Source organism: Porites lutea, chromosome 7 (genome assembly GCF_958299795.1).
Source record: "Porites lutea chromosome 7, jaPorLute2.1, whole genome shotgun sequence".
Classification (NCBI taxonomy): Eukaryota; Metazoa; Cnidaria; class Anthozoa; order Scleractinia; family Poritidae; genus Porites; species Porites lutea.
Genome location: NC_133207.1, coordinates 3,780,359 through 3,923,469, shown reverse-complemented (window position 1 = coordinate 3,923,469; position 143,111 = coordinate 3,780,359). Strand labels below are relative to the sequence as shown.

Genomic DNA, 143,111 nt, shown 5'->3' with positions numbered 1-143,111 from the left:
ATGAAATGTCTTTTACCCGGCGTCCCAAATCTTCCAAACCTTCACATACTCATTCGATCGATATTTTTAGCTTCTGAGCTAGTTTGATTGGAGCATAACAACAAAAGAGCAAATAAATATTCACAGTTAGAAGTTCGTGATACCTTCCCAAGTGAAGCGAAACCAACGAGAAAATTCTTCGTCACGGGGATGCAAGAACAACCGACGCTGCCTTGCCATCTCAAGATGGGCCTTTCACGAAACGTTCTAAAAATTTACAAGTTATTTTAGTGCTAAAAAGCACTCGATTTATGTACGAAACGGACACTGTTTCTACTGACCCGTAACATTCGAGAACCTAACACGGAAAAAAGGAAAGCTTTAATTAACGACCATGGCTGTTTGATTTGTAACTATCCTGACAGAAAGTTGTATGGCGCCAAAAAAGGAAAATATTTCTATATATTAGTAATTTAAGTATAGTACTATCTATAGTGCTATCTTGTTACAGAAAAAGTAAATTCCGAAACCTTTCTCTAAATTGAACGTGGAGTATAAATTGGCGCAGGTGAAAGTCGTCGTTGGATCTAAAATCTTGAGTAACAAGGAGCTATCCCTTGGAAGAGTCTCCTTTAATACCACTACACTTGTTCTTAACTAATTTTGGTAGTTTAATCATATGCCAAAGTCCTGATGCGTCATACTAAGGGCACGGTCGATTGACCGTATTCCGGAACAGGAATACGTGATCGCAAGAAGCGCTATAAAAATCACTTGTTTTTATGGCCTTTATTGCCTGGTAAGATATAAAATCCAGAAATCAGGTGGAGATTAGAAATTGAGATGATTGTAGCATTCAAGTGGTCCAAAAACGTTTTGTTGAAGATATTTTTCACAGAGAAAAAAAAACAATCGAATGCACCCTAAGTGAGTTCGCTAAGTCCTTGCTTTTTTGTTTTCCTGATAAACGACCAAAATTGTTCTTAGGAGGCCGTATATATACAGTAGACTTTCTGTAGCCTAAAGACGGTCCTGCTGTACTACGGTCATTTTCTTTGACTCTCTAAACGGTGGACATCTAAAACGGACATCAGTGCCTGGAACAACAGTCTCTGTCTTAAATATAGGGCCTACCGTATAACGATCAACGTTCAGGTAACGAGACTTGAGAGAAAAGGGTCACGCAGCCGGTGTTCATGTAGTTTGTATTATTAGGGAGCTTAAGCAACGACAACGGCGACGACAACGAGAACGGCCAAAAAAAAAAAATTCACATTTTGAAGAGTACGTGAACAGAGGACAACGCCTTCCTTTTTCTTTTCCTGTACTTTAACACAGCCCTCTAGTAGTACTCAACTCCAGAAAAATTTGCCAACATTGGACGAATTGAACGAAATGGAATTAGCGCGATTAAGTTTGAGGCAGCGCGAATGCGAATGCTTCTCCTGCTTAACGCCTCTAACATATAGCACCTAGAAAGAGATGTCTGTAGTCGTGAAAGATTGCGGCCGTGTTAAGTACCATACAACCCTAAAGCTGATTACCATCGAATAATCTTTGATCCAATAAAAGGAAAAACAATTAACCAGCTCAATTTTATTTTTTCCCTTTTGACTCAAATTATCTCTTTCTTCCTTTTTCGATAAGACGTTTTTGATGTCGGATTCTTATAATTGGCACAAAAAAAAACTCCTACGTGTTCATCTGTTTTTTTATTATTTAAGATAGGGACCGGTATGTCTCTTAAGTTTTCAAAGTGGTTTCGGCTAACAACCCATCATATTAGAAAATTGACCGTTAAATAAATCCGACCTTCACTTATTCTGACGGCGAAGTAGGTGAAAACATTTCTTGCGGCCTAAAACAACTGTACTTTTGTTAGTTTTATAGCAAAGCAAAATACAAAACCGTAAAACAAATTTAAAAGGATGGTTTTGTAAGCTGAAGGGAAATTCAGTATTACGTCACAAATGTAAAGGCTTTTAGCCTTAATTTGCATTTCAAGTGTCGAGTAAAAACATTAATGGACTTAAAGTTTTTGTTGTAGCGCAGATAAGATGTAAGTTGTTCAGTAGATAGGCTGCCCAGCTGTACAAAAGCCCTGCATCAGTAAAATCAAATAGCAGGGAACTGCTTCGACTCAAAAAAGAAAAGAGAAAAAAATTCAATCACTCAGCATACTACAAATTAAATAACGCTTCCGACTAATATCGGCTGACTCGAAAAGTGAAATAATGGAAAAGAAAGTATAATTAAAATGTAAAATATAGCTGGCAATCTGTCACCAGCCGTGACGCCGATATTCGATCCATGGGTATTTTTGCTAACATTTGCAGTTAAAACAACATGTTAAATTAAATACACAAAAAATATAGCACGTACGACGGTTTCACTAGAATCGTAAATGATAAACTGTGTTAAGTTTAATAAATCCTGTTTATGGAATATTAGTTTTTAATTTAAATTTTTTTTGTTAGTAGTAATTTACATTGGTACGGAATCGTTTTGTGAAAGGAAGAGTTCCAAAGAAATAAAGATTTTTCTTCAATTCCTATACTAAAAAAAACAGAAATGTCATAATGTAACTAAAAGTGGGGTGTGTGTGTGTGCGTGGGGGAGGGAGCGAGATGAGACTTTTGGTTTTGCGGTTTAAGCTAATTTTGACATGTGTTTTTCGGTTTTTGCCTTTTGAACTTTGTGGTTTTTACGTTTTAATGTTTGTAGGATTATCGGTTTGTTCAGTTTGTGCGGACAAATATTTTTCGGGGTAATCCAAAAATGCATCTGATTCTGGGTTTGCTATCTTGGTCCATTCGTGAAAAGGTATAAGGGAATGCAGAGTTTTATATCAAGCACAACTTCGTCCATGCGTTTGTTAGAGTAAAAGAGTACAACTTGTTTTCATCTGCACTTTTTGATTGTTGTAGACTACGGGTTTTTTCTTTGATGTTAATTTTATCGAGTTCTATTGCCTCGTTTCCGTAATTTCGTCTATTTTTTCCTTTTACTGTTTTCAGATTTTCGATGCTCCAATGTCAGGCCTACTCTTAACTCCCATTTTCTCTGGCAGTGAAATCCCGATTTTTCAACTGTCCTGGGAAATTGGGTCGAAATAGCGGGAGGTTTGAAAATCTAAATGCTAGAATTACATGGTCGGTTATTTAAACGAAGTCTGACTTAGACGGCCCCGGTTTAGGAAATCTTACGTCCACCAGATCTCTTCCTTAGTGGGGTCATTTTAAGACGAAAATCCTTTCTAGTCTACGCCATATGCTTTCATGAAACTGTTCACGATTAATGGTGTTTACATAAAAGCGTTGGGTAAACTGAAAATGGCATAGACCGCGGTTTTGTTAAAGGCTGGCTTAACTCCGTATAAAATAACTGGCCCACGGTGTTTGACTCGGTAAGGTCGAAAATTGAGGATAGTCTAAATTGTTTGACTGGAGAAGGGAGTTAGAAAACCGAGGGTTCGAGAAATCGGAATTCCGCTGTTTACTGTGTTCTAATTCCTTGGAAATACGAACTTTTGATGACGCTCGCTATTTGTCGCGTTCGCCCTTGTCTGTGTTGAGATAACAGAGAGGATGAAAGTAGTCGAAATTTGCTTAATTGTCTTCAAACTAAAAGAATTTCAGCAAAACACTTTCTAGTTTCAAGTGAGCTGTGTGACGCATTTCTAAAACAAAGAAAGGCCAGGTTGGAATTGACTATCAGAAAGCCAAAGCAGGAGGTTAAAATACGGGAAAAAATTATCTACCCAAAACGTTTACTCATGATGCTTTTATATAAATACTCTTGCAATATGACGAAGGGAAACTAACAGATGCTTTAATCATCTTACTGCTATGAGTGTCTCGAATCAAGATTTCACAAAAATGAACTGATAATAAAGAACTAAGAAACAAACGTCAGCTTTGCACGTTTATGGAAAATTAGGTAAGACTATGAAAAGGTCTGATCGGAGAAGGTGCTAATGAAATGGTCACAAAAACAGACTCTATAGTTTATAGAACCCGTAACACCAAATGAAAGAAATACGAGAAAGTTATCATTTGAATAGTCACACCCTATTATTTCATCCAAAGTGTCTGATATGAAAAATGAAATAATGTCCAATAAATAGCCTGAAGAAAAAGTTAGATCATACTCGCATTAAGATCATTTGGCCTCAGTTTCGAAACTGGTATGTAGTGGCAACCGATGTGTAGCTGCGGTGAAATATTTCAAGTTTCTTGCCTGCATCTTACGAAAAAATAATCGGCTAAGAAGGCTTTAAAATTTTGTGTCTTGTTACGGCTCCGATTAGCGCAGAAAAGTTAACCCCCTCTGATGCCACTAGGGGCATTACATGGTTACATATCCCGATTGTTTATTTAAGAAATGAATCTCTGACTGAGAACCGGATTATATAAGTGAATTTTAAGCAATTCCGGGGTCGCTCTCGCGGTTTTAAGAATAAGTAATAACAATTAACAACGAAAGCCGGCACACGGTTTGCAACATCAGAGGTGGAATTAGGGAGCGGGCCTGTCTGCCGGGCTGACAGGTTACTGGGATAAGTAAAGTGTTTAATAAAAAAGGAAAAAATGGTCAAGTGTTTACTTTGGCTGGACCATGAATAGTTTGTCAGTATCACTGTTCTTCACCAGCTAGTACAGAAATCAATGAGTTTAGTTCTTACTAACAAACAGATATTCTGTCCACTTGTTATGCTTGTTTAATTCTTCTAAAGGCTTTCATCAACGAATACTTATACCAATAAACTGGATAAAAATTATATCAACGAAGCAAGACAGAATAAGCTGTCTGAAGAAAAATAACTCTAGTGGATTTAACGAAATGATTGAAGTAGATTACAATTCAGCTTTAACGCCCAAAATTCCCTAAGATCAAATTTGAAAAACCCCTATTTTTTCGTTAATACTGCCAAACAAATGATTTCATCTGAAACTACTGTCCAAGAGGTTTCATTTAAATGATCACACCATACGATTTCGTCCAAGAACTCAAAAGTTAGAACCTGTTTCTGAAACTGCGTAAGAAAGTACCGTCGAAGAATGACAGGTTTGAATGGTCACACTAAAAGATTTTTTCAAAGACACCGCCAAATGTCAGAGGTAAACACAAAAAGTTTTTTTTTTCAGGTTTGCGAAGCACCACAGCTGACATTATAACAATTTAGAAAACAAATCGTTTTATCTGAAGACTTTATTTTATTTACTTTTATTATGTTGAGTGATTTTTTTTTCTTCCTGTTCGAGGCAAAAATAGGAACTTCACTGAGCGAGCTTTGGTCTAGGAAACACGACGATATTGGAAGGAAAAAGGACAAAGTCGGGGCCCTTTAATCTAGGATTATTAAATGTTCCATAATGCCTCGGTAATAAATGCGGCTATTTTAAACGGAAAGGAGGAAATATTTGCTTCGGAAGCGACAATTCGCGTTTATAAAGAAAAAACATTTGATTTCAAACAACACCCTCTAACGCCAGTCAAAGGAGCGAAATTTGCCCATTTACTGCTGTAACAGTTATTTCTTGAGTGTTGGTACACTGTAAATTTTAAACATTTGGGTTAAAAAAAAAAACATGTTTTCTAGTATTGCCATGGAACGTATCGCGGATGAGTCGCTTCGGTATTTGGCAGACATCATTAGTCCTCACAGCGAATATATAAACTGTCCTGTTAGGTAAAAGATAAGCTTCTACGTCAGTCGCTTGTCCTCATCTTTATACAGGAATGCAAGGTGGAACGTGCTTTTGGGCGAATTTTTTTGTTTTGGCAGTATATAATGCTTCCCTGCCATCCCAATGGACCAGACGTTAACACTGCTTGCTCCATGGGGCAGGGGGTTGTGCCTAAATAATACCGGTTGTTTTGGTAGTTAGAACAAAATGGCGGAACTGGAGCACATTGTGAAGTCTTTAATATAATCATCACATTGTTACTTTAACGTCGGTGGACTGAGAAGCGGCCATTCAAATTAAATCGTTTCATTCAGTACCACTTTATCGGAACTATTTGCTGGGTAGTATTTTGGTTTCTGCAATATTAACATTGTAAAGATTTTTCCGTTTTTAACATTTTGATTCTGTCACTATACGGAAGTTTCATAAAATAGTTAACTATGTGATCGTTTGGCTAAACAGACGGTGTGCATAGTAAAGATCTATGATTGCTTTTCACCACATGACGGTAAATGTAGGAAAAATATTTGGCAGGGGTTATTAGAGCGGTTTTCACTTGACTGTCGAAAGGGATTGGTTTTGGTTTTGGTTTTGGTTTTACTACGCCCTTTGGTTGGCTAGTGTATTTACTTTGGTTTTGGTTTTACGACAGTCAAGTGAAAACCGCTCTAAACGAGGTAGTTTTCGTGTTAACTCGATGTAAATTCAAACTTGGTGGATAAATCGTCCGGCAACGCAAGCAGCTCGTTTTGGTACTAGTAATGTCCGCGTTGGATTTTCAGTTTGGTCACAGGAACAACAGATACGTCGGCGGTGAAAAGAATAGTTTTGAGAGCCACATAAGGAATTTTCAAGGCACTCGACCAGGACCTTAGGCAGTATGAAGCAAACCGAGGCACTTCCCTCAGTCATTTAAGGTTTGATCCCAGTGTTTTGTTAAAACGTAGTCATCATAACGACCCTAAATAGCTAGGCGGGGAATTCAACCATATGGATATTGCCTCAGTCCTTATTTTTTTCCGAGTTATGGCCCTAGCGACAAAGACCACACCGTAAAAGCAAATCAGGAAACACGTTTACAACTCTTGTCAGAAAAAATTGACAAATGTTCGACACAAAGTTGCGCCATTTTCTGCGAGCGTCAAAAATTTTCAATCACTCTAGTTTGGAGAAGATGAAGGATCGTTACTGAGTAACAATCAGTAACCGAATAGAGTTTGGCTTTATCTTCATTCAACAACGTCCAACAGTGCGTTTGTAAAATGGCTCTGATATGCGTAAATTTATTGGTCACAGCGTTCGTTCAGCCGTGTGGCTTTAGACTCAATTCTAATTCTTTCAACCTTTGCAGGAAAGGTCCATTTAACCGAAAAGAGATGAAAAGTCTAAGACTGAAAATCTCAACTGAGAGACAACGGACATTGACTCTCAACAAAACCGACTGTTTTGAACAATTACGCAATAGTTCGGTAGTAAGGTTTTGCTCACAAAACATATATATGCAGTGTTGAAAAGACAAGGATAAAATTTTGGAAAGACCCAAAGGCAAAGAGAGTTCGTTTTTAAATACGAAACTTTATTGCGAACGACGAGGGAGTTTAAGAAAAAAAATGCAAAAACAAATGATGTCATTCCTGTATTTTTAAATCTCCGGCTTTTGTCGTCTGCAGGTTTTGTCTAGTCCCGACTTTGCTGCTTTTGATTGACGTCTGAAAATTTCAACACGATTTACACTCCATTCCACAAACGCCCGTCTTCACTCTTCCAAACCAACAGCAGGCCTGGCTGAAAAACAGTCAACGATGCCCACTATTGACATTTTCTTGCTAACAATTAAGCAAGACAAAGAGATATCCGGAACCACTATTAATAATAACAATTTCACAGTATTGGCTCTTTAGGAAGGTCTACAGCTCATTGAAATACGTCTGTATAAATTTGTTTCTCTACCATAGCGAGATTTGGAGAAAAAAGAGCGATGAGGGAGACACGCAGCAGACTGTGTGTTCAGCCGACAGAAGTTGCCAGGGTCAACATAAGGGCCAAAAATATTGACACGTTCAAGCTAAGAAAAAATAGACCACAGAATTAATAACAAAAACGGCTCACAGAATTGTCAGTTTACGTAGCAAACAAACCTCGCTTTCCACTCAAGGATAGTAGTAAATCGAAGCGATGACGAAAATGATTTCTTCCGTAAAATCACATGAATTTCACAAAACGTATGGTCATCAGTCGTTTGAACTCTACGGATATCTGTTGCCTTTTGCAGTGTTGGTGACATGAACGCCGACTGTGCTTAAAATAGCCTCCCAAATCTGCTGTAATCCGGCTACGATTCCCGCAGATAAACTCTATTTTACCCTGAATAAACTCTAGAAACCATTTCATATTTTCCTGCCCTTTAAGCAGAATTCAAATTCGCTAGGAATTCGACGCCGAACGACAAAAATATTTCAGTACGTACCGGATGACTGCACGACTAATGTCGACTTGACTTCGAATACATAACGCAAATCAATAAGGTTATGTTATCAAAATACTTTAGCCAGTAAAATGCTGTACCTTTGTCCTCAATAACGCGCTTCTTTTTCTGTATTTTGTCGGTGGAATTAGCACTTTCGAGTTCTGTTTCTTCCATTGCGCCAAGGAGACGTCGTTTGCGCGAATGACCGCGAGAAAATGAAAGTCTAAAGCCATGCCAACTGACTCCTTTGTTTTAATTGGTGTTATGACATCATCGTTGATGACTGACTGCCGCCGAATCCCCACCTCGACTGACTCAGCTCCTTATCAACAATGACTCCGATATCGGGAGCTCGCAGACGCTTTCAAACAATATTTGTGGCATTTGACAACGAATGAAAAATTTGAAAGCCATTTTTTCTACCTGGGAAACCATAATGCATTTTTGATGCGGCTGGCGGCGGGTGAAGTCTTCGGGTGACACATGTATTTTGAAGTGTCAACTTGCCAGTCACTTGTCAATCACAGCAACAAAAAGGCTCCGACAGCTGGGATCTACTGAATGTGAAACTCAATATATCCCATTTTATATTTTAAACTGTTTGTGAAATAAACGCAGTTTTTTTAAGTCGTTTTACTCAAACCTACAAGAGCTTTTAATTTGAGCATTTTAAAGAGTGTTTTATGAACATGTCAACATGCTTTCTACAAGGCGATATGCAAATACAAAGAAATGATCAATACCTCCAAGTGCTATGACAATCGCGCAGACAGAGTGTTCGAACCACTCAAATAATTAAAAAATACCTTTAATAAAACAGTCTACGAGTTTAGTCCGGCTCTTAGAAACGCACCAGTGGCTACAAAACTAGACTTATTTTACGAACAAGATGACTTTCTACTTCTCTGTGAAGCTGCTGTGCGCGACATCATTCATCCGCGACACATTTTTATTTTGTCTGCTGAGTTGTTTTGAGTCGCCTCAAGGTACCGCCGACTGTGCAAAGTGACCATTAATTATTTAAGTTAAGCTATTTATTTTTTTTGTCAAAATTAGTCTGCCGCATTATAGAAAGGGGAAATTGACGTCCCGACAATTACTCGTACGAGAGGGTGCATGTGAAGGGTGGTCATGGGTCGTTTCGCTGCAAAGTTGTTTCGCTACAAGTCGTTTAGCTTCTTCATGATGAAGTCAATTCGCTGCAAAGCATTTCTCGTTTCGAATACATATTTTCATTGCGTCCACTTCCCGTTCTATTAATTCACGCCATATCCAAGATCAAGCCCTCGATGAATCCGTGGTACCTCTGGCACTGAACGCTTGTTGTATTACTACGAGTTATAAAACCTTCGAAAATGTACTCCAGGCTTACCGCGAGCTGTATTTTAGGGGCTGGAGGAAGATCCTAGAGGGCAGATCATCCTAGCGTCATATATTTTCTATATTCAGCTTAAAGGCAAAAAGTTGTACTTGTTCCTTATAGCCCTAGCGCCCCTGGGATCTTCCAAGCTGAGAGTGCAGTGAGTGAGAGCTGAGGATCCTGCACCCTGTAAAACTGCTTTCGCTAGTTAAATCCTCTTACTAGGGACAAACCAGACAAAGATGGCGGCGGGTCGTTCTGTGGCTAATCATGACAACAAAGGCCGACCATTTGATTTTCGTTTGGCGTTATCACGAGCAGATAATGATGATAACTCTGCTGAAAGGTAGTTATTAACGCCTGTAAAGAGAACAGAAGGGTCCAAATTGCATTTTTGTGATTGTCTCCCGCCTCTTCAGTTCTAGTTACTAACCACACGGACCGAAACTTCTGCAATTTCCGCCTTGCTAATGCTAAAAACTTCTAGTCCCTCCATGTAAACAGCCCTTAACTCGTCCAGCTACTGTCATTGGGGTTACACGGCAAAAAGAATCGGATCTAACAGCTTAGGTAAGAAGGAGTACCGTTTCCCGGGACGAAATCTGATTGTTTACACAAGTGTTGTAATTAAGGAAAGGTACTTGGGAGTCCCTGGGAAACGGTTACACGACCGTTTACACTGTGTTTTTTTTTAGATCGGTACCGAAATGAGGCGTTCCGTTCCGAAAGACGTCCATGACCGCAATGGACCTTTTTGTTTCGAACGGAAGGTCGGTAAAATGTCTAAAATTGGAACTGGTCAAGAACCGTTTACACGTAAAATGTCATTGACTGTCTTTATTTTCATTGTAGTATCAGGATAAATAATTTCTTTCAATTAAAAAATGTTCCATCTATTTTTTTAGACTGTCATTTATCATATCAAAATGAAACCGAAAATAAAACATATACTTTATTTACTCGATTCAACGCCGCCCTCGAATAAAACGCCGCCTATGATTAAACGCTGCACACGAATACACGCCTTATCGGAAAAGCTAAAAATTTCACAAACGCCGCGACGTTTAATGGAATAAATATGGTACTCAATTGTACATTGATTAGTTCTTCAACGTTCCAAACATCACAACTGCAATACTATCTACAGTAAAAATTACTTCAGCTCTCTTACTAAGACGAGAATAAATGGGCATGAGAAATTGGAAATTGGAAATGGAAAATACGAAAGAACATTCCTGAGGCAATGTAATTATAAGATCTGACAACAGATTATTGTCCATGGTCTACCAACTTTTATTTAGCATAAAAAATGTCTAATTTCCCATGTCTCCCGACGTATAGTTCTTATATAATAATTCACATTTTCCATCGCCATCCCAATTTTGTTCCCATTTTTCATTCCTCCATTCATATTCTCCATTTTAGCAGCATAGTCAGAAGTGTTTCTCGTGATGAACATAAGCAACAAAAATAAAATCCCATGCATTACACTTTTAATGCCGTCATTCAGGTACATTCAGATATCCGAATGATATCAATTGCAATCGGCTTGAACAGACTTGAAACAGACTCCCTACGTCTTGTTGCACAGTTGCCCATGAACAAATGTCAAAACCATCACCGATAACTTGTCAGCTGAGAGAATTTCTAGTCGTTTTATTTCCCGTCAACAAGTCTGGTAACAAAAAACAACAACAACAATATCACTACGAATGCATTTTCCACACGTGGTGTATTCATCGCATTTGACAATCTTAAATATGAATACTTTTACTGGAACAGCCAGGGGTTGAGGACTGGTTCCGACGTTTTGTGATCAAACCCATGACAACTAAGATGGAGGCTACAAAGCTTGTTTCAACGTGCAAATAACAGGGGCACCCAACGAGAATATAGTTCCAAACCACTTAAACATAGCATTGTTAAACGTATATTAGTATTTAAACGGTAGATATAGGCAGATTTTTATCCCCTAGAAATTTTTCGCCTGTTCGGATTTCCTAGCTGAAAGTCTAGTGATCCGAAAATTATAGGGATGAAAACTTACCTTTTCGAAAATTTCAGCCAGAAAAAAGGCTCTCGAAAATTCTAGGTGACCTTTTTAGGGTAAAAATCCGTTAAAAATGGGCAATTATACCATTTTTTAGATGTTCAAAAATCCTAGGAGAGGCAGGCAAGCAAGAAATTTTACAACAACTGTTCGGAAAATTCTAGATCCCAAATCGTCTTCCGAACAGATGTTTTCCGAAATATTGACGTTGGGTGCCTCAGAAATAATGAGTACGGAAGGAACTTTGTCCAATGTCGAGGGTCTCTTCACAAAAGAGAGTGGCCGTTACATCCGAGAGATTAAAAGAGGAGTGAATGGGACAAAAAACCCGTGGCTGCTGTAGTTGAGGTTCGATTGTATATTTGTATAAGAGAAACATTAATTTTAAAGACAGCGGAACGGTAACTAACCTGAATGATCATTGCGTGAATTCATTCACTTTGGGTCCCTTTCTTTTCTCGTATTCAAAATACTTAAACAATGTCGAGGAAACTGTAGGAGTTTGCGCTTCCTTATTGCAACTACCTGACTGTGCTTTCTTTTTTGGTCTTGACATTCCCATGGAACGACATCTGCCAAGACCGGTGCTGCGGCTTCCTGCAAGAATCAACAAACAATCGTCGGCATTAAGAATCTTACGCAATCACAACGGCAATTGTAGGCGAATTTTTCTGGTGTTGTATTCTTAAGGACAGTATCCAAGTTAAGAAGAAGGAGGTGGAAATCGTCGTCTTGTGTTTACGTCCTTCATAAAGACGAGGACGACTACGACAACGAGATTTTCTCAATACTCAGTAGTGTGCACGAGTGTAACAGTGTCATTTTGGCGGGAAACACGTGACAGCCATCGTCAAATCCCGACCTCTCACGTCGCAGTCGTGCAGCGAAGACGACGGCGACGAAATGTACCAAAAAGTGTGATGCCCGCAGATTGAGATTGTTTTTTCGACTTTCTCGCTGTCTTCGCCATAGTGATTGTGTGATCTCCCTATCGGGCCAGTGGACCGGAATTCTTCTTTGTGATAATTCACGGGTCTCTAAACAAAGTAAGGAAGATTGAACTTCGGAAATTCTACGGAGAATGGGTACAAGCTTTGGGTGCAGTGATTTCTGGGATGATAAAAGCGTTAGTTATGATTGGTCGATGGTATTCAAGGCAACGATTAACCAATCATAACTAACGCTTCTCCACAAAAACCATCCCAGAAATCATTGCGCCGAAAGCTTGTACCTATTCCCCTTATAATTTCTTGAACGTACAATAGTCGTACCTGGTTTCGAATTCAGCCGAATCTGTTTCTTCATTGTCTAGAAAAAAGAGAAAAAGAAATAGAGGCAAAACCTGTGTACAAATCAAAACATTTTTTAAAGATACAAAGACACTGTACAATGGGCTTGTAAGGGAAATGTCTGCAGTGTTTGGTTTATAACCGCAGTTCGACGGTTGCTGTCTAATCGAGTTAGAATGAATGTAAGGAGGTAGATATGGATATAGCGAGGTAGATATATAAAAGATCATCATGCTTCAGTCCTGACTAGTTTGCGGAATCTGGAACTCAGAGTTCTTTTCTCCTCAAACATATCATTCTATCTATTATTTATTGCTCAGAGAGTATTTATGTCACTACGTGATGCAGTTAATTCTTGTGATCAATTGACATACTGTGACTGCGCGAGGCGCTAGTTGTGTCAGCCCACAAATGACCTGCTCATCATTAAAGTTCTCGATAGCTTAGTGGTTAGAGCATCCGACTAGTGTCTGGAAGATCTTGGCTGTTTAATTCGCATCTGGAACTCAGTCAAGAATGTTTCTGAGTTCTTTTCTCCCCACATATCATTTTATTTGCTATTCAGTCATAACAGCAGTTAAAAAGGTGTGAATCTTTAGAACAAACAAAATACACAGCATACCTTGGTCCCAACGGCGCTGCCTTGGCTAAGAGGCAAACTTCTTCCCGAGGAGAGTGGAGTTAAGTGCGCGACAGCTGACGGTGTAGGGGTAGGTGTGTCCCCATCCGTACTCTGCTCTGTATCTGACAAGTATCCGCTGTCAATATCTATAATCTCAACCGGCGGTACAGGAATACCAGTTTTCTCATTCGCAATTTCTTGTAAGGGAACTGACTTGTAATCATCCAGTCTTCTTTTTTTAACAGTTGGTTTATAACCAAAAAGTTCGCCCAAGCTTTTGTTTCCAGTCTGAGTATTTAAAGAGTGGTTTCTCAAAATACTTTGTTTCTGTAGCTTTGAAGAAGTCTCTGAGATTCTCTGTGACGAGTCGCTTTCTTGACTCCCCTCGAGTTTTTTCACTGAAAGACGCTCACGGCTGGAAGACACTTCACAAGAATGAAACTCATTCTCTTTGTTTTCCTCAATATCGCCCTCATCGTTACTTCCGCTCCCCACTTCGTTACCGCAAGAATCATCCGCCGTGTTTTCTTTTAACAAAGTAAGTACAGCCCCAGGATCCCCTGCACTAACAGTGCTTGCCTCGTCCTCATCTTGACATTCCGAATTCGTCACCTCATTATCTCCGATTTGCTCCTTATGTTCAGGGCTTCCAGCGAGATTAAAATACCTTTTAAGAAACAAGTTCAACAACAAGATGAATCCAATAGAACTTGCCACACACTGCAGTGAATACTACGCGCGTTTGATTCAGATTGCTCTTTGCTTACGGACTATTTGGGTATACAGACACACGACTGACGAGATCGAGGAATTCTTTTCTTAGTTTGTTCAAAACGGCGCATACGTGTAAAAATGTTAAGAATAACTAAGATTACTCTGGATTAAACAAGTGAAAGCTTTAAAGAATGTTTATCAGATGATGATTACAAGCAAGAAAGAGGCAAAGGGTACTTTCGGTGACTTTCCCTGAACAGTCACGATCCAGTGCTGCGAGGCCAGTTTCTCCATTATTATTGAATAAAACAAATATATCCACTATGTTTCTGTTTAGATGTGGATCAGAGAAGACGAAAAACTGTGAAATGTCCTCATTTAGCGATCAGATGATGATCATACCGCACTAAGTGATACCCTTCCACGAGCGAATCTAAGAAAGGGTGGGCGGGGACCCGGGCACCCGGCACCCAGGGGCCCGGGCACCCAGGGGCACGCTCCTTACTTTTAGACCAAACTGGCCACACCTACCTGCTGAATTCTGTTTTGCCTTTTGACTCCATATCTTGACCATTGACTTTAAATGGATTCTTGAACTTTGCTCTCTTAAGGCCATGACCCAGCGTACTTGATCCCTTGCGTTCAACGTTTGATGGCGCCCGTGTTAACATTGGCCTAGGCTTAAGAGCGGTGTACATGTTGACGAGTGAATCATCGTCCACAGCGTCCTCTGCAGCTTTTCTTTTCTGGCCTGGTGGCATGAAAGGCTTCTTTGTTTTGACAGACTGTTGTGAATTAAGCAGCAGTCCGGAGAGGTTTTTCTGAACGTCGTATCCAGTTTTCCCTCTCTTGCTCATGACCGAGTGACCAAACGATGACGTGGTGACTGGGGTGAGAGAATCGGATTCAATATCTACGTCGTCACCAGATTTACCATCAGACCCAAGATCTAAGACCTGAAAAAAAAAAGCAGAATCGAAAGTGTTGGATACCGTCGAAACTCCAATAAGCGACCACCCAAAATGCGAAGACTTAGTGGTCGCTAACGGTAGGTGGTCGCTTACGAGAAAAGAACCACAGGGGCCGGTCTTCAGTTTCCGAAAAGATGTCCGAACACATCTACTTTATGGAACTTTGGTTATTCAAAGTACTTGTTGCTTTTAAGTCATCTCCGCTTCGATAAGCGATTTTTTTGGTCCTGTTGAGCAACATGAACAGGGATAACGGAACTAAAATGGCTGAAGAATCAAATAAATTCCTACTATCCAAATCTCAAGCCTCAAGAGCCGATCAGTACAATCATAGAACACTAAAGAAAAAACTCGTCTTCACTGGAAAACGGGGAACAAAATAAACCAATCACAGGCAAGCAACAAAGGGTTTGCTACACTTCAAGTGAATAGCCTGCGTAGCAGGCGCTTAGTAGTAGTGGGCGCAAGAAAGCTACGCAGGTTACAAGTGAATTGAGCAGATTAGAGAGCTTTAGATTCGAAGACGAGGACCACTACGAGTACGAGATTTGAATGAAAGTTTTTTCGCGTATTCTCAAAAAACAGACACTCCGGAAAGCTTCCTTGTACTTTTGATTCACTGGAAACCTAAGTACTGTTATCTTTCTTGAAGGAGGTTAAGCCTTCTCCCGATCGTACAATGATAAAACTTATAACATTTGGTAACTTGTTTGTGCCACTACGACATTTTTGCTAAAATTCGTAGTAGAATGACGACGCCTATCACGTTTTCCCGCCAAAATGACGCTGGTTCACGCGCGAGCACAACTCAGAATTGAGAAAATCTCGTATTCGTAGTCGGTCTCGTCATTATCGAGAAGTGAATTCGATACCTTGGTTTTACACGGGCTGAAATTCGCTATCACTTCCCCTGTGATGGGGTTGATGTTACCTAGTGCAATTCCGAGCGCTTTCTCTCTAGACATCAATCTTTCATCTGTTAATGATCTAACAATTCAAACACAAAGCCTCCACAAATTTGTACACATTCACATGACTGGTACACACAATTTAGTAACTCGAGCTAAAATGACTTCGTCCCTCATCCTTATATACCAAATACACACCACAGCCCTTCTCAACACCAACACCCCCTCCCACTGAAAAATAAACAAGAAATTGGTTCTTCTCGTTCGCGACTAACAACATGCAGCTAGTGTAACAATTTTTACAGATAATGTAGTGTTTCAGTACTAAATCACGAAGGAAATCGAATCTCAGATAAAACAACAGATTGGTTTATATTTTTTTGGTTTTAAGTAATTAAAAGTATATAAATGGACGCTTCGTTTTTAGCCTTGGCTAAATCTATATATTACATAAAAGATATACGAGGATACGGTCCAGCAAACTCCAGATCACCAAGTTCTATGCCTTCTGGTAGCTCGTTCAATGAAACCAGCTTCTTAGAGATGGGATCAAAAACTAGCTGATACAGAAAAGTTTCGTCTGCTTGTTTGAAACTCTTTTCATAGTCTGCAGGGACCTGCATCTTGGCGTCTAGTCTCAGGGATCGTATCGCCTGGGAAAGATAAAATAGAATGGTTCATGACAATGAATAAGCCCTTACAAAAGCCTTAAACTCTTCTCGTCAATAGAGGACCACAGAGACCTTTAGATTCCAAGAGAAGGAGGACTACGACGACGAGGGACTTCAGGCAACGACGTTTTTGAGCGACGCAGGTAAACGGGAAGTAGCCTTTTTGTATTCTTGGGCCGTGATTCTGACCAAAGTTTTGGCTAAATCTTCTCTATGAGAGTAAAGTCACTTAGCAACACAAATTTGTCAGCATCAAGGTACATCAAAGGAGAACTGAAATGGCTAACGTCTGGTTGACGCGTGTCGCTCAAAAACGCCTTTGCTTTTAGCTCCCTCATACTAAGTAGTGCGCTCACGTGTGCCAGCGTCATTTTGGCGGGAAAACGTGGTAGCCGTGGTCATTGGACCATGGGTTTTAGCGATGTTGTAGTAGTGGAAACAAGTTATCAAATGTTGGAAGTTTTATCATTTTGCGATAGGGAGAGGGTTTAATCTCCTTCAGTAAAAATAACCGTGCCAACGTTTCTAGTGAAAAAATCCTTTAAATAGCTTATCATTTGATTTGGGGACAAGAGATGACTGAATCGTACAATCAGGGAATTTAATGAATCTCGCCACTACATTTACGTTAGAGTCCAGCCAGCACTCTGGGGAAGGCTCGAGTCAAACAGGATACTGAAAGTCAACAAACACACGCTACAAGTTGCGCAACTCTTTTTAAGACTGTTGATCAGCCAAATTCTTAAGCACTTGCCTAGGAATCAGGATTCGAATCCACTTTTTATTTTCATTAAAAAAAATCGGTTTTCGTTTGATACCCAACGCCGAGCAACTAGAGCTCAATGCTTTCACAGTCGAAAAACATCACTTTCGGGACTCTCAACCGGTAAAGCATCTACCTTTTCAACGGAAGATGATTTTCTCAGAAGTTTCAAAGCCTTGTGAAGTCCAATCCCCTTGACAGAAGGCAAATAATCGCAACCCGACAATATGCACATGTGTCGGAACTTTTCTTGGGTGAACTCATGCAGCTTAAGGTCTGTCAACTTGGAAAGATCGGCTAAATCAATGGCCATACCATGGCCATAGGCATCCATCTTGAAGATTACCTGGAAAACGAGAATACATGCACATTTATTAAAGTCAACAAGGTTCCTCTAAAGTAGAAGGGCCAAATGATGATGATGATGATAATGATGATGATATTGAGTAGTTTGCAACAGAAAACATCGAAAAAGGTACACCGTGCTTCTTACCTGTGAAGGTAAGTATGGAGGGAAGAAGGGTCGAATCCTTCCATACTAACCCTCACAAGATTACAGATTACAGTAAAATAAAAACATATCTTTTCTATGATTAGCATGCAAGCACTTCTGTGTCTATCACATCAGCTATATGGGTATGTGAGGCTCCGAAGGGTGTGGTTTTTTACCTCATATGGTCTAACATTAGGTATGGTTTTTAGCTGTTTGGCTCTAAAATAAAGTAAGAGTCTGGGATCAGGGATGTTTTATCTATTTTTACCATTTGTCTTTGAGAAAGATGCTTCAGGTCTGAGAAAGGTTGGTAAAATCACTTATTTTTGTCCAAAATTCAGGAAGCATGCCATACATCCCTAATTTATTTACCAGGAGAACACCTCACCCTCCCCCCCCCCCCTTCCAATGTCAGGCAACAGATAACTACAGATTACTAAGGTTTGGGTTTATAACAATCAAGGAAGAATAGACTGCGAGCGGTCTCCCTTTTGCCCAACACCTCACTGCTTGTGGCTTTGCCACTCGCATACTCACGTACTGCACTAGCTTAAAGATTTTCGAGCAAAAGAAAGACTGATTGCAATCTTAAGCAAAAATAACTCTATAACTTGTAGGGCGTATCATAAACATAAGGTCACCTACCTTTTGGCATCCATATACAAGTAAATCTGAGTCTTCAGATATAACAGCAGAGGTGATCCCAGTTTTCATTAGATATGCCAGCTGAGCGTCAGCCTCATAAGGTGCTACAATGCAGTCTACACCTTTCTTCCTACATTCCTAAAAAGAAAATAGAGAGTTTTATCTTCACGTATACAGAAAACGGCAAACGTCAGATTCAAGTTGAAAATTTCTCAAAATAGAAAATGAGCAGATAAAAATGGTTAAAAACAATTCTTATGGGTAAAATATTGCTTGAAACTAATAATAAAAATATTTATGTGTTAGAAATAATGAACAGTAAATGAAAAGTGAAGAGGAAACTTTTAAAACCTCTCTAATGCTAAGCCCTTGTCAGTATTGCTGGTAATTACAGCTTTATCCAGGCATGTTTCTCAGGCCATGTGGGCTTTTCAGATATCTATTCAGATACACTAGTAGCGGATACGAATTTGCCACTTTAGAATTGAGAAGGAAACTGTTCCAAGTAACTGTCGAAAAGACTTATGGGACTGTCACTGGAGGCAGGGAAAAAATTGGCCAATAGCTGGTTAGCGCATCTACAATGACAATCCCAGAAGTCTTTGCAAAAGCAAACTCGGGCAAGGTTCCCTCCCACATCTAAAGTGGCAGATGGGACTAGCATTGTCAATTCTTCTTAACCCTTTAAGCCCCAATATCCACAACCAAATTCTCCACACTGATATTCATACATTTCCTTAGAGATACGTTGAGAGGGTTTAATCATAGATCAAAGAATTTTCTCTTTGGTGATCATTTGATTAATTATCGTAACAATTTCTCTTGACAATGTATGGATATTGTTAAAAGAAAATTGATGATTGTCACTATTGGGACTTACAGTGTTAAGCACTGTATCAAATGTTACAAACAAAAACAACGAACTTTGAAAAACTGTTAGGCTAACAAGTCTTCAAAAACCCACAGTTTTAATCCATTTTTTTAAAAGTTATTCAAGTTTGCACATTTATGCCTACTTTTTTGTATCTGCTGTGTTGTTAATACTTCTTTTAAAGTTTTGTAAGATTATTTTTATGTTTCACTCTGTCAAAATGGTGGCAGTTTCTATGGCCAGAATTTTTATAAAATTTGTGACACCGCTCCTTTAAGATTAGATGTCTGTGTATCACCTGTTACTGCCCCCTAGTAAAAACACTGTTAGAAGAAGAAGACCATGATTATGTGGACAGTACCAGGAATACAAAAGCAATCAAAAAGACAAATAACAGCACCAGTACCTTAATTACTTCAAGAGCCATTTCTGGACTGATATCAACACACTTCTGAAAGCATTCTAAAGCCTGTTGTCTGTTGCCAGCTCGCAAAAAGGCCAAACCTTTGGCCTTGTTTTCTTGTCTTGTCCTAGAAAATAGAAAATTAAGAGGCTGAAATTTAAGTGTGGGAATAGCAAAAAATATTCAGCTGCACCCCAGTTTTTCAATCAACACTGGGGGCCCTGTAAGGGTACATTTCTGACAAGTGACATGGCCTTGAAACAGCAACACTAGAAAGATACTACGGCAACAAACGACACAAAGATAGGTTGAAACTGGGAGAGCAACGAGTACAATAGTAAAACAAAATACATGGATATTTTCTGGATCCTTATATTTGAAATGTCACATACTTACTTTCTTCGTTGTTCCTCTTGACCTGCCTTGGAAGGTAAGTATGATCCATCAAACACTAAGATTGGCTTAACATTAAAATGTAGCAGCATGTTGATACGCTTCAAAACATAGTTGACATATCTGAAAAACAGATGGTTGGATGACAATGCAGTCACGCTAAAATCATTTCTTTAACTATTACTGTGGATTTTCAAAGAAGTCAAAGTCTTTCAGATCTGTCGTTAACCAGAACTGGAAGTTATTTGGGGGTGGGGGGGGGGGGTGTTGGAGAGCCCTAAATAAAGTATTCTAGGGGGGGGGGGCAAACGATCCTAGCAACTAAATGACTGTTAATGATTTCAGATTTCCGTTATGTTTAAATGTCAGAGTCACTAAAATTAATGAGAAAAGCAGCTACATACACAAAGCTTTTCTTTCCCTCTACCAGTTCCATGGCGCATCCATAAGCTCCCTTGTGTAACCAGCAGTAGGCGTCCACTGCAATAACCTGACCGGCAAAATCTTCAGCAATCGAAACGGGTTTTTGGATTGGCTTTAGCAGAGGAAGCAAGCCTTGGATTCCCATTTCTTACTCTTGCCAATACTAACAATCTTTACCACTGCTAAGAAAGTTAAAAGGCCTATGACGATCCTCTCCAAACATCACTGAAATTGCGACGACATCTAATCACACGACGACGAAAGCGCGGAGAGTTCGGCTGCGAAATCAAATAAGCATTCACAATTTTAAAGATATTCGAATAAATTCCTTTAAAATTAATAATATGAGCAGGATCTTGATCGAAACAAACGTATTTCCAAGTTGATGGAGGGTGACAAATTCGCAAATTCGATTCAACAACAACTGCAGGCGAATTATCAACATTATCATTACTTGGGTCCAAGATCATAGTTTCCTAATTATATGACCCAGTATAACACTGCTTACCACTTCTATGCGTTCCTACATCGCTCGATCAAGCTGTCTCATCTTAATAAAGCTACATTTCGAGGGAAACAGAAAGTTTTTTCACCAAAATCAGCCGACACATCAAGCAAAAGTGAACAAAATTTCGCGCCACGCGATCGTCCCAGTCTTAACGCTGCAAGATTGAAATGTTTGGAGACTGGGGGTGATAAACTGAGGAAAAAGAAAACGTAGAAGCAAAATGGCGGCCACGTCAGTTCCTCTGTATTCTCCGTCTTCACAACCTCCTTTGGATATGGAGGTAGATCCACCGGTGGACGAGTTTTCGTTTGGTCCTCCAATGAGTCAAGATGCCTCTATGTACTCTGGATCCATTGAGGCGCAGGAAGAATTCATGGAAAGCGGTCGGAAAGACGACGCGAGTGGAGGCCCTCGGTACAGATTTCCTTTCTATTCGCAAATTTTTAACAAGAAAAACTACGACTGGCTCTTAGAGGTGGATGAAAGTAGCGACGACTTTAACAAGCCACTGCTGTAAGTACACTTTTGAACAGGAATTAACTTTTTTCTTTGAAGAAGAAAGAGCAAGGGAAAATCTCTGTGAAGCTCATACCCGAGCAATGTTTAATAAGCGTAAACATTGATTTCGGACAAATTATTCAATATGCTTTTTTCCTGCAATCATACTGAAAGAAGTACAAAACCAGCGGAATCTTACAAAACCAACTGTTCATCAGAATGAGAAATACAACTGGAGCCAATTAACAAAGTCTGTCTTTAGTTACAAGAATGTTACTCTGGAATATTGAGTAGGGTCCATTTTGAGGGATGGAACTTACAATAATAAAGAGAGTTTTTCTTGTACATAACTGCATTTTACAAATTACATCATAAAATATTTTCAGTGGAATTTCTGTGGTATACTAGGCCCCATGGATAGTGATTTATCCAGTTGATAGCGTCATCCACCTTTTCAACAACCAGGCCGCGGTTGTTCAAACATTGGATAGTGCTATCCACAGGATAAAAATCTATCCAATGGATAGTGCAATTCGTTTCCCTAATACTTATCTGCTGGATAGTGATTTATCCGGTGGATAGCGCTATCCAACATTTGAACAACCGGGGCCAGGTGTACAATAATCATTAAGGTTGGATATGTCCCTATATGCATGAGTGTGATAACAATAATAGTGTCATCAATATTCTGTCATCTTGAGAAGTAATATTGTTGGCATTACCTCATAATAATATTTACTGTGTTTTTCCAGTGAAGAGCTTGACATTGATTTGCAAGATATCTACTACAAGGTGCGTTGTGTTGTGTTTCCAATTCCATCACTGGGATTCAAGAGAGATGTGCTTAGAGACAGTCCAGACTTCTGGGGCCCTTTGTTTGTTGTGGTTGTATATGCAATGCTGGCATTGTTGGGACAATTTAAGGTTAGTCAATAATTTTTTTGTCAACTTAAGCAACAAGAACATTAAAAAAGTAATGGGTTTCGAGTGGCAAGACAACAACTTTACTCATACATGAGACACATTTTTGTACATTTTTTAGCCGTCGTTGCACGACTATGACATGAAAGTGCCTACATGTAATTTAATGTTTTGTTGAGGACAGGACCACAAGACAACAACTTTGTTTTTCTTTACTTAAACTTCGATAGGGTCCTTTAGAATTCAACTCCAAAAAAGTTTGCCAACATTTGATGAATTAAACGAGATGGAACAAGTGCGATAAAGTTTTAGGCAGTGCAAATTCACTTTTCAAGTGATGTTTTGGTAGCCGTAGCTGTCGTGTTTGTTAAAGCTCCCTAATAATAAGAAAAGGGGCAATATCATCATAGAGTAGTGATCAATATTATTACACTCAGTAGGTGTACATTATTTTGATTTTATTGACATAATTCTCTTGCTCTACCTTGGCTGAAAAGGCTTAGAGACGGGGTGTCAGTTAAGATAATAGCATACATGACCTTAACAAGGCTCGCAATTAGCTTATCCATTGAAGCATCAGCTGGCATGGCAACACAACAGAGCATAGAATAAATGTACTGACCACTGAGTTATTAACTTAACAGGTTGTCTCATGGATAATAACAATATGGCTGCTGGGATCCCTTATTATTTTCTTGCTGGCCAGAGTGCTGGGAGGAGAAGTGAGTTTTCAGAATTGATTAATAAATAAAAGCACTGGTGTTTCATGCCATACCAGATGTATATACTGCTATTTTGAGAAAGGTTGTCGGAAAAAATGTGCACGCAACAAATCCCAAAAGGTAATATGGGATGTGCGCAATACACTGTTCCTGACACTGTAGCTGTCGAACCTGCTTTTGTTGCTTTCCTTTAGCACTCACAGACACATGTCCATGGCTTCTCTTGCCATTCTTTCAAATTTCTTTGAAAAACAGAGAACTCAAAACCACCCACAATACCTTTCGGGCTTGTCATGTGCACTTTATCTGACAACCTTTCTCAAATTAGCTTTATGTTGTTTGGAGAAAAGTGATGTTTACCACACTTGGTGCTTGAAGACTACCCACAATGTTATGGTACAGACCCATTCAAAATATACTTAATAGTTTTGTTACATTTCAGGTAAACTACTCTCAGTGCTTGGGAGTGATTGGCTACTCACTTATTCCGCTTGTTCTGACTGCTGCCGCTCTGCCTTTGGTCCATTATTTTCCCATGGTTAGCTTCAGTGTCAAGGTAATTAACAGAAATTTGCTCAAACAAAAACTCCTTGTTCTGTCAAGGCTGCAGCTGAACTTGTAACCAGTGGTAGTGATTTTGTTCAAATTGAAACAAAAATCAACCTTTGAAAAAAACCTAAGGCTTCCAAAAAAAAGTTTAAAAAAATCTCTGGAACAAAACTCAACCCAGCTCCAAGAATTTCCTAGTGCCTTACTTGCAGAACTATGTGGCAAGGATACGTAAGCATTACCAGAAATCTCCAGATTCTTTTGAATTCCCTCAAAACTACTTAAATCCAGCCACATGCACACACACACAAATACTTGCCAAATTTTCCTGCCCAGTCTATTAAATTCAAGAATTGAAAATTTCAAACCCAGAGAGATTCTGCGATCATCCCTGTCACTTGAAATCCAGAGTACCCCGCCACTCCTAGTTTTCTTGCTCTTCAGTTAGTGCTTTAACTCTACTTTGGACCAGCAACCACAGTGTGCTGTGTGGTTAGCTCATTTGCCTTTTTAGATAAATCCCACAGTCATGATCTCAGACAAAAATATGTTCTTTATTCATGTTGTCTCAGATGCTGGGCAAGAAATGTTTATCCCTGTTGAGGTTTAACAAAGAACCTAGAAATAGATGGTCTCATTGAGGCCCCAAAAACGACCTGTTGCTATCTTTGTTCTGGGATGCTCTCCTGTGAATGGCCTACATTGTATCTTGCGAGGCGCAATAATGACATGTTAAAATTCTGTGAGCTCTGAAGGCACAGAGCTTGGTTTCAAAGTGTTAACTTCTTTTTTCATTATACTCTCATAATGCTTTCTTAAGATATCCTGTCCCAGGGAACAATCACAATACAGTGAAACCTCTATTAAGTGGATCCCCAATTAAGTGGGACAACCTCTGTTTAGCGGACACTAAGCTGGGTCCCAAAAGGAACATCTGATATTTCCCTTTGTAACAAACCCCTATTCTGCAGACACCTCTATTAAGTGAACACGGACACTAAAATAAGTTGTATTTGGCTAATTTCTATTGTTAAAAACCTCTATTAAGCGGACACCAGACAGAATTGACAATAGTAGTGTTGGATTACGTCCTTGAAATACGTACTGAAATCAGTTAATGTTTTTGCATTTACAAACAAATTAAAGTTGGTAATGAAAGGTAATGAACTTAAACTCTGGATAGCTTCTTTAGCAACATGCAACTTTATCACAGTTCAGAGTAACCATTGAGTGTTGATCATTAACAAACATTGTGCAATTTTTACAACCCTTATTAAGCGGACACCCTCTATTAAGCGGACACTTGGGAAGGTCCCAAAGGTGTCCTCTTAATAGAAGTTTCACTGTATTATTTGTTTTTGTTGAAAGCATCATCATGGTAACATCCATTAATTGTTTTTTCCATTTCAGCTGTTTGGTGTGGTTTGGGCATCATACAGCGCAGGATCTCTCCTCATACAAGATGAACTCAAGAACAAAAGACTCTTACTTATGTACCCAATATTACTCCTCTATATCTACTTCTTTTCTCTGTATACTGGTGCATGAGGTATCTAATATGTACTCAAATTATGTGATCCAATAGTTTACGGTTTATAGGTCAATTTGCAGTTATCTACAAAGCTGTTGACCCAGTCTTTGACAGTAGAGGGGCAGTGACTTTGTTTCCGCGGAGAACTCAGTGTCATTCATATGCATAAGAGCAGGATCTACATTTAAAATGATTTGAAGTTTCTATCAAAACAAAGTTACCTCAAGCCCGGCTTTTACTCAAGGTCACAACAGTCGGTACACTCTTGTAAAACAGTCTGTTTGCCCATTTAAGAGACAAGCAAGCTGACCCACAGTAAAGTTAATTCAGCTACACGCTTATGGAACAAGGAAATTATACACATTTCTCATTTCTTCTCTTTCTCCACAAGCTTGAAAGTGCCATGTAGTTAACTTTTCGTGTGGTTGAGGTTGCGCGTTACGTTTGTGGGTTTTTTAACTCGTTAACCGATCCAATAACCTGCATTGCAGTCGGACTTGTCACTCAAGGCCCAGATATGAGAGAACTTAGATTGCTAGGCTACCAATCCAAAGGTACAGTCCAATGTGTCTTGCCATTTAGTACTGTAGACTAAGAGAATTAGAAATAGATATGTATTTTGTTTAAAGTTACTGGTAATTATTGTATATGTATTTCAAGAATAAGTATAGGCATATACAGGTGTATGCCATGTGGTTTTCACCAAATTCAGTCCATCCTTAGATTAAATTGAGGCTCTTGTATTGGGGCTTCGCGCTATTCTACTATGGCTTAGCGTCATGTCCGACCGGTTGTGAATTTAGAAACTTAACTAATGTGTGAAGAGTGTACATAAAATGGGAATAAAGTTTGGTTTTCTTGGCATTGTACGCTTGCCACGCAGGATACCTGCAAAACGGCCCCAGCTTAGTAAAGAAACTGCTTTGCGGGCTCTGAATCATGTTCTGGGAAGTACTAAATGTTAATGCACTACCGACTCAGAAGGACCACGATGATAATATAAGGCTTTAGTCGCTGTGAATATTAAGTTTATATTTTTGTCTTCACGACAATTTCTAAATTTCGCTCCAGGGTCTTGTAAACAGGAGCGGTGACAGCCGACGCACTGTCGAAGCTGAGAACTTGAGGAATTCCTTGGCTTTCTCACAAGTGCAACAGAGATCCAAAAGCAAGTCAACAAGTGAGCGTTCAGTTATTCATGTTCGCGAATACTTGGAAGAAGTTTTCTTTCACACAAGTTGAATATAAAGGGTCAAGAGTACTCATTGCGCAAAGCGCTTATATTAACTTACTGACCTTGTTTTCGAACCAGCACGTGCGAGAACGAGATGTGTTTATCACAACCGCTTAATGAAAATCCTTCCGGTGAAAACAATTCTCTGCCAAAAATTTCCCAGATGAACGAACAGAGGATATCCACTCTTGGAAAAGTGATTTACGACCTATTATTCACGTCTCCCTGGTGCTAGTGTTTATCATGATCAAATTCTGTTATTGCCATTTGTAAGGTGGTTGTTAAAGTATTTTCATCGCTACTTTTGTTATTAATCTCTTTCCTATTCCTTGCGATTTTTGTTATTTTCTATCCCCTCTTGTGGAAAGGTTTTTATGTCTTACAGATAATCCCCTTGATTCATCCGCTGTGAACGTGCGCGAAGCGAGTGTGTACCTCTCAAAGCTTAGTTTCCGACTGGCATAAAGGCATTTCCCTAAAACGAGTGATATGAGCTCCTATTTGTCCCTCAGGTTTTCGTCATCTACACGCTGACGGTAAATTCTGGACGCTTCTACTACCTTAATATGTCTATTATTTTTTTTATTGATTTTTTCATTTATGTTTTGACTAATAACAGGGGTCTTTCTTGTAAAAAAATTGAATCCCCTTTTCGATCATTTCAAATACAGTTGTGTATATTTACTTTTAAGTAAGCTAGATTTCAGTATGTGAAAAGAAAGAGCCAATACAAGGCTTTCTTGTCTAAAAATAAATGCGAAATGCCATTCCGACACAGTAAGAACTGACAAAGCGCCACCCCCTGGCAGACACTTATGCTGGCGTTGATGTGAATTCAATACAGTTAACTCTGAGTCACGATTTAGATAACCTAAACAAATGGCTTATTTCTAATAAACTTACTTTGAACACTTCTAAAACTGAATTCATGCTAATTGGCTCCAGACAAAAATTGAGTACTTTGTCGAACCCACTTGAGCTCTCGATTAATAATGTTCCGATAGAACACGTTTCCTCTGTCAAATCGCTTGGAATATTTATTGATGAAAATCTACGGTGGCAAACACACATTGATAAATTATCTAAAAAGGTCGCTTCCGGAATTGGAGCAATAAAAAGAATTAGACCTTTTGTCCCTCCACCTACCCTTCACTATATATACAACTCACTAATTCAATCTCAATTCGATTATTGCAATCTTGTCTGGGGTAATTGTGGTAAAACATTATTTGACAGGCTACAGAAGCTTCAGAACCGTGCCGCTCGCGTTTTAACCTTCTCTAGCTATGATGCTGATGCTAACCGTTTGATTAGACAACTCGATTGGAAAGACTTGAACACTCAATTTCAAATACAGAAATCCATAATGGTATACAAGTCTTTAAATGGCCTTGTTCCTGAATATTTATCATCTAAGTTTGTTAAACGAAATGAAACGCGTTACTCCCTGAGGGACTCTGTTAACAAACTATTTGTCCCATTTCCGCGAACTAATTTCATGAAAAACAGCTTTACTTATAGCGGAGCAGTTCTCTGGAACAGCCTACCCTGTCATGTGAGAGAAGCCGAATCTCTTAGTCAATTTAAAAGATTAGTTAATGTTCATTTTTAATGTTATACACGGCATTCATGAAAAACAGGTTTTAGTTAGATTAGTTGTAGTTAGGTTTTGAATTTTGTTTAGGATAGTTAGGTTATCTTTAATTTTTAAATTCCTGATGGATTTTACCGTGTTTAAATAAAGATTGATTGATTGATTGACCTTTCTTGCCGACAAATTGCGGGAACATACAAATTGACGTGACCCATACACAAACATCCTCAGATGATACTTTTCCATGGAAGCCAAAATGTTCCTGAGCGGAACTGCTGATTCAAGTTTGGAACTATCGGCAGGAAGAGGAAGACCTAGTCCAGCATAACAGGCGCTTTATGAGCCAAGCGAGGCGAACGCGGCATTTTGCGCTTCGCACTCGTTTCGCGCTTCGCGCGAAATACCGCGTTCGGCTTGCTTGGTTCATAAAGCGCCTGTTATGCAGGTAAAGGAAGAGCTTACTCATAGCACGACTAATGCCAACTTACGATCACGCTCCTTGCTCCTCATTTGTTTACCGTAGCTTGTATGCAGTTTTAAAGTGCTGCTGTTGTCTGCGTGCCCCAGGGATTGACACTTATTTTAGCCTATTTTAGCTGTGCACCCAGACGGGCTGTGTAGTATGAGCGGCGTCAAAGGTTATGGACTCCCTTTTAGACACGGACATAACGGGGGGGTCCCCAGGGTACCTATAAACCTCCCCCCCCCCCCTTGTGAGGGAAAACGCTAAAAAATGAATCATTCAATGTCCAAGCCAAAATCCTAAATTAAAAAATCCTGGCTTTGGTAAAATGGGGAACAAAAAAGCCCAACTTGTTTTGCATTGATTGCAACATTGCGGCAAAACTAGTTTAGCAATGTTGCGTGTTTTACCACCCACCATGAATCAAACCTGTCTTGCTATACAAATCAGGCTGTTGCGGGTTGCGAAAAGTTTGTTGTAGAATGTAGAGGGTAGTTCTACTTTTTGCAACAAAATCTGTTCATGTTTCGCGTTCACCGGCCCAAGAAAAAACGTGTTTCGCAATAGGAAACATAATTCTCGTGTATGGCTTGACTCCCTCGTGATTTTATCTAGTCAGAAGTCGGACTCACGCAACTTGCAAAAACCTGGTTTGTTGCAAGAGCGTCGGTGGTAAAACGTGCAACATTGCTTTTAAACTCGTTTTGCAGCAGAGTTGAAAAACAAGCTCCCTTTTGTTGCCCGTTTTACCTTAGCTTTACAGGAGCCTAACATGTGCTTCTGTTAGCGATTTTAGCTCAGACAGGGTAAGATTTTGAATTGTGCTAACTGAAAGCAAGGTCACTAAGGTCTTGAAATGCGTATGATCATGTTTATACCCCGGGGTTTATACATGTATGTACTAAAATCTCAAATTTTCGAGCTACTTTGGGGACCGTGGGAAAGGCAAACTTGTTCGAATTATCAGGAAGTTTGAAAAATCGGGGGTAAAATTACAGTGATGAGGGGATGTTAGGTCTGGTTCGAAACATCGATTTTAAACAACCCAGGGTTCGAGAAAACGGGTCTAACGTAATTTCGCTTAATTCTTGAGGACTGCGTTTCAGATCTGAAATAGGGTAGGAAAAATGACATATTTTGGCCTGAAGAAGGAAAAGGGTTTTAGGGAATATGGCACAAGCCCCTCCCCAAATTTTCAGGAGAAGCCCCCGGTTTTGAAGGAAAAACTGAAGGAAAAGTAACAGTGAAAACACCACTATCACAGTTTAGTATGATTTCCTTGGTTGGTTTTCAGCGAAAGAGCCAAAAAGCAAAGGGGCAGATCATATCACTTTTGGGGGAGGGCTGGATACTTTCGACGGCAAAATATCTTACCAGCAGAATTAAGACGAAACTGATTTTTGCGTGGAGTTAATGGTCATATGTCTACACCCAAAAATTAGGGAAAAGAATTCGATCGTAGCAGTAGGTTTGTAGAGAAAGTTATTGCCCAGACCAAGTCACCCATCCGGGCCGTGAGTCCCCACGTCCTCAAAAGTCAAATGATCGGCTAGTGCTAATCCGGCTTTATCGTCTTTTTAAAAATAGCTCTTCAGTCACAAAGAATCGGCAAAGGGGAGACTCGAGACTCAAGGCCTATAAATTGACAACTGAATCGAAGTAAAAGGAAATAGGTCAGTTTTTAGGTGATAACAGAGAAATAAATTCAGCAAAAGTGTCCGATACTTTAATATACTGAAGTACATGATAACCTGACTTAAACAGATTGTTCCCTAACCTGCGTGCGCGTGTCTCCCATATCCTTCGTAGCAGGCGGAAAAAGAGACGTCAGGCTAGAGACGTATGTCCTGCACACATCTGCTGGGTACCTTAGGGCCGCGCGCGCGGCTTCCGCTAAAGATGATACACGGGACGATTTGGAACGACGATTTTTAGTGCAACACAGCTTTGCGTCTTCGCTCCAGAACATGCTACATCTGCGCGTACTGCATCTGTAGCACCCTGAATTTGCCATGTAGCCGGAGTTACATATGCAAGCTGAGGCAGTTGCTTTTGCTTTAGCTTGCGGAAAGTGGAGAGATCAGGGGAAAAAGCACGGATAGAAAATTCCTTTTCATTACATAACTAAACTATATTGACAACACTAGATCATAGGTATGTCTATTTTTAACGACTCCTCTTTTTTACGTATTACTTACGTAGTTAAGGAGCTGTGCTTGTTCTTGTCCAAAATCGACTTCGCACGGCTCCCCCCTAACTCTCATTTGATGCGAGTTAGCGAAGCCCCTCGCAGACTATAATGTGTATATTTTATTCATCTTCAGCAGGTTGCAATAAAATTTCATTTGCATTTTTATTGATCGGAACAGTTCCCGATCCAATATTTGCAGGATGTTTTGTGTTTTTTCTAGCGACGTGAATCAAACCAGTTACAGAGTTCTGTCTCCGGGTTTCAGCGAGTTTCAAGAATCGTTCTTCCGCCTTCGGGGCGTGACGGAAGTAGGAACCCGAGAAGTAATTTTCTAAGCACGTAGAACAAAGAATATATTGTGTTGCTGTATTGTTGACAGAGATAATCCATATCGAATTCATGCACAAGATGTTGCGTCAGAGAACACGCAACACTATAGGGGGAGGATGTATAAACTAATAGAGCGGATCAATTGCCGTTCAGTTGTACTCGTCCGTACCATGTAACGACGGCGCAGTAACTATGGTCGGATCCGAAGAAGCACAAATGTCCGTAAAAGAGTCATTCTATGAAGAGATAATTACAAAGGGACAGTTGTCTGCCAAGACCGATCTTAACTGTAATATTGAACTCGAAGATAGTGACGTTTATACTTCAATGTGCAGGAAACAAGTTGATTCGGCAGTACAAACCGACTGTGTTAGCGATGGAGAAAACATTTACGATAGTATACCTGGAGACTGCGTGTCGCAAAATTGCGAGCAGTGCCACATAGATCGTTCTTTTAGCTGTGGAGCTGGATACATTAGCAAAGATAGCATTACAAGGAAAGAAGAGGTACAACAGGACAGTCAGAGCGAACAGCAATCGAACTCTCCTGCAAGGCTTGCACCTCTCGAGTCGAATTCTTCACCCGATCCTGGCAGTTCAACGCAGTACGCAGAAATCATTCACTTCAACAAAGTTTCTGACTTTGTTCCATCACGACCTACTCGAGAATCGGAAAATCCTATTCTTAGACAGGATTTTTCTAGTAGTCTGTCCACCTTTCCAAACTTGCGCGATTTACGCAAGCGCCTTACAGAAATGTCTCAGGAACGCTGCTTGGAACAACAGCGAAGCGCGCGGACATCGCCATTTGCTACACCGGAATGCCCGCGAAAACCAGGAGAAAAGATTTTTGGCCAACGTCTTTCTAAAAGCCTTTCGCCGAGAAACTCGCCTAAACAATCCCCGCGTGAGAAACATCCGCCAGGACCGATTTATGTTAATATGGAGTTTCCACTTGTGGAAAATGGCGACAACAATTCACGCCGCACTTCGGCCAGTTCCAGTAGCAGCATTAGCTTCAACGAGCGACAGAGTGTAAGCAGTACAGACGATTCGGTTTTTAAAGATACAGAAGTGTCCCCCTATGAAAATATCAGAGACACACTTGATTCGGGAAGTCTTAGAGAAGAAAGCGCGCCAGTCGACATAGTGTACAGCGATTTACACTTTCACGAAACTCGTCCAAAACCTAAACTAGGAAAGACCTGTTCAACACCAACTGGAAGTTGTCCTGGAAAGATAAAGGTCGAAGAAAGGTCTCGCTCGCTCCCGGGTCAACAGGTTCCTTTACGACAGAACATTTCAAGGCAGCCGAGACCAAAAAGCCTAAGCCTTGGAAAGCTGAATAAAGGGGCGCTTGGTTTTTACATCGGCGCGCGCTTTGTGAAGTGCGCAACTGTCCACAGGGCCAACTCAAATACTCTTCAGTCGACCATTCACGATATTGTCTCTAAGACAACACTAGACGATTGCGTTTCGGTAAACGTAGAGGTTACAATGGATTTAATGCGAATCAGCACAAATTGCTCCCCGTGGGATGTCATTACAAGTTTTGGCATCGAAAACATTGGCTGGATAGATCTGTACAAACAGGACACTACCGTTTTAGGTATTATTGTCTGTGTGCCCGATGTAGAGGCAGAATGTCATGTTATACAGTGTCAAGACGCACAACTAATATTCAGTGCTGTAAAGAACGCTTTCAATTCTTCAACTTCCAAGGTTAGTGCGTTTTTGCAGATTCTTTTCCCTGTTGAGCAATTCACTGAATTACTAATCCATGTGGAATTGTTCTGTTTACTCGCGGATCGAATTTAAGCCCCGCCGGCTTCCGTTTGTGTTTAAAATTACACTGGCATTGTTTCGTTGTTACAATTATAAAACAAAACAATCAAACGTCCGTAAAATATTCTATAAAGGGATCTCTACAATATTCACACAACAAACACTGGAGCTGCGATTGTCTAATTGTCCCTTTTTCAAATTCAAGTGACCTAAAACTCTTTTCGCTGAACTTAGTTATAAAGTCACTTAGGTCACGGTTACCAAACATAATCTTAAAAATACCTAAGATTGTGAATTTTTGCTGAAAAAGTAGGCAGGTATTTTGATATCAAGAACAACTAAAATTCTTACGAAATCCACTGTTTTTCATGGACGAAAGAAGCGCCAAATTTTTCCCGCGAAATAAATGACCCAAAAATGCACGTTATTGCTGGGAGTTTTGATACATGATCCTTATAACAATCTTCTTAGGTCAGAGCGAACAGATTTCCTTTGAAAATTCAGCAAAATAAAGAATAGTTCAGTGAATTTTCTGTCCATTTGGAACAAGCGGTTAATTTCACGAGTTTCTGTTGTGTTGAGCATTATTTTCTTTAAAGCTCCTCTTTTTACGTGTTTTGCGTTTTCCAACTAACTCAATCGACTTCCGTTGATTCTCTTGCCTCTTCGGATCCATTTGAGTTATTTGTAAACATGTTTATCGGCATTCACGTACAGATCCTAAAAATCTTTACCTTTTTGTGTTCTTTCACGTTCAGCACACCACAACTTGATGAAAAAGCCACTCGCAACAAAAATCACTTTTTTTAAAACTTCATCACGCTTATTTGTCAAACGCTAACGAATTCTCGTGGAGCTGAATTCATCAGGAATGAACACGAAAAAAAATTCTTTCTTGTATGGAAAAGACTTATAGAAAACGTCGCATTAGAACCGGTGTAGTAGTTAAGGACAGCAAAGAAATGTACCAAAAATTTAAGTGTAACGTACGCGAAGAGTTGTTGTTTTCAATTGCCTGTTAGTCATCTTAAAGAGAAGTGTCAAGATTGAATATTTTACGGACCGAGGAGTGTAATATATCTCTTTTTTATTAGCAACGCTTTTTAACAGCTAACGTGGGCTGTTAAATCAGTTTTAAATCTCTATATGGTAGTTAATTTTACTGAAACCGACGAAATTTTCATTAATCTGGTTGCGAGTCGTGACAACTGGCTTTCCTACTGGACTGGTTGACTGCTCTTGTCCGTCGGCCTATCGGAAGTGTATGGAAGGGGGCGGGGGGGTGTTCGATGTTCCTAGTAGTTTTCCCGAAATCGCCAAAGCTAGCAGGAAGTGCAAAACGTTCACGATAACAAAGATATCAAGGCTTATGTTATTTTAAGGTGAAATTGGAAATCCAATAAATATCTAATGGATTTATGCTTTTGAACTGTAATATAAAAGATTTCCGTTTTTCGGCAAATCCTCCCATTTTTAAACATTCCCATTTCTGACCTTTGAAGTCCGTAAGTGGTAGGTGAAGACCCTCCACGTGCAGCTTGCGTGTTTATTTCGTAACTTTTAATCGATAACCACTGGGATGTCACGCTATCCAGTCGAGTTGACAATTTTAGGCCTAGAAATTCACCTTTACTGCATATTTTTTACAGGCCTTCACTATTCCAGTTTCTACCACATTGGGTCCCGAAAGCTGGCTTGGCGTGCCGACCTTCAATGGTATTTCTTACCTTGGTTCTTTAAAAATCAAGAAGACGTATCTCCTCATGAACGAGAGTATCAGTTTGCTTTTGGAAAAAGCGCACCCCAAAGAATTCAAAAACATTTATCTTGAAGTGCGACCTGAAGAAATCCGTCTCATCGACGCTAAGGACAATAAAATCCTCCACAAACATGCCATTCCTTGGATTCTTTTACTCGGAGTTTACGAACAGGACACTCGGTTCTTCGGGTACGTCGTGTCGGAGGCCCGACAAGGCGAAAAAACCAAGATGTTTTGTCACGTGTTCCGCTGCAGCCGAATCACGATGTCTGTGGCTGCAACCGAGGCAATCCGGGTTGGTTGCCAGGCAACTTACTCTGACCGCAGAGACTCGATGCGTTCATCCAGGCGCATTTCTTTCCGTTCAGATTGTTCCAGTGGATCCCAAGAGGGTTCGTCTTCCCCTTTTAATTCTTTGGACACTTCTGATTCCTTGGTATGTATAGTCTTTCACTCTCCTAGTACAATCAAACCCTGTTAACTGAGGGGGCCATAGAAAAAGTCTGTATTAACAGGGTGTCCGTATTAAGCGAGTCGAATTTAACAGTCGTCTTTTAGGGGAGGTCGGGTTCCCTACAAAAATCGAAGCAGCCGGAGTTTTTTTTTTTTTTCGAGCAGAGCTCCCAACACATATACTTTTTGAAGCAGAATTTACTGCATGCAATTTCTTAGGTACGATATATTAAGCTTACCTTGCGAGCAGTATTTCTCTCTTGCATGGCTTTTAGCGATTACGAAGTCGTTCGCGTCGCTTGTCAGTCGCGTAGTATAAAATAAAGCAACATAACTAAGCGGCTGACACGCGACACGAACGACTTCGTAAACGTTAAAAGCCATGCAAGCGAGAAACCTTTGCTCGCAAGGTGTGTAAAGCCCCGTGCTCTGAGTAAAAGTTCTTCGTATTCTGTGGATAGCGTGACAGACACAGCAAACATAAAGCGTTTCAGACCATGCGTCAAGTGGTCGCTTACAAGAGGTTAAAAACAATTAATTTTTTTTTACAAAAAATTCTCTCCGAAGTAGTCGCGGTTGCTTTCGAGAGGTCATCGTTTACGAGAGGTTTCACCTACAGTAATGTGATTAAGAAAATTTTGCTGTTGTGGATAGGTGGTCGCGTATTACTAGAGGTGGTCGCCTATGACGGTTCGACTGTATGTAAAACCTATTTTTTCACTCCCTCTCCTCCCCTCTTTTGAATTTGAAATCAGGTGCGGTTACACTAGACGTTTTCCCAAAAACTCCCCTTGGGAAAATCGTTCACACAATGACACAAAAAGTTGCTTCCCCGTGGTTAACAGCCATTTGCCTATGGGTAAAACGGTTAGTGTAACCACACGTTTTGCCATTGACTATTTGCCATCAGAATGGCGACCTATTGAGCTCCAACCAAGCCTTTCCTCACCCTTTTGATTATATTTGAGCGAGTAAACACTCAAGACACCTTTGTTACGTTGTCAGAAATAAAAAAAAACAAAAGAAAAACATGGAATTACGTGAGGGGTTGCTGACAGGTCAAGAGGGAGGAAGTCTTTGTCAAAAAATTAACATCTTTATTTTTTTTATACGGCACGTTCAAGCCAGTCAAGTGTTTTTCCTTACTAGGAAAAATAAAAAAATCGATTAATCATTTCCCAACTATAGTTCGTTTCCGATTAGAATTTAATAGCACCATTGTTTTGTACCTTTTTGTCATACTAGGTTTTCAGTGCTTTCACTGTAGTTTAAATCAGGAAAGACAAATTATAAACTTGCAAACATACGCCAGGAGCCATCCGTCCCTTTATTAACATAGATGCTGTTAGGTCCTCTCTGATTAGGTCATGGGCGAATTATTTCAAGTCAATTTAACGCAATAGAAATTTCTAAATCGTCATTCGAAATTACAGAGTCACATTTGAATTTTGAACTGTTAAGGTGATTCCCTAGTTTTGCACTGCGCATCTCTTACTGCGCATAACAAGATGACCGCCGTAAAAAAGAGCATGTGAAGTAATATTATTAAAATGAAGTTGACTGAAGAGAAACGCTATTGGAATTTTTGCTTGCTGTTGTTTCTTGCCGAGGTGAGACTCAATGTGTTGGGAATCTGCATAACGTAAGCAGTACGCGTGTTGCTGAGTTCGACCTCCTCTCGGAGAACCTCGATAGTGGATGTTTAACTTGTGCTTACTCACTTTGATTTTCATTTTCATTTGATTTTCACATTGTGTCCTAAATGTAATATCTCGATGTAAATTCTGTAAAAACAGATTTTTTAATACTTTCTTCCCCCTTTCACATACATTCTATTTTGAAACTCGCCTCAGTCCTCTCTCAAAAATCGGAGAAAATGCGTTTGGTGCGCACTTTCTGCAGCTCTACCGCAAAAACGAGTACGGTGACCCCCATTTTTTATTTCATGATTTTAATAAGGACAGTGCTTCCTTTCGATGGGGAAAAAATTGGCACAAATCTATGTTCAGTTTTTTGGCAATTTTACTAAATTGTACGGATTGAGCCATCACGGGTCGAAAGCGCGCGTCCAATTTAATTCTACTTTGGAGCGTAAAGTAAAAACAAGGGCATTAAAAGGCATTTTTCTCGTACGTAAGTGGATAAACAATACATTTAAGTCAAATTCTGTGTGATGTCACATGCATCATCGAAAAAATCTCTCCTTTTTGTCTAGTTTTGCGCTGCCCGCGGTTTTTGTAAAAGGGTCCTAAATAGCCGTATTTGTCAGCATTGTGACATCAAAACGAGCACGGTGACCCCCACTTTTTATTACTTTTTTATCATCTTCTTGACTTGTTACATCAGTGTACCAAGTTTTAGCTAAAATCTATGTTAGGTTCTTTTACTATGAATTCACCTTAATGCGATCACCTAAGGGCCCTAAAATTGCAGTCGTGTTATGAAGTTTTTGGCATTTATATCAACGTGGGTTTTAGCAGTTTGAGCCGAAAGAATATGGTCGTTTAAACGGTGTGAACTTGTGTTAGCAAAATGGTCGAAAAACAGAATGTTCGGAAGGCGAGGTTCCTTGGCCGGTGTTGTATTGGCTACATTAAGGATTCGCGTGAGATTGGGTCGGTATTGCGCCGAATTGCACTACGGGGCTGTTTTGGGGACTCTATCTCTTCTTCTATTGGCGATTACAAAGTTGCGCACGCGCAGAAAACTGAGTCAAAATTCTTACCGCAAAACAGTTCCATGGTGCAATTCGACACAGCACCAAACCAGTCTCCCGCAAAATTGCTAATCGTTCAGTGGCTTCATCTTTGCTGCTCACACTTGGAAACACATCTTTCTACTGTTTTTAAACTGTAAAATTCATGGTCGTGAAATATTTTGTTGTTGTTGTTGTTGCAGAATAAGGAACATGAAGAAACGCACAAAGATGTAACGCAGGAGAAACCTAAGAGCAAGGAAAAAGATCCAGCAAAGAAACACAGCCATTCAAAACTGAGGCGATTCTCGTCAATGCCGCATCTTCTTCGGGGTACTTCCAAGAAAGACAACAGTCAAAAAGTGGAGGATGTCGCTGATAAACGTCACCCGAGCAATGCCAGAACAGTGTCGGTAAGCTCGACAGGCATGGACGATGTTATCGATAGCTCTTGGGAAATCGTGGAAGAGGAGAAGGACTATAGTTGCGATGTGACGTATCTCTGTTCGACGGTCATCAACCCACCTCTTCGACCAAAACATCTGCGCGAGTGCGTGAAACAGTACCAGAAACAGCAAGCAAAATCGCTGAAAAAGTTCGGCATGGCAAAATCATCAAACGAGGTCGTTTTAAATCTGACCCTGGAGGGGGTGAAAATGACGAACGCCACAGAGGGAGAGGGACAAGGGATGTTTTTTCCCATCGATTCGGTGAGCCACGTGCTGGCACATCCTGAGAACGCCGAATACTTTGCTTTTTCTACTATCGTAACTGGCGACTCAAAACATAAGTGCCACTTGTTTGAACAAACGAAAATTCCTCCTACGGAGCTTATAGAGAGGTTCCAAGCATTTATGTAGATTAACTGACAGCATAATGTCCAGAAACATAATCCTCGGGCGATTTTCGTATGACTTAAAAACGTAACCAAAAACAGTGTAAGAGCCATGGGAGAGAAATTGACGTGCTTAGTTTTAAGCGGTTTTCTATTGGTTTCCGTAGAAAACTGGTTGTTTAATAGCAGTATTCTGTTTGGTCAATCGAACAGAACTGCCCGATCTTTTTATTTGGGGTGATTTTATAACGGAAAAACTAATTGATCTTGCTGGTCTTTTGACCTACCGGCGAATTTAGAGATTGCGTACTCATCAGTGGTTGAGATATTTTTAAAGCCATCCGAAAATCGCTCAACTATATAGGTTGACTGTACTATCTCGGCTAAGAGATGCAGTAATTAAAAATAAGCTTAGATATATACACCCCTTGTTGATATCAGAAAATGTCTTTAACCTGACCTGCTCACGTACAGGGAAGCTAAGTGAGATTAACTGAGAAAATAGTCAATTTCAAAGCCCAGTCAGTTCGTTCGTTTTTGAACGTTAATCGCATCTTGGCAATAATATTGCATTCAATTTCGTACATCTTTTTCAGCGTTCATTGTGTAAATATTTTGACAATTTTTTTTTTGTTTAATGTATTTTTTATTCTGTAGTTTCAAAAGATGACATGGGAAATAAACATTTCCTTAATAGAAAATTCTTTTTCTGAAGAAGAAAATACATTTTTGTAGGTTTCTTAAGAAAATTTGTATTATAATGAGGAGAAAAAGCAACAAAATATATTAAAAGAGGTTTTAGTTAACTTTACATGTACAGTTTGACAAACGCTCTTTTTAATCCTGTTGTTGAAATTTTTAACTTAAAGAGAGAAGATTATTTATCATAAATTTCTTAAAATTAACAATTAATGTGTTTTAGCAATTAGGGAATTTTCGCTTCAATCTAAATCATGTATTATTTGGACATTCCAGGTGTCCACCCCTACCCTCCCCCCTTGGTGCGTGCCACTTCACGCACTGACCCTAAGTGAAATCTGATCCTAGTGACAATTCTCTAAGCCATACTGCTTTGAGAGCGTTTACTTCGCTTAAATTTTGCGCTAGATGGTCCTTTTCTTCTGTGCTCATGGTAAGCTAACTTGTAGAACGGGGCGGCTAGACCAGTTTAGTCCTAAAGAGAATTTCATTATTCATTAAGACTTCACAGCCAAATCAAAGACACCGAGCACAAAAAGGACTTTGGGCGAAAAGTCTCGAAAACACCTTGCATTTTTGAAATGACTGGTTCAATCGGCGAGTTCTTTTGGTAAGCAGATCATAGTCCTAAGTCTTCGAGAAAAAATTCAATTATCAATCGCTCGAAATAGAAGCATTCAACCATAGACCAACAGTGTTAATTACTCGCCTCTAGGTTGTGAAGGTGTGGGGCTGTGGTTTCGTGGATATGTTTAGTACAAAGACAGAATCTCATAGAATGACTTTAACATGGAAAATAAAATGCCAATTCACTACAAGAGAATGTTTCTCTTTACATTTGTGCCATCGCATTGCTTTGATTCTTTTTGTGGTTTTCCGTGTTAAAAACAAAGTATAACCTCAAACTTGATCCTTTGAAAGCACCCCGCAAGCTCATGGAGAAAGGAATAGGATCGCCTGTATTCCAGACGTAATCTCGACCTTGGTCCCCCGCCAGTAACGACGATCTGCGAAGCAACGCCGAGAACCGCTGTTCCGGGGCCCCAAGGGACTTACCGAACCCAAGGAATGACCGGAAGTAATTTTCGGATTTCCCTTCACCCTGATGGACCAATCGAACAATGGCTTTTCTTAACAGACCAATCATAGCACGTACTCAAATCCTGGTACGCAGCTGGGGACCCAGTAAAAAGTGTTTCGGCGCTGGGGAATGTGTAAAAATAAGAAAGCCTCTCCCAAGATAAAAGATTTTCCACAGTGTCTCAAATCAATTTACTAGTGGAGGAATACCGTGTAGCATGAAAATTTTGCGGGAGTTTTATTTTGTGGATTGGCGATTTTTTTTGTGGTTTGCGGGAACAAATTTTTGCGGTTCGAGATGACTGAAAGTTCTGGTGGGAACTAATTTTTGCGATTCTCTGTTCAAGTAGCAGAATATTTAAGTAGAAGAAACCTTAATATGGTATTTTCAACTTTTATTTTACGGTATGTTGAGTCAAAGTTCACTCTACTTATTTAATGGAGAATAATACGGTAATCACTGTAATATCTTACTGCACAAAGGGACTGAACAACAGCAAAACAAAACAAAAGCCTATCCCTACCATACACAACAAGTCCATTAAAAGCAGAGTTTTTAATTTGACTGAAGGGAGTTAGTTTTTGCGGCGTTCTATTTTGCGGGTTTTTTTTCTCCGGGAACTAATTTTTACGGATCGAGGTCAATCCGCAAAATTCGCAAAAATTAGAACCCGCAAAATTTTCATGCTACACGGTAACATGGAAATAGCCCCACCAAAAAGTGGGAGCTTTCAAAGACTTTATTTTGAAGCACCTTGTTCCGTTCTCCTCTCCCCGTACAAACCATACAAACCTTCTCTCACTGCCTTCTCAATCAAGCCTCATTTGCCATAACAGGACCTTCTTAGCCTACATGCAAGCTCTCCGTCGCGCTCTGGCGGCGCGCAGGAAAAAGGAAGAGCACCCAGAGGGTTTGCTTGCAGGCTAGGACCTTCTCTGTCATCTCCGCACAGTTTTTCTTTTCTCATGTAAATGTGTAGCAATGCATATAACAGCGTGCATTTTAATGTTTTTATTGGGGAGTTTAATTTGTACCACCGTTTATTTGTTTAATGTTTGTAACTACCATAAGTATCTGTTTTCTAAAGATTACAATAAATTTTTGCAATGATATAGGGATCTTAAGCAAGTATGGCGAGGACGGCGGAGAAAACGTTACATAAAAGGGAATTCGCGTTGTTTCAGACTTCATCGCTCTTGTTCAAATCATAGAAATGTTGGCAAATCTGGAGTTGAATTCTAAAGGACTTCATCTACGTTTACAAAAAGAAAAAGAAAATCGTTGTCTTATAATATTCACATTATGCAGGGGCGTAGCGTCCATGTACGCACATACGCCCGTGCGTACAGCTTAAATCAGGAGAAAAATGTTTAATATTATTTCTGGAAAGCATTCGATCGTTAAAACGGGATGACTGATAAATTTCTCACATTATATTGGTGTCTCTGTGTTAGTATTTCCTTAACCCTTTTATTAGTCCAAAAACGGACGGCAAGAAACGTTATAGCGGGGTGAAAGGCGAGAGATTGCATTTCTTGCAATTCTTCACGGCGGTTGTAACAGAAGTCTTGACTTCTTGATGGCGTCTCTGTTTTACCTTCCTCCTCCCCCGTAAATACTGTATCAGTACCAATACCACTTGAGATGGGTAAAATAAACAACTGACTACTGCATTTTCCTTCGTATTTTTTTTACTGGAAATGTCCTGCGAAGAACGCAGGAAATGGCAAGGGAGCATGCCTTCAAAATTTGCAGCGCCATCGGCGCTCTAACTTTTTTTCTAATGCGTACCGTGACTTTGAAATCTTACGTTGCGCCCTTGACCGTTCTAAACTTCTTATTTCACTGGTCTCCTTTAATCTGCACTTCCATTGTTTTAAGTGATAGGGGCATTGTTATGTGAGAATCCCTATTGTTTTCCCATGCTAATCAAAAACAATCTTTCAAATAGGTGTGGGATCGCCCTTGACATCCTCCATAAAACGTGAAATTGGGAAGTTTCACGTTGAAGTCGTGCAACGGCGGCTAAGAAATGTACAATAAAGCGTGATGCACGTGCAAAGTTGTTTTGCTAATATGAACCTTTCTCCTGTTTGCCGTTCTCGTTGTCGTTTATTAACCTTCATATTTTGTTTCAACGAGGCAGCCGAGCTACGAAGAGAGACTGACTCGGCGACAAATTCATAATGCCACGCAATATTGGAAAATTTTACAAATTCTATGTTAGCCTCTCTTATTTTCCCATATTTAACCATGGGTGTAAGTAATAACCCCATATTTGGGCAGTGACGTCACTGCCTTGCATTTACTCCTCGTGTTTCGAGGCCTGGTGATCCAGTGTGTAACTGTTCGTTGTGGGCCATGGTTTGCGTTTGTGGAGTCGCTGCTGAGGACCTAACAGGTGAGCAAGCTTACATTTTCTTGTTTAAAAGGGCTATTGGTGCTCTGTTTTACGTTGTGGCCACGTCCACAAGAATCCCGATACGCTGAAACCGCATACTTGATATTTGCGTCAACACGAATTCGGTGTCGCGTATCCGGTATGGATTCACCCGGCAGCCATTACTAGATATTAGGCTTGCGTCAACCAAGTCAGATATTTAAACCGCGTTTTGAATGTTGTTGTAGGTATATCGAGCACAATGGCCACTCTGGAGGGCGGCTTTTAAAATATGCGGTTCCGGTGTGCGGATTCCCTGCAGGGTTTCGCGTGGACGGAAGCTAGGCCGATTCTTATAAACAAGTATCCGGATTCGTGCGGTCGGGGCCTAAAGCAGTTGCTGACCAAGTAATTAATAGGGTTGTACGCTCAAATTTTTGCCAGAACCGGCGTGTTCTTTGGAGCTAGATTTACTCTGAGCCAGGCTTCAATTCTCATACACGTCCAATATACACAAACAGATACGATTCGTCAAACCGATGGTCCATTGGTACCAATGGTACGATTGGTAGTGTGGTGAATGTGCATCTCATTAAGGGGACTTAGATTATTTTCCCATGTGACCTGGCTGGGTACCAGCAGGGCAACCACGCAAAACAATTTCGCGGTCACACGAAGTAGAACCACGCTATTAGTCACATAGCGAGGTCGAACTAGCGCTAATAGTAATTGCTAACAGTTATAATATACAAAGCATTCCATGTGTGTTCTTCGTTCTATAAGCCATCTATGCAAAACAAGTTCGCTTTTACACCAAGTAAAAACGCACTGATAGTTACAAAGCGAGGTCGAACTAGCGCTAATAGTAATTGCTAACAGTTACAATACAGCGAGGTCGAAATACAAACATGTCAAAAGAATTCTTCGTTCTATAAGCCATCTTTGAAAGTAAGTTCGCTTTTACTTACCCAGCCAGGCTACATGGAAAATAAACTAAGTCCCGTTAATGCAATGCATACCATTGGAATGAGATCCTTTTCTATTGGTACCAATCGTACCATTGGTAGCAATAGATCATTGGAATTGCCCTGTACCCAGCCAGGCCAAATGAGAAAATAATCTTAGTCCTGAATCAATAACGATGATAACAACAGCCTACTTAGCAGATCGACGGGGTACGTGAAATAACATTATTGCCATTAAAAGTAATTTAAATTACAGAACATCAAGTAATTTTTCTCTGTTCCTCCCTGCAGGTAGACAACGAACTCCGCGGGCTGTTCAAACAGTTTGTATTACAATTCAGAAGCCTGCTTAACCCGCAGCTATCCAGTAACTACGTGTTTGTGGTAAGTATCCGTGTTAGCAGCTATAGCTCAGCAAAATTGTCCAGCTAGGTGAAATAGCACTTGAAACTTGATTACGAATTTTTAGGCCTAACAGGACTCCTCAGAACCGTAGGTCACAGTAATGAGGTGTAAAAGATGGAGTGACGGTCATTGATTTTCGATTCTCCCCTATTTCATTTCAGAATTCGGAAGGTGCACCGTTCTAAAGTTCCTGATTCACAGCACGTTTTATACAGAAAATGTTTGAGCAGCTGACCGGAAACAAGGTCGCAAGCTGTGGACTATTAAATGTCATATTTCGTAACCTGGGCATATTCCCAGAGGTAGGTCACCATCACCAGTAACATTACCAGACAGAGCCCGGGGAGGGGGCAGCGTGGAGATTTCGCCATTCCCCATAAATTTTTGGAATCTGTTGCTTTAAAACACTATAGCCACACCACTGATAAGCGGACCTTTTGTTTTAGAGACCACCTTTATGCCTCTCGAGAGATTTATGTCAGAACCAGCGTGTTTCGCTGCTCGATTTACATTTAGCCAGCCCTCAACTCTCGTGAAGAATGCAACGAATTTCCCACCGTTTTGTTTTAGGGACTAACTTGCTCCAATTTACCAACAAAGCTTCAAGTCGATCGTGTTGTTATTTATGTTTAATAAAAGTGAAATCCTAGAATGTGCCTAAGTTGTTGTTTCAAACTTGAATGAAATTTATTAGCCATCCCTGTCTATAGCGAAATCTATTTTAAAACTCTAAAATTATGTAACAAATCGCAAAGAACATTAGGCACATTCCACAACTTTAGGTAAACAAATCGCCCCGTTGGCACTTGCCGGAAAGAATCCCTCATAATAGTAATGATGATAATAATTAATTAATTAATAATAATAATAATAATAATGCGGGCGAACATGTACATTTGCCTTTAAGGTGCCTCCTTTAGTATCTACAGTGTCATTAATAACTTCTTTTAACGTTTCAAGAAGTTGTTTTTATTTCTTTCATTTTGGTACGTGGCAGTACCCACTTTTGCAATTTAATGGCAAGAACTGAGTTTTCGCAGTGTCTTTATAAAGGCTCTTCGAAGGTCGCGTAAGCGCCAGCAGTATAAGAACGGATTAATGGACGAGTTCATATACGCCAAAGTATCAGCCAAAATCCAGGATCTTGAAATTGGCTCCGACGAAACAGCATCAAGGACAGAGGATATTAACACAGGGGTGTAACACGCAATCATACAAATGAAAAACAAAAATGTGTTTATAACACTTTTCACCAATCTCTTCATTTGAACATGATGTTCAGCGTTAAAACGTTCCGCATTCTGTTGTTGAGACTTAATCTGGAGCCGATGCTTAAGAACAAACGAAAAAATTCTTCCGTACGAAAAGGAAGAAATGAGGACGCAAATAAGGATAGAGGCAGCTATACCCCAAAAATAAGTTGTTTTGTTCCTAAAACCGATGAATGATAACAGGATGCAGAAAATCCAGAGACTTGTGGAGGTGTAAATTGCTCTCTTAGTGGTTACCAGAATTGGATATCGCATATGATGACGAAGAGCCAAATACCGATCGACGCTTATTGCTGTTGAAGTGAACAGTGATACACCTCCCAGAAAAGTAGCAAAGATATTTGTTGCTCTTTTCAGTAAAGAAATGTCAACATGGTTAACGAGTTCTTTTGCAATGGACAGTGGTTGGACAATAAACCCGACAAGAAGATCTGACAGAGCAAGACTGCAAAGAAAAACGATGGTGGATGATGAACGAAGCGAGGGAGTTGACAATATGGCGACCAATACCACCGTGTTGGCAATGACAGATGTTAGCATCAACGGAACGTTGAGGGCAGAGTTGATGATATCAATCATTTCAGCCAGGTACGTTTACCAACAAGTTTTGTCAATATGACTGTTTTGTTTGTGTAGAAAAGTATAAGTTAAGCTATCCTCAAAGTTGTTATCTTAAGGGAGTTTCAGCAGCGACAAAGAAACAATTAAAGTTTTGGTCTAGCAAACCAACGCTGCACCTGCGGTCATCTTAACAGCTTCGGGGGACGTTTCTTTGTCGCTTTTTGCGGAGAACATAAAGTCAAGACTTTTCTACTTTAATTAAAAGTCAGCCATAAAATAATTTAATGTGAATAATTTGTCGACATCAAGGCTGTAAAGCATTACGTCCTCGTCAGTAAGAATTCCCTATTCACACCAAAGCATAAAAAGGCCATTTAAAAGCTAAGTTAAACAAAGTTCAAAATTGTTTCTTCATAAAAGAGTGTTTGACTTGTAATGAAGCGAAAATCAAAGAACACGTTAAAGCTTACTTGTGTTCACTATAAAATTCAATCTTTAGTTTTCTCTCCCTACCCGATCTAATTAATTAAAGATAGGGTTAAAGTGGATTTTAGCTTCAAAGATTGTTGTCGATCTTCTTCAAACAGAACGCAAGTTAAACATTAGAATTGAAAGAACACGCTTGTACGCCTCACTGTTGCAGTTAAACTTTTTCCTTCGTAGAATAAAGCCGCACGCCATAGCCACATTTATGATGCCATGGAAGGTTATTTGCCAGGCAAGGGTGCCAAAAATCAACATTTTAATTTACATGCAAATTTTGCCGACGCATTTGATATAAGAACGGCTCCCAACTGCACCATTTAATTACTAAAAAATAAAAATCGGATGGTTTTGTAGCCGTTAGGTCTTCTGTGCAAATAAAACCCGTTTTGCCTAAAAATTGAGTTCGAATAAATTAACTATGCTATCTAGCACGTGCGAGACCTGGTAGCCCAAATATGTTGACCTTAATGGAGAAAAGGTGTGACGTCACGTTACCATGGTAGCACTATTTCTAGATGACAACAAAACCAACGACGACGGCGACGGCAAGTAGAACGGCAAAAAATATGTTTATATTAACAATCAACAACTTTGCACGTGCATCACGCTATTTTGTACATTTCTTTGCAGTGGTTGCACCACTACGACATGAAACTCCCTAATTTCAAGAGCCCGCTTTATGGAGTAGGAACACTTAAAAAAATTGTCGCTTTCTTTTAGATAACGATAGATCGGTCCGAAAGAAAATTTCGCAAAGATTTGACAAATTAAATAAAATTTAACAAGATCGGTGAAGTTTAAAATAGTGAGAATAGACTTTTTAAGTGATTTTTCGGTTTGTTGTCATCCACAATTTTTGCTACCATGGCAACGTGACGTAACGACTTCTCTCTATAGACCACAAAAGTTCTTTGAACTTTCAAAAGACGAGATTTTGCTTACACTTTGAGGCAACATTGAGATAGCTGTCCTCTGATAGAAAAATAGGTAATGACGTCATTAAGTTGCTATAACAACTTTGATGTTAACATAACACTGCTCATAATTTTCCAATCTTATCTGATAAAGCTAAGGGACGGACCATTAGAAAAGTGATGGGGGTGGGGAAAAAACCAAAAAAATATTCATGCAAGGGAAAAAGGTGAGCATTTTCCTATAGAGAATTTTCAATCACGAGACCAGCAGTTATTTAACAATTTATGAAGCTGAGTATCTTATGAAGAATTATGGAGATCGAGGGGGGTGTTATCCGTCGAGGCCGTAGGCCGAGGCGGATAACACCCTCCGAGATCTCCATAATTCTTCATATGATACGAAAGCCGAATTCAATAATTGTTTTATTATTCATTCAAAAAAATTTCTAGTTTAAAAACATAGCTAAAGCAAGCTTACCTGCATCGATGTTAAGTTTATCTTCGACAGTGCACGTTTAGCTTTGTCCAGCTCCGCAAATATTCTCCAAATAGCAGATGTCGCCCTCCGAGTTGTCTTCTTGCTGTTTTAGCAATGTTTTTAGCCATTATTTCACCTAGTTCCAGCTGTAGTTCTTACTCTTGAAACGAGTGGAGTGTCCGCCATTTTAGTTTTTTCTCGTCCCCTTGCCTTCTCGGTTAACGGTGCATTAACCTGTAGAAGGCTGCATTTTTGACGTCGTTTCCTCGTTAAACACAAAATTCTTCCACATTTGGTTATGGTGAATTATGCGTGTGCTTTTAGCCAATCAGAATTGGGGAAATATTTTGAATGAATAATAAGCAAAGTTTAGTGGATTATGAGAAATTTTTTACATAAGAAAAACGTTCAACTCCCACGGGACTGGTTTGGAAGGACACCAACATAATGCCGGCCTATTAATATATTCTTTTTATATGTAAGATGATTAGCTTTTCCGACCTCGTTAGCATGTGGAAAATACAAAAGAATTTTCTCTTTCAAAGGAGGTCACAGAGGCTAATTATTATATTTAATAGAGAATATATCAATAGGCCGCCATTATGAAGGAGGTCTATGGCCGCCAGGGGCGCAGTCAGCTTTTCGACTAGTTGTAGGCCTGGCTGGCTTTCACTTCCACATATTATGAAAATTGCACGCACGACTAGTACGCACTGACCTCAACAACGCTTCGAGCTCTTAAGCTTTTTAGCTTACCCCAACAACGCATAATTTATGATACGTGGTAGAGTGATCAAATCACAAATAGTAGGATTGATGATGGAAACAATGTCTCTGTAATGGCCAGCGTTTGAAAATTAGGGACATTTCACTACCTTGCACTTTCTTTTCTCACTATTAACGTAAAAAATTTACACCCCTGTGAAGTAATAGGACGTTCCTAATCAAGACCCTTTCAAAAAGATTCAAAACACCATGTCTAACAAATTCTTTCTCATTTCTTTAATAAATGTCCAAAGGATGTTAGAATCCCTCTGGTGCTAAATATATTTATATATTATTTGTCTATTTGTTTTGGCATTTCACAACTAATCATCATTCACCTCTCTTCCTTCTGAAAGAGACTGAAGCCTTTGCTTCAAATACTTTAAAAAAACGTCTGTTTCGATACAAATAAAATTTTCATAACTTCCTCACAAATTTCTCACCGGGAGAAACCAAGCTTCATGAATTATACATAGCGCAATTAACAAAATATACAACGATTGTGAAGTATTTTATCTCAGGAAGTCTCTTATCATCGCCATGTCCACGCGAGTTCGTTCCACTTAACTCCACACCTTAACAATGTCAATAAAGATAATTTAAAACGATCTCTTTTCTCGTTGTACCCAGGAGCGTTGTGAATCAAGGGGAATCTTGGGAACGAATTTTCGAAACGCGCAAGGCATCTTGAAGAAGAGCGAAGAGACGACTCCTTTTTTTTTTTTTTGACTGACCCTTCCCATGGTCCTTTGCGTTAACCAAAAACCTTTTCCATGTTTCCATAGGCACTTAGAGACGAGGTAGAACGATCTTCGATAAGTTTGTGAAAGGATAAATATCGTCCCGGTTTGGACGTAAAAGTAAACGTGTGCGTTTGTAAACGGACTCGAGTGGACAGAATGACAATCACGTTCTTTGGCAACGCCGCTGTTTGTCGCCTGTGTTACATTCGCTTGATATACCAAACGGAACAGTCACAGTCTTAGTATGCAGAGTAAACTTGCCACTGCGTTTGCCCCAAACGTGTTAAACTACATGAGAATGTCTTACACGTGATTTTAAGGGGTCAAAAAAGTAGAAATTAAACAGCATTAACTGAATTCTTTGCATCCTCTATCTTTAAAAATTTTGCATGAAATACATACTAAAAAAGGATGAAAAGTTACTGAGAAAGTGTTGATGCTATCAATTGTGAATTGTCTGGGTCAATTATAAACCTAGAATTTTGGGATGGTAATAACCTTGAGTCTGTGGATGAAAATATTAAATTGTGGAGAATCTTGCAAGTGAATTTGACTCATCAGTTTACCGGGTGTTGTTAATTCTGATTTACTAGGTTGAACTTCTCGGCGCTGGTAATGCAACTGGCTAATTAAACTTTGAGATCATTAATAAGCGAAATCTCAAGTGTGACCATAAAAATGGAAGCTAACGAACAATACGTTGTTTGTCATGTTATACAGATCTGTGAGTGAAATCCTGAAGAGTGGCCACGTGATAAGATGTTTCAGACCGTGATAATAATACTAGTCAGCACAGTGGTTATACGAGTTTTGCTTGAAATTAGAACGAAATGTATTCAAATAATTACCAACAGAACGTCAGTATTATCAATTACCAAGCAACTGTTCTTTTCATGTAAACCGTGTCATGCCAATGAGTACAAGACTACTTACTTCCTACAGTATTAAAAATGGGGAAAAGCAAAATTACGCTTATTAGCAATAACTGAGGTGCGTTTTTAAAAAAACTTCGAAAGGAGTCGACAATACACTTAACCTCAACTGCAGACCGTAAATCTCTATTCCATCTCCACTCGAGAGAAACACCGGAAAACAACAACTTTAAATTCAACCTCGAAACACTACTACGTTGAAAAAACAACTGTAAGGTTTCTTAAACGTCCAGCGTTTCCATTCGTAATGAAAATACATTTTCACGGCATGCCGTTCGAGTCACTCAAAAAGCGCCCCGTTCAACTAAACATACACTGCAATGCATGCTAGCGTCATAGCAGAAAAAACAAGCACCGCTTTCAGTGGATATTAGTCATTTTGAGTGTCCGCGTGAAACTGGGTCAGTGTTGTGTCAAATTGCATCATGGGACTGTTTAGGGGGACGAACTGCACTGTGGGACTGTTAAGGGCGACGAATTGCACTATGGGACTGTTCAGGGCAACGAATTGCATCATGGGACTGTTTAGGGCGACGATTTGCGCCATGGCACTGTTTAAGGTGACGATGAGACCATGTACCATGGGACTGTTAAAAGCGATGAATTGCACCATGGGTCTGTTTAGGGCAACAAATTGCACCAAGGGACTGTTTTGGGGGACGACTGGCATATTGGGACTGTTTGGGGCAACGACTTGCATCATGGAACTGTTTTAGGGACGAATTGCACCATGGGACTATTTAGGGTGGCTAATTTTGATCCACTTTCTTACGCAACTTTGTAACAGCTTACCAAAGAAGCGATAGCTTCCCCAACAATCCCATAGTACACTTCGGCACAACACGGACCCAGTCTCACGCCAAACATCGTAATACCTATTTCATAATGTCACGAAAAAAATAATTATAATAATAACCAATACGACAATGCAGACAGAAATTGTCGATAAAGGTGCACATGAGCTACGACATGATCGTTGAAAAAGACTATAAACTTCGATTATGAAAATTCCAATACTAACGGTTCTTGTTTCTCCCGGATTCGAATTAGGGATCAAGCTTTTCAGGCGCTCAGATGAATATTTCAATGAAACCTTAGTGTATTTATTCAAATGAATTATGTTTAACATTGCTTTCACATGGTGCCGTGTATTATTCAGCATTATAACAAAATCAACTTTCTGGACGAAAATACCCAAATTAAATTCAAATCTGTCTCTTCAAAGGAAAGGACAGGAACAAAACGTTTTTCTTTTTTAAAAAAGTAAGATCGCCAATCATATTTTGTCAAATTCTGAAAAACAAACGTCACCACAGGAAAATACTGCTCAGCAGCTCGCATTTGAATGTGACACCGAAGAGTTTCATCTAGCAAATTACAAAATTAAAAAAAAAAAAAAACAGCAACACCCGACGAAATCCACTGACAAAAGAAAGATCAGCTACCAACAAATTCTTTCTGAAGTTCCTCAAACGTCGGCATTTTTAATACCGTTTCCGCCTTAAGCAGCGGTTGTGTCTTGTCGTGTGACTGCCCTTCCATGTGAACGTCCAAAAGAGTCAATTTATCTTGTTCGCTGGTTGGACTTTGATCCGAAGATGACGGCGAAGGACTTAAACTATCCTGCCAGGGTCTTGGACGAGGGCGAGCAGCCCCAATAGGTTCACCGACAGGAAAGTTAAACTTCGTTGGTGAGGGTTCCCTGGCATTACAGTCCGGCCTGGGAGAACTTGTCCCCCGCGGGGAGCTTGCCCCCCGTGGAGAGAAAGGTGGGGGAGGCAGTTTATAAATGTCCAGGTCTGTAAGACCTTGTGAATAACGATTACAGTTCACCACCGTATTTGTCGACAAGTTATCCGACGAGCTTGTTAAACTGTCAGTGGAAATGTTGATTCTGCGGAGCTCCGAAGAGTCCACTGATCTTGCTCTCCGATCGCGCCTTTCACATCTCAAGTCGATGAGTTCTTGATCTAGGGGATCGGGTGAGTCGGGACTCAAAGTCGACGAAGATCGACGTCGGTTACAGTTCGGCTCCACGAATGTGGTCGGCCGTTGACTCTCTCCGCGATAGAAAGTCGCCTTCAATAGAACTGGAGTTGACAGTGGCCGCTTATTCGGGCCAAAGCCAGTAATGTCCTGATCGGCCCGAGGACTTGTCGTGGATGGGGTGTGGTTAGCGCTGAACACCGAATCATCAGTTGAAATTGAACTACCGAACCACGATCGACGATTTCCGCCGACTTCGTTTCGACGTCGTGAATTTGGCGATTTATGCTTGTCTGATTTTGACGATAACCTCATCAGTTCCGGTCGTAAATCCTTCGCGCACTTACCCAAGTCTGCCCCTAAAGCTACAACGGCCGCCATGATGCCTACACTACAAACAGCTGCCTCGCAGCGGTGCTTACACTTCCCTTTTGTCGATGCCTTAGGACTAGTCACAGCATTGTTTTCGGAAGTTGAGTGTTTACCTGGGACACCTACATGGACAGAAAATTATATCTTACAAAACCGGATAAAGTAATACAGTCAAAACCTCGATACCGTGGGGACAGAGGAAAGAGGCCGCTGTAACGAGGTGGCCGTTACGGACGTTTGCCTAAACAGTCTAAACATAAAATATTCAACTTGGAACTTTGCTATAAGGACCTTAAGATGCGACGACAGCGATGGCCACGAGAACGTCAAAAAAGCAATAGGTTTTTAATGCGCAAAACATCAACTTTCCACGTGTATCACGCTTTTTTGTACAGTTCTTTGCCGTCACTGCACGACTACAGCGTGAAAATGCCTAACTTCACATTTTATGGCGGACGTAAACAAGCGACGACGAAATTTTCTTGCTCTTTATGGACATGCCTATGGTTCCTAGGAATTCAACTCTGACAGAGTTTGCTTACAATTGGCAAAGTAGGTACATTGGTATAATCCCGATGAAGATTTTAAAACTTGAATTCACTTTTTAAGCGACGTTTTCACTGCCGTCGACATCCCCTCATCTTAAGCTCCCTATTATATCTTGGGGGACGGGTCCCTAAGTAAGTCCTGGCCTTGCGCGCCCGAATTCCACCTCCCATTTCTCCTTTGAACGCCTGCCACACAGGCTACAAAGTGTCGTTGGAATTCTACTCCAATCGAATGTTCAACTTAAAGATTAAAGACCCTTCTCAGAAATTCTCTGCTAGGAAAGTTGCTTCTTATGACGGTTGGAAGAGGCACCAACCCTGTAAGTCCAAAATTTGAACTACCTCTAGTGTACCACTTCCAAAAGGCAGGAAGACGCCACTGTAAAATGACCTGGGTCTCCGTTCACCGTTCAAGGCCGTAAGAAAGGAGGTGGGAGGGTGCTCCACTTTTGAACGGGAAGGAATGTGCCCTAGACCTATAGGCCATTATACAGTTGTGTGCTCAGTGCCCTGGCCTTTGAATAGAAACGAAGCTGCAGGTGACAAACCTTCTTTTCTGCTTTTTAAGTACAAATCGTGTTGTCCTCGTGCTAACAAACCCTAATCCTTCTATGGTCTATATGACTCTCTGCCCCCCTCCCCCTCCCCCACCCACACCTCCCAACCCACTTCAATTTATTTCATAGTGCTGGCGTTAAACAACAGTATTACCTGGAGGTTGGATAACCTGTGTTCCCAAATTTGGCACTGAGTTGCACCTTTCAGCCATAAAGCGATCCTTTGCCTTGACTCGCGGTCTACTCTTTTCTCTGTCTCGCTGGTGAACGGAACTAGGGCCCCAGGTCCGAACTTTCTTGTTTTTCTCCGGAGGGCTAATGGGGACCCCCTCTGGTACATCACCGTTGCCATCAACTGTAAAGAATTAAGAGTAACACTAAGTTCAACCAACAATCAACACAACTCAGCCTCGTTCATTAATTGCTAAATATTAGCATACAAATTCTCCTAACTGATTTCCATACATTTCCTCAGAGAATAAGTTGGGAGAATTTGATAAAAGATCAAAGCACTTTCCCTTTGGTGATTATTTCATAAATTCTCATAACCTGTTCTCTTGGTTGTGTATTGAAAATGGTGGGAGAAAACTGATGTTGGTCACCCTTGGGACCTCAAGAGTCAAGTTTATACCAGCATAAATCACTTTTGTTATGAAGGCTAAAATAATATAATTCAAGTATGCTTACATGAGAGAAGTCTGAATCTTTGATGAACAGCAGGGGATGATGGGGGACCAACACTTGTTGTTCCATCCAGAGATGTGTTGGAATCAAAGATGTCTGATGTAATGGTAAATCTGTGCTGGAACCCTGGAAAAAACCAAAATACATTTTCGATATATTTCTTTCATTCACAGTTGCCTCTGCCACTGACTGAGAAAGAAAGAAAAGATAATTTTTCACTCATTCACCATATTACCATTCATATCACAACAAATATGTCACCTATCAACATTTCAATCATCACAGTAAGCAGGATGTTTTTTGCATGAACCTGGTTTAATGGCCAAATCTTGTGTAGCTTTATGGTAGAGCATCTGGACCTACAACCTGAAGGTCACAGGTTCGAGTCCTGCTGGGAGAACTCAGATTTTTCCTGAGTTAAAAAACGTCACTCTCCTTTGATCTAATTATTTCTTCTAACAACGGTTCAAAAGTAAGATGGAAATTTTATTTCCAAGAGAGTAAAGTTTGATGCATACCTGTAGGAGCACTGATCTTTCGCCCACTTCCAAACCTAAGTTTGAAGAAGTGTCCTTTGCGCTTCTTGGGGGATGGTTTCTGAAGCTTTTGTTGCTGAAAAGCAATATAAAAGAATACAATTAACACAAGTTATAGAAAATCCATTTGAACAAGAAGATAAATCTCAATACTATTTTCATGAACACACTCAAAACTCATCTTTGGACAAAAAAACTCCTTCATCATTTGAGCAAAGTATGATGACATGTCGTAGAATTGTTGCAACTTTAAAGTATCTGGTAGAATTTTCAGCAAATAGTACTATTTATTATGTTGTATTTTCAGGTTCTAACTTTTGAGTCTGGATAAAAACCTAAAGAGCCTTTTCACTCACATGACCACCAGCTATGCAAATTTATTGGAAAAAAACAAAATTTTTACATCAGGAAAAGGTTGAAATTTAACAGCATTAGTTTGGGACACCAACACAATGGATGCAGCATCAAATAGTCAGCCAGTGAATCAAATGAATATTTCATGACATGAAATTAGTCTTTTCATGAGTGAAAGAGTTAGTGGTTTTGACATCCTCAGAGAGTATTAATATAATAAATAAATAATCATACATATATAAGCATGCTAATCTCTCGACCAAGAAGAAGCATTTCCCTTTGAGCGAGTTCTTCTTCCCTTTTTTTCAAGCTCTCGGCATGAACATCTTGGGCCTCTTTTATTTGTCTGAGTTCATCCTCTCGGGATGATAACTCCTGCAAAAAAATGGCAAAATAAATGTACAAAAACTGTAGAATTCTTGCCTGCTCATTTATTCAGAGCTATTGCCTATGAGAATTAAGCCAAAAAAATGACACATTGAAGGTACAAAATGTTAATGCAAGGCCACAAAAATTATGCAATCCTCATGCAATACTTATGCAATACAAATGTTGAAGCATTCACTAAAACAAATGCCTGCTTGACAACACTAGGCTCTGCTCTAACAGAAAACATGTTATGAAATCCAGGGTACCCAGCAAATTATTTCTACGAAAAAAAAACAGAATTTTCTAGTTGCCAGGAGCAAAAGATAAGCACCAGGGCTGACCGGGTACTGCTAGAGCACAGCCTTGTGATCATTCTGAGAAAAACTAAAAAATTAAAAATTTTAAAGACACTTTTGTACATTTTGCTCTTATGAGAAAGAATAGCCTTAAGTTTCATATGCAGAGTCATATTTTTATTTTTATTCCTTTTTAGCATAGACATAAACTACTTTTATGCAAATGTTTACCAGTGAAATGTCATGCTTGTATTATTATGTATGTTTTTATACTGTTTCTGCATGAGTCCACACTCCTAATTTAAGAAATACATTTTATTTATAGAATACGAACCCATACTGAGTAAATAACAAAATTGTGCATGTAACTAAAGTTTACTCTACTAAACTATTACTTTTTCACAAATCTACATGTGTAAGTATCTAGTATAGAATAACATCAATGGTAATTAATATGCACAGGTACATCCCTTAGGTGCAAACAAATTTAGGAAATAATATTCATTCTGAGAACAGTAAATATCAAACAGCATCTAGATCAAATTGTTTTAGGTACAGCAATAAATAAATAAATAAATAAATAAATAAATAGGGAAGGCAGATAGGAAAAAAAGCATATTAATGTCAACTTGCACAATATTTACTTTTTGCCTGGTTTTCACTACCCCTGGTTTTCACTAGCTTACAAATAACAAGCCTTATTATTTATTCAAAATATTTCTCCAAAAACAAATGGCCAAGATACAAGCATAAACTCAAGAATCATTTTTTTTTCTTTTCTTGAACTTGAAATTCCTTCGGCATTTGCCTGTCCCTACATTATGCTTGCACCACTAGTGAAAACATCAATTTCCTAACAACCTGATGATAATTTTTTATAGGAAGATTTAATTAAATTAATCAAATCACGATTAAGTACCTTTTCCTTCTTCCGAAGCTCGTCAAATATCTGTTCTATTTCTGTTTGCCAGCCATCCTGTAAAGTGCGGAAGGAACCTTGATCATCTTGTGCAAATGAAGAATCAGAAATTTCTTCAAGATCTTCAAGAATTCCCTGAAAAGATGGTCTTTTGTGGGCATCCTGCTGCCAACAATCTAGAAGAAAGGTGAAAGAGTTGTTATATTTAGTAAACTTTTCCTACTAAAATGGACACAGTCTGGACTGGAACTATATGGATGTAGCTGTCTTCGAGGGTCAAAGATAACAACTTGTGTTTTACCTGACATGCAAATATAGGTTAGAGATATAAAAGGGAAGCCAAACTGTTAGGAGAAAGGGTCCTCCCATACCCACGTTGTTTAAGGTGGTAGTTTACTAATCACAGTTTAGAACTAAAGCAAGTTTATTAGTACAATTTTTCCATTGCATCTTTACGAGCACAGGTTTCCTGAACTATTGAGAAATACCTCAACCACTCTACTCATTTTCAGGTTTTAAGCGACCATTAATACAAAACTGGCCGAATAATTTTTTTTATTTACTTTTCCCAGGAATTTAGGAACCCCACTATCCCATGAGAACCTCACCATTTGGTTAAGAATCCTTTTCCAAAAGGAAAATATTGATGGAAAACCCTTCAACTGAAGAATGCCAGCAACCAACTCTTGGTGTCCATTTCAATTTTCAAGGGGAGGTGAATGGATAATTAAGAACAAGATGACAACAATCCCTGAATTAAAAAATCAATGAAATATTAACTTATTCTATGCAGAGGTGCATTCCTTTGGAATGATCCCGATCAGGATTTATGATCGAACATCACTAGGATCGGGGTGCATCAAAGGCAACCCCTAATCTCCAACAAGAATTCATTTAGGAACTTTAATGCCATGATCTGTGTCATCTTGGATCATAAATCCTGATCGGGATTATTTCATACAAACACACATGATGTGCCTACCTTTCATCAGTTCTTTAAAGAAATCTGGACAAGTGCTTGGTATGGGTAATGTTAAGCTGTTCATAGCAACACCGTAAGCTACGGCAAGAGGTTCTACATCTCTGTAAGGAACTTGTCCAGTAAGTAGTTCCCATAATACTACACCAAAACTGAAATAAAATACAACAACACTTGCTGGTAAGTGTGTTCCTGACTTCTGATAAAGTGAGAGATTCTCCTTTGAAGTGTATCACGTTTGGTAATATAAAAGGGGAGAATTTTACAGGAGATCAGAAGTCACTTGTACTATGTACACAAAGAAGGAAAAACCAGCTTATTAGTGAGTGAGTTCCTGGAAAAAAGCCCCAACTGACTTATGTTAAACAAATTGATTTTCCTTTCAAGTTGCCTTGTGTTGGCTTTTGAACCAAGGGGAAAATTTGATGAGAGATCAAAGCGCATTTCAAGTATTTTTTTTGTAGACATAAATTCATGAAACCTGCCATCTCCACACACACACAGCAGTATTGATGGGAAAAATAATGTCGCTGGGCAAGGCTGTGCTCTAAGGAATGTTGAAGGGAGCCCAGTTCTCTGAGCCTGTAAAATCTAGGATGCCCAGCATATGATTGCGCGAAAGAAGGAAGATTTTCTAGTCCCACAAGAGCAAAAGTTAGGCCCCAGAGGCCACCAGGCACTGCTAGAGCACAGCCTTGCTGTGTCTATCAGGGGCAAACAGTTAATAAAAGCCTCCATTACAGAATATCACCGTCAGAGTTCGCAAGTAGACGCACACTATCAAACATTGTTATAAACACCTGCATTGTTATACAACGCACATTTTACTGACGAATAGTCAGTTGGAACAATCTGATTAGCTCAGATGATTGGCTATTAGGCGTTACAGTGCATGAACTCCACTGGGGCCACCCAGCATTAATCAGACAATCACAAGTCCTGTTCAAAACTTAAGGGTCTGACTTTGTTAGTTTGTTGGCCACCAAAAAATGAAATTTGTTTAAGTTTTAGCTTGTTAGTGGCCCCAACTGAGATCATTGCACTGTAAATGACATACAGTTCTAGTACTTACCTCCATACATCACTACCTTTGGAGAATGTATTTGTTCTTATGACCTCTGGTGCCATCCAAGCATAAGTTCCAGCTGCACTCATTCTCGTTGTCGTAACTATTTCTCTGGCTAGTCCAAAATCTGTTATTTTTAATACATTTTCAAAATTTCCATCCTCAATTTTATTTAGAAGCAAAACTGAAAAAAAAGGAAAAATGGCAACTTTATGTGAGTACTGTACACACTGGGAAATGTAAAATTACTGATAATTACTGATTACAGCTCCAGTAATTAATGATAATAATAATAATAATAATAATAATAATAATAGTAATAGTAATGATGATGATGATGATTTGGAGGTAGCACATCCACAAAGTGGTTCTTTGTCTACCTGATTCCTGGTCGAATTGGAATTTGAAAATGTTGGTTTTTGAGGAGAGGGGAAAAACCAGAGTACCTGGAGAAAAACCTCTCAGAGAAAGGAGAGAACCAACAATAAACTAAACCCACAAATGGCGTTGATGCCAGAATTTGAACCTGGGCCACACTGGTGGGAGGCAAGCACTGCTCTCACAACTGCGCCATCCCTTGATACCCATTGATGTGCATTGGACATGAATCAAAGTTGTCTCAGGGAGTGTACAATTGACCTTACGCCTGTATTCTGGACATATAGAATTTCCTTTTGATTGACATGTTTTTCTAATTCTAGAACAAGGGGAAAATAAATTTGCTCCAGAAAGAAAATGCTTGCAATAAAAATAGACTAATAATGTCATTTCTTCACATTGTAGCTAGTTTTCCTTAGCCTGCACCACAGATTGAAATTGAGTTCTGGTTAAGTCCATCTGCGAAACAGCAACAAAATCCTTGTTCTGGGCCCCAACCTGTGTACCTGGATTTGAGTATGCCTGTTAAAAAAGCCATTGTTAAAATTGCCAATTGGGTTGAAGGGATATTCAAAATGCATTTCAAGTAATTTGTTGAGTCTGTTGGAGGTCCAGAACAAGGACATCAGCACTGCTTCACAGACGTCACTAACTGGGGTTAGATTACATCTTCGATGCAGGCTAGTTTTCTTAGGTGACAATAAACAATACTCAAACAAGGGAAATTAGGGACTCCGCAGAGAAGGTCACCACGGGAAGAGAGAAAAGCCAGAAAGCTCTTGAGTTTTTCTATCGCAAAACCTGTAATGCAAACAGACTTCAAACCCCTAATGAATGATAATAAGGTAGAAACAAAGGAAACAAAGAACTCAAACCAAGGATGATAAGGCTGTGCTGTAGCAGCACCTGGTGGCCTCCAGCATCTAACTTTTGCTCCTGAGAGCCAAGAAAACCCTAGTCTTCCCACAAAAATCCTATGCTGAGCACCCTGGATTTCACAGGTTCAAAGTACGGGGCTCTCTTCAAGTTTACTTAGTGCACAGCCTTGCTGTGGGAACTTTCCAGTAAATTGCAAAAAATGCATTGTTATCAGTGAAGGCACATTAAAATAATCATTAATTGATAATCAAATTAAAAATACTACGATTAAAAAAACCCTACAAGCAAGAGGCAAACCAATACACTACTGAGTACATATAAAGTTACAAGTCCATCTCTTGGCTAAAATCTATCCTTTGTTTTAATTTTGTTTGCATCCCTTCATTTTTGGGTATGGTAATGTATGATAATGAGCTGGAAACCAAGGGAAGACAAAATTTAAAACAAGGATAAAATTGAGCCACAACATGACATTTGACTACACACGAAATAATAGGTGCTTTAATTATTTTTATTTAATGCTAATATGAAAAAAAACAATGGTGATAGCAAGTGTTCTGTTGGCACAAACTGCATGAAATGATGATCTGTAACTTAAGAACGGTAAAGAGGACAGAAATAGAGTCAAGTGTGTATAGCAGATGTGATACTGTAGGCAAAACAATTACCCCAGCAACTACTAAGCGGCTAATGAATAAAAAACTTGCTTACTCATTTGTTTCAATTTTAAAACTGAGAGCAGAATTCAAACGAAAATTTGACCTTACACCGGTTGTCAAAACCACTGTTCAATAACAGTGAACAAGAACACGAAATGCACTTCTAACTTTTGAGTTTGTACATGGTATCCTAAGGTGACACAAACCACCTCAAATCTCCTTGGCGGTATTATTGCTTGGTACACTTGAACTGCCGAGACACTGTACAGCTATAACCAGTTACAATATTCTCTTTGTTTTATGATATTAATTTTAACAAAATGAAATTAAGGAAGACAAAAGATTTGATTTAATTGGTGGTATTTTTAGGTAATGAAAGTACAGTGTTTAAACCCTAGCTATTGTCATGTGCTTTATTCGAGAAATGTTCTGATGCAATAAAATTGTCAGGTGAGGAATGACAAGGGATGACCTTGGGTGACCAGTGTTTTAAATACAAGAAATAAAAATCTATAATCATGAATTGAATGGATGGCTATCAAAGGCAAGACAGAGGATGGAACTGTATTTATAAATAATAATAGTAATGGAAACTATATTTCTGTTTTTGAAAGTACAATAAATTGTAAATCTTGCTAGGTATAGGCAATTTACAATTGGCTGCTTGAGATTGAATTATCAAAAAAATAATAATAAATTAAAAAATGAAGTTAAAAAAAATCAAAATTGCATTTAGTCTGGGCTATCCCAATTCCTATTCTACAACAAAAGATGAAATATGTTGATCTAATGGCTATATTTACCATCTTTTTGATTATATAATGTTGCTGCTTTTTGTCAATGCCAATGTCATTCATAAGAACGTGGAGCATTTGTCAGAGAAAACGCCAAGGGAGCTCATAATAATAATAATAATAATAATAATAATAATAATAGCTAGTTGACGTGGAAATAGAACAGTAAAATAGACCATGCACTTGTATCAAACTTTACTTAGGAGAAATTATTCAGTACTTATAGGTACTATTGATTATCGTGGTTTCAAGAAAAAGTAATACATTCAGCATCACAGGGCTTTTAATATTATACAAAGATGTCACTTTGTGCAATAACTCAGCAAAGTAACACCTGTTTAGGATATCAAAAGCCCTTAGTGTTCTTGAATCACATCTGATTGAATAATCTGTATTGCAAAATCTCAAATTAATAATCCTGTTATTATTATTAAAATTTGCATTATCTTCACCAAATCTTTACAACCTAAAGTCATTTACATGTAGCTTTGGGAAAATCATGCAAAGCTTCTGAATCATTATAATGTTGATGTAAACCTAACGACTTTAAGTGTTCTACTCCTAACCTACTCTAGAAACACCAAAACATTGCTTCATACACAACATACAGTCAACTATTTCTAACACAGACAACTTTGGGACCAGTATTAAGTGTTTGTCTTATAGAGAGTCAAAGAAAGGGAGTATGGTGGCCATCTTATAGGTGTGCTTGTTAAGACAGAGTTGACTGTAGACCATAGGCGCTTTCCAATCAACAAAAATTCCAGTTTGAAATTTCGGAAATTCCACGTGCCCAATCGAATGGTACATTCCAGTTGCACATACCCGACTCAAGCCACTGTATGTTTGGTTATTGTTCTTGTAAGCAGGATACAAAAGAGTGGTACTGGGGTGTCAACAATTTTGTCAAATTGGAAGGGGCATTTTGGTCTGACCGACCAAAATGACCAGACCAGGTCAAAGTGGACCACCTTCAAAGCTGGTCCCGAATATTCCAGTCAGACCAAACTGAAATGGTCCATTCCATTAATTTGATGTACCAGCCAAAATTTCCGGAATTTTGGGTTGAATGAAAGCGGCCCTTTTTAACGTATAATGCGTGCTCCTAAAATGCACATACAAAAACTCTGGACAATTTTTTCCTGATGTTTTTCACACACTATCAGAAGAACTGCTCCACACTTTGCCACACCAAAACACATGCAAAAATATTAATGTTATATGTTGAAAGTTAATTCAGTACAGGGAAGATCATAAGCCTATAATAAATAGGAGTAGATGTACTGGATTCTGTCTGCCAATCAGAAGGCTCATTCAAAGACATGAATCTTTTCCTCAGAAAAATAGTGCAAGTTTTAACCACTTAACTAGAATAAAGCTTCGTTGATCTACTAACAGAATAGGTCATAAATAAAACCCCAACCTTTGAGTGACCCACTGAGAAAATAGTACTGAACACACTATCACTATGAAAGGACTAAAGTACACAAAATTCCTTTTTTCAGATGCCAATTTCCTTGGCATCGTCCACTGTGATTTTTTTAGGTCACTAAAATAAGTACGTATTAAGTTACAAATCACACCACAGAAAAATGAACGCCTGTCACCATATGAGAGATTTCCTGAGGAATATGAGTTTTAAGGTTTGTGTGAATAACTGTTAACAATAATTATTACTATTGTTGGGATTAATTCCATACTTAAAATCCATTTTCAACTGCTACAACTTATGCATGACACAATACCAATGCAAGCAGCTCAACATTTCAATCATTAATCCTCTAGTTTTTCTGTATTCATATTAGGTTTATCCAATTTTCTTGCAAAGAAAAACAAACATGTCACTCTCATAAAATAAGACGTAATTCATTTATTTTGATGCAATCAAAGCTGACGTGAATTTGGCAACATTAATATGAACTGGACCCCACAAGGTAAAGCGAGTGCTGGCAAGTAGGCAAAAAACATGAACAGATTCTACATGTGAGGAGAACAGTTGTGTACCATGACTCAAGGTAAGACAAACATGAAGGCTAAAAGGTACAGTCTTGATGTACACAGAAGTCGGAAATCAGAAGTAATGAAGAAATGCAGGGTTAAAAATCTTTGAAGTGGTAATTGCATTATGCAATGTGCCACCAAAGTAACCTTGGGTCGAATGTCAGTTTACATGATCTTCATATCATAGCACCCAGCTATAACGATAAATTATGTCGCCTTCTTAAAAAAACGTGTCCAGAATTAATAACTTTAGTGCCTTCTGGAAGGCCCCAATTTCAAGCCAAAAAATTGACTGTCTTTTTAGGAGTATACAACATTTCGTGTCTTTTGCTCAGATATTTAACACAATACAAAGGTTGTTATTTTAAAATGGCGGTCGAATTTATCCTTCATAACACGATAAAAAGTTTAAATTTAGATGACAGCAAGTGCAAACAGTGTGTAAATATGTTTAAAACTATTTTGATGTGTAACAGTAATGGAACACATTTTTATCACATATAACCAGAATAATTTTTTCACTTCCTGTCTGCAGTTTTGTAGGAAGAATAAAAAAGCAGTGGAAATTTCCTTTGCAAGTTATCGTGATTCACGTATTACCAGAACGAACCCCCAAATATATTTATGCAATATTTTTGTTTTCAGGAGGCAAACAGTATTCAAAAACAAAAGACATCGTCACGGACAAACACTGGAAAATTCCCCAACATTGAAAGGAACTGTTTAGAACGCTATTTTTAATTCCCGATAGGACAAAAAGAGATCATCGAACTGGTCGAAACAATTTCCAAAGGCCCTTGGTATCATTAAAACCTAATATGCATGAAAAATTTATAATGGTAATGATAATGTCCGTTCGTGCAAAACAATCGCCTTTCTGTCCACGGTGCGGAACTTTAAGCGCCGATACGAAAACACGGTTAATTTCACTACACTACAAAACCAAAATAAAAAAAGATCGCAATACTCACTATTGCCAGACTTGAGATCCCGATGTATAATACTCAAAGGTGCTTCATTATGTAGGTAATACATCCCACGAGCAATCTGGATAGCCCAGTCTAATAATACTGATGGAGGTATAGTGCGGCCGTGAGTGCTCAACACTCGAGACAGTGCACCGCCGCGAGCGTATTCGAGGACCAAACACAAGTTGGGTTCCTTCAAACAAACACCAAATAAGCCCACAATATTACGATGCCTGAAAATAGAAAACAATTTCGCTTCTTTTTTGACATCTTCCACGATCTCGGTGTAGTCTTGATAGTTTTCTGTACGGGCAACTTTCACGGCAACTTCTTCCTCTCGCCAAACCGCTCGATAAACTTTGCCGAAGGCCCCGACGCCGATCACATCGATCAGGTCGATTTCTTGGAAATCTATCTCCAGAGGTTCGCTTAAACTACTTCGCTGCCCATTTTCTGTAAAAGTCGTGATATAATTCGACGGAAACAAACCAATTCTTGGTTGTCCTTCAACTCGCCCAACCCACCATCCTTCGTCGCCGCTAACTTCGGATTCTTTCGATAGAATTTCAATCCGATCGCTTGAACTAAATGTTAGTTCGTCGTCGTCTGCCGCTTCGTAATCATACAAAGCAGTGCAAAATTCTCCGGTCAAAAGTTTGGTCAACGAAGAATTCTTCTCCATGTTATGAATGTTATTGAGCGATTCCATCATTTCTTCGTTTTGCAATCGCGTTACGCTAGGCATTTGCATACGCTCATCACAAGCAGGACAGATATTTAGCTGACTTTCAAGGACCTTAAACCGTTTAAAGTTCAAGCCTCGGAGACGCAGACGGTCCAAATTCGCTGCACTCGGTTGCAACCGTGGCGCATAAACAATCAGGCTTCATCTGAAATGTCTTGCACTTCAAAATGGTTGAAACCAAACACACCGGGCGCGGTTGCATTTCATCACGTGCCTGATATCAGATGTTTGATTGGTACAAAGGTCTTGCGGTATCTTGATAAGTTGACATAGAGCTTTGTCGTCCTGACAACAAGTCGACATATTTGGATTTCCTCCCGTATTTTGCATTAGAAATTTGCGAGGCAGTAAATAACAATCCGTCAGTTTATTTTACACTATTGGTTTTTAGTTACATCTAATTATCTATTTATTTTTTTGGAACATTTGATCCACTTATCCCATGTGATTATATTCGCCTGATTATTTTGAAGCAAAAGAAATACGATGGCGTTGAAGAAGACACCATAACTTGCTCTTGTTTTGAAAGAATTTGCAAAAAATCACTTACCAAATGCAGAAGCAATGTGCAAAAACGTTTTTTGCACGAGAAAAAAATTATGGCTTATCGGGGAATCCCCCCAGAAAGACTGACTTCATAACAACTTCTTTCTGCAAGAAGTCATTGCTAAAATTAGACATGACTCTATTGTCGATCGATCTGTGATTGGTGATTAGATTAGTGATTTAGTACAATAAAGTTTGTAAAAAGAATGGAATATGTAATACAGTTAAGTGATTTTACGTTGTATAGTGTTTACCCACAGTACTGGTAGTCTTGGTAAGCCTGTTTACATCGTGTGCCAGCGTGAGAAAGTATCAACGATCGCCTGACATTCTGAACCGACTGTGCTTGATGTACAAAATTATCCTGTCAGTTAAAACCTCGAGGCCGAGTAATTATTTTGCTCAACGGTTGATCAATCCGTGAACCAAACGAAATATATCGGAGTGTGGCAAATGAATGAAGACTGATATTTCATGGATAGGTGTTTCGATTACCGATAAGTTTGATATTTTCACTCAGTAATGATCTTGTTGAGCTCTGACGTCCGTTTATGCAGTCACTCCTGAGGGCCGTTTGTCGAAAGTCCCGATAATTAACGGGCCCGGTAAGCTGTCCCCGTTTACATTAAAGATCGAGGTTTCAATAGTTTTGCATCTAACATGATAAAACTATCAGTTAATGAAACAAAATGGAGTAGTTTGCTAGCCAGGACCCGCGCTCTTATTCTTTATATTTCGATCTGAATATTTGATTTCGGGCCCGAATAGTTACCGGGACTTTCGAGAAACGGGCCCCTGCACTGTTAAATAAAGTGCATAATCAGTCGCTGTGCAAAATCAAGGGAAAAGATTTACTGTATGCTAGAACAGTAAATTTTTTCTCTTGATTTTGAACAGCGGCTGATTATACACTTTATTTAACAGTGCAGGAGTGACTGGATAAACGGACGTCAGAGCTCAACAAGATCATTACTGAGTGAAAATATCAAAACAGCTGGTATTCAAGATGGGTCGGGATGGATCAGCTGATGGATGAGTAACACCAGGCCGGGGGGGGAAGGCTTGCGTGCGATGCGCGCGCTGTTATGTTTTCTAGCGGTTCAGTAGGTTAGGAGATGGAATCCCTCAGAATCTAAAATAACATGAGAAATAAAGTAAAGCACATGTTCCCTTTCCTAAATACACTACCTGCGCATATTTTATAGCCTGGTTTGATGTCAAACTCAGCATGCATGTCACCGGTCCTGACTATTAGCCGACATTGAAAGTCGTTCCGCTTTCTGGCCGGGGCGCTGAGTTTAATCCGTTAAAAGCGGACTCTTTGAAAAAACAGTCATCTTGGCCAAGTTAAGTAGAGTTTAAGTAGTAGAGACCAATGTGATGTGAGGCCATAATGATTGTAAATTATGCGTTCTTCTGTATAATGGTCGATAATATAAAATCATTATTTATTCATTCATTTTATGATTCATAACATCGATCCTTTAGATCAGGACCCAAATCATTTCGTTGTCTTTTGCACTGACTCATTTATGATGCACTCTTTCCTCGTTCTGCCTTCACAGAAACTTGGTTTCTTTTTCGTGTAAGCGACTGTCGCGATGCCTGATGTAAGTTGCCTATAGTTCAACCGGGCGAAGATACCCATCGCAAGCTGTCCATGTCGTATATGTATTAGACTTGTGAGAGGTTTCTTTCCTCTATGGCTAACTGGATCAATATAAGCATTCCATGACAAAGAACAAAAGAGGATCAAAGTAGCTAAATTACACAGTGCGATATTACAAAGATATACAATTGTAGGTGGATTACTGTACTGTGGATCTTAAAAAACAGGTGATCTAGTATTCGGATATAAGTTTTTACAGTTATTTTAATGTTTTGTCTCCAAACATTAACACCTCCTGACAACAGGCATAAAAAGTTGACCGTAAAATTATCACACCCACACTGTTATTTACTTCATTTATACTATTTAGTTCTATATCAGTTTTGTTTTGTTTTGTTTTTTTAATCCTGAAATAAATAGCTTTAAAGAAACGTAACACCATCAAAGCGTTTTACAATTACTATAAACTGATAAACTTTTGAAACAATATTTCGCAAAAAAGATTTCCGTATCATACTGAAATTAAGTATTTGCTGTATTAAAAGCCACTTTATTATTACAACCATTAACCGCAAAAGCCACAACTGAGGGCTGTACAAATAAAGTTCCGCGTTAGATTGGCCGTATGCCGGAATAAAAATGAATGGAATGCATTGTAGAACTCGAAGGATTTCGCTGAGCATTCTTCTCCGCTTACAAATCGAACTTCTTTCAGGACTTCCAAGTTCTGGATACCACTGAGAATTGCTTTCATATGGTAGCTGTTTAGTTTTCAGTAACTACAGTTTATTACAAATTTTTCTTTGCGTGGCCGGAAGATTACGATCCGCGCCCCCGGAAACAGATATTGTCCACTCCCTATTGCACGCCCTCAATTTTAAGTGACACTATTTCCGTTTCCGCCCAGAAGGGGGGTTAAACGTGAAAAAATCAAATTAGTGAACATCGAGAAAAGTACTTAAAAGCAAAGGTTGTCATTATCACAGTTTGTTCGAAAAAACTAATGTTTTGTTGTTTCGCTTTAAATTGTTTGCAAAGTTTACTAACGAAAAATGGTGTTCCAAAAAGGGCTCGTCACGTAGCGATCGACGCCAGTTTGTCAAAGCAATATATTTTTACCGAAAATCAGTATTTACAAATGAAAATCTTTTTTGATTACCTTCACACATACATGGTAATTACGATATACCTCAAAAGTGAATGAATTCCCGCAAAATTTAAACGGAGAAGCTATTAAGATAGGTGTGGTACATTTATTCAATTCAGAACTATGGGCAAACAAACAAGTTTTCAAGAGATAAAAAATTGTAGTAAAGCGTCCTTCGGTAATACGGACAGTTGAGGGGGCCATATAGAAAGTGTCCGTATTAAGCGTGTTAAATTTAGAGAAAATGTGAGGGCTTGCTTTCCCCAGGGACAAGGAAAACTGTCCGTAATTAGGAGTTGTCCGTATTAAGCCGGAGTCCGTAAAGCCGGGGTCGACTGTACTTTCCCAAGCGTTTGTGTAAAGCAAACTTCAGTGGATCTATCTGATACTCCTCAACATCAAAATTAATTATAATGTTTTAGCGTCAAATCATTCTCCAGGGTATGGGCGCAAAACACGATCAGTTCAGTTTGGAAAAATAAAAACATTAACAAAAACAGACATGAACACATAAAAAGTTAACGAAACAAAACAAAACGAACCCAACAAGAAACAAACAAACAAAAGACATAAAAAAATAAGATAAAAACACTTCCCAACCATGCATCGTACACTAGTTCAGTATGTAGGTTCCGGCTGGCGACGCGCCGGTCTGCTATTGGCCAATTTTTCCCCTTTGGCCTGTCCCTAGTAAGTGTCCCAGAAGTCTTTGCGAAAGTTAACTCGGCCCAATTTCCCTGGCGAATTAACTTGGGGTACTTACCATTTACGTGGGAAAACCGGAAATTCCGGTGGGAAAATCAAATGGTTCGCGCTATTCTGTTCGAGAAGTTTTGGAAAATATGGCCTGTGATTGAAGGCGATAATCTGGTACCCAAATGTCACTCTGTTTTACCCTTGGCCGTGGGAGATCTGGGTACGAGATTATGAAAGTGATGCAATTTTTCTACTCCTCTCGGTATGTCCAGGTGATTTGGATATACCTTGTAGCAGGTTGTTCTCCTAGCACGCCAAATTCTAAAGTTTTATGTTTATGCACGAGATTTTTACCCGGGTGGTTGTAGCCTGGTAGCAGGCGCTTGGAAGTAGTGGACGCAAGAAAGGACGGGTGCGCGGGAGGGAGACACGCGCGCCCGTTCTTTCTTACGCCTGCTACGCAATTTAGGGTGATTCTTGTGGAGGGTAATTGGCACCCCATTGACAACACTTTCGGCAGGCCGTGGAACAATATTGTACATGGTTTATTTCTATTCACGCAAACTGTTCTTGCAATTTTTATATCTCTCTGGCTGTTTTGTATTGACTGGACGATTGCCGGACCTGAGTGAATTTTGAAGTAGAAGTGGTTTTTCTAACTACGCCACAACCTAGAAGGAAAATATGTTAATTCTTGCTTTAACCAATCGGATTTTTACTGATGTAAGACTGAATATAAAATGAGTAAGATTGACAGCTGTCAAAGTCCAGTAAGGATAAAATAAGCAGCAACGAGCCTTTGTCAGAGAGATTCAGCTAGAAGTGTGCCATTGTGTACGAGAACAACGGTGTCCCGGAGATAGCACGTGAAGTTCACATTAACGTTTTTCCGAGAATTCAATAACATACATTACTAAAAGATGATGGAAAAGAAGTTTAAAAAGGGGATGTCTGGAGGGGGGGGGGGGGGGGGGGGCAAGGCAAAGAAAAGGAGACAACAAGAGCGTTTGATAACAAATTTATTGGTAATTGTCTTAACCGCATTCGTCTAGTTTTGGTTTTTTGGCTTGGGTTGGTTGCCCTGTGTCATCTAAGTTGTCTGGTCTGACTGTGGTCCCGCACAGCAAATATCCTCCGGTACCATTCATGGCAATTTCCGGGTGAGTTCTGGCTGGGAGCACCTACAAAGCAAAACACAGTTTGAATCAAATAACTATGAGTATTAAAATACGTTTATTTAGCGCTCTTTTACAATTTAACAAAGTGCCTCTATTTAAGGTGGTACTAAACAAGCATAAAAGGAGATCAACGGTCATATTATGAAGTACTGAAAGTGAAACACTGAAAACCCATGGTACGACAATTCAAATGAACCCTCTTCAACAGCGCTTTCACAGTACGTTTTCTTTGCTGTGTAGGCAGGTTCTAGCTTTTGAGTGTGCAAATGAAACCTCTTCAGCAGTACTTTCACATCATGCTATTTATTGAGAATGTAGTCCTAACTTTTGAGTGTGTGGATGAAATCCTACGTTGTAACCATTCAAATGAAACCTATTCATAAGTACTTTCACATGGTACTATTTATTTAGATGTAGCCGTCTAAATTGAGTCTGTAGATAAAATCTTACGGTGTGACCATTCAATTGAGACCTCTTTTCAACAGCCCTTTTACACAGTAACAATATTTATCACGCTGTGTATATATATATATATCTTAATCACAAATGAAGACAGAAAACAGTTTCCTTGAAAGGAAACTGTTTTCTGTCTTCATTTGTGATTAAGATATATTTGTGTTTATGAGTACGGGAGAGAGAGATGCTTGGGACAACTTTATATATATATATTTTTATTTTATTTTATATTTCTATTTTTGTAATGCTTCAACACTTAATTGCAAACATTACAAAGTATTACAACACAAAACATTGAATAAATAAATAAATTACAGTACTTCACACAAAAGAGCCATGGTGATTATATAATTAAAACTTATAGTAAAACTTATACGTTGTGTATATATAGAGGTTTAAGTGAGGACATCTCTTTCATACGGAAATACCTCTTTTCTAGTATGAATGAAAGTTGACTTCAAATGGGAAATTTAAGTAAGGGAGTCTGGGAAGCGAAAGGGTCAATCAAGTATTCGTAATTCTTATTCTTACTGATATAGCGGAAACTCGGTCATCTTCGCCCCAGTAATGGGACAATATATGGAAAAGAACTTCGATATAACAACCTCGTTATGACGAACAAATTTTGCAATTTCCTTGGCCCTTTCGTTAAGAGACGTAGTTCCTACCTGATAGTGTCGCCACCACGTTTCAGTCAGGTGGATATTAATGGCTGTTCCTCTTTCTCTTAGGTTTACGTAACATTCCATCAAAGGCTGAAATACAACCAATACCGTTTTTAGCGGAGTTGGAAAAAAAAGGAATCTACAGGAAAAAGTCCTCGGAACCGTCCCATGATGCAATTCGACAAAACACCGAATTCAAAATCAGAGACTACGAAAACGAGATCTGACATTTTTTTTTTTTTCGAATTCTCAAAAAAAAGAGACACCCTAAAAAGCTACATTGTACTTTTTTTTATCCAAAAAGTTAGCACTGTTATCGTTATTAGTGAAAGAGGATATAAGCTCTCCCGATCGCAAAATGATAAACTTTTAACATTTGATAACTTGTTTCCGTCACTACTGACGACATTCTAGTTAAAACTCGTAGTAGAATGACGACGGCTACCACGTTTTCCCGCCAAAACGACTTGGTTCACTCGCGCGCAATACTTAGTACTGAGAAGATATCGCACTCGTCTTCCTCGACTCAGAATCTAAAGCTGTCTATTATATCAAACTGTGAAACGACGTCAGGACGAATCGCGTAAAGCAAGAGTCCCGTGAGGGCAGAGGAAGAACGTATAGAGGCTCCTCTTTTCTCTTCTTCCCTTTTTATTCCCTCTTTTGTTGGCAAGTATGTAAGTAAGGCTGTATAGAATGAGAAAAAATGGTACCTCTTTGTATTGACAATAAACCACAAATGGTCGCGAGGGCGCGAGGCGAGGGAGGAGAGACATCACGAGAGGACTGGGCTGGAACCGGCTCGCAACAACCAAACTGCAACAATAAGGATGCTTTTAAAATCATTTCGTAAGGTTAAAACAACGAAGTGATCTTAAGTCAGGTCGCGAAACGGCCTAAGGGGGCAAGACAAAACAAAACCGCGCAACTACGAAGGACTTTGAGAAAGTTCGGAGTCAGTAGATTGTTCTTGTGTTTACGTGACAGGTGCTAGCAAGGCTTATTATCTAAAAACCTTACCCATCTATATTGCCATTTTCCAGTTCCTCTCGTGCCTTTGATTCTTCGTTTTGCCTCCGCGTTCTCCGCGCCAACTTTTCCTGTTGAAAAGAGAGTCAATATTAGTGAATAAAAAACAGTTCTCTGTTTTACGTAAGTTCTTCCAGATGTTATACACTCGAACCTCATTTAAAATGACACGAAAGGGACAGTCCGAACCGTGCGAAATATAGAGGTTTCGGTATCTTTGGGACAAAGATAACTTTCTTTAACAGAGAGATGTCTGCCGGGGATATCTTTAAGACTAAATAAAATTTAGCAGCGTTAGGTCCTAACGAAAGGAAACGAGAGGTGCTTTAAGGATATGAACTAGCCTAAAACGATCTCCCCATACTATCCGCGAAAATAAGAGCGCGCAGACTCCAAATGGCTGGGTACTGCATGAAGCATGGGGACTTGCCAGTGAATACGTTGGCCCTGTTGGACCCACAGACAGGCCAGGCTTTACGTGCGGTTAACTTACATAAACTTGCTCAAAAGGGACACTGGTATTGCCTCCTTGGAAGAATTAAAAGTACGTATGTTGGACAGTAGTGTTTGGCGCGACATTGTCCAAGGAGACTCGAAATGGTGACCGGTCATTTCGCAAACGGGTCGTTTCGCCAACGCGCTGTTCGCTAACGTCTAAAGTCGTTTCGCTTACGAAACAAAACGAGCGCTACACATGTATATACCTCGTTCTTTCAGTTATGATACGTAAAAGTCCAATACATATGTGTATAACTCGTTCTTTAAGCCATTGATCAAGTTAGAGAAGTTGGTTGAACTGGCCTAACACGTTGGAGAAACGACTCAATACGTTAGCGAACAGGACGTTGGTGAAAGGACTCGTGGGCGAAACGACCCTAAATCTTAATAATCCTCGAAATGACTATGATAATGATCTCTGATTATGTTGTTTCTGTCATGTGTACCTGTTCAGTCATGGAGTTTCCATCCTCTTCCTCTCCAGAGTTGCTTCTACCATCACTGGTCTCATTGGTCGGAGCAGCTCCTTGCGCTGCAACATCGCTTGACTCAGCTGCTGATAGCGCCATCTTTGTATCAGCTAAAAAATTACGGTATGAATTAAGTCTAAGGGAGCAAGTGGCAGAGTTGGTTAGTGCGCGGCCTTCTGTGCGAGAGGCCCCGAGTTTGATTCCCATGTGTGACCTTTACGCTCAAGTCGCCCGAAAGTCATCTCGCCCAAATAGAAGTTATGTCGCACGAAATGTTTAGTCAAGTCGCCCGAAATGCTGAGTTAAGTGGCTCGAAATTTATCATACTCAACTACATCCTAGCATCCCCATTACCATTTGCCGCGCTTGTTTCTTCTGATCGAAGATTAGAGAACGAGATATATTACTCATTTATCGCGCTTGTTTCGTTATGATAATCAAGGGTTAAAGAGCGAGATATATTACACACTTATACCGCTTGTTTCGTCTCATCATCGCGAACGAGAACGAGGCATGTTACACATTTATTCCGCTTGATTCGTCTCATGATGTTTTAAAGAACGATATATTAACACACTCGCTCACTGGTAAAAAATTTAAACATTTCACCTGTACTTTTACCAAGCGTAGTTATTTTGTCCATTGGAAATCCACATAGGCTTTCCATGAAGGCTTTGGGGAAGTTGAAATAATCTAGAGCCTGTCTGAAAGAATCAACAATTGAAAAACTCCTTTTTTCATATCTACATAATGTAGTTTTTGGAATGCAGATGATTTTACCTTCAAGGATTTGTGAAGGAAAACATCTGCTGACCATTTAACGAAATGAGGTTGGAGTATGGAGGCCACACCTAAAACATGTCACCACAACTAGCCAGAGCTGTCACTAAGATTTCAAGTTGTCCGGTAAATACAACAAATACGCAGGAAATCAAACAGCTAGGGATTTCTTTTGGTTCTATTTTTCTTCCATTTTCCTGTGAAAGTAACCGGGGGCCACGTTCTTAGTAGCCAGGGTAAATCCCCGCTCCTGCCCCCGCCCCCGCCCCTGTCTCTTAATGACAGCCCTGACCCCAAACCACTTGTTTAGATATTAGTGGTAGTACTAGTGAGACGGGCGCTGAGATCAAAATTGTCAGTAATAGCACAACCTGCATTGGAGGAAACACTTTATTTGAGAGACTGAGATAACTATCTAGAGTTGAATCCTGTTGAAAGCCCGTGGGTCAATATGTCTATATGTAATGGCTCAGAGGAACAGACTAACATCACCAGGTAAGATGGTCTGGGGTAAGTAGAAAACAACTTAATTTTAGATATATTTTAAGGCTATTTTATGTTAGCAGGTACACATTTAGCCTGCAAGCAAGCTCTCTGGGGTGCTTTGGCAAAGGGGCAGGAAAAGGAAGGAGACCTTGAAGCCTTGCAACTACGTCTCTGGGATTTGAATTCCACCTCCAATTCCCCTGCGGCTCCCTGTCGACTGAGCCGTCAGCTTTCTGCCAATCACTGGGAAGCAGAAATGAGTGCAAGTGTAAACAAACATTGAAAAACATGTGTCAAGGGAAATTGTGCCATTATTAATGTCGTCTCCACCAATCAGCATTTCGCATCGACTTTTTCGATGTAGATATTCAAATTCCAGAGACGTAGTTGCAAGTCCTCCTTCCTTTTCCCACCCTGCCACCAGAGCACCCCAGAGAACTTGTTCGCAGGCTAGCACGTATTTTCAACAAGCGTTTTAGCTCACTTGATGCTACGTGGGTAAATAATCAACTGATTGATTGATTGATTGATTGATTGATTGATTGATTGATTGATTGATTGACAGGAAACATGATGGGAAGATCATTTAAAATTGATTTGCCATGATCCTGCAGGGCTGAAAAAAAAACTTTAGTTCAAGCTTGTTCTTTGGGCAGGTAGCTGTCACATTTTGCTTACTTGGGGTCATTTCTTGCTTGTCTTAGTTAAAGCCTTTTTTAGAGGATGAATTGCCTAGACCCTTTCCCATTGTTAAGTAAGCTTAAAAAGTTAATTGCCCAGCATGAAAATCAACTTGTCCTGTACCACGGAATGGGACTTTTTTGAAGCCCAGCTGTCCTGTATATGGAAGCTCCTGAAAGCGACTAACAATTTCAACAATTATCTCCTAACAATATCAATAAATTGTCACAAGAAAAGGTTATGAGAAGCAAGAAAATGATCACCAAAGGAAAAATGCCTTGACCTTTCATCAAATTCTCTCACCTTATTCTTAAAACAATGTATGGTGACTAGTGTTAGGAATTTTTCCCTGGATATTGGGCTGGGTTTTCTAGTGTTAAACAGCTTACCTTCCAGGAAAGTCACCTGAGTAGATCTGAATGAGACTTCCAAGCCCTAGGCAAAAGAGAAGAATTTTACGTCAGTCTCTAAATTCTCTTATTTCTCCAGATTTCTTGTCAGTGGAACTTGGATTTTGGATTCCTTGAGCTTCTAAATCCCACAATTTCAGATTCTACAGGTAAAACTTCCTGGATTCTGAAATCCAGATTACCTTATTGGGGCCAGTCTCTTCTTTACTTAAGCTAAAAGTTACTAGTATGTTGTAAAACCCAAAAGTTGTCAAAAGGTATTCTTCACATCATTTGGAATTATTCTGAGAATTAAGTGGTTATTTCAGTTTTAAAACCCATTTAATTTTATCACAGTTTTCCATTTCCTTCGTTTTCAACCGAACTAATGCTTTATATTCAGTAGCAGGATGACCCCAAAACTGAATTACCAGAATCATGAAGACAAGTGTTAAAGACATTTTTGTAGAAGAGGGACAAACTTGTCCACTTTTTCATTTCATGATGCTAAATAATTACACCTACAAGTTGGATATCAGAGGCTTTGTCATGTTAAGGTTCCTCTTCTTGCAAAATAAATAAAAATATGAAGGATCTGTTTTTAAGCCCTTTTAGGAAGGTAAGTGTTTCTTCTGATAAAGGGGTGATTGCAGTTAAGTCATGTTTGAAGGTTCTTTGTAGTAAAAACATTATAAAACACTGACCTCCCATTCTTTCTAAAAGAGCTCCAACTAGCATTCCTTGACAACTTTCCACTACCATCATACGACAGTGTGCTCTTACATTTGACATGGTCAATATTTGAGACAATGTGTCAAGTCTGAGGTCACTGAATAAACAAAATAGACAAGCAAGAAATTATGTGCAGATATCAAGTTTAAAAAAATGTGCAAGATGTTGTCGTGCGGCTAGAGCAAGGCTCTTTCCCAGTGAAACTTGTGCTACCCTGTAAAATCAGTTACACTGTTTGTACAAGTGCACAGAAGGGTTAATCTACGCTGTATCACTATGGTCAGGGATTTTAGGGTTATCCAGAAAATTTAAAGAAGGAGGAGAAAAAAATTATTGATGAGATTAAAAGGTGTTCCCTTGAGGGGTAGGCTAGATGTGGAAGGGGAAATTGCCAACCCCCCCCCCTGTTAATTGGGACCCTCAATAGTGAAAATTGTCATTTTGAGGGCTCTGCATTTCAGTGCATTATGAGTAACCATGGAAACGATTTTTAGCCATAACTTTGGTATTGTCATATACCCACATTTACTTAATTTTATATCCTAAGCTTGTTTCATCCAACTAAGTGTTGAAAAAAAGTACGGCAGATTTATTAACAACCCTTAAAATGTACTTTCTGTGAAATGCTGGTTCTTACATAATGAGTAGATGGCGAGTTTCGAAAGTCACCCCCCCCACCCCCCCATGTTGACATTGAGGTTGCTTTTATCAGCCTGCTCCTACAGGGGCAGATCTAGGGGGAGGGTGCAGGGGGTGCACACCCCCCCTCCTGAGATGACCTGCGGCTTTCTAATACAACTGGTATTCTGCAAAAAAAAAAAACTATGTGGTTTAATTGGTGTTGAAGTAGAGCAAGAGATGAGTGCACCCCCTCCTAAAAAAAATCCTGGATCCGCCCCTGTCCTAGGCTATCACTATCATAATTTAATTGGTGATGCAAGTAGCATGGTTACGAGAGACAATTAGTAAAAGCTGCTAGCTAGAGGCACAAGGGATGGGTCCTCTTACTATTCACATATTTAGCTCACCATATTTTAGATGCTCCTCTGCAGTAGTACATCTGAGCTATTAAATCTGTTGTAGGCCGCAATATTGAAAATCTCACAACATGCCTACAAAGGAATGAAAATATCATTTCATTACACGCAAGGAAAAAATAACATCTCTACACATGAGAAGGTACATGTACATTGTGAATTAACATGTATGTTAATCTTTTTTACAGGGTTTTGAGTTGAAAACTTAAAAAGCTTGGGCCGTCTTGAGATAATTTTGAAGTTAAAAATATGTGAAATAAGTAGGTTGAGTGTGTGATCGTCTGGGTGAATGTAGTCCTGAATAGGACTGTTTTTGACAGTGACTGACTTTTCGACAGCCTGTGTGGTTGTCATCTTCAGAGTCAAAGTTAGTTGTATCACGTCAGTTGATGGTATCAAACTCTGGTTACTGACCTGATTGGTCAATTAAGTCGTGATGTTTTTGGCTATGAAGACTCAAATGTCATTGGTGCATTTTGATTCATCTATTGTCACAGTTAAACAGTCGTTTATTGTGCAGCACTGACAAAAAATAGTTCTTACTTTTTCATCTTCCTTTTCTTATACTTTGCTTGGGAAAACTGAGTTCTTTCCTTGAATGTTGCACTATTCTCCACAAGGTGTTCAACAATATCCTAGAATAAAATATTGGCGATGAAGTCAAGGTGGATAGGGTAAAGACATATCGAAGTTGTTTTCGTTACCTGGCAGCCAATGCTTCAGAGATTTATGTTTATTCTCTTACCTTGCCACTGACCCCTTGTGCTTTTAGATTCATAATTTCATCTCTCGACAGCTTCTGAGAAGTGCCATCAGTTTGAAAAAACTGGTTATTTTTGTCATCCTCTGTAAAATTAGGCAATAGTACAATGATCAGTAACTGAGGATTGTGTCTGTCACAGCTACTAGTTTAATTTTCACAGAAGGGGGTATCATGGCCATGCAACCAATGTGCATGCACTTGAGAATTCTCAATGAGTTCATCCACTTCCCGTGTAAAATTCAAGGACTTTTCAAAAATTTTTAAGGACCACATTTTTTTCAAGGACTTAATTTATTACTTTTAACATATGTTCCAAATAAACTGTGAATATATTCCGATAACAATAGGTTTTTGTTCTTAACGTCAACCATTTCCATTTTCATTTGTAAGTCAATACCTGACTTTCATTCACTCAATGCCAATTCTGCTGGCTTCAAAACTGGCATTTGCCAAAGTCTTTTGGAGGTTTTAAAATATTCTTCAGTTAAATTTCAGGGACTTTCAAGGACCAAAATGAATGAAGGAGAATTTCAAGAACTTTCAAGGCCTTGAAAAGGACTCTAAAATTCAAGGGTTTTCAAGATGTATACAAACCCTGCTCTCATTTTGAGTCCTACATCAGGGTCTTGAAAAAATTCTTGCCCAGTCATCGGAGATGAGTAGATTTTAGTGTTTGGCTACAAAGTTTTACCGTCTCCAGATGCCATCATTAAGACAGCACAATAAGACTCTGATGCTGGTCCGGCCTGGATTTGAACCTGTGGCCACCCACTGGGTAGACCAGTGCTTATCCAATTTAACTTAAATCGACAGCATTTCAGTAATGAGGTCTTTTGGATTTGATATCATTCTTATGGAGTTTGCCTGAATATTCTCACCTGGAAATTGCTAATCACATTATTTCAACTTACCACTGTCGGGTTTAGCCACAAGAAGCTCATCCACATCCTCTTTTCCCTCTAATCTGTTTAATTTTCCTCCTTTAACTTCAAAGATGGATCCCAAGGGACAGCCAATAGCATTGTCCAACATGAAGTGCAACTTTTCAAATACTTCTTTCCTATATCATTATTTCAAAGAGGGATGACTTAACTGCAGAAGATCTAAACACTTAGGAGAGTATAGCACCAGGAGATCCTAGAAGGCGGATCATCCTAGCGCCATATGTTTTCTTAGCTGTTTTCTGTATTCAGAGGGGATATTCGTGGAAGAACCTAGGTTACGTACTAGGAGGATCGATCCAAGCACTAGGGGCAAAAAACCCTTTGCATGTAAACTGAATGGTGCTAGGATGATCTGGTTTCTAGGGTCTTGAGGGTGCTGGAATCCTCCTCCCTCCAGGAAAATAGCCCCTTCTGCTTAACCATGTGATTTTAAGTATGTGCATCTAGGGAAACAAACAGATTGTTACCTGCCCTTACGAACTTTGACCACTTTCATGACATTATCCTTTTTCAGAATCACAAACTCGCCTTCTCTGATCATTTCTGACAAAATATTTAAGGACGGCAAATTGAGATTAGAAAACCTCACAAGAAGGAAGCCATTTTGGAATTAGGGTGTACGTCATTTACGTTCCAGTCTAGCGTCCCTCAAAAATCATACCGCTTGTTGTTATTTGTGCGGGCACCTAACTTCGCCTTCCAAAACGAAAAAAACATGGCGGTAGTCAGTGTGTCGCCAAGAACACTTTTGTGTTTATAGCAGGAAGATGTAGGCCAGGGAGGAAACTAGTCAGTGAAGAATGGGATCGCAAACATTAGAGATCTTGCGACAGGGAGTTTGGGCGTCCTTGACCGGCGGCTGGTTCTTTGATCCTCATCAGGAAATCTTTACCAACACATTTCATTTCTATCTGTGGATTCTTCTACTTTGCTTGCCGTTTTCCTTGTATCTGGTAAGATTCACTGTGATTGACCTCTTTCTAGATTAAGGAATTCATGCGTGTAAGCGTAAAGAAATGGCCTTTTTCAGGGTAAAGACTCACAGATATAGACATGGTTTATTTGTTACTGATGTAATTTAAAAATGTTGCCGCAGATTTCAAGTTGAAGAGGTTTATTTTTTGCTTCTTCGGTTAAACTCGATCTAGCGCTTTCCCCAAGTAATTTAAGCTTTATATTCGTGTGCGTTGAATCCCATATTAGGAATCATTTAATATGAATATTCAGAGCCAGTTTTAGGGAATACTTTACATTTGTAAATTGTACAATTTTTGACGTGACTCCTTGGCTTAGCTTGCCAGTGGCTTTTGTGTCAACAAGTTATTTCAGACACTGAGGTTTGCGTCACGTGTTCAAGTGTGAGTTAACTCACCTGCAATTTATACATGTGTGACCAAGGAATGAGTGACGATTGTTCTCTCTATTTTACTGTAAGTCGGTGTATGGTGTGAATATGTAAGCTTAAATGTTGGTGTTCAATTTAATCCAGTGGTGTAAATTTTATTTTCCTTTTTTTTTTTCGGCGGGGGAGGGGCGGTATGGTTATCTATGAAAATAAGTTTCGAACAAAGGTATATAAAATTAAAACCGAGAGTAAAATTGAACAACGTCATATACAAAGTATAACATTAAGCTCATTTGTCATTTCGTCACATTAACAAGATAACAACAATAATATGAAGAAGACAAGACGGTGTAATGGTTTTCCTCCATCAATATTTTAGTTTAAGTTATAAATATAACTTTGATCAATAACTGTTTTTCAGGGGACAGCTCCATCAACTATAGTCTGGATTTTCTATTCTGTGTTCATCGCTATCCTGTTTTTGGTCTTAAAATGTCTGAATTACAGACTACACTTGATGTTCGATGGTGAAGAAATCCGCACTGAAAGTGAACAACAGGATGCTCAAAATGAAGAACCAGGAGCTGAACATGACGAGATATCGCGCATAGAGGTTAGCAGTGGTCCCGCAGATGCAGCAGGGGAGGTGATAGAACTGGAGGTGATAAACCATTGTTCCGAAGATGTTGCCAACCAAGGTGGCGAGGACAATGTAACACAACCATCTACCGCTACAGCTCTGTCCACCCTGCTTCCCTCTTCCTCTTCTCTTCCTATAAACTCCACATCAGTTACCACTGCTGCAAGTCTTCACCAGGTTCTACTCCTTGATAACTGTAATATTTATCTCATCTTTTAAATAACAGCTTCTAAATATTGCCATTCTCGATTATTATCTCCTGCATGTGATCCTTGTAGCTGTTTAATGACCTGTTTCTAATATTCATGCAGCCCTGAAAGATAGAGCTTCATATAATTTCTATAATGAGTCTTTTAATTTTAATACATCTAGATGCGTAACTTGCTTTAAACCTACCGTAATTTGCACTGTTATTTTATGGTTAATTATCTTTCACAGGACAGAAAAATGTTATTATTCTTATCTGAAATTTGTAAAATCACTTTTAACAAAATGTTTTTACCTGCATCCCTTAATGTCCTTGGGTTGTCAAGGAGATTAATCCACTAATTTGGCACAGCCAGGTTAAGCTAAAGCTAAAAAAAGCCCTGTAATTACAGTGATTATGGTACTAAGCACATATAGAGCCAAAATAAACAAGTGCGAACAAAGGACCACACCACCAAAAAGACTACTGGCCAAAAGCATAAGACTTTGTTGTTAACTACATTTACACATGATGTGCTCTAAAATTTTGCATTATTTTCCTTTTCGCTTTGAATGAGAATATTGCAAATCTTTTGTGTCAGTCCTTCCATTGTACTCTGTAGATTAGCTCTTTCTGAGTTCACGCTGCAAAGCTTTAATTTTAATTTGTTGTCTGATTTCCTTGATTATTCTACCTAAGCCAGTAGCCTGTTAAACGATCTCTTCTAAAATCAAGGTTAAATTCATGTACACTATAGTGCTGGCACATCCATCTCTCAGATGCATGCATGTCTGTGTTTTGGCGGTCAGTTTATACAGCAAGACACCTGACATGTAGAGCTGTGTTATAAGGAGATCCAGGGTGCAAAGAAAGTTATTTTTACAGCTTGCCATTCGGGCAAGCTGAGGGCAGCATATACTAGCCCAAACGTCATTTCAGCTAGCCCCAAAAACTTTTTGATGAGCAGAATTGATTTCACAGTTCTTCTGTAATTTGAATTCCTCAAAAACTTCACTTGCCCGCCGGGCAAGTTAAGAATAAAATTCACTAGCCCGATAGCAAAATCCACCAGCCCCGGGCTATCGGACACTACTTTCTTTGCACGCTGAGATCTACATATTTTTTTAGATAATAAAAAGCATGAAAAGGTATCTACCCAGCTGGAGTATTTACTTTTTCTGGATAACTGGACAGGAGGATTTCAAGCTTTGTAGACTTTGCTGCTATTAATTAAAGCTAGTCAGCATTTGCAAAGAAAAAACACTAATTTGCCATCATGCTGTCTCTATTAAGCTCCCCCTTCTAGACAGTCTCTTCTAGGTCACCTCTCCTCTTAGAAATTTACACGTAATAGAGCACAGTATGTGTGTTTTAGGAAGAGCTACCTTTGTTGATATTTTGACTGTGTTCTTTATTGATTTGACTTATAGGCCAGTGATGAACATGGAATGGATAAAGCAGAGTGTTGTGGTATGTGATTAACAGACTGGAATTTACATTGTATGATCTGTTGCGCTATCTATGGACTGAATGAGCTTCTGTTCATGCTAAATAAAAATAAAACATAATAGTAATGATAATAATAATAATAATAATAATAATAATAGTAATAATGATAATAACTGTTTATCTTTTCAGATCAGTTTTGCCGATGAGTTGGAGTGATAATAATAATAATAATAATTAGTACAGGTAATAGCATGATTAGTAGTGGTATTTGGCATAAATACCACGAGTGATATTTCAAAATTGTTATACGTAATTTTACGAGCCGTTAGGCGAGTGAAATTTGAGACAATTTTGAAATATCACGAGTGGTATTTATGCGAAATATCAAGTACAAATCATGCTATTATTTGTTTTTACCAGTACCCGCAAAAGGTTGTAATTTTCACATGTAGGTATTTCAAATTACGCTGAAACACCACTGCTCTAAGCCAATCAAATTGCAGGAATTTCTCATGTAGTAGTATAATAATACTAATAATAACAATTACAAGGAAATTGTGAAGAACGGCTCCCCTAATAAACTTGTAAAAAACTGTCTTGCAACTTTTGACCAATTTTCAATGTTGGTTGGCACTTTCCCAACAGTTGATCCTCAGTAGACCAAATTTTGGTGTACACTCAGCTGACATGCAACCAAGAAAATGTTAGGCAGTTAAAAAATAATGTGTCAGTTGTTGACTGAGAGGTAGGCGGCAGTTGGTGATCCATTCAGCAGCCTTTCCCTTTTTTATTGCCTAAAACTGCACTGAAGATACACTTAACAACTATAACCAGTAATAACCAAAGGTTACAGAGTGTGGGCAACAATGATAGAAGGTCAAAACGCTTTTGCTCCAATGGGGTGCTTTGCATAAGTTTCAAATGACAGATGGTCAAAACATGGGCAATCAGATGATATCAATCAATCTTAGTGATAGAAGATCCAAACATGCGTGATCAAATCGCATTTTGTGCATTTCATTCATTTTAAGTGGAAGTCTGAATGAATGCTGGCTACATACATGCGACGCATGCGTAATAGCAACCTGGAGATTAGGATTGTGGGCTCCTCTTGTTGCCTGCAATAATTCCATTATTTACTTGGCATTATTTATAGCACCAATGATAGTGCGGCTGAGCAAATGCCTGAAACTAAGAATTCAAATTGAACTTAACAGGGTTAAGTATTCCAACTGGCTGGAGACAAACCTGTTGGCTATTTACAAGCATGGCTGAGGATTTGAACTCAGGACTACTGTGAACAAATCCAGCTAGCGGTCGGGGCGGGACTTCAACTCAGAGCCTCTGAATTGCAAGTCCAGTGTCTAACCGCTCAGCCATGCTCAATCAATCAATCAATCAATCAATCATTTATTTTAACACGTTATGTCAAAGAGCTAAAAAACTCGTTCAAAATACGAACGTGTATAAGTAAAATCTATAATAATTACGGCTATGTTATAATATTATTCAATTTCAAAAACAACTCAATAAATATATACATATAAAAAACTTGGTAATAAAAACATAAAATATAAAAAGCTAAAACCGACTAAAAAGCCACATACTAAAAACGTGACTAGGAAAACTATAATACTCGAAACTATAGTATAACTATAGAACTATAATACGCTGCCTCCTTATGTGCAGGACATTGCTCTATTGTATCATCAATTTTGTTGATTGGTGGATGCAAAAGCAATTTACTTCTGTTCCGTTGCAGATCTTGGTGAATGTGAAGATGAAGAAATAGTTGAAGTAGAATTAAGATGTGAAAGAATAAAAGAGAAAGAGGTCAGTAATGGCTGCTGATCAAACAGAAAATATCTGAGTGTGTAAAATAAAAATGTCTATTTAAGTTTCATTCTCCTTTCAATCTGATGTTTTTCTGCTTGTCAATCATAGTGAGAATTTCACATCAGGTCAGGAGTCACTTAGGCCTTAAAACCTTGCAGCCATTTATTTTCATTTTTCACAGACTAAACTTCAGACCTGCACTGTGTAATTAAAAGTTAAATATACAACATCCTTTTTGATAATTCAACCCTCCAAGTTAAAGTTTTTGCTCGATCGCCATTTGGTAACCAACTCGTTTGGTTTAGGGAGACCTTCTATACAAATCAAGTCACCAGCTTCAAAATTTTGGGTGCCATGGTCACCAAAATGGTCGCAACTTGAAGGGTTGTAATTGTGGGTATGTTTTTTGAGTCAGTGACACAGGCCACTTAGAAAATAAATGTGAGTTCCCCCAACAGGAGTTGAAATCTGTGACTGTCTAGACAAGTTACTGCTCCAGGTGCTGTGCCACTGAGTTACAGCAGACTACGGAGAAACTAGGTTCATGGCAACAATGTTTATCTTTTCAGATCAGTTTTGCCGATGAGTTGGAGAAAACTGAAAGATTGGAACATAGTATTCGACTAAGGTACCCTTGTCTTTGAATACCATTTGGATTGAGTGGGAAAAAATTACAATCAAACATAAAAAGTATTACTGCAAGGAGCCTAAAAGTGTGACCTCCTTTAATTAAGTCACATTCTTTCATGCAGACATTAACCAATTAGAAGTCGAGGACAGTTTCCTGCTGGCTTCTGATTGGATTAAATCTCTAAGAAAGAATGTGAATAAGTAAAAAGCTGCCACACTTTTGGGCTCCTTGCTGTAACTTTGAGGGCTGACACAATATTATTGGAACCGGTAATCACAAGTTTACAGTACCTTGTGGCTTAAAAATAAGTACTAAAACAAATGATTGACATAAGCGTAACAACAAGACTCCCAACTGGCCACAGGCAAACCAGTTGGCTATTTACAGGCATGGCTTAGGAGTAGAACTTGGGTATATCAAGAACAAATCCAGCCAATGAGCAGGACAGGATTTGAACCTGGGGCCTCAAGATTGCAAGTCCAGCGTTCTCACTGCTCCACCACTCCTGCCTCGAGTTATCCTTAGTAAGACACCATATTAGTTTGTATTGGTTCCTTCCCTCCTTAGGTTACACCATTATTCCAAAACACCCTATAGTACTGGTTAGTGTAGGAAAAAATAAATTAAGTTGTGTCGATCTCATTCTTTTTTTCTCCTTTATAGTCCAAGTGGACAAATAGAGTCTAGAGAAACAAGCCATGAACAAGTTAATGGTGAGTTGTTCAATACAATGTACCTCCTTTTAGTTCACCGCAATCGCTTAAGACAAGGGTGAAAACACCTGATCTATTGTAATTAGATCCAGTTTTTGTGTTATCTGGAATAATCAAGGTCTCGGTAATTGTTATCAGCCGCGGCCTTTACTTCGACCTGCCAACTCCTCAGGGGCTTTGTTTTCTTGCACTTGGGTGGCAAACAAAGGAGAGCGTGAAATGAAAATGACTGGTGAGAAAGTATCAGGGACCACAGAAAGGAAAAAGAAGAAAGGCAAAGAGATTTCTTGCCCATTTCCTCCTTCCCGCCTTCCTTTGTACACAAATCAACTTTGCAAGAGAGATGTCTGGAAAAGAAGCAGTACCTCAAACCCTGATTCTTCTGAATACCATTAAAAGTTCATCCAATAATTATTGTTTTAAATCACATTTAGATTCAGTCAATTTTTTATTTCTCTTCTGCTTTTGTAGCCACAGAGGTTCCAACTGAGGACTCAGATGAAACTTTGGAGGGAGCAGTGGGTGGGGAAATTGAACACCATACGAGTCAGGAACAGACATGTACAGATTTGGAATCAGATAGTAAAGGTGATGTATTTCAGGTTTTACAGATGTGTTCGTTACATTGCACTTTAATAATTAATAGGTAAAAAAATTGGCCCTGAAAAAAGTATGGATAATCGAGAAGTCTTGTTAGAAGTAAGAGGTGACCATAATTAATTAATAATTAATTAAATGAAAACAGTCGTCGCATCGTGACATGTTGTCACTTGTGATGGATCACCTGGTTTATAGTTAGTTTTGCTCGATGATCGTCTATTACGAGTGGTTAAAGAAAGGAATGCTTGAATGTGTACAGTTGCAAAGAAACGTACTGTAGCTAGTAGTTGGCTTGCCAACTCGATAGCTTAGAGCACTGCACCAGTATTGCAGAGGTCAGCGTTCGAATCCTGGCAAGCCTGAATTTTTTCATGCTTTCTTTTCGCAACTGCATAAATTGTGTATTTCCTGTGGTGATCTCCTCTGATTTAAATTTTTTGTCTTTTCTGTCATTGTTTAGACACATTGAGTGATCTTTCCACACTTCCCTTGCCAATAATGGACAGCCACATGGAGTCACGATCTGTTCCTGGACTTGTTGTCCCTGACATTTACAAGATTCATGAAGAAGCGCAACGGGGCCTTCTCTTGCAGACCAAAAGTGAGGGCTCAAACGTGAATGGATCAAACAGTACAAGGGCCATATATCAGGCTCTAGTCTCGGCCCTGGAGAGCCGGAGGCCAGACTCCCCCTATCCCGGGACTAGCTCAGGGGACATCAATGAAGGGATCTCATTTGGGTCCAGGCTTGGTACCATGTCGGATATCATTGGAAGCCGGTCTGGCTCCGAGTATGATGGGACAAGTCTTTCTCGGAACGAGTCGCAGAGTGAAAAATCAGTTGTTCCTCGAATGCGCTCAATTTCTGATATTGTGCGGGAAACAAATGACGCCGGTGATAATGAAGAAGAAAGGCAGATTCGAGTCGGAGTGGACACTCCTTCTATCTTGGACACCCTTTCTCTGCAGGATTCAGGCCGTTTTCACAACCGTTCAACAAGTTCGCAGCCAGAGTCCATAGACAGCGTGAGTGTTAACATCACAATGAACAAGGACACTGCATCAACTGTAGCACAAACAGGGAGTATAGGAGAACCTGACGGATCAGGGCGAGAAAGCTCCGATCTCCTCGCACTAGCGCAGCGTTCATCATCACTAGCGCGCAGAAGGAGAAGTCTGCAGAGGAGGAGAAGAGCTGAAACAGGAGGGGCAATTCGAAGGCGCAGACGACTTGATTCAGGGGCACACGCTGATGAACTGCTGCATTCAGGTGATGGCGGAACCTCAACTCATCTAGCCCTGTCACACGATGACACTTCACCTGGGGCCCAACACAGTTATGTCGATGAAAATGGTACGCCTGGTCAGCGGCAATTCGCCACTTTAGAAATTAAAAGGGAACTGGGGCGAGTTAACTTTCGCAAAGTATTCTGGGACTTTTACTAGGAAAAAGGAAAAAAACTGGCCAATAGAGAGATTTAGAGTCACGCTTACGCCAAACGGCGAACGTGAATTTGTATCACGTGACCAAGTTTTCCCCTTAATTGTCGTTTACTGTTTATTACTTCTACTCAAAAATAAGTAGTTTCGCGCCAGTTTTATCCATAAAAATTGTTCTGAACAGTTTTTATGTGCTTATTTTCTATTTTGGGAAATCATAACTTGAATGTGACGTTTGCCGTTTGCCGTAAACTTGAATCTAAATCTCTCTAATAGCTGACCGGGGCGTCCCCAAAAATGATACCAGAAACAATTGCGGGGTGCGTTTTGGCTCCAGTTCCCTTCTCGATTCTAAAGTGGTGAATTGATATCCACTCCGTTATTTTTTAAAATCTTTATTTAAAAAAAAAAAAGAAAAAAATTTGGTCAATAGGGAGCTTAAGCAACAACTAGGCGACGGCTACGAAAACATCACTTAAAAAGTGAATTCGCGATGCTTTAGACTTTTTCGTGTTTATTTAATCTCGGTCAATTCGTCAAATGTTGGCAATTTTATCTGGAGTTGAATTGTAAAAGACTGTATCGAAGTTCAGAAAAGGAAGAAGAAAGTCTTTGCCTTGTGTCCATGTCCTCCACAAAATGTGAAATTAGACATTTTCACGTTGTAGTCGTGCAGTGACGGCAAAGAAATGTACAAAAAAGCGTGATACACGTGCAAAGTTGTTTTTTTGTTCTATTGCTTTTTTGCCGTTCTCGTTGCCGTCGCCGTCATCGTTGCTTAAGCTCCCTAATACAACAATAAACCACAAACAGTCAATTAGTACAAAACAAACAAGAGGCATACATGTAAAAGATAACAAAGAAGCTCGCATTCGTATTAAACTAGTCGGTGTCCGACGAAATGTTACATGAGGTTGGACATGATGACTGAAGAGTTCAAGAGTTGTTATTATCACAACAAGATTATCATTTTGTAGCTGAAGGTTTGCCTAATGGTAAAACAAATCGTGCGACAACTTTTCTGTTTTGTCTGACTTAAACGGTGACCTTGGACAAAAAGAAAAATTATTTGCAGCCAGGTCTGGAACAGTAATACACTTTATACAACTAAAGGGGTGTGAAGTACATTCTGTTTTGCAGGTCTGTAATCTAGTACACCTCTCACCAGCGTGAGAAAAAAGCTGACATTCCGCGACGCCATCGCTCATTCCTTGCGAAATGACGTCTGAGAAACAAGCGCAGCAATTCCATACTAATGATGCATTACTACCTTGATTTGGGTAGTGCTTCTGATTGGCTGAAAATTTGCTTCAACCTATCAGAAGCACTAGTCAGATCTGGGTAGCGACGTGTCATCAGCATAGAATTTCTGCGCTCGGTTCTTAGACGTCATTTCGCGGGGAAACTAGTGATGGCGTCGCAAAAATGTCGGCTGTTTTCACAGGTAAACCTCTCACTGAAATATTTCTATTTGCAGGTGTTTTGCAGACGTATGTGTTTGGTCAGGACATAACTATCTTGCCGAGTACTAGTTATTCACCCACACGGCTTAGGGATATACTAAACTGGTAATGAAACGAAGTGGTTTATGTATATGTATTGAAAAGGCCCTTGCTTTTAAAATGTCCCGTTCCTAAGTTTTGAGTCTTTAGACAAAATCATGTCGCATGACAGATTAATTGAAATAAGAGAGAGCTTAAGCAACGATGACGGAGACGGCAACGAGAACGGCAAAAAAGCAAAAGGTTTAGATTGGCAAAACAACAACTTTGCGCGTGCATCACGCTTTTTTGTAGATTTCTTTGCCGTCAAAGCACGTAAGACGTGAAACTGCCAAATTTCATGTTTTGGGGAGAACGTGGACACATGCTCAAGACAACGACTTTCTTTTTCTTTTCCTGAACTTCAGGCTTTGATACAGTCTTGCAAGCAATATTATTGTTGAAGTGAACGAGATGGAATAAGCGCGATAAAGTGCAGCGCGAATTCATTTTTTTAAGTTTCCGTGTGGTTTCGGAACAAAGAAAGACCGAGGAATGGGATTTTCGGTTTTGGCCGCGCGAGAAATGGAACGAGAGTAAAAAAATGAAAGAGGGGGGAGAGGGAGGGGAAGGAAACGCTTGCAGACAAACCCCCTCTCCGCTCTTTACTCGCACCATTTTTCACGCGTTCTTTGACTCTCGTTCCTTGTTCTATGCTCCAAAACTGCATGGAAACGCTTGCTTGGCAGGCTATCTTTAACGCCATGTTCAATTTGTGATTTTAGGGAGACAAGCAGCTCGGCATCGACAGTAGTTGTTGATACAGGTCTGTCAGCATACCTCCAGTCTCATCCGTCAGCTGCACGTCGTACCTCATCAAACGCCCGATGGCAGGAGACAATCTCCTCAGTCAGTATTCCATTCCCTCGACCCACGTCTGTGACTGAGAAGCCAAGACCGCACTACTTCAAATTTCAGCTTCTTCCTGGAAAGTTTTTGAAAATCAAATTCGATCGACTTGCTCTGTTAGCACTTATGGACAGGTAGGTTTCAGTGTTTAGAATAAAACTGAAAATATGGCGGACTCAATAACTGATGCATAGGGTGCTTAAGCAACGAGGACGGCGACAGCAACAAGAGCGGCAAAAAAGCAATAGGGTTAGATTGTAGCCTCCCACGCAGACGTTCTTAGGGGTTCGTCACGCGTTCCTGCCAGGCTGTGGGGCAGGAACGCGTGACGAACCCCTGAGAACGTCTGCGTGGGAGGCTAGTTAGATTGGTAACAAAACAAGTTTGCGCGTGCATCACGCTTCTCAGAAGTTGCCATCCGTGAAGTTGTACTTTTGCTGTTTTTGCCATGTTTTTAGGCAGAAGTTCGGCTATTTCTTCTTCGCAAAACGTGTAAAATTTTCCGCCGTTTTCTCCAGCTCTACCAAAGCTTTTGACCACTGAACTAACGCAACATAGTCCCAGGACTTCGCGGTTACCGTGGCTTTTTCTGACCGTAGCCTGCACTATTGACGTCATTTTATATCGTCTTCCAAATTTGCTCGACGTTAGCTGGTTTTGAAGAATTAGCCGAAAGATTTGTACCAATCGGAAACGGCGAAATATTTTGAACGAATAATAAACTAACCTATTGTACGCAAACCACAATGAGAAATTTCTTTGATTACCATAACAATAATTTTTATTTTCTCCTTCGAAGAAACAAACACAAGATAGAAGCTGTCGTATCAGTACTGTTGGCTATTTTGGTGGGAGTCCTTGGGTACTGGCTTTTGCTGTCCGATTTTTATAAAGACTTCTGGATTTTTGTGTTCTGTTTTGTTCTGGCTGGATGTCAGTTTTCCCTCATTAAGGTTAGAAGATATTTCCTGATTTTATCTGATTATATTGTATGTTGACCACGGAACTTATGGTAATTATTGAAACACGAGTTGCAGCGCTTCATTAGGGTCAGTGTCACGCTGACTCTTAGCCAAGTGTTGGCAAACAGTAGGCCAGCACCTGGTCAAAAGTTGCCTGACAAACGGCCGACAGACGACCGAAAAACGGCTGAAAATCACCAACGGTTTTGACTTCACTTTTCTAAAACAAGGTTGATTTTCTTGCATTGGTATACTTACTATGTGCGTCTCTGTTTTTTTCTGTACAGAGTGTTCAGCCTGATGCTGCCTCTCCAACTCATGTAAGTGTGTTTGTTAATCTTATATTTTCCTTGTGCGGTTTTTGACCACTTTCGATGTAGTTGCCTAGTATAGACTCAAAATGACGGATGTGCCTGGAAAAACGATAGCTTAGATCGCTACCATGGCTAGATTTTTGTAGCGATCGTAACGATCATATGAAAATCAACCTCAAGTGCTACCCTGGTTTGTAAAAGTTGGTTTTTCGAGGAATAACGAGTTGAGCTGATGTCCTGCACGTTATGGGTAGTACACCAGATGAGTTATGTGATTTGCTTGATGGAACGCTTCTATCTGCCACAAAGAGTTTGATAGTTTATGTTTGATTTAAAGTACCCTGAAGTTATCGAGTCAAGAGCATTGAAAGAGAGAAAAGATTAACTTCCGCTAGTCAATTTTCATAATATGACTGGTGTAGTTATAATTAAATTTTGATTCTACTCGCCATAGAGCCTCCGGTAGCTCAGTAGTTAGAGCGTCCGAACTAGAACTCGGAGAGTCAAGAGTTCCAGTCTCACCTGGAGCTTGGAATTTTTTCTGAGGTTTCTGGTATAAGAATCCTCCTTCTTCCAAATAATGGTTCTGTCAAAGTATTAACACAAGATGGTTCTTGTCTTTTTACAGGGTCACAATCACATGATTGTATTCAGCCGGCCCACATACTTCTGTGCTTTAGCTATCTGTATCCTTGTCTTGGATAAAGCACAGAAGACTGACATATCAACATTTACCGTGTATGGCATTCCGTTTGCTACTAATTCCACGATCTCCTATACAAGAGATTTTCTGCTCGGTAAGTCATACTCAAGCACGAAGAACAATACCTGAGACTTTGTTTGTGCGTTAGTTTGCTTTCATTGTTATGTATTTTATGTATCTGCGATGTAGCTACAGGCAAGTTCCGCGCTGGTTTTTAAAAACAGCTGTAAACAAACATAAACAATTCATCGCTTTAGAAATGAGATGGAGATTGGGACGCGTTAACTTTCGCAAAGACTTGTGGGACTGTTACTGTGGACAGGGAAAAAAAATTGGCCAATAGCTGATTGGCGCGTCTTCAGTAACGATCCCACAAGTCTTTGTGACAATTAACTCTTTCTGGTTTCCTTCTACTTTCTATAGTGGCGAATAATAGAGCGATGCTTTTAAATAGGCAGCGTGGCCGAGTGGTCAGCGCGTCGGACTTGCAATCCGGCGGTCCCGGGTTCGAGTCCCGCTCTGGCCACTTGCTGGATTTGTTCTCAGTCGTCCCGAGTTCAAATCCTTGGCCACGCTTGTAAATAGCCAACAGACCAATTCCGATATATCAGTAAAATTCATACTCGGCTGCAAGGCTTAGGGAATAAAACAAAAGAAGTCATGTTGTTTTATTCCCCCAGCCTCCGTGCCAAGTATGAATTTTCATATATCGAAAATGGTCTGTCGGTTGCCTCCTGCCAGTTGGGGTTTTTAATTCTGTTATGTTGTATTTGAATTATTTGTCTCTAAGTATTTGAGTGGAGTGCTTGTAAACTAGCTGGATAAGCTAAGTGCACTTTCCACTATAAACAAACCTTTAAACCTTTATACTGACTAATATATACCTCTAGTGTTTTCAAATGCTCGAATCTAATTGGTTTTCAACAGCCCTTATTTATCGCTTAAAAAATTGATTGAATAAACGATTCGAAAGACTTTGTTTCCCTGAAATAATCGCCAACGGTACAACCTGTTTAACTCTATTGGTTTAGAAAGCAAAACAACAACAACAACTGCTCCAGTCCAGTTTAACTAAGATAGTTTTGTTCCTTTCCTTGCAGGTTTTATACTTGGTTTCCCATTGATCTTTCTTGTTGGCCTGTTGCCTCAAGTTAACACATTTCTCATGTATGCTCTTGAGCAGCTGGACATGCATGTTTTTGGAGGAAATGGTAGGATCGCCAGTGATTTCCAGTGATACGTTTTTGGGATTAGCCATGGAACTGAAACTTGATTGGATGCAAAATGTCTTATGAAGACGTATATTGATAATTATGTGCATATAGTTTCTGTATCACGCATATGACAGCAAAACTGGTTTATCACAGTAAATACGTGTAATCAAACAATGTTTTTATTGCTTTCCAGCTATAACAAGTCTAAGAGGTGCTTTATGGAGCTTTTTTCGCAATATTTTAGCCGTCGGCTTTCTGTATGGTTTCTGCTATGGAGCAATGCTGGTAAGCGCCAATGCCAAAGTTGTTGGAATTGCATGTGATAATCTATGCTGTTCAATGAACATTTCTGATTGACTAATTTCACAGTGAACTTTTGACATGTGTTTGACATACCGTAAAATTCAGAAAATAAGCCTCGGGGCTTATATTTTTCAAAGGCCCTTTTTGAGCGGCTTGTATTCAGAGGGGCTTATCTACGGAGGGAAATTTGCGTTTCAAAATCAATTGGGCTAGCCTTATAGTTGGAAGTAAATTTACCGTTTTTGCTTTGTTTTACATTGTATTTGAGGGCAATTTTCCAAGTACAAGCCCCTGGGGGGGCTTGTATATGGAGGGGCTTATTTTCGGAATTTTACGGTATTAGTTCCGTTTCGTTCTGTTTTTCTTCTCGTTATGTGAAGTGTAACACAGCGAATCTGTAGGGAATAAATGTCCTAAAAGTAGCGAATGGACTGAATCATTCTAACAAAAGTAATTTGTTTTCGCGCGGAATACTTGAAACTTGATATAAGATTAGCCCATGTTAATTGCTTGCTACATCATTGTTTTCATTGCAACACAAGTCTCCTTACAAGCAACAGTCTTAGAACCATCTGTCTACTGTGTTAGCGTGTGTCTTTTGAATCGTTTACAGAAATACATGAACGAACGAAATTGGTTTTAGAACCTCCGCTCTAATCACAAATTGCTGTTACGTTTTGGGAAATAGGTGGGATTGTTTTCGAACAAGCCAGAAAAATTTGGGGGTGCCCTTTGTTTGGATCCTTGTCGATTGGGCGTGCATAATCCGTTTTTGGCTTTTGCGTTTTGACAAGTATCCAGTTAGACTATCGATTATTTCCTGCAACAACCATTTTCAATTTCACTGACGTCGTATGGTTGTTGCCCGTTTCTTCTTCTAGAATAACATTTATTAATAGCGAAAACAAAGTCAGGAATGTTCAATATGGTGGCGCTCACAAGTATTTATTGTTTACAATGAAATGTCCTTTTGGGCTTTGTTGTCTTATCAGGGAAATTTTTTTTTTCAGTATAATGTGGTGTCTTATGTGCCGGGGTTTCAGCTTTCAAGAGAGTTTACTCAGTGGTACTGTTAGTATTGCGTTAGTATCAGGTTATATCAAGTTTGTTTTACGTTGTAGAATGGCGTTGAAGGTGGTCAGTATGTACTGTTTTCAGTGTTCAGTGGTCTGCTTGTAGCTATCTCTTATCACCTCAGTCGCAGCGCCAGTGATCCAACTGTTTTACGGTAAGAACTTGGTATCGTGGGTGATTTATAGCCTTCGTCGTTAACCCTTTCATTCCCCGCCCACAGGTCATCAAAGTCTGTCAAAGTCCAACCAAAAATTTCCAAATTTTATTTTGTAAAATGCTATTTAACAAATAGTACCATATGAAAGTACTGCTGAAGAGGTTTCATTTGAATGGTCACACCATAGGATTTCATCCACAGACTCAAAAGTTAGAACTATATACTAAATAAATAGTACCATGTGAAAGTACTGCTGAAGAGGTTTTATTTGAATGGTAACACCATAGGATTTCATCCACAGACTCAAAAGTTAGAACTACATACTAAATAAATAGTACCATGTGAAAGTACTGCTGAAGAGGTTTTATTTGAATGGTCACACCATAGGATTTCATCCGCAGACTCAAAAGTTAGAACTACATACTAAATAAATAGTACCATGTGAAAGTCCTGCTGACGAGATTTCATTTGAATGGTAACACCATAGGATTTCATCACAGATTCAAAAGTTGGAAGTACATACTAAATAAATAGTACCATGTGAAAGTACTACTGAAGAGGTTTCATTTGAATTGAATGTTCACACCATAGGATTTCATCCACACACTCAAATCACAAGGTTCGTCATTGACTCTGGAAGTGAACTGGTTAACAAGTTTAGCATTCCTTGATTGAAGAATTGAGGCAGGGGTTTGGTGGGGTGTTGGAACTGTAAAGTCAATAAAACGTTTTGTTTAGCTCTTGTTTCTTTTTTTTTCTTTGTATGTTTGTTTGTTTGTTTAGATCAGTGTTAAGGAAAGCCTGCGGCAAAGAGGCCGTTAATGAAAACGACGAAGATTTCGTCGACCCTCTGCCGGAAAAACTTAGAGCAACTGTGGTAAGTTCATTTTGTTGACATATGCCTTCCTTAAAACTCTTGTTCAATTGCTGGATAGCACTATCCACCTGATAAATCGATATCCAATGGATAAGATTAGGAATTACGCAAATGGAACGGGAATTTCTGTTTTAAGCGGTTGGAACGGAAAAAGCGGAATACTTCGGAAGGTTGTCTGTTTGTTCCGGAAAATTTCCGGTCGAATTTTGAACAGCGGATCTCTATTTAATACATCTTATAAGTTAATTGTTCGTCTCGATTCTAATATTTAAAATTTAAGCTGCATTTAGATTTTGAAATGCGCTCTATCCTTTTTTTAATTTAATTTTTCAGGCAAAACGTTTACAGAATGATGTGGTGTGCTGTATATTGATTCTGATTTTTGTCTTTGCTATTCATTTGAGTACAGTGTTCACTGCCCTCCAGGTATGAAACCGTTTTTTGATCGATTAGAAATAAGCTATCACCTCAATTTGGCCATATATGTCTACCAGAAAACAGGAAAGCAAAGAAGTGCTCTTCATGGCCACTTCGCATTCTTTCACATTGCTTTTCAAGAAGGATGCAACAATATGCAGAGGCTCTCGCTGGGTATTCCAGTGAAAATAGAAATGATTATAAATAGTAAGTGCGCGTTGGACTATGGGAAGAGTGGAAAGGCGAGAGTCTCTCTTTTCCCTTCCCATCGTCCCCCGCGCGCCTTTCCCTCTCCCCAGTCTCCCTACAACACAAGGGAGCTTAAGCATCAACAACGGCGACGGCTGCGAAAACGTCACTTAAAAAGTGAATTCCCGCTGCCTCAAACTTTATCGCGCCTTATTCCATCTCGTTTAATTCGTCAAATGTTCGCAACTTCGTTTGGAGTTGAATTCTAAAGGACTGTATCAAAGTTCAGGAAAAGAATAAGAAAGTTGTTGTCTTGAGTTCCCGTCCTCGACGAAACATGAAATTAGGCGCTTTAACGGTGTGGTCGTGCAACGACGTCTAAGAAATGTATAAAAAAGCGTGATGCACGTGCAAAGTTGTTGTTTTGCTAATCAGAACCTGTTACTTTTTTGCCGTTCTCGTTGATGTCCCCTTCGTCGTTGCTTAAGCTCCCTACAGAGAGGCTTCTGCGGTGGAGAGGGGTGTAATAAGATAACAGTATGAAGTGTGATCACCCCTGCCTGACCTTCCTTTCTTGGGGTCTCGCACTGAATGTGTTTTCGACGTCATAGGCTTCATTACAGTGCAATTTCCGGTGAGATAGTGCAGATAGAGAAGAAACTTTGTAACGTTACATAAATAATAAATAAATAAAGTAAATAAATAACGATTTGGAGGTACACACATAATGGTTCTTCGTCTACCTGATTCCTGGTCGAATTGGAACTTGAAAATGTTGGTTTTTGAGGAGAGGGGAAAACCGGAGTACTCGGAGAAAAACCTCTCGGAGCAAAGGAAAGAACCAACAACAAACTTAACCCACATATGGCGTCGACGCCTGGATTTGAACCCGGGCCGCACTGGTGGGAGGCAAGTGCTCTCACCACTGCGCCACCCCTGCTCCCCATTTAGCAGCTAGACCCTTAAGAGATTCAACGCATGCTCTGTTTTATTTCTCTGTAGCCTTATGTGAGTTATGTCCTGTATGCTGTGGCTGGCTTTCTGGGAATCCTTAATCATTATCTGTGGCCGCAGCTCCACAAACCGTTACCCTGGTTGTGTTTTGCCAGACCCTTCTTACGCAGCCGAGAGTATAACCAATATGAAGTTAAAGGTTGGTACCAGTACAGGTGTTTTTGCATATTAGCAAAATGGTAGTGCTTGTAGCACCAAAAATGTCCCCAGTCTACTATAAAGCTTAATAACTGCTCTGGAAAATAATAGACTTGGCCAAAATTTCTTGGGACCGAACTCTTCGACATTCTTCTGACGTCCTCGTCGGACGTGCGTGCGTTTTTCACGTGATCTTAGAGCACATGACCATTCTTTTGTCCCGTATGACTATGAAAGATCCGGACCTCAATCCCGATGCGACCCCTTTTTGGAGCCGAGCACGACAGTATTGATGGTTCGCATGACAGTTGATGCAGGATGACTGTAAACCAGGCTACCCATTGCCATTTTAGATTAGGAACAATAACTTCGATGCGTTTTGTTCAAAGTACCTTCCACTGTTTGCGTGCATTATCTGATTGTGCTATATTTCGAGCCTCACAAATCGCTCAGAGCCTTTATCTCAATAGTTAACTTCCAGATATATAACACAGATCAGTCTTCCAGTCACAGAATCTGCAAATAATTGAATGTTGAGATTAGGAGGGAGATAGCTCAGTCAGATCTTTACACTGTGCAATTTAAACGCATGCAACGTGTTTACGAAGAACCTACAATAGCGAGGATATAGCGCAAATTGACCAGGGACGAGGCTAGAAATTGAGAGGACTTACATTCCACTATTTGACTGATCATTAGCTTACACATCGAGCCAATCATTTTGTTTTCTTTTCCAGCGGCAGCAAAGATAATGGTTCATGAGTGGGTACATGTTTGGATGAACTTTGTGGAAAGGAACATAATATATCCTGCTGTGTTCTTGAGTGCTCTTACATCAAATGCCAGCAAAATTGTCGAGAACTTTGGCCCTTAGTAAGTGAAATATTGTGTAACCTTTTTCCCTATTGGATGTTGTCTACTAGTGTGAGAAATCTTAACACTAGTCTGTAGGTTGAGAATTTTTATATCCGTTTAGGCTATTATTCTTTATGTTGTACACAATACAATACAATGCAATGCAATGCAGTGCTATGCAATGCAATACAATTTATTCACATTTCCAAGCAACATAGGAAAGCATGTACGGGATATCTTTCGATTTTTTTTCAGCCTAAAAAGGATCTGTTGTTACGTTTCAGTGGTGGCCCAGCAGTCATCTGTATCATGGGGTTGAAGCTACTTCGTTCATCGTTCTCAGATCCCTCTCGTCAGCATATAGTGCTTCTATGGACAGTGCTCTTCTTTCACTTTGACTACAGTCATTCCTCCGAGACTTTTGTTGTGGACTATTTCTTTATGTCCATATTTATTAGCAAGGTGAGTGGGAGGAAAAACTGGTCGCCGTAATACCACAGGCATTTTAAGCTTGTCATTGAGTTAACAGCCAATAGTTAGATTCTTAAACGAGGACGCTTACGAGTACTGGATTTTCTCAATACTAAGTAGTGCGCGCGCGTGAGCCAGCGTCACTTTGGCGGGAAAACGTGATACCCATCGTCATTCTGCTATGAGTTTTAGCGAGAATATCGTAGTGGCGGAACAGGTTAACAAATAGTAAAAGTTTTAGAATTTTGCGATAGAAGAGGGCTCAACCTCCTCCGATAAAGATAACAGGGCTAACGTTTCTGGTGATTCAAAAGTTCAATGAAGCTCTCTGGGGTGTCTATTTTTTGAGAATACGCGAAAACAATTTCAATCAAATCTCGTAGTCGTTCTAGTCCTCGAATCTAAAGGTCTCTAATTGGCCTGCTGTCAAATTGCCCATCACTTTGGCCAGCTCAACTGGTTGAGTCTGAAACTTCAGAGCTGTAGGCCCCGGTTCAGTTTCCGGCCGGATTACCGGATACCCCTCCCCCGCTTCCAAAGCTTAAGGATGTAATTTTAACTGTTTAAAGTTTAAAACTTTACCTCTGCCCTGCTGACTTAAGTTGATAGGAATTAGTTTAAGTGTTTGATAACTGAAACTGCACACATGTTGTCGCCATTTTTCAACAAAACTTTGCTCTAGCGCGAAGTGTTTCCGAGGAGAGGAAGGTCTAAAGAAATATTCACCTTTCACTATATAGTTTAGACCCATTTGCTCGCGTTAAAATATCCCACTGAATGTAAACCTCATAAACATAATGCTAAAGTCATTTTGCCTCACCGTGGTGTGGTTCCATAGTGCAGTCCCAGTGATTTTGTTACCTCTTTGTCCTGCGTCCCTGACGCATAAAAATCCCCAAAGACGCAAAATAATTCATGGCATGCGTTCCGTAGGACGCAAAGAACGATCGATAGATTTGAAGATTTTTTGGTAGAATATCCTATTCGTGTGATTTCTGTGGCTGTTGTTTAATGATTCATATTTATTTAAGTCTTTTTTGTGCTTAAAACATATGAAAGGACTGTATTTTAAATTCAGTGAACTGCAATAAAGCGATTTGGCGTCTGTCTCCAGATTAACTGTCTAGTTACATAAAGACCCAAACGTGACTCCTTGTGTTTTTGAACTGGGACTCATTGGTTATGGAGTGGGACTTCTGATTTTTCACAATGTGAGTCCCAGCAATCACCATAACTATTTGCAACAAAATCACCGCAGTTCGCACAACACTCCGGGGGCCCGTCCCACGCGCGACCTCCACATGGCTGATATTTCTTATTTTGTTTCTATTGCAGTTATATGAGCTTATCCTAAAGGTTCGTTTCGTGGTGACGTATATAGCGCCTTGGCAGATCACGTGGGGCTCTGCATTCCACGCGTTCGCTCAGCCTTTTAGTGTTCCTCGTATCCTTTAAAATAAATATGAAGGGTAAAAACCACGGAACATTTTTGTCATGCGAACTAGAGGACCATTAGAGATTTTAAGCTTCACGTTTACGGCAAACTGCAAACGTCAGATTCAAGTTGAGAATTTCTCAATAGAAAATGAGCAGATAGAAACAGCTCAAAACAATTTTATGGATAAAAAATTGCGTGAAATTACTAATTTAGGTTTAGAAATAAAGAGCAATAAACGACAAGTAAAGAGGAGACTTGGTCACCCGGTGCAAATTCGCGTTTGCCGTTTGACGTAAACGTGATGCTTGAACCTCTCTATTTACTATTTACGTTTACGTTAAAGTTTAATAGGTGTTGTATCCTTCGGTTTGGCGCTGGTCCTGAAGACCATCGGTACCCGTTGAAATATCGGCCTAATCTTGCCTTTTTCCTTTAGAGCCAGACTTCCGATTAATTTGCTTTACTTGAACGACACACTGACGTTTGGTACGAGTGCCTCAAACGTCATTCACTATCACCAACGGCTTCTATTCAGAACGACACTCAACCCTCTTGGCTCAAGCTATTTAAGCTATTCAAGCGGTTGTATACTTCTTCTTTGAGTTATGATTGGCGCATTAGATTGTCAAGGTCTGTTCTGATTGGCCAAAGTTATTCTTAAATTCAAAGCACCCTTGATTTGCTTACTCGTCTTTTTCGCGCCTGGTGGCGGCTGTAAGCTCTCGTTTTGGGTTCTGATTGGCTCATTGGGTTATCCAGGTTGATGATTGGCCAAATAAGTTTTAAATTTCAAAGCTGTCGTGATTGCTAGGTCGTGTTTCCCGCGCTTTTTGCTGGCTGGGCGCTTTCGCCTTTTGTTCTGATTGGTTCATTGGATTGACTAGGTCTGTCGTGATTGGTTAAAGTTAATCTGAATGTGCTTGTTTCCTTGACTACTTGTCTTCAGACTCCGCCATGCTGTTTTTCCAAGCTTTAGTATCTTCAATCGTGTCTGCACCATTGAATCCTTTCCTGGGAAGTGCCATATTCATTACTTCATACGTTCGACCTGTAAAGTTCTGGGAGAAGGACTACAAGTAAGTCAGATTCTTCATTTCATCTGTAACAAAATTCTCGATGTAGATTTATTTCGCAGCATACTTGTATACTTGTCGCATTTCAAATGCGTAACTTGTTCGAAAAAAACACTTCGCCAAGTCTCCGGGAACTTTTTGTGCAAGACGGGCAAACCGGTCGTTTCGATACAAACTCAAGCAGTGAAATTGCACAAAGATTTTGTTCACTTCGAGTATAGTTTGCGAGTGAACAAGAAAAACAGTATGGTGAATATCTTCGTTCTTTAAGCTTTAAGCTCGTTCTTGAATCTTACAGGGGCATTGCCGCTAAATTGAAGCCCGAATTATTTTTCGCGGTAATAATCCCCATGTTGGAATTAGTTGTAGCACCACCGTATACTGATTAACTTGCAATTTGTTCTGTTAAATCTAAACGTATTGGTGCGAATTGCGCTGCGATTATAAAACTATTGTTTAAGCCCCGGACGATTACATCGGTACCAGCCGATGTATATATAGCCAGTCTTAAGATCTATTCAGGCGATTGCGATCGTCTTTATTGTGCGAATCGGCACGCATGGCATCGTCTCTACCGCCTGAACAAGGACCTTGCTTTTAGGGCGATTATCCAGAAACCAAACTAAAGCCCATCCCTTTTTGTCTTTCTCGTTAACGTCGCCGTCCTGGAGGCTCAAGCTCTCTTCTTCTGTACGCGCTGACAGCAACTAACAAACTAAACAACGTAAACAGAATAAACACCCAAGTTCTCCAATTATTCCTTTGACCGCTTGTCTAACTTCATTCATCTTCAAGCAGTATAATATCGGGTTTAATGTTGAGTTTAGGTAGAATAGAGTCGCTGCAAACTCCTTAGCAATGACAACAGATGGGGACAATCCTTGAATTGTCAAAGCCTCCACTATGCTTATCGGCAGATAGCAAATAACTAATGCCAACTGCACCCACAGTGCACTCGATACTGCCTTTCTGTAGCGCGCCATGTTCAGTAGATTTGCTTCGCTGGACTGTCCCTGGTGAATTTGGTTCGGCGGGTGAATCTGTTGATGACGCAGAGCGTGAAAAATTTTTGCGAAAAAGGCAGTTGACAAGGCCAGGGAAAATGATGTAAGCATAGAACTGTACCATGCGGTTATCTGGTGATTCCAAAAGTGCATTGTTGTACAGACAACAGGCACAATCCATAGAGCAGTTACAGCTAGGTATGTCCGCTTCAAGGTTACGTAGTGTCTGTATCGAAGCCCCAACAGCAGCGCCAGAAGTCTGTCCAAGCTGATCGCCGTTATAGTTGACAAAGTCACCCCAAACAATATATAACCTGTGATATAATTTGCCAGAAATGCATACCGACAAGTGTTCCATCGTCCAGTTACAGCAGCGATCAAGGAGGTAACACTCAAAGGTTCCACAATGAAACCAACACAGAGATCAGTTGCGACTAGGTTACGATACAAGAGTTTAGATGGTGGATGAAGAGATGTTTCTTTCTTGAGGGCTAGTAAGATCAGAGTATTGCCAAGAAACGCGGTGACCGACAGAATTGTGTTTAGCACTAATAGAAAGATGAACTGGCTTTGCATTCCTCTGGTTAATTCTAACGAGCAAAATATTTCCTCATATTTTTCTTGTTTTCCATCGGCGGTGAAATGGCTCGCCGTCATCTTTCTGCAGTTTGCATTTCAGTGACAGGTGTTTCTCATATTTATAAAGCTATAACAAACATCATGACTTGATCATGACTTGACATCAATATCTGATTGGGCTAAACGGTGGTTGGTGACTGTGAATGAATCAAAGACTAAATCAGTTGTTTTTTCGGCAAAAAGAGATAAGCCTTTGCAGCCCCCTTTGATTTTGAACAATAGTATTATTGAGGATGTGACAGTTCATGAACATCCTGGTTTGACCTTGTCTTCTAACTTATCTTGGCGAGCCCATATATTAAAAATTCATCAAAAAGCTTCAGAAAAGTTAAACCTCCTAAAGCCATTCAAAGACAATTTGAGCCGTTATACACTTGAAGTTTTATTCAAATCCTTGGTGCGTTCATCCTTAGAATATGCTGATGTGGTTTGGGATGGATGTCCTGAATCTGATAGTAATTTGTTACAAAGCTTACAAATAGAGGGCGCAAGGGTTGTAACCGGTGCTTTAAAAGATACAAACTGGGTATCTCTATTAAATGAACTTTCTTGTGTTGAACTTAGTGTTAGAAGAAAAATTCATCAACTTAGTTTGATGTACAAAATGGTTTATAAGTTAGCCCCTCCTTATTTATGCGATTTGTAATGGTAACAGGACTGAGTGGAGTCCAACTCGGTCGTCCGATTTGTTTAGTTACTAGTATGATTACAGACCGAATTGGACGACACGAAGTTCTGTTACCAATTAATCATAACTTTAACAAAATTTGTGATATATAAGGCTCTTTTTTTTAAATCAAAACACTAAAAATTCCAAGACCTTATTTTTTGCCAGCAGTGAAAAAAGGCTATTTAAGAGCGCGCGTGATGGCGTGTACAGTCCAATTACTTAGGCATGACGCGTACTGTTCTATTTAACTGTCCTATCAAGGCTGAAATCAGGGCAGTTGGTAGCCAATCAGATTTGAGAATTTTGTTATAGTTATGATTAATGTGCTAATTTCGTTTCTGAAAGATCTAATTATAGTCTCCGTTCTGCCAATAATCTCTGCTTCCCCTTCGTTCGTACTGAGAGGCACAAAAAAATCTTTTCTCTTTTCATCGATTCAAGAGTGGAACAGTCTTCCATTAGAGACACGCATATTGTCTTCTCCAGGTTCAAGCGCAACCTTTTAAAATTCCTGCATTTTCAATCCCGCAGCTCTTTGTTTTATATCGGAGATCATTTAGCGCCAATTTTTCACACTCGTTTGAGACTTAATTTTAGTGCCTTAAGTTATCACCTTTTTCAGAAAAATTGCTGTCCTTCATCTACCTGTGTTCTTTGCGATGCATCTATTGAAGACGTGAAACATTATTTCCTATACTGCCCAAGTTTTTCTGCTCTGCGTGAAAAGTTGTTTACCTCAGGTTTAGGGTTAGCATTGTTGGCGCAGCAACGTTGGGAGTTATTGCGTCCGTTTGTACGCAGCCTAACGAAAGCGATTATTATCTCGTGCCCAGCTGCATCTGCCAAATTGATTTTGGAGCCAATGTTAGGGCTTTTCTGCAAAACTATTGCTAATTTTTAATTTTGTTTTATTTTTCCCTTCACCTGGGATAAACTTTTTGTTTTGATGTTATATTACTTGTGCGGATTTCAAACTCTGGGTTTCCAAATCAATTTAATTGTATTTTAAACTAATAACCCTAAAATCAAAAAGGGCATATTTACAAACTGCAGCTGCTTTTTTAATTGCAATTTGCGTGAGGGCGTTTATTCAAAATTCAGCAACGGCGCTGTGCACAATACTGATAGCGCATGAAAATTTCAGCAAACTCCTGGCGGGAAAGAAGCGGAAAATGTTAATTTTATCACGTACGCTTTTTACATTCTTTTACGTTCTTTAAAGTTTTGGGAGAAGGACTACAAGTAAGTCAGATTCTTAATTTCATCTCTAACAAAATTCTCGATGTAGATTTATTTCACAGCATACTTGTATACTTGTCGCATTTCAAATGCGTAACTTGTTCGAAATAAACACTTCGCCAAGTCTCCACGAGCTTTTTGTGCGAGACGGGGAAACCGGTCGTTTCGATACAAACTCAAGCAGTGAAATTGCACAAAGATTTTGTTCACTTCAAGTATAGTTTGCGAGTGAACAAGAAAAACATTATGGTTAATACCTTCGTTCTTTAAGCCAAGGACGTGGAGCTATTTAGATCTCAAACGAATCAACTTGTACTGAAACGACCCGTAACCCGAGATGGACACCAGCATATTGACAAGGGTCGTCATGTGTGTGTCAACTCAATGTACAGTCTGCTATCAGTATAGGAAAAATTTCAAAACAAACAAAACAGAACCTTATACTTGATAAGACTACAAAAATTAAAGTTATTTTTCGCGTTTTTCAGTCGAGCGAAGACAAGCGCAAAGCGAGGGAGGATCGCCAGACACGCGCGACGCGGGGAAAAAATAACACCTGTTATGCGGGCTAGGCGATAACACGTTACATTTATTGAGCGTCTTGAATCTTCCCCGGACATTGCCGCTAAATTTAAGCCCGAAATAGTTTTCTTGGTAATAATCCCTATTTTGGAATTTGTTGTAGCATTACTGTATAACTACCTTACAATTTGTTCTATTAAGTCTAAACGTATTTGTGCGAATTGCGCTGCGATACTAAAACAAGTGTTTAGTCTCGGACGATCACATCGGCACCAGCCAATGTATATAACGCCTTAAGGTTCTTTATTGTGCGAATCGGCATGCATGACATCGTCTTTATCGTCCGATCAAGGACCTGGCTTTTAGGGCGATTACGCAGAAACCAAACCAAAGCCCATCCCTTTTTGTCCTTCTTGTTGATTTCGCCATCCTGGAGGCTCAAGCTCTCTTCTTCTGTACGCGCTGACAGCAACTAACAATCTAAACAACGCAGACAGAATAAACACCGAAGTTCTCCAATTATTTCTTTCACCACTTGTCTAACTTCGTTCATCTTCCAGCAGTATAATATCGGGTTTAATGTCGAGTTTAGGTAGAATAGAGTCCCTGCAAACTCCTTAGCAATGACAACAGATTGGGACAATCCTTGAATTGTCAAAGCTTCCACTATGCTTATCGGCAGATAGCAAATAAGTAATGCCAACTGCACCCACAGTGCACTCGATACTGCCTTTCTGTAGCGCGACATGTGCAGTAGATTTGCTTCGCTAGACTGTCCTTGGTGAATTTGGTTCTGTGGGTGAATTTGTTGATGACGCAGAGCGTGAAAAATTTTCGCGAAAAAGGCAGTTGACAAGGCCAGGGAAAATGATATAAGTATAGAACTGTGCCATGCGGTTATCTGGTGATTCCAAAAGTGCATTGTTGTACAGACAACAGGCACAATCCATAGAGCAGTTACAGCTAGATACGTCCGCTTCAAGGTTACGAAGTGTCTGTATCGAAGCCTCAACAACAGCGCCAGAAGTCTGTCCAAGCTGATCGCCGTTATAGTTGACAAAGTCACCCCAAACAATATATAACCTGTGATATAATTTGCAACAAATGCATACCGACAAATGTTCCATCGTCCAGTTACAGCAGCGATCAAGGAGGTAACACTCAGAGGTTCCACAACTAAACCAACACAGAGATCAGTTGCGGCTAGGTTACGATACAAGAGTTTGGACGGTGGGTGTAGAGATGCTACTTTTTTGAGGGCTAGTAGGATCAGAGTATTGCCGAGAAACGCGGTTACAGACAGAATTGTGTTCAACGCTAATAGAAAGATCAACTGGTTATGTATTCTTCTGGTAAATTGTAACGAGCAAAATATTTCTTCGTATATTTCTTGTTCTCCGTCGGCGGTGAAATGGCTCGCCGTCATCTTTCTGCAGTTTGCATTTCAGTAACAGGTGTTTCTCGTTTTTATTAAAGCAATAGAAAACGTTTTCCGTGTTTGCATAGCCTGATGTTAACACGAGAGGGGTTGGGAGAATTTGAGACAGGTCGAGGGTTTGCATAACTGTCGAGAATTCTCCCATCCCCTCAAGTGTTTATATCCGGCCATACAAACATAGGAAAAATGTTTTCTATTGCTTTTATAAAATAACTTTCACGAGAAATAACGCAAAACTCGTCGTTATGGCACTGATTAAAAGAGAAATTATAACCAGTCGCAAAGTCTTGTACACGAGGTCTTTCACGCGTAACCAGTTCTTGTTTAGCAGAAAGATACTTTCCAAAATACAGATTTTTCTCGCTTAAAATGTCAACTTAAGCGAAAAAAATTGACACAGCTTGTTTGTAAAGATTTTCAAAGTTGCAGCCGACGAAGGAATGGCTAAATAAAGTTAACTTGTCAAGTTTTGAACTCAAAAACATTTTCAAATTCGTGCTCGCGTGATTAGCGCGCGAAAAGCAAATTAAACATCTTGACCCCACAACCATGTTTACATACTCTCATGCAAACACTCCTCTCGGCCAATCAGAACGCGCGTACTATCTTAGTTATTTTATTAAAAGCTATAACAAATATACTGTGATAGTAAATAATTTATTTGGTGTCTTTTTAGCAATAAGTAATCAGCACTCGGTTAATTCTGGGGATTTGAAATGCTCCATTACTTTCTCTTAGTTTCCTGGGGATATTAGTTATTTATTTAAAATATGCATTCCTTTCCTCGCCTCCACAGCGAAACAAATGACCTCACTACCTTTAAAATGTCAAATCAACCGTCACTAAACTGGAATCCGTTGTCGCCAACAGGATCTGGTGTAACAACAACGATTATTATCTCGTATCTTGCCTGTTCCATATTGATTATGAAGCGAACATGAGGGCTTTTCTGCATAACTATTGTTAATTGTTCATTTTGTTTTATTTTTTGCTTCAGCTGGGATAAGCTTTTTATTTTGATATTATATTACCTAGTATATGGATTGCCAACTTTGGATTTCCAAACCAGTCTAGTTTTATTTTCAACTAATAACCCCAAAATCAAAAAGTGCATATTTACAAACTGCAGCTGTTTTTCTCTTACAATTTGCGTAAGGGCGTTTTTTTTTTTAAATCAGCAACACGCTGTGCAAATTACTGATAACGCATAAAGAGTTCAGCGAACCCCCGGCGGGAAAGAAGCGGGAAAAGGTTTATTTTACCACGTACAGTTTTTACATTCTTCTTATTGTCTTCTTTTTAATTATTCCGCCTATTCACTATACATAACATACCTTATTCATTCTTTTCTAACAAACACTTAAGAAAGTAGACGTTCCTACTGAAACCTGTACATGATGCGTTTTTTTTCTGAGAGGTTTTGACACAAATTCATGACTTGACATACCAGCTGAATTTTGCAGGTCAAGGTGACTGCACAAGCTGTCTTTTTCTTCGTCTGAAGAGCGTCTCCGGGAAAAACGTCCATCTTCACATGCGACCAACTAAACTAATAAATTAAAAGTTTGTATGATAATGTATATTAAGCCTCGTTTGGCTAAAATTACTTTTTGATCTGATTCAGTTGATTGGTCCGACGGGTCCTAAGTTCGACATCTAACCCAGCAGACGACCTTAACTTAGTTTTGGTGGACCAAAATTACAGTTTGGTTCGTCTCATGAAAAGTTCGACGTTTGGCCCAGGCTTGGCACACCTTATTTATTCGTTTGCAACTACCATTGGAGAAGCTAGACGTTTCTGCTAAAACATGTCTGCGAATTTGAAAAGATTGTGTGTTTTGTGAGGAGTTTGGACACAAAGGTCATGACTTGACAAGCCAACTGACTGCACAAGCCGTCTTTTTTCTTAACTGTCCTTGTTTTCTTCATTTTATTTAGCGTGGAAAGGCTGTCAGAAGGTAACTTCAACTCAGGCATTGCCGTGTTTTTAAGTAGACTGAAAAACTGATCGGCATTACACTGCACCTGTCAAATCCTCCTTATCTTGCAGCTTTTTGGTTAAAAAAAAAACAACAACTAAAAAGTAACCCTTCGCTTGTTTACGTTCGCACGTATTGCGTGCCTATTGCAACTTTGAATCAAAACAAGCGATCTCAAAAACTCTTTTTGGCAGACGCCCAAATATGAAAAAACTATTGTGCGTTTGTGATACATTGCCTTTGCCATCGTCTGAAATGGACGAATTGTCCCCCTGGCATCAGAGATGTTCCCTTATGGTCGACTCCGTCTATGGGCTGAACACAATTTGAAACGGCGTCCCAGTTATTATGCGGAAACCAAACTAAAGCCCATGCCATTTTGTCCTTCCCGTCGTAGTGGTGGCTCAAGCTCTGGTCTTCTGCACGCAGTAATAGTAACTAAGAAACTTATCAAGGCAGACAAAATAAACTCTTAAGTTCTCCAATTATTCCTTTTACCGCTTGTCTTATTTCATTCATCTTCCAGCAGTACAATATCGGGTTTAATGTTGAGTTTAGGTAGACTAAAGTCGCTGTAAACTCCTTAGCAATAACAACAGATGGGGACAATCCATGAATTGAAAAACCTTCCGCTATGTTTATAGGTAGATAGCAAATAACTAATGCCAACTGCACCCATAGTGCACTCGATACTGCCTTTCTGTAGCGCGCCACGTTCAGTAGATTTGTATCGCTAGACTGTCCTTGGTGAATTTGGTTCTGCGGGTGTATTTGTTGATGACGCAGAGCGTGGAAAATTTTCGCAAAAGAGGCAGTCGATAGGACTAAAGACAGTGATGTAAGAAAAGAGGCATACCATATTGTTACTTGGGAATTCCAAAAGTGTATTGCTGCAAAGACAACCGACACAATCCATAACGCAGTTACAGTTAGATAGGCCCTCTTCAAGGTTACCAGTTGTCTGTATCTAATCCTCAACAACAGCGCTAGAAGCCTGTCCAAGCTGATGACTGCCATTGTCGACAAAGTCACTTCCCCCAAAATATATGCTGAGATATAATTTGCAAGGAATGCACGGCGACAAATGTTCCATCGTCCGGTTAGAGCTGCGATCAAGTAACTTATATTTAGAGGTTCCACAACGACTCCAACACAGAAATCAGTTGCGGCTAGGTTACGATACAAGAGTTTAGACGGTGGATGAAGAGATGTCACTTTCCTAAGTGCCAGTAGGATCAGAGTATTGCCGAGAAACGCAGTGACCGATAAAACTGTGTTTAACACTGACAGAAATATCAACTGGTTAAGTATTCCGCTGGTTAATTCTAGTGAGCAAAATATTTCCTCATATTTTTCGTGTTTTCCATCGGCGGTGAGAGTGCTCGCCGTCATCTTTCTGCAGTTTGTACTTTAGTGACAGGTGCATATCTTTTTAATAGAGCTTCAACAAATATCCTGCGATAGTGAATAATTAATTTGATTTTTTTTAATTAAGTAACCAGCACTCCGTTAACTGGCAAGAAGTTAAATGCTCCATTTCTTTTTCTTTAGTTTTTGACAGGGTAATCTTAGTATTTTCACATACATACTCTTTTCCTCGCCACCCAAGAGTGCCCACGTTCTCTGTACATTCAGAGTGTTTATTCAACCGTTATTCGAGTCCGTTGTCGATTTTCAACTGCAGGTGTTACTGCCAAGTTTTTTCGCAAACTCTTCAAGGTTATTTTTTGATTTCCAGTGTAGCGTAAATTTTACGTGCGTAAAATTTACGTTCGCAAATGAAATAGAGGCAATGCATGAAATTTTGCTCGTCAACGTGAAAGTTGAAACTCGATCAACTTCGCTTTTAAGCTCAGCGCTTTTTATCTTGCCTCTATTTTATTTACGTGATTAAAATTTACGTGTGCTAACATGCGTGGCGAAAAACGCGTCAGTTGAAATCAATCTTTCGCAAGGACCAAGAGCTTTTTAGTTTTTATATGATATTATATAGTTCTATAAATTTTCTTTTCTGGGTTTCCACGTCAGTTTCATAGCATTTTTAACCAGTGGCCCGAGATTTAAAAAGTGTGACAAGTGTGACATATTTGATTTGTTTTTACAATTTGCAGCTATCTTTCTTTTCAATTTGTGTCAGGGAATTTTTACAAAAGTCAGCAACGGCGCTGTGTGCAGTATAGCTCTTTAATGAAAGGAATCTAAAAATAGTTTCTTTTATTATTCTAGTTTTTATTCATTCTTCCTATTGTAATTTTTATAATTATTCCGACAAATTGGCGTGTTGTGTTTAGGAAAAGGCCCTTTTCCTAAACACAACACGCCAATCTTTTACGAAGTACACTGAGTCCGGACATTGTATCACCGGGTGATACAAGGTCCTGACTCAGTGTACCAGCATTATGTGCCTTAAGGGCTATATAAAAAATGTTATTATTATGTCCATTCCTTGTAGACTCAGGCGGGATGTTCGGCCTGGTTTTTAGTCCTTGGGAGCGGGTTACAACAAGTCACCACGGGTCCCAGGTCTCTCTTTTAATTTTACCACGCACAGTTTTTACATTCTTCTTATTATCTTCTTATAATTATTCCGCCTATTCACTATACATAACACACCTTATTTATTCCTTTCTAACGAACACTTAAGAAAGTAGACGTTCCTACTGAAAATATTGTGTGTTTTTTTTCGAAGAGGTTCTGACACAAATTCATGACTTGACATACCAGCTGAATTTTGCAGGTCAAGGTGACTGCGCAAGCCGTCTTTTTCTTCGTCTGAAGATCTTCTCCGGGAAAAACAACCATCTTCACATGCGACCAACTAAACTAATAAATTGAAAGTTTGTATGATAATGTATATTAAGCCTCGCTTGGCTAAAATTACTTTTTGGTCTGACTGAGTTGATTGGTTCGACGCGTCCTAAGTTCGACGTCTGACCCAACAGACGATCTTAGCTTAATTTAGGTCGACCCAAATGAGAGTTTGGTTCGTCTCATGAATCGTTCGACGTTTGGCCCAGGCTTGGCACACCTTATTTATTCGTTTGCAACTACCATTGGAGAAGCTAGACGTGTTTCTGCTAAAACATGTATGCGAATTTGAAAAGATTGTGTTTTTTTGTGAGGAGTTTTAACACAAAGTCATGACTTGACAAGCCAACTGACTGTACAAGCCGTCTTTTTTCTTAACTGTCCTTATTTTCTATCATTTTATCCAGCGTGGAAAGGCTGTCACAAGGTAACCACAATTCAGGCATTGTCGTGTTTTTAAGTAGAGTGAAAAACTGATGGTCATTACACCGCCCCTGTCAAAATCCTCCTTATCTTGCCCCTTTTTGGTTAAACAAAACAACTAAAAAGTAACCCTTGGCTTGTTTACGTTCGCACGTATTGCGTGCCTATTGCAACTTTGAATCAAAACGAGCGATATCAAAAACTCTTTTTGGAAGACGCCCAAATATGAAAAAACTATGGCGCGTTTGTGATACATCGCGTTTGCCATCGTCTGAAATGGAAAATTGTCCCCCTGGCATTAGAGATGTTCCCTTATGGTCGACTCCGTCTATGGGCTGAACACAATTTGAAACAGCGTCCCAGTTATTATGCGGAAACCAAACTAAAGCCCATGCCATTTTGTCCTTCTCGTCGTGGTGGTGGCTCAAGCTCTCGTCTTCTGCACGCAGTAACAGTAACTAAGAAACTTATCAAGGCAGACAAAATAAACTCTTAAGTTCTCCAATAATTCCTTTTGCCGCTTGTCTTATTTCATTCATCTTCCAGCAGTACAATATTGGGTTTAATGTTGAGTTTAGATAGACTAAAGTCGCTGTAAACTCCTTAGCAATAACAACAGATGGGGACGATCCATGAATTGTAAAACCTTCCACTATGTTTATGGGTAGATAGCAAATAACTAATGCCAACTGCACCCATAGGGCACTCGATACTGCCTTTCTGTAGCGCGCCATGTTTAGTAGATTTGCATCGTTTGACTGTCCTTGGTGAATTTGGTTCTGGACGTGGATTTGTTGATGACGGAGAGCATGAAAAATTTTCGCAAAAGAGGCAGTCGATAAGACTAAAGACAGTGATATAATTAAAGAGCTGTACCATATTGTTACTTGGGAATTCCAAAAGTGTATTGCTGCAAAGACAACCGACACAATCCATAACGCAGTCACAGTTAGATAGGCCTTCTTCAAGGTTACCAGTTGTCTGTATCTGAGCCTTAACAACAGCGCTAGAAGCCTGTCCAAGCTGATGGCCGTCACTGTCGACAAAGTCACCCCACACAAAATATATGCTGCGATATAATTTGCAAGGAATGCACGGCGACAAATGTTCCATCGTCCGGTTATAACTGCGATCAAGTAAGTTATACTTAGAGGTTCCACAATGACACCAACACAGAAATCAGTTACGGCTAGGTTACGATACAAGAGTTTGGACGGTGGATGAAGTGATGTCACTTTCCCAAGTGCCAGTAGGATCAGAGTATTGCCGAGAAACGCAGTGACCGATAAAACTGTGTTCAACACTGACAGAAATATCAACTGGTTATGTATTCCGCTGGTTAATTCTTTTGAGCAAAATATTTCCTCATATTTTTCGTGTTTTCCATCGGCGGTGAGAGTGCTCGCCGTCATCTTTCTGCAGTTTGTACTTTAGTGACAGGTGCATATCTTTTTAATAAAGCTACAACAAATATCTTGTGATAGTAAATAATTAATTTGATTTTCTTTTAATTAAGTAACCAGCACTCCGTTAACTTGCAAGATGTGAAATGCTCCATTTCTTTGTCTTTAGTTTTTGACAGGGTAATCTTAGTATTTTCACATACATATTCTTTTCTTCGCCACCCAAGAGTGCCCACGTTCTCTGTACATTCAAAGTATTTATTCAACCGTTATTCGAGTCCGTTGTCGATTTTCAGCTGCAGGTGTTAGTGCCAAGTTTTTTCGCAAACTCTTCAGGGTTATTTTTTGATTTCCAGTGTAGCGTAAATTTTACGTGCGTACGTGCGTAAAATTTACGTTCGCAAATGAAATAGAGGCAATGCATGAAATTTTGCTCGTCAACGTGAAAGTTGAAACTCGATATACTTCGCGTTTAAGCTCAGCGCTTTTTATCTTGCCTCTATTTTATTTACGTGATTAAAATTTACGTGTGTTAACGTGCGTGGCGAAAAACGCGTCAGTTGAAATCAACCTTTCGCAAGAACCAAGAACTTTTTAGTTTTTATATGATATTATATAGTTCTATAAATTTTCTTTTCTGGGTTTCCACGTCAGTTTCATAGCATTTTTAACCAGTGGCCCGAGATTTAAAGAGTGTGACAGGTGTGACATATTTGATTTGTTTTTACAATTTGCAGCTATATTTCTTTTCAATTTGTGTCAGGGAATTTTTACAAAAGTCAGCAACGGCGCTGTGTGCAGTATAGCTCTTTAATGAAAGGAATCTAAAAATAGTTTCTTTTATTATTCTAGTTTTTATTCATTCTTCCCATTGTAATTTTTATAATTATTCCGACTCAAGTAAAAATGTAACTCACGTTATCAATTTTTTTTTCTATTAGAACTGAAAAAGGCAGACGTTTCTGCTAAAGCGTGACTTCAAAAAAAATTGGCGTGTTGTGTTTAGGAAAAGGGTGATACAAGGTCCTGACTCAGTGTACCAGCATTATGCTCCATGAGCGCTATATAAAAAATGTTATTATTATGTCCATTCCTTGTAGACTCAGGCGGGATGTTCGGCCTGGTTTCTAGTCCTTGGGAGCGGGTTACAACAAGTCACCACGGGTCCCAGGTCTCTATTTTCCTTCTTCCTACAAGGACAGTACTTTCCTTAGTATTTTTGCTGTCCCCAACAATGATGGTTTCTGGATAACTTCCAACCTCACGTTCACGCCGATTCGCTTCATGTACTCCTTAAAGTTGACCGATACGGCTCCAAGGGGCACAATAACAACAAGCAGTACAATGACTTAGTAGTAGTAGTAGTAGTAGTATTTTCAGCGACTTTCCGTCATTCTGCCGTTCAAGTCTAAAGGTTGCTTTTCTCAGTGGACTGTTTGATTAGCTGTCATTGTTCTATTTGATACTAGTTAGCGTTCTATGGCTATAGAGCCTCTGTAGAGCCTTCAAGCGTTCGAGAATCTTTGAGCCTTTGGCCGCATACAATTATGTCATGTTCAGTTGATTTTTGTTAGTATTAAAGTTAAATCAGTGTTATAATATCCTTTTCTTGTTCCTTGTTACCCTTTTTTTGTGTTAGTTTGTGTGTCTCTTTCCGTCTCTGTTAATATTGTATGTGGAATTGTACCTAAGCTTAAAGAAACACTTAAAAATGATATGTATAGGCAAAAATAAAATGGCAACATACTTTAATGCTAGTGACGAAGAGGGTTATATATCACGCACTCATCGGATTCTAAAAGGCTCAGAATCCTCATGAAATATTCAACATTTTTTGCTATAACACAATTTGAAACGGCATCTGGGTTATTAAGCGGAAACCAAACTAAAGCCCATTCTTTTTGTCCTTCTCGTTGAAATCGCCGTCCTGGTGGCTCAAGCTCTCGTCTTCTGCACGCAGTAACAGTAACTAACAAACTAAACAACGCAGACAGAATAAACACCTAAGTTCTTCAATTATTCCTTTTACCGCTTGTCTAACTTCATTCATCTTCCAGCAGTACAATATCGGGTTTAATGTTGAATTTAGATAAACTAAAGCCACTGCAAACTCTTTAGCAATAACAACAGGTGGGGATAATCCTTGAATTGTCAAAGCCTCCACTATGACTATCGGCAGATAACAAATACCTAATGCCTACTGCACCCATAGTGCACAAGATACTGCCTTTCTGTAGCGCGCCATGTTCAGTAGACTTGTTTCGCGTGACTGTCCTTGGTGAAATTGATTCTACACGTAAATTTGTTGATGACGGAGAGCATGAAAAATTTTCGCAAAAGAAGCAGTCGATAAGACTAGGCACAGTGATGACAGTATAGAGCTGTACCATGTGGTTACTTGGGAATTCCATAAGTGCATTGTTGTACAGACAACGGGCACAATCCATAACGCAGTTACAATTAGATAGACCCTGTTTAAAGTTACCAGTTGTCTGTATCTGAGCCTCAACAACAGCGCTAGAAGCCTGTCCAAGCTAATGGCGGCCACTGTCAATAAAGTCACCCCACACAAAATGTATGCTGAGATATAATTTGCAAGGAACGCATGGCGACAAATGTTCCATCGTCCAGTTACAGCCGCGATCTCGAAAGTTACATTTAGAGGTGCCACAATGACACCAACACAGAGATCAGTTGCGGCTAGGTTACGATACAAGAGTTTAGACGGTGGATGAAGAGCTGTAACTTTCTTGAGGGCTAGTAGGATCAGAGTATTCTCGAAAAACGCGGTGACAGACAGAATTATGTTCAGCACTAGAAGAAAGATCAACTGGTTTTGTATTCCTCTGGTAAATTCTACGGAGCAAAATATTTCATCGCCGGTATTTTTCTTGTTCTCCATAGGCGGTGAAATGGCTCACCGTTATCTTTCTGCAGTTTGTACGTTAGTAACAGGTGTTTCTCGTTTTTATAAGGCTACAACAAATATCCTGTGACAGTAAATAATTAATATGGTATGTTTTTTGAAATGCTCCATTACTTTCTCTTAGTTTCTTGGTGATATTAGTTATTTAAAAAATATGTTCCTTTGCTCGCCTCCACAACGGACCAAATGACCTCACTACATTTAAAATGTCAAATCAACCGTCACTAAATTTGAGTCCGTTATCGCCAACAGGATCTGGTGCAACAACAACGATTATTATTTCGTGTCTGTTGCTTATTGATTATGACGCCAGCATTAGGGCTGCATAACTATTGTTAATTGTTGATTTTGTTTTATTTTTTCCTTCAGCTAGGATAAGCTTTTTATTTTCATATTATATCACTTGTATGGATTGAAAACGCTGGGTTTTCAAATCAATTTACTTGCATTTTAAACTACCGTGTAATATAACCCAAAAATCAAAATTTGCGTTAGCAACGGCGCTGAGCACAATACTAATAACGCACTGGGGTTTCAGCGAACTCATGAAAAGAAGCAGAGAAAGTTAATTTTACAAGGTAAACTTGTGACATTGTTCCTATTGTATTCTTTATAATTATTCCGCCTATTTGTTATATATGGCCTTGGTCAAACGTCGAACTTTTCATGCGACGAACCAAACTTAGTGAGTAAAGTTCATGAGAAGTTGGACGTCTGGCTCAGTTAAGTTCGTCTAAATGAGTTTGGATCGCCCAACACGTTCTATCTGTCTGTTGCAGAACGGATAGCACGTCTTGAAGATCGCCTCCGGGACAAACATCGATCTTCACACGCGATGAACTAAACTAATAACTTAAAAGTTTGCATGATAATGTGTATTTAGCCTTGTTTCGCTAAAATGGGCTTTTTGGTCTGATTCAGTTGATTGGTTCGACGCGTCCTAAATTTGACGTCTGACCGAACAGACGAACTTAACTTAATTTAGGTCGACCCAAATTAGAGTTTGGTTCGTTTCGTGAAAAGTTCGACGTTTGGACTAGGCCTACCACACCTAGATAGGACAAGATCGGAACAAAAAGTCGGACAAAAGATCGGAAAAGACGTCGGACAAAAAATCGGACAAAACATCGGACAAAAAAATCGGCTAAAAAGATCGGACAAAAGGTCAGAAAAAAATAGGACAAAAGATCCGACAAAAGATCGAACGAAAGCATCTGACGAGAAATCGGACAGAAGGTCAGAAAAAAAGGACAGCAGATCGGAAAAAATCCGATAAAATATCGGACAAAAGGTCAGAAAAAAATCGGATAAAATATCGGACAAAACGTCGGTCAAAAAAATCGGGCAAAGGATCGGACAAAAAAATCGAGCAAAAAGATCGGAAAAAAGATCAAACGAAAGATCGGACAAAAGGTCAGAAAAAATCGGACAAACATCGGATAAAAAATCGAACAAAAATCGGGCAAAACATCAAACAAAAAATCAGACAAAAAGTTGGACAAAAATCGGACAAGACAACAGACAAAAGATGGGACGAAAAGATCGGACAAAAGGTCGGACAAAAATCGAACAAAATCGGACAAGAAAATGGACAAAAAAACAAAGATATTCTTCATTTCGCTTCCCTCCAAGATTATCTTTCACCTGTCTTGCTTAATCAAAGAGTAGTAATAAGGAGGCTTTGGCAGATGCGATCTAATGTTGACCAATGTTTCCATGTACTTTATAAAAAACGACGGCGAAGTCTTAATTGTTTACCTTATTATATATAGGGCAACCTTCTCACGCTGAATAGGATAAAACAGAACAAGAACAAATCATGAAAAAGACAGCTTCTTGTCACAGTCACCTTTCGACTGGGACGTCAGAAAAATCCTATCTATGCCCCCTGAAAATTAACCGCGTGATGCTGTTACACTAAGTCGTGACCTTGTATCAACCTTTTCCCTAAACACAACACGTCAATCTTTCCCTAAGTTACGCGCTTTAGTAGAAACTTCCACGTACTGTAATGCTAGTTTAGAAATAATAATAACGTGAATTATATTTTATACCTAAGTCGGAATAATTATAAAGACGACAATAGGATGAATGTAAAAAAAACTAGAAGAATAAAAGAAACTTTTTCACTTCCATTGTAGAGTTCACTGGAATCTTGATTTGCTCAACTGTTCACAGCGCCGTTGCAGAATTTTGTAAAAACTCCCTGGCGTAAATTGTAATAAATGTAGCCACAGTTGGTAAAAACAAATCAAAGATGCCAAACGTATTAGATTTTCGCCTACACAGGGGTTTGAAGTCTCATCTTACTTGGAAACCCAGTGCTGAAAAACTAGCGTATAATATCAAAACTAAAAAGCTCTAAATCCTTGCTCACTAGGGAAAAAACGGAGCACAAAGTGAAAATTAACGAAAGTTTTCAAAAACCGTAACAGTAACTTAATAATTAATAAGGAACAGGCCGGAGACGAGATGATTAACACAGCATTGTAGTCTTGTTAAACCAGCTGCTGAAAATTGACAACGGACTCGAATAACCGACGGTTGATTTTACATCTCCCTGATTCTGAATGTAAAGAGATCGTTGGGCTCTCTGTGGTGGGGAGATAACGATTTTTTTTTTTTGGAAAATACCAATACTTTCCCCGTCGAAAACAAAGAAGAAATAGTAGAGCATTTCATATCCTGCCAGTTATGCGAGTGCTGGTTACTTCATTCCATAAAAAAGGATCAAGTTAGTTATTTACATTCACATCAGCCTTAGAAAAAGAAACACACCTGTCACTTAAGTATTAATGCAGAAAGATGACGGCGAGCCGTCTCACCGTCGGTGAAGAACAAGAAAAATACGAGGAAATATTTTGTTCGTTAGAATCAACCAGAGGAATACAAAACCAGTTGATCTTTCTATTAGTGCTGAACACAGTCCTGTGTGTCGCCGCGTTTCTCGGCAATACTCTGATCCTACTGGCCCTCAAGAAAGTAACATCTCTACACCCACCGTCCAAACTCTTGTATCGTAACCTAGCCGCAACTGATCTCTGTGTTGGTTTCATTGTGGAACCTTTGGGTGTCATTTCCTCGATCGCTGCTGTAACCGGACGATGGAATATTTGTCGCTATGCGTTTGTTGCGAATTATATCACAAGCTATGTATTATGTGGGGTGACTTTGTCGACAGTGGCGGTGATCAGCTTGGACAGACTGCTCGCTCTGCTGTTGGGGCTCAGATACAGGCACTTCGTGACCTTAAAGAAGACCTATCTAACTGTAACTGCTTTATGGCTATTGCTGGTTGGCTGTACAGCATTGCACTTTTGGAATCACACATTCACCACCTTGTTAAGCTCTGTATTTATATCACTGTGCCTAGTCTTATCGACTGCCTCTTTTGCGAAAATTTTTTACGCTCTCCGTCATCAACAAATTCACGTGCAGAACCAAATTCACCAAGGACAGTCAAGCGATGCAAATCTACTGAACATGGCGCGCTACAGAAAGGCAGTATCGAGTGCCCTATGGGTGCAGTTGGCATTAGTTATTTGCTATCTACCCATAAACATAGTTAACGCATTTATAATTAAAGGATCCTACCCATCTGTTGTTATTGCTAAGGAGTATGCAGGGACTTTGGTCTACCTAAATTCAACATTAAACCCGATATTGTACTGCTGGAAGATGAATGAAGTTAGACAAGCGGTCAAAGGAATAATTGGAGAATTTGGATGTTTATTCTGTCCGCGTTGCTTAGTTTCGTAGTTACTATCAGCACGTACAGGAGTCACAAAGATACTGATGATCTTAGTTTGTTGCCACGACACTCTAATGTCAACATAACACAAAGCCATTAATTAAAAGTGTTAATAAAAATTATTATCTAATACAACTGTGATGACCTTTTTACCGATATCTTAATGGCGACGAAGAAAGCAATCAATAGTTGCACGGTAATTCTCAGTAACTTCACAATGGAGTTCTTAGTTAGTATTTTGCAACTGAGTTTTCAATCAAGGTTTTATAACACCTCTGAGACCTCTTAAAGCCATCTCCAGGATAAGAGTGGTAGTTCATCATTAGAAGACTAATTCCTTTTCTTGGAAAGGTGTTTGCCGCTACGTTTTTCGAAATAATAGGTAGTTTTAATAACGAACTTCGTTTGTCCAAGTGGCTCGTTCGTTGACGCTTCTATGCCGAAGTTCGCATAATAATCAGTTGATTTCCCTTACTTGGGCCACGTGTCCTGACACACTTCGAGTTTTTTTTTTTCTTAGGTGAAACATTTGTAGCCGAATTTTTTTCACTTTAGCAAGCGTTTCTGTGCGGTTTCGGAGCAAAAACAGGAACGAGAGTCAAAGACCTCGCGAAAAATGGCGCGAGTGAAAGAGCGGGGAGGAGGTGGGGAAGAAATTTCTCGCGCGGTTGAAACCAAAAATCCTGTTCCCCGCTCTTTGCTCCGAACCCAAACGGAAACGCTGGCTACGCAGGCTAAAAATTTGCTCGTTAAGCCCCCTCTATATAAGAACCTGTTTAGCCTAAAATTTGAAACAGGTTCTTATTTTCTAAAATCTCTGAAAAAAATTTGTATACTTGGGCAAATAAGATAGGTAAACATCCAGAATCCTCTTTGGAGACATAGGTGCCTTACCACTACAACTGCAATGTAATGGTGTGCAGATTTTGTATGAGGTCTAAACAACACTAAATACTCTTAGCTATGTTGTATTTTTTTCTTCAAAAAGATAAGAACATATTTAAGAACCTAAATAGTCTAAACTTGTGCTAAGTACCCTCTTTATAAGAACCTGTTTAGGCTAACTTAGAAAAATCCAGATTCTTAGTCACGCGGTTTTACTGGATGTCCACACCATGCAAACACATCGCGCTAATGGAGGTTATGGGAGTACTTATGGGATTATGGGGTTCCATTCATGTTTTTGGCGAGATATCGATGTTAACCAAGTTGAATCACTCTCAAAACGTTTTTTACAAAGTACGATGGAATTATTACAAATTGCAACAGCTTAGTTTATTAATAACTACGATGGACAGTGCTTACAAATTCCGACAGCTTTTTTATTACAAGTACAACACGGTTTATTGTTAATTGCGACGATATTACAAAGTGCGCCGATTATTACAAATTGTGACAATACGGGCTGCCCGTTATAGGAGGCTATAACGGACCTAAAAGTGGAGCACTGTAAACGGGCTAAATTTTTTATGTTCTCCATTGTAATTGTTCTCTTAGTATATTACATAACTCGTCTCACTTAACAAATTGTAACAAACACTGAATAAGGCAGAAGTTTCTGGCGAAATATGTAGGCGAAATTAAAATTTTCGAATAAACGATGACGGGCGGCTTAAGCACCCTGCCAGCACAGTTTTTCTTTCGCTTGTTCAATTTTGGCATATTCGACTGAGAAAGTGGCCTGCGTAGCCAGCGGGATTGTCATTTAGCGCGAGCGAAGTTTTGGCAGAGGAACTGCGGAGCCGTGCGGAGAATGGGGAGGAGACGGGGCTTCGCCGCCAAAACTCTCACACGCGCAAAACCAATCCTGCCAGCTAAGTAGGCTATCGAGAAAGACTCTCCATGAATCAAGTAAGTTCTTTGTTGAGCATGCGCTGTTGCTAGGATACAGTTTCGGACTTATAACCTTGCGTTTGGTAAAGCGCGCTCAGTTATGACCAGCGGTTTATCAATAAACGGATGGTCGCACTCGTAAAACCAGTTTGACAAAAGGGGGTTCTGGTCGTAGGGTGGGGCTTAACCCTTTAAACCCTAAGATCAAAATTTGAATTCTGATTTGTTGCCCCTATTCATTTCCTTCAGAAGTAGTGTGGAGAAGTTGATAAAATATCAAGCACATTCATCTTGTGTGACCATGTCCGTAATTCTCATGACCACTCTGTTTCACAAAGCACTGATATTACAAGGAGAAATTTGATGCTGATCACTCTTAGGGCTTAAAGGGTTAAGAAGTAGATGAGCGCCAACAGTTTCGGATAGTTTCCTTCACCGCTTGTCTCACTTCGTTGATCTTCCAGCAATATAGTATCGGGTTTAATGTTGAGTTGAAGTAAAGTAAGGTAAGTGTATACCTTCTAGCAACTAAAAAATCTGACGTTAACTGTGCTGATTGAGTTCTCAAAGCGTCTACTACACCAAGCGGTAAGTAACAGATAACCAAGGCTGTCTGTACCCACAGTGCACTCGATACCGCTCTCTTGTATCGCGCTATGTTGAGTGGAATCGCTTGGCTGGCTCGCTCGAGGTGAACCCGTTCTTGTACTTGAATCTGATGTTGACGCAAAGTTAAGAAAATCTTTACGTGAGAGGCACTTGATACTGTTAAACAAAGGGCTATGATAATGTAGCTGCACCAATAGGTGATGACGTAATTCTGAAAATGCATCAACAAAGCGCCGCACAAAGACAGAACCCAGAAAACCACTATGGTCAGACAAGTTCGCCGTGAAGTTACCACGTACCTGTATCTGAGCCCCAAAAGCAAGGCAAGAAGTCTATCCACACTTACTGCGGTCATTGTAAGCAAGGAGACCGCACACAAAGTAAAACCCGTGGTTAAAGCTCCATAGAGTGCGTATACACAACTATTCCACCGTTCGTTTATCACCAACGTGCACCAGATGACGAGCAGAGGCTGCGCAATGATGCCAACACAGACATCGGTAATCGCCAAGTTACGATACAGAAGTTTTGACGGCGGATGAAGTGAGTTCTCCTTGTGCAGTGCAACTAAGATCAGTGAATTTCCCAGAAATGCAGTTACGGACAACAACACGTTCACTGCTGAAAAAACAATCAATTGACTTTGTATGCCTTCGGTGAAGTTTGTCGCACAAAACAGTTCTTCGAAGTTGATTGTCGACATTTTGCTGCAGTCTTTGTGTCCTCGCACTGTACTCTTCATGAATCTCTTTTAATTAAAAAGACAACAGATAATTAAAATAAACATGTCAAACTTACATGCAGCTGATATCGTTTATACCTGCCAACTATTCCCTCTTGGAGGTTATCACCTGGGAAATGTGTTATTATATGTCCAGCGTAGGCTTTTAACTAAACTAACAGTGCAATATTTCTAAACGGTGAAGCAAATTGCGGTTTTATTTTTTTGGTCTCACCATTAGCGTCTAAAACAAAAAAGGAAAGAAAAAATATTAAATAGTGTAAATGTTTATTAATTGCTAATACTGCAGAATTCCGATTTCTCGAACTCTCGGTTTCTTAAACTCACCCACCCGCAAAAATTCAAACCAAGCCTGACCTTCCTTCCCCAGTTAATCACCTTAATTTTATTCGCAATTTTTTTAAGCCTCTCGATAATTTAGATCAATTTCCTTTCGCCTTGGAGGCCTGAATAATTTTTATTTCATCGACGGCAAATAGGGTTTGACGTCCAATATTAAATTAGTTCTTATCTCTTACTTTGGCGTAGCTGCCACTCAAAATACCGTTTGGTGGCTTAATTATTGTTAGTTGTGTTAATGGTGTTTTTGGCGATCTTCCCAGCGCCTTGTTTGTTTTCATATTGTGGTTGTAAATATGGAGTGGGTTTGCACGTGACGTCTCAGCGGCCATGTTGGTGTTCCAAAATTTGGGACGACGTTTTCAACGTCATCGAAAACAGCAAAAAAGCAGTAGGTTTATTTCAGCAAAACAACAACTCTGCACGTGCATCACGCTTTTTTGTACATTACTTTGCCGTCACTGCACGCTAACGACTTGAAAATGTCTAATTTCACGTTTTGTGGAGGACGTAAACATGCACCCAACGTCAATTTTCGGAAAATATCTGTTCGGAAGACGATTTGAGATCTAAATTTTTGGAACGTTTGTTGTAAAATTTCTTGCTTGGCTGCCTCTCCTAGCATTTTCGAACATCTAAAACAATGGTATAATTGCCCATTTTCAACGGATTTTTACCCTAAGAAGGTCACCTAGAGTTTTCGGGTGCCTTTTTTCTGGCTGAAATTTTCGAAAAGGTAAGTTTTGATCCCTATAATTTTCGGATCATTAGACTTTCAGCTAGGAAATCCGAACAGATGAAAAATTTTTAGGGGATAAAATATGCCTATATCTACTGTTTAAATACTAAAATACGTTTAACAATGCTATGTTTAAGTGGTTTTGAACTATATTCTCGTTGCGTGCCCCTGACAACTACTTTCTTTTTCCTTCCCTGAACTTTGATACAGTCTCTTAGAATTCAACTCCTGAAAAAAATTGCCAGCACTTGACGAATTAAACGAGATCGCATAAGCGCGATAAAGTTCGAAACAGCGCAACTTCACATTTTAAGTGACGTTTTCGTCGATGTTGCCGTTGTTGTGGCTTATAAAGCTCCCTTATGAAACGGCGACTATGTTGGTGTCCCAAACCAGTAATGTGGGAGTTGATCTCTTTTCCTATGCTTTGTGACAATATTGTTTGTTTCTGTTGTTTCTTTAGCACCAGTCGCGTGGATCACTCCAACACTCGTCTTTCTTCACAGCTTGATAGAAGCCCAGGTAATTGGATGTTACTATTCTCTACCTTAGCAGCCCTCTCTTTTAACACATATATTTTTATTTTGTTCTTATTTACACGTAGACTGAGTTCCGGGGGGGGAGGTACTGGCATATATAGGCTATGTAGGTATGCGCTGCCCTAAAGGGTATGGTTTTCAAACAGTTTACTCTGGGATACGTTATGTAAATCAGAGAGTTTGGGTCTACAATAGGGTATCCTTTCCAGGAAACTGATCAATTCTTTGAAGCTCTTGGAATAGACTAGGGAAACCGAGAATTGCCACTGAAAAATGTAAAAAAGATCAATTCGGCAAGTTTAAATTTTCGCATCTCAGCCTAAAAGCTACTCTAGGATAGGGGGATTGGGGGAGTTCAGTCTAGTATAGGGTTAAAAATTCAGCTGAACTAGCTCTAGTATAGGCTAAGGGTTCTAGAGTCTCAGCGGCACATCCCCACCCCAAAATTCCTAAAGTGCCCCACCGGGGACTGAGTATACCCTTAAGCACTTTCGGGGTTTATTCTAAGGCTATGTACACACAGTAGGGGGGGATACTTTTGCGCCGCCACGAAACTAAAGGAAAAAACTTAACGGATAGTGCTTCAGTTCATACATACCAACGTTGATTTCGGCCCGATTTCTGTGACGGAGGGAAACTGCGCCGTACTGATCTCGAAAGTGGAGCGTCACATATCGGATAAGTTTTGTGCCATAGTTTGGTGCAGTGTGAACACATATTCGGACCGTCGAGGAGGTAAATAAGTAGGAGCAAGGACATGATTACACAAGATGGATGAATCTAATTGGCACTTCAACAAATTCTCCCTACCAATCGCGTTCGTCAGAACGCATCCTAAACTGGTGTTCCTGTGGCACAAAGGCAGAAATTTTCAAGCTGTCACGGGCGACTGCTGATTAGCCACCCCTATTAATTTTATCAGGGGTATCTCGGCTAGGAAACTGGACTCGATTCGACTCGATTTCGTTTCTGTAAGTGTCGAACGCGAATCCGTAATCAATGATTACCTCTAGTTCTATCGGAAGCGTATAGGGACAGCAAAAAATATCTGAATTTTGAAATTGGGGTTTGAAGGGTTTATCCGTTTTGACCAGCGTGAACTCTTGTTTTCAGGTTCTGATGACAATAATCTTAACTCAATATTCTACGAGCACCTAACTCGCTCGCTGCAGCATAGTCTATGTGGAGACTTAATGATGGGCCGCTGGGGGCCCTTCGGCACCGGCGACTGTTTCGTGTTGGCTTCGGATTACCTAAACGCCTTGGTTCACATCATTGAGGTCGGCAATGGTCTCGTTACTTTTCAAGTCCGTGGTCTGGAGTTTAGAGGTGAGTCAGGCATGCAATCTAGGGGCTGGAGGCTGGGAGGTACTGCTTTACAAAAGCTAGCCTTTGCGGCGCCAAAGTGCATAGTTTTTTGACCCCATTTGATCTGGGACTATTCTCTGGAGTTAGGTATTTATGGTCCAGAGAGGGGTAGGGAAAATAATCTATTTTACAGTTAAGAAGTGACCCGAGCTAGCGTGCTAATCCTTTTTTTTTGTGAACTTACGCAACAGGACGGGATAGGGAAGAAGACAGCAAACCTTGTGTGACAAGCGTGACAATAATTTTGTATGAAATAACTTTTCGCAAAAATTCACTTTCCTTTAAACAAATCTTTTTGTAAAAGACCAGAAAGCATAAAATTAAGATCACGACAAAACACGTGAGTAATAGCCCTGTCGCATTTGTCACACACGAGGGTTTTGCCAGTGTCTTCTCTTTGCGGTCCTGTTGCGTAAACTCACTACCGTATTATGTGTTCTTGTACTAGGTACTTACTGTCAGCAGCGAGAAGTCGAAGCCATTACTGAAGGAGTAGAGGATGATGACGGTTCGTTTTTATATTTTCTTACCCCCTACTTAATGAGTTATGACTTTGTATAGTTGCATATACCTCTATAACTACAATTCTCCTTTCCCTTTTTTTCCTTCTGAACCTAACGAACTTTAGTAGAGTTCAGTAGCCTTCTTCTTGTTTGCTTGAGAATTAAGTTTTAAGGGTTTGACTCAGAGGCCATGAGGGCGAGAGAAATAATTGTTTTAGTAAAATCCAACTAGTTGGTCAAAAATATCGAGACAAAACAACTTTAGCTAGTTAAAGCTAGACTTTAATCCTTTTTTTCCTCCTAAAAGCCGGCGCTCTTCGCTGTTAATGGGCTATAACATATAGCCTAGTAGTAGCTCAACCAATCAGAATGCAGCATTGATAATAGACCACTAGTTGGATTTTACTGAAATGGTTTATTCCGAAATCGTTTATTTTATACTATTTATATCTTCATCAGGTTGTTGCTGTTGTGAGCCGGGTCACCTTCCCAACATGCTCTCTTTAAACGCGGCGTTTGGTCAGCGGTGGTTAGCATGGGAAGTAAGCGCCACTAAATACATTATTGAAGGCTACAGTATCAGCGATAATTCTGCAGCATCCATGCTACAAGTGTTTGATCTTCGCAAAATCCTTGTTTCTTACTATGTAAAGGTAAGGTGGTCAGTGTACTTTTTCCTTTGCAGTAATGGTAATTACTAGTTTCATTTGAATAGTCACACCTCGCGGGATAAAGTCATTTTATGGCGCAGTTAAAAAGGCTTGATCCCTCAGCAGTATCTCTCCTTCAGCAAGAGATCACAGTTTCAAATCCCGTCCAAATTCTTGAACCCTCTTAAGTTTACTCCATGTGCATGAGTATAGGAGATGTCACCGTTTACAGACATTGTTTTTGTTATTCACATTTGTAACGAGTGAAACAACGCTAAATAAATACGACTACAAACAAGAAAATTACTTGGTTATCAAAATGTATAAATTGCTTACATACAACCCTGGTCAAAACTCTTGGGACACTAACGTAAAAGCTCGTCAAATTCAGGCATCTCCCCCCCCCCCCCCCCCCCCAGGTGCAGTGTTGACGTTATGCATTCAAGCTTTAATTCAACACAATCAACACTGCTTAGGGGAGAGGGGGACAGCCGAAATAGCCCGTCATAACAACATCCCCAAGCTTCTTCAAGAGGTGAAATACGAGTTAATTTGGCAAAGTGAGTCTTTGTGCCTATTTTCCCCAAGTGTCCCGAGACGTTTTGACCAGGGTTGTAGATTTGTATACACAGACATGTTCACATTACATATAAAAACATATTTTACTTACGTTATTATACATTGTACTAACTGTCTGTCTCCTCATTGGCTAAAAGCTTACAGTTGATTTTGGAAATAAGCGTAACCTATAGAGTAGTTAGTTAAATGCTAGCACTAATGACTAATCTGTAGGTTGCGGGCGCAATGCATGATTTCCAAGAGCAATGTCAAACTGTGTTGCGTGCGCGATGGTGTATCACAAAATCCTCGTCCAATAATTGTTTGTAGTACATCATGCATCTATCTGTTTTTGCAAATTATAGTGAAGAAATTTATTTTTCATTTCGCAGTCCGTCATCTTCTACGCAGTGCGGTCTCCCAAACTAAATCAATGGTTAAACAGTGATATAATTCAAGAACAGCTTCAAAAAGTCCATCAAGATCCTCACTACGTCGAAGTAGATTCAAACTCCTTCTATCACAATATTGATGAAGATTATGATCTGCGTCATGGCGGAATCTCCAAGACCAGCTTCCTAAACTGTTATTTCACTTGGATACAGTATTGCGCTTCACGCAAGGATCCGGTCAGTTTACCTTTTGTATGACTATTAGCCTGCGAGCAAGCACTCAGGGGCGCTCTGGAGGCGGGGGGGGGGGGGGGGGGGGAAGGAAAGAGAGCTTGCAACTAGGTCTCTGGAATTTGAATTTCTGCATCGGAAAAGCAGATGCGAAATGCTACGTCTCTGAAATTCCAGAGCCGTAATTGCAAGCTCTACTTCCTTTTCCCGCCCAACCGGCAGAGCGCTCCGAAGAGCTTGCTCGCAGGCTATATTGCTATAAGAAGTTCAGGCACACGGTGTAATATATAGATTTAGGCCTTGTTCATGCTATACCGGACAGGGTTTTCTGTTTACACGTAAGAACGGTGATTTATTTCATCGACCATGGAATTGGACCGTTAGGTTTTTGCAACTCGTCGTCGCAGTTAACAGCTATTCGAACGGATAGTGTAGGAGCTGCTCGCAAGGTCTCTCCTAATTGGTCGCAGGAAACAATGACATGTCATTCTTCCCATTGTTTCAGTATTGTTTGGGTTCAGGGAAACGCACCATCGGTGACTTCTCTTCCGAGCAGCTGCTATTCATTCGGACCGTAGAGGAATTAAATGACTAGGAGCGAGGACTGGAACTTACTAGTACGATGTTCGATGTTTTTTTTTAAGGTTTGTTCCAGCTCTGTGCGGTTGCCGTTCATGCTGTACCTTAGCTGTTCATGTTGACCCGAAAACCTACCCATTTATTGTAGACATAAGCTTAGCCAAGGCTTCGAAGTTTCCAGTAATTGTATTACAGATAATAAATCTTTAAAAAAAAACTTGAAGCCATTGCAAAGAAATCCAGAGATTATACTTAACTTTGAAAAAAAGAATTAAAATGAATCAACAAATAATGGTTTAAAGGTAGCGCATCCACGTAGCGGTTCTTTGTCTACCTGATTCCTGGTCGAATTGGAATTTGGAAATGCTGGTTTTTGAGGAGAGGGGAAAACCGGAAGACCCGGAGAAAAACCTCTCGGAGCAAAAGAGAGAGCCAAAAACAAACTCAACCCGGTTTAGTGCACCAAATCCTGGTGTCGCCCACATATAGTGTCGACCTAGGCCGCATTGGTGGCAAGCGAGTGCTCTCACCACTGCACCACCCTTGGTCCTCATCCACTTGATAGTATTTTTGTTCCTTCATTTCTCAGTAATTTTAAGACCCTGAGTATCGGTCCGGTCCGGGGGGGTGGAACCCACGACCTCCCGCTCTACAGCCAAGCGCTCTACCGGCTGAGGGTGTCCCGCCGCGGTTAAAAAATCGTTAATATTTGTTATTTCAGCCTCTGGAGTGTGAAAAGGACTCCTTTCTTACAACTCTGTGCTTTGCGCTGTGTCTGCTGGCAAGACGGGCGTTAGGAACAGCTTCACATCATCAGTCTGCAAGGTGAGTGTGATCAAAGTCTAGCGTCTCCTCGCCTGTTAATGCCATTTACTTACCAACTTTATGGAGAAATTAGCCTTTGATAATGATTGTGATCAAAGTCTAGCTTCTCCTTGCCTGCTTATGCCATTTACTTACAAAACGTATGGAGAAATCTGCCTTTGATAATGATTATGACCAAAGGCCAGCTTCTTCCTACCTGTTTATGCCATTTACCTACAAAATAAGTAGTGAAATTGGCCTTTGATAACACTGATTTTTGGGAACCATTGGTTTGAAATTTCCCTTTTTAGAATTGATTATCGTGCTGCAATGTTTGACCATTTCGTTCTTAACAGCTTGGAACCATTTCTCTACGGTCTACACGCCTTGTTTAAGGGTGATTTCCGGATCACAGGATCTAAGGACGAGTGGGTGTTTGCGGACATGGATCTCTTGCGCAAAGTAGTCGCGCCTGGCGTGCGCATGTCACTAAAATTACATCAGGTAAAGCATATATACTTTCTTCCTATCTTCGGGCTAAGCTCTGGCATAGCTCTTGCTTGTAATATTAAGTTTTATGCACTTTTGTAAAGCATATTGTAATTCAGTTATTCGTGGGAATATGCTAAATTAACCATTTTCGGGACTTAAAATAATCGCCAAAGACAAGACCCGCGAACAAAAATGTTCTGGCCCCGTTGTTTAGATCGTGGATGACGCTATCTACTGGATGAATCTACCAGTGGATAACGCAAATGATCTCCCTCACACTTCTCAACTAGATAGTGATTTATCTAGTGGATAGCGCTAACGTTTGAACAACCATGGCCCTGGTACTCAAGAACGTGAAGGCGTGGTGCCCGGCCGTGTGGTCTGATCTTCAAATTCGAGCGTTGTTGTCGAGTTGTTTATTTGAGAAGATAGTTTGCTCCTCGATGTCTGACTCTGTCTTCGCCCTGTGGTGTAAAAAATAGACTGCTGGTATTGCTATCTAGTTTGCTCGAAAATTTGTGAGGGTGCGTGCGACAATGCGCGTTATCATTTTTGAGCAAAAGAGACTACTCACAGTCCATGTATAAAACGGTACTGGCGTCATACCGCTGTTGGGGGAGGGAGTGACCTTGCGATGGACTAGCATCCCATCCAAGGGAGGGGGGTGGGTGGGTAACAATACTCATTAGTGCTTCATACTACAGACAGCGAGTAATGGACTTCAGCTCCTGGCCCCAGTCCCGTGGGTTTTATGGCTCGTCTGTGGTATTTCTTTTACCTTAGCTTTGTCAAAGCAAAAAGTACTCACTTGTCCTTCGTGTATTAAACGCGATAAAACACTTCTGGTCGTTGGTTAAACCGTACCTATAAACCTTACACGGTTTAATATTTGCTCATTTGTTTCTTAGGATCACTTCACTGCTCCTGATGAATATGACGACCTGCCGGTGCTGTATGATGCTATCACGTCTCACGAGGAAAATCTTGTGATCTCCCATGAAGGAGATCCAAAATGGCGGCAGGCTGTTTTGGCTAACACACCTTCCTTACTGGCGTTAAGGTCAGTGCTAGATAGTAGGGAGTTTAAGCAACGACTTTTTTGAGAGTCGCATGTCTATAGGAAGTAAGTCCTTTTCCCTTTTAATATGCCTTGATGCTACCAATTCGTTATTGCTAATTGTCTTTACTCTGATAGAGACGATCTGCTAGAAAATTTGTTCAAAATCACGGCCCAAGATTGCAAAAAGTCCACTTCCGGTTGACGTGCGTCGCTCAAAAGCGTCATTGCTTAAAGGAGCTGTGTCACGAAATTCAGCCAAATTAGGTAGTGACAAAATGCCCGTTAAATTAAGATTAACGTAAAAATAACCGCTTAAAACATTAAAGGAAGGTTAAAATAACACAACAGATGCCACGGATGGGCAAAACTGAAGAAGATTGAAACGGATTGAAATTAGGGTTTTTGAATACTGTTCAGCCTAACAGTTTTTCAAAGTTTATCTCTGCTGTTTGCAACTTCAAAAACAACGCTCAGGAGACATATTTTTTTGTCTCGAATCTCTGACTTTGTCATTTACATGTAATTTGTTTGCTTACTTTAAGTTCCCTAGCGATTGAGGGCGAGTAATTGGCAAAATTAAACAAAATGATCTGGACTGCCGTGACAAAGCCCCTTTAAGCTCCCTAATTTATTGTGGGGAATAGGCGGTTTATTTGTTACCCTGCGAGCAAAGGTTTCCTTCTGGCATGGCTTTTGGTATTTATGAAGTCTTTTGCGTCTCTTGTCAGTCGCGTAGTTGGTCTGAAGCTGTCTGACAAGCCACGTAAACCACCTTACAAATGATAAAAGCCATGCCAGAATGAAGCTTATGCTCGCAGGGTATTTCTAGTGCGTTGTCTTCACTAAAAAAGTGTGACAATTTTGTTGAGTAAAATAAAATGAATTAATGAACAGATAAATAAAATCATAGACTGCAAAACAGTCGGTTTTTTTCTCAAAATCAGTAAAGAAATTGGTAAAGCGTGGCGTAAGAGTCTTGCATTCTTTTGAATTTAAGTGATTTAGCCTTATGGTTTTTTAAAACCTTTGAGCAAAATACACCAAATGAAACTATACGAAACAGGCTCTCTTTGGAAGCTTTCAATTAGACACCTCGGAGACCCTAGGACAGCTAATCAAGACGGAGTATACAAGGGCAAAAATCATGACAGAAACGTTTACCAGAAGAAATGGAGAGGCCTTAGGTACTAACTAAAGCCAGTTCCAGGGGCGTTTGACAGCCTTGCTTTCTGATTGGCTCGAAACTTCTGGCTTGTAAGTTTCATATCAAGCGTAGCCGCGTGGTCAAGCGGTTTAGGCGGGAACGCTTGCTGCAGTTGCTACTCTGTTTGTATTCAATATTACTCGATCATGATTAAGCTGGAAGCAGAAATATAGGACACGGCAGCTACTCCAAGGGTTTTAACCTAATACAAAGAAAAAAGTAAACAATGCAGATATTACGGGCCAAGTCTTCGTGTTGCTTGACCTTAGGAATACCGAAAATAGTAAAGATCAGACTGCCCAATTCTTAACCCTTAAAGACACTTCACTGAATATTTTCCTTGCAGGCATGTTTTCGATGACGGCACAGACGAGTATAAGATTATCATGCTGAACAAAAGATACCTGAGTTTTAGAGTCATCAAAGTTAGTACATTGTGTGCTCGTATTACAATTTACAAAACTACGTTTGTTAAGGTCATTTTAGTTGCACTTAATTTCATCGGCTCGAACACGCGAGGGCTGTGGAGAATGGAAACGCTCTTTCTTGGTGTAGCGTTGAAACACGATATTGGCGCTTCGCGAACTTTATGGGGCGTTTATCTCGTAGACTATCGATTTCATCCGTTAGTAGCAAGCTCCAACAGAAACTGAGTTTTATCTAAGTGAGTCGGACTTTGTTCATCGTTTCCCTCGTAACTCGACACTCAGCCATCCGCTTTCCACTCCCTTGTTTTTGAAGAAACTGACTCTTGTATTCGCGCTATATGTTCTTGTATGCGAAGCGTGTATCCCATTGTGCAATACTTTCATTATCTGCCAAAATTTGTCCACTATAATAAGCGTTGTTCGAAGGAACTTCATCACACCATCTTTTTAAAGATTAACCATGGTAATTTTTCCCTTCGCAATCCAGAAAATCGTAGGTATTTTTGAATGGCAAAAAAGTTAATTTCTTATTTGTTCCTTGGTCATTAGGTAAATCGCGAGTGCGTGCGTGGCTTATGGGCGGGGCAACTTCAGGAGTTGATCTTTCTCAGGAATAGGAACCCCGAGCGAGGCTCCATTCAAAATGCCAAGCAAGCGTTACGTAACATCATTAACTCGTCATGTGACCAGCCTATAGGTTATCCCATATACGTGTCCCCGTTGATGACGTCATATGCCGACTCCAGCCCGCAGCTTTCTCGAGTTATAGGTGGACCTCTTAGTTTTAATGGCATTGCTGGATGCCTTCGTCGCTTGTGGAACCGAATACGCATGCGTTGTAGCGCTACGTGTCAAAGTGGCGGAGATATCCCGGATGGAGCGGTTCCAGATGCAGTTTTGGGCTCAAGTTATGCAGAGCGCTGCACAAGTTTCCGCGAAGGCGCCATGTACATAAGCGCCCGTAGGACCACTCCGACATCCTCGTTCAACCGGGGCCAGCCTGGCCTGCGAGCTAGTCAAAGATCAACTGCCAGTTCAGGATCAAAGAGGCCAAGTTCATTATCAGTAAGCATAGGTCATCCCCAGAGCCCCGGCGCCGCGGCAGCTGCCGAGGAATTGACTCAGCGCGTGCGCATTATAGACCGCGTGCACGTTTATGATAATATTAACCTGGGACGTAGGATTGATGTGCAGTGGCCCTCGGAGCTGATGAGGGAGCATGGCGGTAGATCCTATTGGAAGGACTGGAACCCTGTCGAGGGCATGGAGGGAATAGTGGTACACCGGTGGACGCCGTGCCACAGGGACCCCGCGCGGAGAAGCCATGTTGATCGGCCAATTGTGTTGATTAAGATTGATGACAAGTTCGTCCCTATCGCTGAGGCGGGAGTAATGGATGCAGGAGTAGACGTTTGAATCGTTTTCAACTGGTACTTAACCCAATGGTGGCCAGTTACCGGTTGGACCAAAAGAGTTACCTGTTCCTGTTGAACTGTGAAAGTTTAAGAAAATGAGTCTGTCGGCTCAAGCTCTCTTCCCCATTCCCTAATGACGTGCGTCTCGAATTGACGTGCGGTGATAGAAGAAGGAAAACAAAACGCTTGCTGTAGATGTACTTTAAGTATCTATAATGTAATTACGCGGAGATATCCTTTCAAGTACAACCCTCATTATTGGATAAGCCTGCGATGGGAGAAAAGTCACGCGCTAGTGGCACAAGTATGGAAACGCGAGAGCGTGGGGAGGGGCTCTGCCGCTGTCTTGCGCGTCTCCTCGCGGAGCGCTTCGCTCGTCACTCGAAACGAATAGCTTGCTGGCAGGCTATTCTTGGTTTTCAACCACGTGATATGGCGGCCATGTTGGTGGTCGCTACAATAATAATTATTTCAAAGAATTGACGTGAAAATAGAATTTAGCACCCAGAGGAGAGAAATCCTTGTGTTTTTTACCACCAACATGGCCGCCGCGACTCATGCGAAAACAAGCAATTTTTGGAAATTGTGTCAAACTCAATCTCGACCCAGAGCTCTTCTGCGCATGTAGAGGAGAGAGATCCCAAACCCGTAAGCACTGGGGTCAAGAATGATGTCAAACTATGATGCTTTAACCGTATAGTACGACTTATTTACACTGAACATTGCTCTTCCTCAAGACTGTTAATTCCCCTCCTTTCCTCGTTTTTTGCTTTCGTTTGTCATTCTGCCGTTGAAGACGCTGTAGATCATCTACAGTAAATTCGAAACCTTGAGACAATTTCCAGATTTGTCGATAAAATTGTAAAAAGGTTCGTGAAACGTGTACAGTCAGGCAGAATCTCTCAAAGACGAAACTTACTTAGTGCCGGCCCCAAGGGCGTCCGTCTTAGAATAGAGTTCGCTATGTACTTAAATGGAATTATTAATTGTAGACTGTAAATATTGTTACTAATAATTTGTTAATATGTAGAAAATAGAAGTAATAATCAATGGTACAAATTTGAGTGAAAAAACTAGCCTGTGATACCCGGTGTTCAAGGCGTTTTCTTGCAGCGTGCGGGACTATGATTGACCAGTTTCGCGAATTATCAAAAGTAATACTTGACTGCGAGACTGAAAGGAAAAAATCAAAAGAAATGAATTATGCATCCCTGAATCTCAGTGCGATTTCTTTTGTTTCATACCTCTCGGCCTCGGACCCAAGTATAAATTTTAATAATGCAAAACTGACCTTTCGAGCGCGCGGCCAGCATCTTGGCAAATTTATTGGAACAAAAGAAAGCGTTTACATATGAAAAGAGTTTAACTCCCACAGGATTGGTTTGGAGCACCAAGATGGCCGCCGTGTCTTTTTTTTTGGGACACCAATATGGCCGCCGTGACGTCATGGGAAAACACTGTATTCGTTCGGGTGGTGATGAATTTTCGTCTCCAGCACCCCGCTTTAAAGTTCCTTGAGAAGGCAGACGCTATGCTAAAGTTAAAAGTGGATGACAGTCGGATATCAAGCCGCGGTTCCATGTCAGCCATTAAAGCGAAAGACCCTGGTCGGATTGTTCAAAGCTGGGTTAAGATAACTCAGATTTAGTGGAAAATTTGAATTCAAAGATGAAGGTTTGAAAAGCAAATTAAGTTTAATTCAGTTTGTCTACAATTTGATGATTGGACGCTCCAAAAGGATACAGAAAATTATCCGGGAAAATGCTTTTGAACTAAACCAAAAAAAATCCGGATTAAAATTTAACCAGGATTAAAATTTTACTGAACATTTTTTTATTTCCCTTCCTATGCATTTCTTAGACAAGCATTTAACCCAAAGTAAAGGCTCAACAGTATTTTGTGAGCTTGATTTACATAAGTGTTTTCAGACAAGAAAACCGTACTTAAAATTTGGCTTAATCTTGTGTTAAACTTTACCATCTTTCGAGGAACCGGGCCCAGTGTTTACATTTTGTAAAGTCTCTACTTACTTAAGCGGTACCAGAAACCGAAAGTGTACCTCTATAACGATATAACGAGCTTACGATAAACAGAGAAGTTGTTTTAGCGTGTCCTTCACTGCGTTTCTCACTCCCTTAATTTTCCAGCAGTAGAGAATCGGGTTCAGTGACGAGTTTAAGTAGAGCAAAGTCACTGTCAGAGATCTTGCAATGTAAACTGAAGAAGAAAGCCCTCTTTGAGTCACCAAAGCGTCCACTATACCTTGTGGAAGGTAGCAGAGAACAAGCATTAGTTGTACCCAAAATGCGCCAGACACTGCCTTTTTGTAGCGTGCTATGTTCAACGAAATTGTTCCGCTCGGTTGATCTTGATTATTGAAATGATAACGCAGAGTAAAGAAAATCTTGGTGTAACAAACTGTCGATGTGACGAGACACACTGATATCCCTATGTAGCCACCCCATAAGGTTATAAGGTAATTCCAAAACTGCATCAATGCGCAGGCTATTGATATAACCCAGAATGCCAGAACAGTTAGATATGTACGCTGCAAGGTAACAAAGTGTTTGTATCTCAGCCCCAACAACAGGGCGAGAAGTCTATCTACGCTTATCGCAGTCATTGTAAACAAAGACACTGCGCACAAGATATAGGCCATGGTGAAAGCGCCTAGAAATGCATGGCGGCATGTGTTCCATCGTTCGTTTACCACCGATAAGCTCCAAACGACATGAAGCGGCTCTACAGTGAGACCCACACAGAGGTCAGTTATCGCCAAGTTGCGATACAAAACTTTGGATGAAGAATGAAGCGACGACTCCTTGTGAAGAGCGACTAGGATCAGAACATTCCCGAAAAATGCAGTAAAGGACAGGACAATATTTAACACCGACAGAAAGATCAGCTGGTGTTCTATTCCAGCGGTCAGTTCTCCAGAGCAGTGCAGCTCCTCGAATGTTTGGTGGTTCTCATCTCCAGTAAAATTGGTCATCATCGGATTTTATTGCAGTATCCGTCGACAGTCCGAGAGCAAATACGACAAATTCAAGATCAAAACGAAAATTACAGTATCTTTCGCTACTCTAGCTCGCGGCTATAAGTATTCAGTTCGAAACAGCTAACTTTCCAAAGGACTTTTGTTTTCGAAAAGTTTGGCTATAAAACAGTTTTCAATTGTTCGATGGTAGTACCCTATTTACACAAAACAACCAATAATACGAGAGCAAAGTTGTCCTATTGTGTCCTTGACTGCTTTTCTTAGTTCTACAATCTTCCAGCAGTAAAGTACCGGGTTCAATGAAGAGTTGAAGAACGCGAAAGTAGTTGTCGTTAACTCAGCAACAGCAAGGGAAGAAGACCGCTCTCTTTTAGTCGACAAGGCCCATACAACAGCACTCGGCACAAAACAGATGACAATTGCAAGATACACACACAAAGCACTGGAGACCGCCTTTCTGTATTGCCTGTCGTTGTGAATTGTTTTGCTACGGAGAGTGATGAAAATTTTTGCGTAAGAGATCGTTGATAAGACCAGACACAATTGAATGACTATGCAGCCATACCATAAAGTTAAATGATGTTTCCAAAATTGTAGTGCTGTAGCCACAATGGACACGACCCACAGACCAGCGACAAGTGCATAAATCCGCCTTAAAGTTACAACTTGTCTGTATTTTTGCCTTAGCAAAAGAGCGAGAAGTCTGTCCAAGCTTATTGAAGTTATGGTTAACAAAGACGCAGAACCTACAATGCAACTAGCGGTAAAACCTGCGACCAGCACGTTACGGCAAATAGCCCATTCTTCATTCACTGCAGCTATCATATATCCTGCCATGAGAGGTTGTGCAACGATACCAACACAGAGATCAGTTATCGCCAGGTTACGATAAAGGAGTTTTGACGGCGGATGAAGTGATGTCGTCTTGTGAAGAGCAACTAGAATCAGAATATTCTCCAGAAATGCAGTGGTGGACAGAAAAATGTTTGCCGCGGAAAGAGATACTAGTTGGCTTCGTATCCCTTTGGTTAAATTCACCGAGCAGAAAATGTTGTCCCATGGTTGTTGTAATGTTGTAATATTGATCATCGTCATCAGTCTTTTGCAAATTCGTCTCCGGTTCAGTGTTTGCGTGAGTTTTCAAAAAATGGAAGGTGAAGTTTGGGTATCATTAAGCTAAAGGTGCCAGTGCGTCAAAATTGCCATAAAAACGTCGGCTTTTAATTTGAGGTAATTGTTACCAATAATTCCACTTAGCTAGTTTTCGTTGCTGCTTTGCTAACTACTTCTCAGTCGGTGGTTAACTAAACAAACTTCACAAGATAAGACTTGACAATTTCACGGTTTACTCTTTTCATATTTCGACGCTTTTGCCGAGCCTTTACTTGCCCAGTCGGGAATAATATCCTCCACATTTTTAAAAACCTTTTCAAAACATTCCGCTTTGCTGCACACAAGAGGAAAAAGGTTTGACTGGATGTAAGCACCTGCTTCTAACAGATCTTTAACAGACAATGTGGACTAATTAAAACGTGCGTAGAATTCAGTTCATTGTATATTATGTGAAGGGGACAGGGGGCAAACTTCCCGCCTCCCATATCTTGCATCCCTGACTCCCGCCTCTTTCTCTTGGCTACCTCCCGTTAGCTCTTTTAGATTGCGAAATATTAAGCATTGTTGCGTAATTCCCCCTATTTCTTTCGTTTCCAGCACTTTTAGAATTCTCACCTCCCTCCCTTTCCTCCCATGCCTCCCGTATCCCCCTCCTCCTATTCTCCCGGGCTTCTGCCCCCCTTTCCCCCTCCCCCCGACTAATAATAATAACCGGATAAATAACCACCTGTTTAACTTTATACTACTGTTGTAGTCAGTTTCAGTCTACGTATAAAAATGTTCATGCAGAAAATCCACCGTAAACCTCATTAAAAATTATTCGAACACCCCGCGATATCTTTTTATAAACTTAAAGTATATTTTTTCAAGAAATGAATTCGGTGGCGCCTTTACTTTTTTCATGTTAATTTAATATGGAATAGCCGGTAGCTGTCAACAAACAGAACTATATTTGCTTTTAAATTAATATTAGTGTTCCTTTCCATAATTGCGTGCGTCGTTGTGAGTGCTAAATCGACAGACCCAATAGTTTTACTTACTACCGTAGCATATTTTGTCACCAAAAAATATTCACGGCTCGAAACGTACACATGGACTTTCAATATTCAAACGGCTGTTAATGTTACCCCAAACAATTTTTAGATTAACTGTTAAAGCCACAAAAGGATCAACATGACTCCACAATACAGAAGGTTTTAAATTTAAACTAAGGTGTTAATGACTTCAACTATCGTAACTGTCTTATAAACATTTGCATTCTATGTTTTTAGCTTGCACCTGTGCCTGCGTGGTCCACGAAAATAAATTTCGTAATTAGCATTAGTGGGTAAGGCGGAGTATGATCTGGAGAATTATGCAGATCGAGGAGGATGTTATCGGGCGAGGTAAAATTTGTAAAAATTTCTGCTATTTTCTTCAGCTTAGCCTGCGTCGTAGAGGTAATCTTACCTCGGTTATGTATCTTCTTCCCGCCTTCCTTTGCGCGCACAATTTTATCGAGAGAGAGACGTCTGGGTACGAGGCAGAACGGACTCGATGAATTACCGGAACTGCGTTTTGAATTTCCTTTCATCTTTATTGACCAATCGACAATGGCTTTATTACGGGCCAATCATGGCGCGTACCCAAATCCTGGTACACAGGGGGGAGGGGGGGGGGGCAGAACAAGGCTTTCGGCGCCGTTTCGCAGACGGAGTTAACGAGAGTTTAGTTTCGTCTGTGGCGCAGGCTTCTTCAGCAAAACAACTTGCGTAACCCAATCTCCTCCCCAAGGCTTCTCGGCCGCTGTTCCTATTTCTGGTGATAGCCTGTACTATTGGCGTCACTTAACCGTATACCGCAATTAGCCGGTGCATTTTGGCCCAATCAGAAAGGAAGAAATGTTTTGAATGAATGATAATGTCCGTCATGTTGCTCTGTTCTTCGTGAAATATTAAATTAGCTTTCCCCTGGTAAGTTATTATTTGTCGTACACATTTGGATTTTAGTTCGTAACTCCGTAGACGCTGTTATCGTTTTAGTGTCGTGTCTCAAATAACCAAGCCTTAAAGTTAACAACAGAGACAGCCGCGTTTCAACGAAAAGTTTCAAGGGGGATTGATAAAACACGTGCTTCGAGCGTTTTTAACAGCTTTATAAAAACCCCCTCTAGGGTATTTCTCATTTGCTCTTATTGGTCGATATGTTGTGATCTGAAAGCCTGCATGCATGCATTTTAAGGCGAAAAAAGAAAAAAAAAGAGTCAGTGGTACGGTGACCCAATTTTACTCACGGCAATTTTAATTTGCTCATGGCAATTTCAATTTACTCACGGCAATTTCAATTTGCTCACGGCAATTTCAATTTACTCACGGCAATTTCAATTTGCTCACGGCAATTTCAATTTGCTCACGGCATTTTCAATTTGCTCACGGCAACTTCAATTTACTCATAGCAATTTCAATTTTACTCACGACAATTTCAATTTTTTTCACGGCAACGCTCACGGCGTTTTCGCCTCGCTCACCACCTGTCAGCTACGGCGGCCGACAGTGGCCATGCACCAAAAGTCAAAACGCAAAATAAAAAGTCAATGTTTAAAGTCGATCTTCAAAGAGAAAAATGAAAATCACAAATCAAAAGTCGATTTACGAACTAGTAGAACTATAGGGGGTACTGATTTACATGAGACCGGGACGGACGAACTCAGACCGGTAGGAGTTCGTATCGGTCTCCATACATTTCTTTTCATGCGTTTACATGGGACCGCCCTAAAAATGAACTCAGACCGGTATGACTTCATCTCAGTCGCTGACCCAACAGAAGTTACTTTCGTACCGGTCTGAGTCCGTACGGTTCTCATGTAAAACAAAAAACGAATCTCAGACCGGGTCCATAAATAGCATGTTCCTTCGTATGGCTCCACCATTTTTGCTTTTTCTTAGCAAAAATAGGAACGCTGCTACCAATAACATCAGTAAACAAGACCTAGAAGTATCTTCAATGCTGGGATTAATGTGAGGGATTGGACCATTTTGAGATGCTGTGCAGTAACTATTAACAGGCCACCAGATGAGGGTCAGATAAAGCCCCCGTGGGTGGGACTCGGCATATGAAATAGGGTGGGATGCTCGTCGTCTCGCTTAGGGGTGTAAATTTCGGATTTTGGTCTCACTTAGGGTGTTCTGGGCAAAACGCCATCATATTTAGCCGTGAAGGTCTCGTTTAGGGTTGCACGCGAAAAAATATAAAAATATATATTTCATATGTATATTTTTTTCGTCTCTTTTAGGGGTCAAAAAACGCTTGGGCCACGCCCAGATCGGTCTCCTATTGGGGGTTTAATTCAAAATTTTCCGACGAGCATCCCCACCCCTTTCATATACGGAGTCCCTGTCCTCCCCCCCCCCCCCGGGGATAAAGCTTATAATTTTCCGGGACCAGTAAACTCTTCGGTTGTCTACTCACTGTCTACTGGCATAAGTGTTCGTGAATCGACTTTTGCTTTTTGATTTCCACTTTTCATTTTGAAGATCGACATTAAATATCGACTTTTGATTTTGCGTTTTGACTTTTGGTGGCCACTGTCGGCCGCCGAAGTTGACAGGTGGTGAGCGAAGCGAAAAATGCCGTGAGTGTCGCCGTGAA

General features: G+C 39.9%; 10 protein-coding genes across 12 annotated transcripts in view; 3 read left to right on the top strand and 7 right to left on the bottom strand.

The window, feature by feature from the left end:
* LOC140944055 (nuclear receptor subfamily 2 group E member 1-like) overlaps nt 1-8,388 on the bottom strand; it is a 14,664-nt gene extending 6,276 nt beyond the window's left edge. For both annotated transcript variants that reach the window (XM_073393164.1, XM_073393163.1), the window contains exon 1: nt 8,235-8,388. In XM_073393164.1, the coding sequence (XP_073249265.1) occupies nt 8,235-8,310 (76 nt within the window). In that variant the 5' untranslated portion in view covers nt 8,311-8,388. The remainder of the gene's footprint in view (nt 1-8,234) is intronic.
* A 1,930-nt stretch (nt 8,389-10,318) lies between these two features.
* Nucleotides 10,319-21,489, bottom strand: LOC140942600 (uncharacterized). Its single transcript, XM_073391521.1, has 12 exons — nt 20,694-21,489; nt 20,293-20,412; nt 19,900-20,023; nt 18,623-18,760; nt 17,621-17,830; nt 16,522-16,703; nt 16,015-16,111; nt 14,703-15,127; nt 13,458-14,124; nt 12,818-12,854; nt 11,957-12,143; nt 10,319-11,171 (listed from the first exon to the last, which is right to left on the bottom strand). Exons 1-11 carry the CDS (start codon nt 20,855-20,857, stop codon nt 11,965-11,967), a joined length of 2,343 nt encoding a protein of 780 aa, XP_073247622.1. The 5' UTR covers nt 20,858-21,489; the 3' UTR covers nt 10,319-11,171; nt 11,957-11,964.
* Nucleotides 21,405-26,305, top strand: LOC140942599 (protein YIPF4-like). Its single transcript, XM_073391520.1, has 5 exons — nt 21,405-21,733; nt 22,471-22,642; nt 23,284-23,361; nt 23,804-23,917; nt 25,321-26,305. Exons 1-5 carry the CDS (start codon nt 21,441-21,443, stop codon nt 25,456-25,458), a joined length of 795 nt encoding a protein of 264 aa, XP_073247621.1. The 5' UTR covers nt 21,405-21,440; the 3' UTR covers nt 25,459-26,305.
* A 4,941-nt stretch (nt 26,306-31,246) lies between these two features.
* Nucleotides 31,247-39,599, top strand: LOC140942612 (uncharacterized). 2 transcript variants are annotated; one of them, XM_073391536.1, is made up of 3 exons: nt 31,265-32,975; nt 34,688-35,233; nt 38,149-39,599. In XM_073391536.1, the coding sequence occupies exons 1-3, from the start codon at nt 31,446-31,448 to the stop codon at nt 38,803-38,805; spliced, it is 2,733 nt and encodes a 910-aa protein (XP_073247637.1). In that variant the 5' UTR covers nt 31,265-31,445; the 3' UTR covers nt 38,806-39,599. The 2 variants fall into 2 exon arrangements, with proteins under 2 accessions (XP_073247639.1, XP_073247637.1); XM_073391538.1 differs by lacking the exon at nt 34,688-35,233 and having other exon boundaries at nt 31,247-32,975.
* Nucleotides 39,600-49,007: 9,408 nt separating this feature from the next.
* Nucleotides 49,008-65,726, bottom strand: LOC140942603 (mitogen-activated protein kinase kinase kinase 10-like). Its single transcript, XM_073391524.1, has 9 exons — nt 64,809-65,726; nt 59,133-59,310; nt 58,064-58,212; nt 57,082-57,257; nt 55,732-55,872; nt 55,126-55,219; nt 54,611-54,733; nt 54,078-54,278; nt 49,008-52,940 (listed from the first exon to the last, which is right to left on the bottom strand). Exons 1-9 carry the CDS (start codon nt 65,554-65,556, stop codon nt 51,898-51,900), a joined length of 2,853 nt encoding a protein of 950 aa, XP_073247625.1. The 5' UTR covers nt 65,557-65,726; the 3' UTR covers nt 49,008-51,897.
* Nucleotides 65,727-70,550: 4,824 nt separating this feature from the next.
* Nucleotides 70,551-80,247, bottom strand: LOC140943402 (tRNA (adenine(58)-N(1))-methyltransferase non-catalytic subunit TRM6-like). The gene is made up of 13 exons (XM_073392482.1): nt 80,124-80,247; nt 79,624-79,772; nt 78,695-78,795; nt 78,493-78,584; nt 77,941-78,024; nt 76,885-77,009; nt 76,181-76,226; nt 74,454-74,548; nt 73,821-73,954; nt 72,868-72,947; nt 72,561-72,663; nt 71,851-71,937; nt 70,551-70,729 (listed from the first exon to the last, which is right to left on the bottom strand). The coding sequence occupies exons 1-13, from the start codon at nt 80,195-80,197 to the stop codon at nt 70,583-70,585; spliced, it is 1,317 nt and encodes a 438-aa protein (XP_073248583.1). The 5' UTR covers nt 80,198-80,247; the 3' UTR covers nt 70,551-70,582.
* A 101-nt stretch (nt 80,248-80,348) lies between these two features.
* Nucleotides 80,349-136,771, top strand: LOC140942572 (pecanex-like protein 1). The gene is made up of 33 exons (XM_073391491.1): nt 80,349-80,609; nt 81,423-81,818; nt 83,259-83,298; nt 85,040-85,110; nt 85,683-85,741; nt 86,408-86,457; nt 86,929-87,045; nt 87,518-88,411; nt 89,975-90,065; nt 90,764-91,021; nt 91,687-91,840; nt 92,137-92,169; nt 92,792-92,960; nt 93,967-94,077; nt 94,274-94,365; nt 95,505-95,611; nt 96,398-96,491; nt 96,825-96,917; nt 98,100-98,250; nt 98,987-99,122; nt 99,389-99,566; nt 100,911-101,019; nt 101,960-102,089; nt 125,614-125,672; nt 126,803-127,018; nt 127,506-127,565; nt 128,020-128,213; nt 129,161-129,397; nt 130,692-130,795; nt 131,131-131,278; nt 132,175-132,326; nt 133,877-133,955; nt 134,508-136,771. Exons 1-33 carry the CDS (start codon nt 80,457-80,459, stop codon nt 135,372-135,374), a joined length of 5,802 nt encoding a protein of 1,933 aa, XP_073247592.1. The 5' UTR covers nt 80,349-80,456; the 3' UTR covers nt 135,375-136,771.
* On the bottom strand, nt 122,814-124,084 carry LOC140944197 (adenosine receptor A3-like). Its single transcript, XM_073393329.1, has one exon. The coding sequence runs from the start codon at nt 124,070-124,072 to the stop codon at nt 123,113-123,115; it is 960 nt and encodes a 319-aa protein (XP_073249430.1). The 5' UTR covers nt 124,073-124,084; the 3' UTR covers nt 122,814-123,112.
* A 451-nt stretch (nt 136,772-137,222) lies between the features above and the next one.
* On the bottom strand, nt 137,223-139,459 carry LOC140943168 (adenosine receptor A3-like). Its single transcript, XM_073392229.1, has one exon. The coding sequence runs from the start codon at nt 138,366-138,368 to the stop codon at nt 137,454-137,456; it is 915 nt and encodes a 304-aa protein (XP_073248330.1). The 5' UTR covers nt 138,369-139,459; the 3' UTR covers nt 137,223-137,453.
* Nucleotides 138,570-139,460, bottom strand: LOC140943518 (sphingosine 1-phosphate receptor 2-like). Its single transcript, XM_073392608.1, has one exon. It carries the CDS (start codon nt 139,458-139,460, stop codon nt 138,570-138,572), a length of 891 nt encoding a protein of 296 aa, XP_073248709.1.
* Nucleotides 139,461-143,111: the final 3,651 nt, after the last annotated feature.

Coding starts and splice junctions, on each gene's coding strand:
- LOC140942612 (XM_073391536.1), top strand. CDS start 31,446: ATGGTCGGATCCGAAGAAGCACAAATGTCCGTAAAAGAGTCATTCTAT. Junction 32,976..34,687: donor TCAATTCTTCAACTTCCAAG/GTTAGTGCGTTT, acceptor TATTTTTTACAG/GCCTTCACTATTCCAGTTTC. Junction 35,234..38,148: donor TGGACACTTCTGATTCCTTG/GTATGTATAGTC, acceptor TTGTTGTTGCAG/AATAAGGAACATGAAGAAAC.
- LOC140944197 (XM_073393329.1), bottom strand. CDS start 124,072: ATGAAGAGTACAGTGCGAGGACACAAAGACTGCAGCAAAATGTCGACA.
- LOC140942600 (XM_073391521.1), bottom strand. CDS start 20,857: ATGGGAATCCAAGGCTTGCTTCCTCTGCTAAAGCCAATCCAAAAACCC. Junction 14,125..14,702: donor GGCAAAACAGAATTCAGCAG/GTAGGTGTGGCC, acceptor GTTTCTTAAAAG/GTATTTTAATCTCGCTGGAA. Junction 12,855..13,457: donor GCAGCGCCGTTGGGACCAAG/GTATGCTGTGTA, acceptor TCTTTTTTCTAG/ACAATGAAGAAACAGATTCG.
- LOC140942603 (XM_073391524.1), bottom strand. CDS start 65,556: ATGCAAATGCCTAGCGTAACGCGATTGCAAAACGAAGAAATGATGGAA. Junction 58,213..59,132: donor AAAGGTAGTGATGTATGGAG/GTAAGTACTAGA, acceptor ATTTTATTTCAG/TTTTGGTGTAGTATTATGGG. Junction 57,258..58,063: donor CTTTAAAGAACTGATGAAAG/GTAGGCACATCA, acceptor CCTTTCTTCTAG/ATTGTTGGCAGCAGGATGCC.
- LOC140943402 (XM_073392482.1), bottom strand. CDS start 80,197: ATGATCAGAGAAGGCGAGTTTGTGATTCTGAAAAAGGATAATGTCATG. Junction 78,796..79,623: donor TGTGGCTAAACCCGACAGTG/GTAAGTTGAAAT, acceptor CTAATTTTACAG/AGGATGACAAAAATAACCAG. Junction 76,227..76,884: donor TCTTTTAGAAAGAATGGGAG/GTCAGTGTTTTA, acceptor TCTTTTGCCTAG/GGCTTGGAAGTCTCATTCAG.
- LOC140942599 (XM_073391520.1), top strand. CDS start 21,441: ATGGCGGCCACGTCAGTTCCTCTGTATTCTCCGTCTTCACAACCTCCT. Junction 23,362..23,803: donor CCAGAGTGCTGGGAGGAGAA/GTGAGTTTTCAG, acceptor GTTACATTTCAG/GTAAACTACTCTCAGTGCTT. Junction 23,918..25,320: donor TGGTTAGCTTCAGTGTCAAG/GTAATTAACAGA, acceptor TTTCCATTTCAG/CTGTTTGGTGTGGTTTGGGC.
- LOC140942572 (XM_073391491.1), top strand. CDS start 80,457: ATGGGATCGCAAACATTAGAGATCTTGCGACAGGGAGTTTGGGCGTCC. Junction 99,123..99,388: donor GTCGAGAACTTTGGCCCTTA/GTAAGTGAAATA, acceptor GTTACGTTTCAG/TGGTGGCCCAGCAGTCATCT. Junction 130,796..131,130: donor TCACATCATCAGTCTGCAAG/GTGAGTGTGATC, acceptor CGTTCTTAACAG/CTTGGAACCATTTCTCTACG.
- LOC140943168 (XM_073392229.1), bottom strand. CDS start 138,368: ATGATGACCAATTTTACTGGAGATGAGAACCACCAAACATTCGAGGAG.
- LOC140943518 (XM_073392608.1), bottom strand. CDS start 139,460: ATGATCAATATTACAACATTACAACAACCATGGGACAACATTTTCTGC.